At 34.6% G+C, this 132,118-nt stretch overlaps 1 protein-coding gene across 1 annotated transcript; it reads left to right on the top strand.

The window, feature by feature from the left end:
- The first annotated feature begins 12,715 nt into the window (after positions 1-12,715).
- Positions 12,716-120,861, top strand: LOC136025343 (cytochrome P450 3A9-like). Its single transcript, XM_065701266.1, has 8 exons — positions 12,716-13,113; positions 22,378-22,502; positions 48,323-48,563; positions 52,155-52,279; positions 56,231-56,395; positions 58,143-58,243; positions 71,876-72,007; positions 120,649-120,861. Exons 1-8 carry the CDS (start codon positions 12,753-12,755, stop codon positions 120,767-120,769), a joined length of 1,371 nt encoding a protein of 456 aa, XP_065557338.1. The 5' UTR covers positions 12,716-12,752; the 3' UTR covers positions 120,770-120,861.
- The last annotated feature ends 11,257 nt before the right edge of the window (positions 120,862-132,118 follow it).

The following is a 132,118-nucleotide window of genomic DNA, read 5'->3' as shown; positions in this document are numbered from 1 at the left end:
CCATAAAAATTGATTCTAAAATTTTTTACACAATTTACTTCTAATCAAATATTTGACTAATTGTTGCAAATTTACCCTAAGTTTAAATTACAATCTAACATCCTATTTCTTGAAGTAAAAACTAAAAGAAAACCTTACAAATATTCTGGATATAGTTCCAAAATATATGAATAATTTTAAATAAAAATACTTAAAAAAAGAGAAGAGAGACATTAATACTTAAAATAAACGGAAATTATTCCGCATATAATGAGTGCTGTCCCGTCCTTAACAAATTAAGATAAAGTTTTACAGTGCTATATTAAAAGCATTTATGACTGCAACAAATTCAAGACTGATTGCCTTTTAAAATATTTGAGCTAAAAAGAAAATCATAGTTTGGAGCTGAAAAGGAAAAAAGGCTAAAAAACGAAACATTGTTTGCATGAAATCTAAATCAAAAAGTTCTCAAATTCTTTGCATTTTTGAAAAATGCGTTTTAGTCCATTCTAAAAGCCTTGTGCTTGAGTAGTCTTTTTCAAAGAATTAGGAGGGAAAAAATTTTCTAATTAAGAATAAAGAGAGGATATCAAAAAAGGGGCAACCCCACTCTTTAATATTATCGAACCATATTTTGGATGGACTATTTGAAGCTTAAGGGATGACTGTGCGGAAATACTACTTTTGAAATTGGAAAGCAAAATATGTGATTTCTTGATTGTTTTGAATAGATTGACTATCTAAAAATTTTCAGGAGACAAATTATGCCTCTCTAGAGGATTTGATAAAAAAAAAATTTGAAAGTAAGGGGCGTCATTAGAACTTAAAACAAACAGAAATCATTCCGTACGTGAAGGCGTTGCCACTCTCCTCAATACCTTGCTCTTTAGGCTTTCCTTCAGCGATTACTTTACTCTTTATTCCAAAATGTATTAAAAATACTGAGAATTACCGGTGTGTTTCTTCACATTTATAAGAATAGACCTTTAAAAATGGAATTAAAACTCAACAATTGGTAAAAAAAACCGTCATGCTTTTATTAGGCTATTTAATCCTCAATTATATAATACAAAACGTTATACTAATACAACCGAAGAGATGAAATAACATTCAAATAAAAAAAATAGTCTAACCACTTTTTCGGCTTTTCAGTAAAAGCCTTCCATATCAGTGAAAGACCATACTGCCTTTTATGTTTTTTTTTTCTGGAGATTTATTGTCTGAACTGTTTTTTTAATTTTATTATATTTAATAACAACTACTCAACATTTTTTAACCTTTTAAGGTTCGTCCCTAGTGACAAAACAGAATCCTTCCCTCCAAAGCTGGACATGCTTCCTGCGGCACGAGTTGAACCAAGGCATGGACTCTGGATTAAGTTGGAAAAAAGGGATGAAGTATGCTAGTTTCAGAAAATTTTGTATAAACGATAGTATTCTAAACGAAAATCTGTATCTTATTTTGTTTTTTAGAAAATAAAAACCGATTCCTAATACAGCTGTGCACTTTTGTGAAAGTCTAGATTTTTCTTTTGCTTCTAATAAAGGTCAAAGCTATATTTAATAGTAAGGAAGTACATAAAGAGAGGGAGAACTCGTCAAAAATTGAGATTCTACAACTTTTATTATATTGTTTTAGTTTAGTCTTGAATTATATTAACTTAAATTGTGTTAACTTGTATTCTGTATAGGATTTACCTACTTTGGGATATTCGTTGGGTTTATTTCCGTCATTATCTCATCACATCACTGGCAAAGTCTTTTTTAAGAACCTTCTAACTATCTACTTTTAATGTATAATCATACCAGGTGGCCAAAGATTTGCACTTGTCGATCCTTTTGGGATAGGATATAATCTCAACCCCGGTGGCAATTGTTAAATTCACAAATGGAATAAGAGCTTTGAGCTTTTTCAAGAGAGCCGTTAATGACTCATTTATTACCGTGGACATTGATTTGCTGAAGAAAAGCCCAGAATTTTACAAAGAAATAAAGGCAGGCACATAAGTTTTGGATTGTGGCCAGGGGCACAGATTATAGGATATGGAAGACCGAAAAAATGGCTGTATTTTATCATTAAAGTAGTTTTTGTGGAATAGCTACTGGCTCCGGACATTGGAAGGGATAAAAAATTAAAACTTCTTTTTATCACATTTTTACTACCAAAAGAGATTGTCAGACGACAGGCATCAATAAAAAAAATGCTGCTTTGTGAGCATGGGAATCCAGGTGAACCTGATTTGACAATGAAGAAATACTTGCTTCAGGTTAGGTACTCATTGGATAATACTTAATGATTGTTCTCATATTAGAGATTGCTAGAAGTTACAGACACACAACAATTACATAAACTGAGACTAAATGCCCATATTTTTTGAACTGATAAAATCTTTAGATTTTTAGATTTCTTTGGAACTCAGTCAAAATTTCAGACTAGAATTTTCTATTCACTTTATCTCCTAGTATTTAGACTACAAACATCTTCAGAATAAATTATTTTTTTCTCTTGTGAAATACTGTTTGAAATACTTTGCCGACGGAAAAAAAAAAAAAAAAAAAAAAAAAAAAAACAGCTGGCCCCTTCTCTCTCTCACTCTCTCTCTCTCTCTCTTCCTATTGTTTTATTGGCCAACTTTAGTCCAATAGCAGGATTTCTAAAGTTGCGATTATTTTTGCCTGAATTGAGAGAAAATTTTGTCAACCCAGACAGAATTTGTTTCTTAGCCTCGGGATATATAATGCTAAGATAGAGATATATATTGCTCCATCATTTATTATATTCAAATATACATAAATCATCAGTTACACAGCCAAGTCTTTTATTACCTTGATTTTACACTTTTTTTTAGCATAATATTTGTAGGATATAATGGTGGGATACTCCAATCAAACATACATAAAAAAGGCAAGCAACAAAATTGTATTTACAGCCCTAACTTGGGCCGATAATAGTTGATAGTATTTGCCTTTAATGATTTTTAGCTTTGAATACATAATATTTGAGAATTATTTTCAGACTAGTCATTCCCTTGGGATTTTAATCATGAGCTTCAAATCTTAAAATCTGCTTCTAAACGTTTATATAATAGATATCACTCAGAAAAATATTTATAGTATACTAGCTGTTGGGGTGGCGCTTCGCCCCACCAAGCCCCTCTCCCCGCGCGTAAGTCGTTACGCGACATATTAGTTACGCGCCATTGTAGTTGTGTCCCTGTGTACCACCTATGAATATAGATAGATTTATATATGTGTTTTGAACTACGTAAAACTTGCGAATATACAACATTCATGGCTTTCCCATTGTCTGTGCATATACAAAGCCTTATGTACTTATAATGACGTCATATGCAAACGCTCTTTTTACAAACAAATAAACATGCATACACACAACTCGTTTTTATATAGATAGATAGATAGATAGATACAATACAAAATAACTGCGTAAAACTTGCGAATATACAACATTCTTCGCTGTCCAATTGTCGCTGCATATAAATAGATTGTCAGGTTTACCGACCCTCGAACATGCAACATACAATTGTCCATGGGAAAATCAATCAGTATTAAGATCTATGCCACATTTTTCTAATGATTGACCTTGAGCTTTGTTGATGGTGATTGCAAATGCTAATCGAATTGGGAATTGCAATCTTTTAAATTGAAAAGGCAGATCCGTTGGAATCATGGGAATGCGAGGAATAAGAACAGCCTCACCCTCAAAAGGCCCTGTCAAGATTGTGGCCTCTATTACGTTTTCCATTGTTTTTTTTTACGGCAAGTCTCGTGCAATTGCAGAGCTTTGGTGGGTTGATATTTCTTAACAGTATTATTGGTACGCCTATTTTTATTTGTAGCACGTGTGGTGGAAACCCTGAAAGATCCACGGAATTTAAAAATTCAGATGGATAATTAACCGCCTCATTTGGTTCCAAAACTGTGTCGACTGACTTGTAAAGGACTGCCTGGTCTCGAATCTTGGTCAAAACAATATTGTTGATTTCGTGGACGTCTATATTTTTGGGTGCAAGAATCGCTCTTTCACTTAGCCATTTATTATTTTTATAATTGTTTAGAATATTCGGAAATACTTTTTCAATCAATTCATTTTTGGACGTCACTAAATTACAGAATTCAGCAGGTAGTTGTATACGTCCTGAAATTGAGTCTATTGGGAGCTTTCCGTTTCCAATTGCCAGCAATTGATCTGAAAATGTTTGACCAGAGTCATCGTTTTGCAATCGGACACACCTATTTGTAGTTAATTTTAATGTTTTTACGTGTGCCCATAAATTAGAATTTTTCAGGCAAGCATTCATTTCGTCTGCAGGGGTTGATTTAGGTATTATAGGTAATGTTTGCCTGAAATCTCCCGCAAGCAATATTAATGTGCTGCCAAAGGAATTGAAATTCCCTCGCAAATCTTTCAAACATTGATCCAGAGCCTCGAGCGATTTTTTGTGTGCCATTGTGCACTCGTCCCAAATAATAAGTTTGCATTGCTGCAATACTTTACCCATCACAGATGATTTGAAAATATTGCACGAGGGAGTTTCTGTAGAATGCAAATTCGGAGGCAATTTCAAAGCGGAATGAGCAGTTCTTCCACCAGTCAGCAACGTTGCGGCTATTCCGGACGACGCAATTGCCAACGCTATATCATTTTTTGATCGAAATGATGGCAGAATCAGTTTTATCACAAACGTTTTACCAGTACCTCCTGGCGAATCCAAAAAGAAAATTTCTCCAACGTTGTTATCGACAAAATGCATTATCGTATCATAAATGTCTTTTTGTTCCGACGTTAACTTGGAAATGTTATTTTGTAGGCTACATACGACAATAGATCACTCGTACTGTAACTTTGTTTACGATCCAATTCTACACATGTCGAAACAGCAGCGGTACGATTAGGTGAAGGCATTCCCAAATCCTGAAGAGGTTTGTTTGCCATACATACACACAAATATTCCATAATAACTAAAGTGTAGTTATAAAATTCTGATGTAAAATCAAAAGTCATATCTGACGTCTCTAACCGTTTTCGATGGAGTTTATCTTTGGACATAACTCTGTAGTAGCTGATGGAGAGCAAGTTGTTAGTATGATGCCAAACAATGCACGAATTTGACTTGGAGTTGACGTTTCGCACGCGTCATTGATGCAGTTATCCCAGTGTTGGTCATTGTCCAATAAATTCACAGCTTGGCATACACTACGGTAAATGTCATGTATAGTACCGTTTACAGTTGTCAAATGACGTCGGATCGGGTACATTCACCGAAAGCAGGCGTAGAAACAAGTATTCATGTTGATTGGGGTGAACGGTGTAGAGTCTTCCTATCGTGGTATCTTTGAAGATGGTAGGTTGGCCGTTGACTGACTTACCCTGTTTCCGACGCTCAAATACTTTATTTTTAGTATTCCACATGTAATACGAAGGCACTTCAGTATACATCAGTTTTTTGGCAAAAGAATCATTTTTGCATAGCGAAAAGAAAGCAGTTAACTTTGTATCTGGTGGATTCAGGGCTCTTTGTTGCACGTTTGATTCCGAAAAATAAACACGTTGACCATTCTGTAAATGTACCGCTAAGTGAACAACAGCTGGACTACGTTCATGTATCGGAAATGAAAGAATTCGGCAAACAGCTTCATTACTGCTTATGTATCTTCCAGCTTGATATTATACGATTTCGTCGATATCTTTGATTTCGGACTGCAAGCCGAAAACTGCCATGTCACTGCCTTTGTTGACGTATTTACATATGTATTTGATTGCCTTTACGGAGTTACAGTATTCAACGTTTATGTGTGCATTAAATGTTTTTGATAATAATGGGGAATATGGAACAACCCACTGGTTATCTACTTCGATGGTGGTACCCTTACGCTTCTTTATTATTGCTGTTTTACCGCCATCTTCAGTAGATCTTCTTCTATATTGTGGGTAACCATCATTGCCAGTAATTGTGTTAGATACTAAAAGTCGTAGATATTGCTTTTGCACCTTCCTTTGGCCATGCATGGTGAATTTTCGTTCAGTGCACCGCAAGGTCCATGTATCATATTTTTACAACAATATCATATAGCCCCTTATCGACATTTTCATCAGGTATTTCAGCGGAAATCACATCATCAATTTCGTTAGAAGTAATTTTATTATGTAGCCAGATTAGTATATGTGCGTGTGGCAAACCTCGTTTTTGACATTCCACTGAGTACATCCAGCATCGCACTGACCCAAACACTTCAAATTTTACTATGTAGATTATCAGTGATTTAAACTTTTGCAGGAAGACACGGGCCGTAATGTCATGTCTATGAACCGCCGATTGTCCTTGAAGTAAAAGCTGCTGTATCTCGTCCCAAGATTGATTACACGTAAATGTAATAAATAAATCTGGACGACCATAGAGACGAACATACGCAATAGCATCTTGAGCATATTCATGCATATGACGGGGACTGCCAGCATATGACGAAGGTGAAATCGTTAATCTTCCAACGTTTGTGGTATTACCGTCATTTACAATTGCATCTCGCAAATGAATGTATTGTTCAGAGCGGAGCTTGGTCTGATTCAGACGGATATATAGCAAACGTTCTGATTCAATTTTTGCATACATATCAACGACATATTGGTGAAACAATTGACGGCATTTTAAAATATAATTGTCTTCATCCTGCCGAAACATTAGTCTATAGGAATAATAATGCATTGCACTGCATTTCTTATTCATTTCTTTGTTAGTGGCTTGATTCATCAATTTAATATTAAAGTGATAGCCGTCGGCTCCATCCCAAAAAATGATAGGATATTGTAGGGCATCGTAGCATCGATGAGTTTCAGCAATTCTTACCAACTGAGCGTTTCGCTTATGAAGAATAATATCTCGAGGTAAAACCTGATCACCGACCATCACGATTGCCACTTCGTCGATAGTTGGAGCATTGTATCTACGCACATGTTGGCCAGGAGACGTTTTGTCAGCGGAAATAACAATTTTATGCGTATCAGTAGGCATCAAATCGATGGCTGTTTTGAACAGACGCACTAAATTATTATTTTCGTGGACAAGATGTTGCAATTGGGAAACGATTGTCCTTTCAACGTTGGGAGAAATTTCTCAACGTGCATTCAACCCAGAATTTCTATCACTGATGAAGTACGAATAATTGTAAAAATTTATGATTCTCGCCTGAGAATTGTAGAAGGGACAGCTGCTCTATGATAAATTTGCCCTTTTACTTTGAAAGTAGGGATAAATTGATCTGGATTTTCGATTTGGGCACCAAACGACGTCATTTGGAAACATGAGTTATATTTTCTGATGTGTGATAAAAAACGCTTAGATTCTGACGTAGTTCCAGTAAGCAAAGGCTTCAATGGCTCTGGTGGTGCAGCCAATAGAGGAAGTTTAAGTTTTCCTGAGGCGCAACACATTCCCATTGTTTCACCATTGAATATCAAGGCCTTGCAATTGGGACAAATTTTAGACATAGTCCTGATTTGAACACATCTACTCAAGCTATAATCATCGACTTTGCTGTACCTGAATGCCAGGCAATAATTTTCAGGTTGCTCTTGTGATTCCTTGGCACGCTTTCTTTTCTTACTTTCTCTATCAGCCGCAAGCCTGTTTTCTTGCTGTTCTTGTGATTCCTCGGCACGCTTTCTTTTTTCATTTTCTCTTTTAGCAGCAAGTCTGGTTTCGCGTTGCTCTTGTGATTCCTCGGCAAACTTTCTGTTCTTACTTTCTCTATCAGCGGCAAGCCTGTTTTCTTGCTGTTCTTGTGATTCCTCGGCACGCCTTTTTTTTCACTTTCTCTTTTAGCAGCAAGTCTGGTTTCGCGTTGCTCTTGTGATTTCTCGGCACGCTTTCATTTCTTACTTTCTCTATCAGCAGCAAGTTTTTTGGCATATACTCTTTGAGCAGCTTCCTCGGCTGTTGACATTGTAGGTTCTTCAGTCATTTTACAATTAAACATTTTTCCGTGAACGAATGTCTTAAATACCTTTAATGACGTCATCGTCATAATGACGACATGACGACCTGATGAAATGACTTCACTCGACAAAGAGACACACTAATGACGTCATCGTCATAATGACGACATGACGACCTGATGACATGACGTCACTCGACACACATACACACAGACAACTTATTTTTATATATATAGATTTATTAAACTTATTGATTATCGTGGGATTATTGTTTTCAAACCTTTGAAGCTTTTGGAAGTAAACTTGTATGTGTTGTAAAATTTTTATCAGCAGCCATTTTTAAGTCTACTATATTCCTTGTGTTTTGTTTCTAAAATTGTCGCTGTAAATATGAAATTTTTCAATTTCACTAGAAGTGAAAAAATCCTTCAACAGTTCTACATTACCGTTTCAGTCGTTTAGTGGTACATCACAAATATCAATGATAGAAGAAGATATAGTATTAAATTCTGGTTTTAAGATGAATTAGAATAAACGATGGAAAAATAGATATTCATTTTTAGAGGAAACAAGTACATTTCATAACTCTCAAATTATATACATTACACGAGTTCTTCAGAAAATTAGAAATGGTCTAAGTGGGTTTAGTAAATGATTTTACAAAGTTATTTATAAGTTAAAAATAAGATTTTTTTACGAATCCTAAAGGAAGTTTAACGCTCTCTAGCCTAGAGGAAAGCAAGAAATTTACCCAATCCGTTTCAAGAAAACCGAAGAAGAAAATCTTAAAAAAAAGTGTGAGCACCAGCATGTCGCCTGTATAACAAGAAGTCCTCCTCGGCTTGAAAAAAGAAAACAATTCAAATTGTAAAAATTTTAAGAAAGTTAGCGATCAAAATTCAAAGAAAATCAAATGAAAAATCAAACCAATATGTACAATTACTATTCCTTGCAAAGGCCACAGAAATAGAATTTGCGTGAATATCCAATGATAGAGGAACAGATGGTGAAATATTGACTATAGAGGGAAGAAAAAAAGATCAGTGAGTATTTGAAAAGGGGCAAAAATTAAATTTATTTTTAAATTACATATAATATCTTATTAGTTTCTATAGGAAACTTCAATCCCAAATTCATTTTGGAAATGACAAATGAATATTTTAAAGCTCAGCAAAATGGACAAACAAGCTCCAAATTAGCGATTTTCATATAAACTAACAGGAAGGAGTATGACCGAGTCCAGTGAGTTTGAAGGCTTGCTACGTGTTGAATGATTTTCCCCAAAACAATTTTTCAAACATTTCAGGGACTTCAATCAGGGCGAAAGGGTGTCTCCTTTCAAAAACACCTTTTTTTCTATCGTTATTTAAAAAATTGGAAATGGACAAATGGACAAATAGACATATGTCCATTCCATGGACAAATTTGTCCATGGAAATGGACAAATGAACATTTTAAAGCTCAGCAAAATGGACGAACAAGCTACAAATTAGCGATTTTTATATAAACTAACAGGAAGGAGAATGACCGAATCCAGTGAGTTTGAAGGTTCACTACATGTTGAATGATTATCCCCAAAACAACACATTTCAGGGACATTAATCAGGGAGAAAAGGTGTCCCCTATAGATTTTAAAAACACCTTTTTTCTATCGTTATCTAAAAAAATCGAAAAAAGTTGTCGCAAACGAAAACTCATATCGAAGACAATCGGAAAGCGTCATAAAATACAGATTATACAAAATTAAACACAACTAAGAAGCTTTAACGTAGTCTATATGGTCTTTCTAATCTATAAGAGAAGTAGTATGGCAATATGCACTACGGGGCTTACAACCGTATTTGGAAATGAAAGCTTCCCTATAATAAAGAAGATACAAGTTTATTTGGGAACTAAAGCTTGCCTATACTACAGACTCAACGCCTAAGCTTGTCCATACAATTCATTTGCATACTTCCATGAGAATCGCATTTGCATACAGCCTATTAGAGCCTAGCAACCAATCATAGCAACCATATCCAATATAAGACTGTGTTTTCAAGGTAGTTCATATTAATAAGAAAATTCAGTTTAGTTCACTCGGGTTTAATAAAAATATGTACACTCATAACTTACGTAATATCTCTTCTCTTAGCAAAACTGCATGCTGAGTCCCTTCATGCCTGAAAACTTACTAAGCACTATGGCTCTCCCTCTACTCCTCGAGAAAACCATAGCCCCAGCCTTCAATATCATCCTTGCTAGTCCCTGCCATTTCATACAGAAGCAAACCACCCCAATTTCAAAGTAAAACTAATTACTCAATAATGACTAAATTTTTTTATCTATTTAAATTCTTTAGTCACTTCAACATATTTCAAAACAAGATATTATTTATTCTCTTTTTGAAAAAACCAAGGGAGCTCCTACCTCTCAGTTCAAGTGGAAGGGTATTGTAAGCCTTAGCACAAACGATGCCAGGCGAAAAGTCCGAACTCACTTTGGCATATATCAAACATAGATCTGTGCAGATAGTCTTGTAATTGGAAGATACTTTTTTTGGCTACCAAACAGAATAGATTCCTAAAAGGCGGTGGAAGCAAGACGGAGAAAAACCTGAAAGCAAAAACCAAACAGGAAAGCTCAAACAGCGATTTCAGCGAGAGATTTTCTTCTGTGTGTTTGATGATCTTCAAGGCATTCCTGTGAATGGAATCCAGCTTTTTTTCAGATGGGATTTCAACGTCGACAGCTATACAATTGCACAATACAATAAATGGCTTTTGATGAGTACATTGCAGAGAAGGGTAAGGGTTTTATGTGGGACTGTGTGCTTTAATTTATTCATGATACCCAGATTCCTTGAAAGCTTTAGTTCTACAGCATGGACGTAGGTAAGGAAAGAAAGGTTTTCATCCGCTATTACTCGTAAATTTTTGCATATCCATTCATCGGTTGTTGAACCTTTCCACGAGACGTAACAATTCCTCTTATTTCCGGGTGAAGGGTTCCTACACTAGAAAATAATAGGATGCAAGATTTTCCGACATTGATAACAAGTTTGTTGGCATCCATTAACAGGTTGTTGTTTCATCCCACAGGTAGGATGATTTCAAGCTTCCGCTGTAGTAAAGGCATGTCGAGTCTGTAGCAGGTCATTGTAGTGTCGTCGGCGAATGCTATAAGTTCATCTTGCTCTTTCGTGATATCCTCAGATGTTACATCAAGGCATCGGTTACACCATTTTGGAACGTTACGGTCTGAGTTTAGGACACGAGTTAGGTCATTTACATGGACTAAAAACAAAAAAAGGACCAAAGATCGATCCTAAAGGCACGCTGAATTTCACAGTAGTGTCATTCTTTGGGTCGTCACCAAAGTATATACACCTATTTTGAAGGTAAGATTGAAGTAAGAAAATCTTTTTTTTTCAATAAATTGGTAAAGTAGTTTTTGCAAGGGTTTTTCAAAACTTTTGAAAAAAGATAATATTGATATGGATCAGAAGTTCAATGGATTGTCCTGAGGGCCACCTTTAAGCAGATGGATTAATCTCGCTTTTTTCAGTATCGAAGGAAATCAGCCCTTCCTAGAGACAAGTTTACCAAATAAGTTAATGGCTCTAGGATAGACGGGAGGACTGCTTTCAGCGCTTTCGTATGTATCCGGTCAAATCCAGATACTGACATGGCTTTCAAGGTATTTACTATTAGCTCTGGCTCAGTTGATTTCACAAGAATTATTGCAATTGATTTGGTGCATGCTGAGCCAAGGTAATGCTTGTAAGGTTTTTGGGGACTTTTCGCAGAATTAGCTGTATTTTCTCCAATCTCTGCGAAAAATGTACTAAGTTCTTTTGAAACCTGAATGGGTTCCGTAACAGCCTCTCCGTTGACAAAAATAGTTGAAGGCAATTCTGCTCTCTTATTATTTGGTCGTAAAACCGAGTTAATGACCTTCCAGATTTTTCGTCCATCTTTCCACCTTTCCGATAGTTTGTTATTCTCATAATCTCTTTTTGCTTTTTTCAGAACTGATACGAAGAAACTTACTTTTGTATAGCCACTTAAGTTATACTAGGATTTTATAACACAAATCAATCTTATTAATTTTTTTTCATTTTGTATATGTATCTTGTAGGTTTTAACAATGTCTATTTTATGTAAAAATAGATTCTATTAATATATGTTTATTTCATAAGTTTACCTTAATAGGCTTCATCTCTGTGCGTTTTGCGCATTATATTCAAATAAATCAAAGTTCTTTTTTTCATCCTAGCCGCTTTCATAAATTTAAAAACGAACATTGAATATATGTGCAAGTATAGGGATCAGAAGAGTTCATAATTCATTTATTTATCCATTGCTATACTTTATAAGAATAAAGGTTTGGGACAGTTGTTTCTTCGTGTGTGTGTACTTTTTGTTTAGTCTGAAGAGATCAAAGTCTAGTAATCTATTTGTGGCTAATCTTTATACCTATTATTGGGAATAACAAATTTTTGTTATTTCAACAATGAATTTTATAATTTTAAAGATAAGCTTCTTTTCCTTGTGCTTGGACAATAAAATTTACGACTTTGTAAAAAAAAACACTATTTACCTGGGAAAAAACTAATATGTGTTACTTTTTCTCTTATATAAGTCTTAAAAATTGATAAAAATGTGTTAATTAGTCAAGATTATTTGGCGTGTTTACAAAAACATATGTTAAACAACCTAATATATTTGCGAAAATTAAGCAATTTCTAGAACCTAAATTATAAAGGCTGATAAGATCATAAATAAAAGCTTTCTTTTCTTCTTTATTTAAGCTACTAGTCTGTTTTGGAAAGTATAGCCATAATGGGCCTCTTATTAATATTTTTCTGTTCATTGTTGGTAATATACCTTATGCTCTGGTTAACTCAAAGATGGCGGGATTTGAACTTTTTCAAGAGACTTGGCATTCCAGGACCAGAGCCAAGCTTCATTACAGGCAATATATTTGCAGCCCGATGGTCTATGGACAACGTAGGAGAGTGCATCAGCAAATGGAGAAAAGAGTATGGCGATGCTTTCGGATATTACTGGGGCACAGTTCCTCACATCATGCTTTCAGATTTGGACCTAGTAAAGGAGGTACTTGTGAGCGACTTTAATTCATACCGAAATCGGAACAATCAGCTGTCCACCCAGTATCCAGAATTCAGCATGGCTCTACAAGGTTTGTTACTGAACTCTGTTCAGGTCTTTAGTTATAATTTTATTTCGATGGGGCCCTGGCCCACAGAATCAAGGGTGTTTTGGACACTAGTCTTCTGAGAATTCCATGTTTTTTCCAACTAGCATAATCACAGCTATTATAATATTTAATAGTTAATGAGAATAATACGAGACATACTTTCAAAAAGAAACCGCAAATATTGATGTAGCTGTAGTAATTAGTTTTTGTTATAAATTTACATCCCAATCAAAAGGGGATTAAAAATAAAACCAATTATCCTTTTCATCTTTTGAGGCCGACAAGTATTTAAAGGGTATTTACAACTATTTGAATAACTTTTAAATTGTAACTCTCCTTAATTGATTACTGGTAAAAGTACTACCAGTAAAATGTTCAAAGGTGCATCAAATATTCAAATGCTCTATTATTTGATATAATATTTAAATGAGGGTTAATCCTAAAATCCAAAGAAAATTGTTTAGTATTAATTTGACAAAAAAAACAACAAGTAAACCATAAACAAAAAACAAGACCTGAGGGTAGTCTTGATCCAAAGAAACACCAATGTCTTACAAAGAAAAGTGAAGGCCTTATTAAACATACGATCAGCAGAAATAAAAACCCGTAATAATTCAAACTCAAAACGACCAGGAATCACTATTATAGAATAAAGGAAACCGAAAACGAACAGGAATTAAATAAACAATCCAAACATACAAACATATAAATGAACAAATAAATCTTAAGATGAGTATAAGTTAAATTGAATATGCAAATCAATCTGAAAACGAGTAAAAATCACAACAAAAAAGACTTTGTCTACATTGCCTTATTACTATTGCCTACTGCATATTTAGATTCTGTGTTTTTTAGGTCTCATTAATTCTGTAACAGCAATTTCTATCCGTTCTGAATCGAAAATTTTCAAACTCATAAGTTATAGATATTTCAATTTTGGACAATTTTTAACAAAATGGCTATTTGGAAATGTTAAACAGGTGAATTTGGGCAAAAAAGTGCGCGAAGAAGGAGACTGGTTATCTTCTGTTCACTTTTGACTCTTCAAAAGAGCAAACAATTTCTGATTTCCAATCGAATAAGCCTTATCCAGAGTTTATATGAACACTCCTTCCACAAAAGACTTTATGTATTAGCGATAGCGATGGGTAACTTGCATAATTTATAGCCCTTTTCCCCAGTGCTATATGGAGGGAGGGGAGCTAAACCCAGAACCATAGTTATTTGATATTTGGTTTCATTTTTAAAAATATTGACTGAATGCACACGGGAATAAGAGGGCATGGAGTGGAGGGGGGTTGGGAGCTAGTTGCCTACCAGTTACTTTTGAGTTTTCAAATGGGAACTAGAACATTCAATTTCAAATCAAATGAGCTTTCTCCAAAGTACATAGGACCACTTTTCCATAAAAAGCTTGTACACCCCTGGGGCATAGCTTATAATCCTTACCCCCGGGCTTCGATGGGTGTGTTGACCCTGGATGCATTGCTATATGATCTTTCGACTATTCTGAACAAAATAATTATCTCAAAATTTCAATTTGATGCATTTGAGGATAACAGGGCGTGGAGAAGGAGCTAGTTGCCCTTTTTGCAACTTAAAACACTTGCCCCCGGGATCTGGAAGTTTGTGTTGACACAGCAGCTTTTTTAATCTGATCTTTGGGCTATTTTAAACAAATTTGCTATCTCAAAACTTTAGTTGGATGCGCTTGGGGAAAAGGGGGATTAGGGGAGGGGGAATAATTGCCCTCCAATCACTTTTGACTCTTAAAAAGGGAACTGGAACTTCGTATTTCCAATTTAATAAGCTTCCTCAGCAGCTTATAAGATGACCATCCCTTTTATAAGGACCTTGTATGCCCCCAGGACGAAACTTACAATGCTTGCATCCAGGCTCTTGGGGAATGTGTTTATCCCAGAGTTTTGTTACTTCATCATTGGACTTTTATTTTTTTAGCTAAATGGTTACCTTAAAATTTTGATCAGATTCATTTGGGGAAAAAGGGCTTGGTGGGCGCCAGTCGCCATCCGATCACTTTTGCCTCTTAAAAACGCTAGAGCTTCACTTTCCAATCAACTTAGTCCCATATGAAGTTTATATGACAATCCTATCACTAAAACTTTATATGGCCCCAGACAAAACTTACGACAATTGCCCCCGGGCTCTCCAGGGTTATGCCGACTGCGGTAACTATTTTTAACAAAATGGCTATCTAAAAACTTTGGTCGGATGCCTTTGTTGAAAAAAGAGCTCGGGGGGAGAGTGTGTTTCCTCCATTTTACTCTTTAAAAGGGTGCTAACAATTCTAAATTTCAATTGAATAAGACCCCTTTGACGTTTATACGACCATCCCTTCCACAAAAACCTCATCTATCCCCAGGGCATTACTTACAACACAGGCCTCCGGATTTCGGGGGCACTGGCGACACTTTTGTTATTTGATTTTTGAATTATTTTTAACAAAATGGCTTAAATATTTTTAACATTATTTATCTCAAAATTTTGATCGGATACATTCGGGAAAATGGACTTGGGGGGATAGTTGAACTTCCAAATTCCAATCAAATAAGCCCTATGTAAAGTTTATACGATCATCCCTTCTGTGAAGACATTAGATGCCCCCAGGGCATAACTTATAACACTTGCCCCTGGGTTTTGGTGGGTTGTGTCGACCCTATAGTTTTGTTATCTCATCTTTGATCTATTTTTAACAAGGTGACCATCTCAAATTGCTATTGGATGTATTCGAGGGGGAGGGCTGGGAGATTAGTTGACATCTGATCACTTTAGACTCTTAAAAAGGACACTAGAATTTTCGATTATCAATCGAATAGGCCACCCTATCCGTTTGGAGTGCCTGTGGAAATATATATATATATATATATATATATATATATATATATATATATATATATATATATATATATATATATATATATATATATATATATATATATATATATATATATATATATATATATATATATGTATATATATATATATATATATATATATATATATATATATATATATATATATATATATATATATATATATATATATATATATATAAATACATACATATATATATATATATATATATATATATATATATATATATATATATATAAATACATATATAATATATTATATATATATATATAATATATTATATATGTATTTATATATATATATATATATATATATATATATATATATATGTATTTATATATATATATATATATATATATATATATATATATATATATATATATATATATATATATATATATATATATATATATATATATATATATATATATATATATATATATATATATATATATATATATATATATATATATAATAAAATATATCTGAATGTAAGGAGCAACATTAAAAGCTAAAACGAATATACATTATTCTGTATACAAAGGGGTTCCCCCTCCCCAATACCTTGCTCATTACAGATACCTTACTTCCTATTCCAGTTAAACGGCCCTTGTGTTTCAGGAGCCATTCTTAAGAAAATTGGGATAGACAGTCAAACTTTAGCATAAAGAGCAAGGTATTGAGGAGGGAGCAACGTTTTATATACGGAATAATTTCTGTTCGGTACGAATCTTGTTGTTGGTCCTTACTTTCAGTAACAACAAACTTTTTTATTTAATTTCTGATCATTCTTCAAATAACACCGGTAAATCTGTTTCACCCTCCATGAAATACCCCCCCCCCCAAAAAAAATGAAAACCCCTATGTGGAGATCCATCCATTGTAAAGTACACCCCCCCCCCCATCCAAATTTCCTCCAGACTGTTCCATCGTCGCTGAAAATCCCCCTTAAGATTTCTCCTAGAGGATTCAGCCTGAAAAATTCTCCTTACCACACTTTTATTTCAAAAAGAATTTAATTTCTATTATGTTTCTGGATCACTCCGGAAACGCCCCTTCTGTTTTTCTGGAGATTAGAACACGCGGAAAATGGCCCCCGGATAAATACCCCGGAACATCACCTTATGCAACATTAAGTTGGCAAAGATAATGTAAAACAAATCAGAAAAATTTAATATAGGAATTCTATAAAAAATCTCGAGTGTAAAATTTCCCCTAAGAATTCTGCCCCCAGATAATTCCCTCCGCAAGGACGATTCTTCCCATAGAAATCCAAACCAAGTACCCCCTCTCCCAAATAAATTGCATCTATACTTGCCAATATCTAATACTTTATGTACAATTGAGCAAATTTCATAATATACTGACCTCTCCCCACTGAATATGGGGGAAGGATTCATTTTACCACTAAAGACATGGTTATTTGATCTTTTAGCTATACCGAACAAAATGGCTATCCCAAAATTTTGGTCAGCTAATTTTGGGGAAAAGGGAATTGGGAAGGGGGCTCGTTGTTCTTTGATCTTTTTGGTTTTTTGATTTTTGTTTGACTGCACCCTTTCCCGATCTTCTAGGACGAATATTTTGATACGATTACCCCTTTATCGCATAGAAGATTTCAAGGCACTTTGATTTCGCTCAGCATCATGTCACAAACTATACTGAAAGTTTTACACATTTTCCAATCTCGGTATGAAAACCAATTCAATCCTTCATTTTCAGCTATAGTCAGGCAGGAGTAAAAGTAAGTAGAGATGGGTAGTGGTTCGAATAGAATCTTTTTTATACAACTTTGACCTTGTGATTGCCGTACGAAGCAACAACATGGTCAATGATAGAAGTTGAGGGTAACGCCACAATTATGGAAAGTTGTCACTCTGGCCATACACAATAGTCGGGAGGAACGCAGCCAAAAAAGAGTTGCGACTGGGGAGACATTGTGATAGTTATATCTACGTTAAAAACTCCACATACGATAAAACGTTGAGTAAGAAACTTGCCGAGAAGATTGCAGGCGGATTCAAACTGGTTATTTAAATTTGCAAGCAGATATACAGTATTTGGTAAATGATTTTCAAGCAAATAAAGTAATCAGTCTCTGCAAATAGCTTGCAAAAGAAGTGGGATAGGATAGCAAGACCATCAGATAGTCTACCTCTCCTTCTCACAATCGCACTGTGAAAGAGAAGATGAAAATAAAAAAATATTGGAAGCAGATTTTGGTGGTCTTCCGACACGGACTGAATCAGCACAAAGTCATTGGATTGCAATAACTGCGAAAGAATAGGGATTTGATTGGTTACTTTTCAATTAATATTCCACGGCAAAACTCAACGACTGAATCTCATTTTAAACCAGATTCACCTCTCATCAGAGCCTGTGCAACAGGGTATTTGTAACTGTAACATGGATGACTGTCTGATTTCAAAGAGCACATTTAGCGTGTTTCAGGTAGGGGGCTGATTGAGACCTTCCGCAGCCCTTTTCACCACAGTCGGAACAAAGAATTTTGCTTATATTGGTACTTGAAATATCACCACAGTCACCACAGTCGGTATTTGTAGTATCCAAGGGGTAGAAAAAAAACTCTTGAATAGGGAATCATTCGAAATCAATCGTTAATGGGAACGTCATTGCTCGTATTAATTCCTCTTTTGTTTCATTTTTAAGTTGTAAAGATTGTTGAGCTAATTTGCTTTACTTCGCTACAATCTGAAGTGACTTCGCCAAGTTGTAACCCAAACTCTAAAGAAGGAATTTTGATAAAAAAAAAAATAAGTCAAATGATTTGGTTTTTATATTTGTTCAAACTAAATAAAATTCATTTAGTTTAATATTGCCCATCAAAAGCTACGAGCCTGAGATACTTTGACTGATTATTGAAAAAGGGTGAAACCTCCCCATAAAGTCAAGCAATGTTGATGAAAACTCGATCGTCAGATTCAGCATATCAGAGAGCCCTGCCGTAGATGTTTCTAGCTTCCATCTACAAAACGGTGGATTTTATGTTTTTCTGTGATGAAAGATAACAGATTCGTCTAATTTGTTTGATTTCCCTATGGGGGATCGTGTCAAACTTGTTGTCCTAGAAGATTGATAGGAAATTGAAAGTACTGTTGCCATTTTTCAGAAACTAAAGCAATGTGAAAATAGAATTCTCTACCATTTTTAGGCTCAAAACTATGAATTAGCCCTAAAAAGAGCCAAATTTGGTGCACAATGACCCTGAAATAGCCAATAAATTTATGAATATCAAAAAACTATATGTGGGACTTCCTAGTTGTTCCAATTGCTTAATATTGCATGATACGCGATCTGAAGGGGTTATTTTGAACTTGGGAGAGTATCATTTTGTTTAAATTTAAATTTTATTTTTATTGGATTAGAAAAAAAATTAACAGCTCTCAGAAATGTTTCCAATTTCAGAAATTTTCATTTCGTTTCACGATTCCTGTGTAGCAGAAAAGTTTTTGTTTTATCTTGCTCTGTTCTCAAACCACTAGCCACTGACCATGAGAAAATATAGTGCTACTTTGTAACAGAATCAGCAATCATTAGAGGAAACGAACTTCAAAGGAAACGAATCGAGTAAAATTCAAATTTTAATAAATAAAAAAATGGATGGGTAGGGGCGAGTAGAGTAAATGAAAACAAAGGTTGGGCGTTGATTAGTTAGCTCATGTATCGTGGGAACTCTATAAAATGGAAATAAAACTTTTGATTTCAAAATGAACGAGCCTTTTCCGAAGTGTTTGAGACCATTCCTTGCATAAGAACCTTATAAATTAACAATGGACAGGCTTATAACTTACAACCCTTGCCTTGGGGACTCTGGGTCGTTTCAAAACAAGCTTTAATGGAAAAAAAATAAAAATATTCCAATATTGATAAAGCAAAAAGGGGAGATGGATAGAGGAGAGTAGAGAGATACCCAGGAGAAACTGAAACGGTTTTAAGTGAAGGTAGAAAAGAGAGAATGAGGACAGAGGACAGACGTTGATTAATAAGTTCATGGATCAAGGGGACGATGCATTTTCAGCAATTTCTATGAGGTTTTAGTTAAGGGAATATACAAGTTTTGTATTAAAACTATACAAAACGGGGGAGATCTAACTGTGTTATTGGTTTTCAGAGAATGCCTTGCATAAAAGGGTACTTATAAAGAAGATAACAAAATTAAATAGCAAATATTTTGGCAAAGATTTCCAACAAGCTGTCTTTGGTGCTCAAAAAAAGGAAAAAGAAAAACTAACAACGGGAGATTTTAGCCAAACAGAAATCTTGAAACGAACACGAAAGTTTACTCTGAAATTAAAAACCCGAAGTAAACTCGAACAGAAAGGACTGTAAGCCCAAACAGATCAGAGCAGGCCAGATGCTTGCTAATTAATTTTATTATTCATTTATTAATTTTCCTTCTTGGTCATACGTCATTTTAAAGCAACTGTGGTCTTAGAATGTATTTATAGCAGGTTACTAATGCAAATGCTAGAAAATCAATAATTTTAAATAAGGTCAATTTACACAAAATTATGTGCACTGTGTTGCTTTTACTTTGAAATTATTCTAACAAGTATACACGATAAAACTTAAAACGAATAGAAATTACTCCGTATATGAAAAGGGGCTTTTCCTCCTCAACGCTTCGCTCTTTACGCTAAGGATTGGCTCTTTCTCTTAACTCTACTTTTTGAAACAGTAAAAAACTTTAGCATAAAGAGCGGGGCGTTGTGGAGGAAAAGCCCCTTTCATATACAGAGTAATTTCTGCTCGTTTTAAGTTTTAATGCTGCTCCTTACTTTCATTAAAAAAAACTTGTTTTTTTATTTAATTTCTGGACGTTTTTGAATTAATGCATGTTTTGATCTTGGCTCTCCGCACGTAAATAATTAAAACGATATTTGCATATTAATTAATTGCAGTTAATCGGAAGATTTTGAGAAAAAGGAGCGAGGGAGGAGGTCTAGTTGCCCTCCAATTTTTGGATTACTTAAAAAAGCAACTAGAAGTTTTAATTTTTTACAGACGTTTTCATTGGTAAAAAATATACTTAACTTACGAATTAACTTACGTAACGAACTTCTATATTCGTATGTTTTTATTGCGTTTATGAGGGGGTTCAACTGTCGTCGATACCTCGTTCTTTACACTAAAGCTGAAATTTTTTCCCAATTCCTTAAGAATGACCTCTGAATCACAAAGGCCGTTGAATAAATAGTTGAAATTACTAAAAATACTTTAGCGTAAAGAGTGAGGTATAACGAGGAGGTAAACCCCTCATATGCGTAATAATATTTGTTTGTTTTAAGTTTTAATGCTGCTACTTACTTTAAGTAGAAAAAAACTTTTCATATTTTTTTTCCTTATTTTTTCAAAGAATGCTAGAAAATCCTGCGCCCCCTTCATTGAAATTCTCTTCCCCCATGATAAGGTTCTCCTTGGGAATATCCTCCCACGTACCCCCCCCCCCCCAAAAAAAAAAATTTTTCCCCTAAACCAAAAAAATCCCCCTGAAAACGTCTGTACACTTCCCAGTAATCATTACTATATGTAAACACAGGTCAAAGTTTGTAACTTGCAGCCCCTCCCACGGGGACTGCAGGGGAGTAAGTTGTCCCTAAGGACATAGTTATTAGGTATTTCAAATATAGTGAATAAAATGGCTATCTCAGAATTTTGATCCGTTGACTTTTGGGAAAAATGAGCGTGGGAGGGGGCCTAGGTGCCTTCCAATTTTTTGACTTTTATGACTTTTAAGATTTTATGACTTTTAGGGGGTGTTTCTCCGTATTTTCTAAAATGAAGCAAATTTTCTCAGGCTCGATACTTTTGATAGGTATAATTGATCTTGATGAATTTTATATATTTAAAATCAGCATTAAAATGCGATTCTTTTGATATAATTGTTGGTATCAAAATTCCATTTTTTTAGAGTTTCGGTTATTATTGAGTCGAGTCACTCCTTACTACAGTTCGTTACCACGAACTGTTTGAAACGGAGATTTATGCCTAATTACTCCTACGCTGTTATGATCAATTATAGTTTTTCTTATTTTTTAGTAGTAGAACAATTTTATTAGAAATAAATATTTCTTAATCAATAACACTACATAAGCGAAGCTTGCGCGGCTGTGCTAAATTCAAGAAAAATAAAGAGAGAATATGGAGAATGAGGAAATATGGAGAATTAATGGAATATTACCTACACATGTTTCATCTTTTTTCAATTCTAAATATAGTTTATTTTCCAATAAAAATAGTATGGAACAAAAATATCTCTCGCTGTAACTATTCCCAAAGTAAGCGGAATATGTTTGTATTGCTAAGCAAATTATTACCTTCTTGTTCCAGGACTTAAGGATGAAGAGTGGAAGCAAGTCCGTTCGATTTTAACTCCAGTGTTTACGCTTTCAAAAATGAAACATTTGTCGAAGTTCATGGCAGATTGTACAGAGAGGTTAAGGGAGGTTCTGGAGGTAATTTTCTAAGTTAATTTTTATTTATTTTTAATATCTCTTTAGTTATAATTGGTTGCTAGGAGCTAGTTGATCATTACAGATTTTTTTTTTAGCTGCATCATTATTGCAGAATATGCAGTGTTTTATCATTCTTCATTCCAATTATATAATTTATTCGTTGTATGAGTTTTTGATGTTGGTTAATCATTTTTTCAAAGTCTTGTAATTTGGAAAATAACCCTTTCGCGGTTTTGACGAAGTCATTTTAGGTCTTGACAAATTTGGAGTTTTGAAAATAAATTAAAAAGTAAATTAATTACACCAGAAGTTAATAGAGACCAGGAAAGAATAGACTTAGAAAATTAATGTAAACAAGACTATGTCTTGTTTAGACATATGATCAAGTTGACAGATTCTCTTACCTTGGTAGTATCGAACATTTTGTGGTAACAAACTGTAAGTAAGGAATGACTTGGCTCAATAGTAACCAAAATTCTAAAAAACGGAATTTTGATATTAATAGAAATATATAAAGGTTTGCGTTATTATGCTGATTCCAAATATATAAAATTCACTAGGATCAGTGTTACCCATCAAAAGCTACGAATCTGAAAAAAATGCCTCGGTTTTCGAAAGAAAGGGAAAGCAATCAAGGAATCTTAATGAAATTCACACAGTCAAATTCAGCGTACATGACAACCCTATTGCAGAAGTTTTAAGGTCCAATGTTCAAAAATGTGGAATTTCAAATTTTTTGCAAGAAGAAAGATTATGGATACGCTTTTGTTTGCTTTTTTTAGGGGTGATAACATTGAACCAATAGTTCTAGAATATCGGGAAATGACTCGTTTAAACGGAATTTGAAAGTTTTAATTCTCTTTACAAATGACAAAAAGATTAGGGCACAGCTAGTCCCCATCTCAACCCTGTTTTTTCTAAATGTTGACGGATTAAAATTTTTTGAAATAGCCATTTTTTTCAGCATGGTTAAAAATTCCACTAACTATGCCTTCTGCGGATAACAGTCTCTGGGGAAAGGTCTGTAAGTCATGAATTTTGCCCATTGTTTACGCATAGGATTTGTTATTGGGAGATATACAGACTTCTTTTTTTTTTGGGGGGGGGCTTCAAGGGGGAGAATTTTCCATAGGGAGGGAAATCACCGGGCAGTGAACTTTCCTAGGGAAATCTTACACTGGGGGAATTAGCCAGAGTTTATGAACGAAAGTATTTTTACTTATCTTACTTTATTTTTGCCGACTCAATTTTACATGTATAGATGTTAAGGAGAACGGTCGGAAATTTTTTTTTTACCAGGCTTGAATTGTTTAGAGTATCTCACCGTAGGGGAGGGGGACTTTACACGGGATAGATTCTCCATAGGGGAGTTTTCCACGGTATAAATTTTCCATTGGAAACTTTCTGCGGTAGCAAATTTCTACTGGGTGTTGGGTATGGGGCTATTCTCTGAAAGTTTTTCCACAAAGGATAAGATCTCCGGTATTATTTTAAAGAAAATCAGAAATAAAAGTATTTTTTAAATGAAAGTGATCTCAGTATTTTTTTTAAGTGAAAGAAAATCAGAAATAAAAGTATTTTTTAAATGAAAGTGCCATAAATTTTTTCCCTGGAATCCTCCGCGTGGAATTTTCCGAGTGGAATTTTCAGTTAGAATGCAATTTTCTCTATGGGAATTTCTAAGGGGGGGGGGGATATTTTGATGGATATGACTTTTCACGAAGGAATATTTTCGTGGGAGGAGAAATTTTCCACCAAGGGCGAGGCGGAGTTTCTGGCACTATTTAAGAACGGTAAGAAAATGAATAAAAAAACAAATTTTTACATTTAAAAGTAAGAAGCAGCATCAAACCTGAAACGAACAGAAATTAAAACCTATATTAAAGGGGTTGCCCCCTCCTCAAGACCTCGATCTTTACGCTAAAATTTGACATTTGACAAGGAAACGGACAAATGTTTGATCTTTGGTCTCCCGGAGACAAAAGACACCTCTGACACAGACTTGGTGATCAACCTAACTACAGGGAATGATTTGGGAGCTCACCTGCAGCATGACGACATTCGTGAGGTCGTACGCGTGGGAAGTCAAATAAATGGCACTAAACCACGCGTCTTAGTAGTCAAACTGAAGGACCCAATCGACACAATCAAGAAGCGACAGAAGATTCTTAGCGCAGCCCCAAATCTAAGAAAATCGACCAACGAACTTGTAAAAAACCAGGTCTACATAAACCCTGATCTAACACCAATGCAAAGGGCACAATTGGCACAACAGCGTTGAGCAAAGCCGAGACAAGGTCAGCAAGCACAGCAACACTCTAACGTTACTGGAAGCACCAATCCCAGGTCCAACGGGAACCAGAGAATGAGACAACAAGCGAGACCATCAAATGGTCCCAGCCAACGACAGCCGCAAAACTGACGAAAAAAAGGCCCAAGCCATACAAATGAATCCGAAAAAAAAATAAAATGCCTCTATTTCAACGCTGACTCTCTCATAAACAAAATGGAAGAAGCAAAGCAGGTTATCAAACTGGAAAATCCGGATATTGTTGCAATAGTAGAAGTTAAACCAAAATACTACAGATACTTACCTACCGTCGCAGAGCTCAGTATCGAAAATTATTATCTGTATGAACAAAATCTGGAAGAGAATACAGGTAGAGGGATAGTCTGCTATTGTCAAAAAGTCATCAACGTGCATCTAATATCGATGTCAACCGACACGATTGAGCCCAAAGAAAGTCTGTGAATCTGCATTAAGTCTAAGACGACCAGCGACACTGTTCTTGGGATCTGTTATCGTAGCCCCAACAACACTAACACATCCGACGAAGCTCTGTTCTCGCAAATAGCAGCATTCGCTAAGAATACCAATCAAAAGCTTGCTATTATAGGAGATTTCTATCTCCCTAGGATAGACTGGAATAGGCGATACACCACGGAATCTACTGCAAGCTTGACGAGTAGATTCCTGGACGGTATTAACGAACACTTTCTAGAGCAGCTAATATCTGAGCCAACAAGGATGCGGGGATCTGATACACCAAGTATCCTCGATTTGCTACTGGTAAGCGATGGAGATCTGGTATCAGATATTAAGCAGTTGTCCCCAATTGGTAAATCGGATCACTCGGTCATTGTGTTTATCTTGGAAACGGAGGTTTTGAGGACACGTGTGGCACCCAAACGTAACTACTACAGGGAGATTACGTCGCTATGAGAAGAGAGCTTTGGGATGTCAACTGGATTGAAGAATTCAGTGGGTTGGAGTCGTTAGACACCATTTACACAAGGTTCACTACGATTGTAGCCTCAATGGAGAACAATTTATTCCTAAGCACAAGAAATACACCCTTGTTGCATTACCTAAAGCCAATATTGAACTGATTAAAGCAAAACAAAAATCATGGAGAGACTACAAAAGCAATCGACAAAGTAACGACCGTTAGAAAACATTCAAGAGGCTCCGCATCAGGGTTCGGAAAGCAAAAAGAAGAGAAGGAAAGCTTAGAGAACGTAAATTAGCTTTATCCTTGAAAAAAAAACCAAAAAGTTTCTGGAAACATGTGAACAGCAAAAGGAAAAACAAAAGTAGAGTCTCATCTCTTTACGATCCCGTGAAACAAAAGCTGGTACACGACCCAACGGACAAGGCAAGTACTCTCAACAGACAGTTCTCTTCTGTTTTTACTCAGGAACCTGAGAACGAAGATCACTTTAGACGCGAGGAACTAATTCAGGGTCTAAGCGACTTGATAAGACCGATAGAGATCAACCATAGCGATGTTCTAAAGAAACTCGAAGAACGTAACCCAAGCAAGTCCACAGGCCCAGACAATCTACATCCAAAACTGCTCAAAGAACTTGCAACGGTAATAAAAGAGCCACTAGTCAACATTTAAAGAAAGTCTCTTGAACTCGGTGAGCTTCCCGCTATTTGGAAAAAAGCTATTGTCGTCCCAATATCCAAAGGTGGGAAACGAGAAGAACCATCAAACTACAGACCGATAAGCCTCACTAGTATCACGTGTAAAGTACTTGAGTCTCTTATTGCAGACCACACCCTAGAACACTTAAAACGTGAAAAAATACTTACCGAAAAGCAGTTTGGTTCTCTTAAGGAACGATCTGCAGAAATCCAACTGCTTTGTGCCACAAAATGATTGGAAGAAAAACATCGACAAAGGGTTCCAGATTGATCTCATATGCTTGGATCTCAAGAAAGCCTTTGACAAAGTTCCCCATAAGTGTCTCGCCCAAAAGCTCAGGAAATACGGTTTCTCCTCATCCGGGTCCTCATCCAGTCTTCTTCAATGGATTACAGACTTCTTAAGTGGCAAAAAGCAAGTTGTATGCGTAGAAGGTTGTCTCAGCAATACCGAAGAGGAAGTTCTTAGCGGAGTATCCCAGGGGTCAATCCTCGACCCTCTTCTGTTTAATCTCTACATCAACGACTTAGTTGAGGGCATCGAATCTGACATACTTCTCTACGCGGACGACACAAAGCTCTATCGTGTCATCTCGTCATGTGAAGACATTCACCACCTGCAGGCGGATCTCCAACGAATCGATGACTGGATGAAGAAGTGGATCATGGAAATCAATACCCAGAAAAGTCATATCCTCACTCTGGGTGCAACAAACTTTTCGTCCTCATACTCTCTTGGTTCTGCTGCACTCAGTCTTAGTAAAGAAGAAAGAAGCCTTGGCATCTTAGTGGATTCTGAACTGGACTTCAGTAGCCGCTGTGAAGCTGTCGTCATGAAGGCTTCCAAAGTTGCTGGTTTGATCAGAAGAAACTTCTCGTGCAAGGACGACAAAATGCTTGCTACGCTCTATAAGTCCCTTGTCCACCCGATTCTTGAGTATGGACATTGTTCTACAAGACCATGCTACAACAAGGACATAGTGACATTTTCTCCTTGTGCAAATTTAGAAGAAATGCAAATTAAAATTTTTGTTTTGTAGAGGCTTAACGGCCTGCCATAAAATTTGCGAATATATTTTATGCCAATTCTCTAAGAACGACTCCTGAAATAAAAGGGCCGTTTAATTACAATACAAAACTTTTTTTTAATTCTATAAGAAGCCTTAGTGTACAGGGCGAGGTCTAGAGGAAGGGGGGGGCTTTCATATACCTTATTATTTCTGTTTACTTTTTAGGTTTGATGTTGCTTCTCCTTTTCAGTTGAAAAAAACTTTTGTTTTTATATTTAAATATTAAAGAGACGGTGTGTGTAGTGGAGATGTTAAAAGTAGAATACCCGAGACCGAATGTGTTTTTTCATAGTTGAAGGAAGTTTGGACGAAATATAATTCTGAATCTTGGATGCTCTGACAAACGGAGGAAGATGCTAAATGCTTGGTGTTTTCCAGAGAAATTGCATACAGATTGGTCTGGGTATCCGGCTGACTGACAGTATTTCAAACAGTAGGCTGTTGGAAAAATGGACAAATTTAAATCCAGCTTTCTAGGGCTACAATGAGAAAAGGTTGAGATGGGTAAGCTAAGCTCTGTGGATGAAAGATGACAGATTCTGATTGTCCTTTTTGGCCAACCGTCAAGGAATGAACGGAAAGAAGATCATCCGCGGTGGGGTTGGGAGGATTTCGTAAAAAAGGAGGGGGTGGAAGGATATCGTAAAGAAAGATTTAAGGGAAATGAAAACCACCTGGGGGGGATTAAGAAGGACACTTTGAACACACTAGTAGGGAGGAGGAGCTTGCGTAGCTGTGTTGGCCTCAGGCACCTTGGTGGTGCTGTGAGTTTGTAGTAGCAGTAGTAATCATTCTTTTTCTATAGTGTAAATTTTCTTTTTGATTGAAGTAGACTATATTCCTTTATTTTGTAACCACTCGATTGTATAAAACTAAATTATCCAGGCCTGCAAGAGAAAGTAATCAAGCAATGGAATCATTCTCTCTTTGAGTTACAAGTGGTTCTATTGATCAAAGTAGACTTTAAAATTCTCTTATTTTTCTAATTTTTTCCTCTTATAAAGTTACTGCTACTTCTATGAAATCTTTCCTCCTCATTTGAAGAGGCATTGCTTCTCGTGTAGATCAAGTGGAAATATAAAAAAAAAATTTAGTAGCTCCTTCTATCATATGTAGGGTAGGACGAAGACTTCTTTGAAGACTTCACTGTTACATGTTCGATCATTGAAAAAATTTCCCTTTGACAACTCCACCAGAAAATATCTAACACATCAGCTTTTAAGGCGCTCACTTTTAGAGACATTATCATGGTCTTTAGTATCTTAATTTTAGGTGTTAGACATATCTTATTGTTCTTCTAAAAATTTTAAGTGACGAAAAAACCTTTTACCTTGACTATTTTATTTTATGCACTCCTACAAAAAGGATAAATGTAAAATAATAGTACCATTAACACTTAAAACCTACATATATTATCATAAAAAGGGCGAATTTTGTCCTCTAAGCCCCCTGCTATTTTCATTCAATTTGAATTTATTCTCAATGCATAAAAATTAAATGCTTAAAAAGGACAATCAGAGGAAAAATTTATTAAACTCTTTTGTCAAAATGCTTCCAGAATGATCAATTTATTATCATTTGTCTTAAACAATAAAAATTTACAACTCAAATTTTGCAAAGTCATACATACAACAACTGCCAACCGGGTGATTTGTTGCAACTCACTTTTATATTTCATTTCTAATTATCTAAAAGTAATTTTGAACTGAAAGTAAGGAGTGACGTCAAAAATTCCACAAACAGAAATTATTACGTATGTAAGGGAGCTGCTCACTCCTCATTACTTCACACTTTACGCTAAAGCTTATTTTATATTTTAAAATGGTTATTATTCCAATTAAACAACCCTTGTGTTTCAGGAGTCGTTCTAAAGGAATTGGGACAAAAAGTAAAACTTTAGCCTAAATAGCAAGGAAAAATAGAGGGACCGACCCCCTCATATAAGCAATAATTTATGTTCGTTCTAACTTTTGATGCTGCTCCTTACTTTCAGAGGGAAAAATTGTTTTTTATTTAATTTCTGATTGTATTTAAATAATATCAGGAAAGCCTGCTCAAATCCATAAGAAGTTCCTTATCCCCATGGAAAATTTCTCTCCAGAAACTTTTTCCCACGTAAAATACTCCCCCTGTACGAGAAAAAGCCCCCCGAACGATTAAATTCTAGCTGAAAATTACCCCGGGAGAATTTCTTACGGACTATTTCAGGTGAAATTTTTTTCTTTGTGCACTTTCATTTGAAAAAGTCTTCAATTTCTGATCGTTTTGAAAATCATGCTGAAAATCCCTTCCTTCGTTGAAAATTTTTCCCGCAATTAATCCCTCCACCCACCTCCTAATAAAAGCTGCTCATGTTTTAAGTTCCCTCTGGACAATTAGTCCCGTTGAAAACTCCCCCATGGAGAATTTCCATTGAGTATTCCAGCCCGTGTGAAACTCCCCCGGACAATTCTCCTTAGAATGTCCGCATATAAAATTTAGTTGGCGAGGAGACATTAAGACAAATAAAAAGAATTTCGTCTAGGAATTCTAGTAAATTCTCCGAATGTAAAAACTTTCCCTGGAAAATTCAACCCCCCCAAAACTTCCCTTTCCACGAAGTATTATCCCCCTGAAACATTTCCCCATAAGAAAATTCATTACTAAAAAGTGTCTATATACTTCCCAATAACAAATACTATTTGTAAACAATAGTAAAATTATTGTAAACAATATTTGTAAAAATCCCCAGGGAATGAAAAAATGCTATCTAGAGATCTCGATCAGAAAACGTTAAGGAAAAAAGGGGTGGGAGGTAGACTATTTGCCCTCCAATATTGCTTGCCCTATTTTTTGTCACTTAAAAAGGGTACAAGAATTTTTAATTTCCGTTCAAATGACCCTTTTTATAATATACTAGGACTGTTGGTTTAATGTTACCTCTAAAAAAAGCAAAAAAACAAACAAACAAATAAACACACATCTATGATTTTCTTTTTGCAAAAATGCCAAATTCCACATTTTACATATGGGAGCCTGAAACTACCTCAATAGGTTACTGGGATGCGCTGAATTTGATTGTATAATTTTCATTAAAATTTAACGTATGAAAACAAAGAAAGGAAATAATAAATGAAAAGAGAAAAAACAAATAGGTGAAAAACAAGGATTTTATCAGCCAGTAGCAAAATTTGAAAAACAAGCAAATATTTCGACAAGGACCTCTGCCAAGTCGTCCTCAGTGATCAAAAAAAAAGAAAAAGGAAAAAAAGAAACAAAGAAGAAACATCAGCAAAATCTAACCTTTTTAAGTGAACTGCACGAGAGGAAAAAAGACACTGAATCGAACAACAGAAACCAACTTGAAATCAATGAAAGAGAAGTTACCAATTAGATTGAATAAGTATCCTTTGCCTTGCAACAGATTTCGCCAGTCTACAATTTCGGTTTTCATTAGATATGTGGACAGGTTGTCTAAAATTAGACTGGGCGAAAATATTCATAGAGTCTTTTAATATTAAATTATTACAAATTGGGCTTAAGGAAATATCTCCCGTGTCTCCATTTATTGCCAAATTTCTATTTATAAGTTTATTTTATCTCAATTGCCTCTTTAAAAGATTGTGATAGGCCATTTACGGTAGATATTAAAGTTGCCTCTTCAAAAAGAGCTAAATGGTCAGGATTTTCGTATATATGCTGGGCCAGAGCTGAATCAAAGTTGTCATTTCTATTTTCCAATCTCAGGCAACAAAAAGTTGAACATTTTTTCAACTCGGGAAAGGATAAAACGGACCCTATACTAGGTAGTGGTGTCTACAGAGTCCCGTGTTCATGTGGAAAATTTTACATTGGAAGGACCCATCAACAACTAGGGGAACGATTGCAAGAACACAAAATTTCAATAGATAAGTCTATTACATACATACAAAAATCCTTACCATTTAGTTCTTTTTGAAGAGGCAATTTTAATATCTACCGTAAATGGCCTACCGCAATCTTTTAAAGAGGCGATAGAGATAAAAAAAAACATATAAATAGAAATTTGGCTATAAATAGAGATACGGGAGATATTTCCTTAAGCCCAAGTTATAATAATTTAATATTAAAAGACTCTATGAATATTTTCGCCCAGTCTAATTTAAGACAACCTGTCCGCATATCTAACGAAAACCGAAATTGTAGACAGGCGAAATCTGTTACAAGGCAAAGGGTACTTATTCAATCTAATTGGTAACTTCTCTTTCATTGATTTCAAGTTGGTTTTTGTTGTTGATTTCAATAGATAAGTTTATTACATACATACAAAAATCCTTACCCTTTTTTCCTCTCGTGCAGTTCACTTAAAAAGGTTAGATTTTTTTGTTGTTTCTTCTTTATTTCTTTTTTTTCTCTTTCTTTTTTTTAGCACTGAGGATGACTTGGTCGAGGTCCTTGTCGAAATATTTGCTTGTTTTTCACATTTTGCTACTGGCTGATAAAATCCTCGTTTTTCACCTATTTGATTTGTCTCTTTTCATTTATTATTTCCTTTCTTTGTTTCCATACGTCATGCGTAGCCAGTATGGCCTCAGAACGTATTTACGTCAAGCTTACGGGGAGCATTTGACCAGTATTGTTTTAGATTTTTTAAATTGTGTTAAAAACACGAGATCTTATTTGTCAATTCAATTTCTTAGAAACTTGCAAAAGAAATCGAATTCTTCCTCCTTCTTTACGTTACAATTTACACTTAGGTACACAATCTGAAGGCCCATTTAGCCAGAGAATGGGTTTCAAAACTCTGACACACATTTTATAAGACCATAGACTCAAAAGATATGTCCTTATTAATAAAATATCTAATTTTAAATCTTTATTACATCAGACTTTATCCGTTCTGGATTTTCTCCAAATTTTAAATATCTCACAAAGGTCTTTCCGACACGTTTTTTATTTAGCGAAAACTCACTTATCAGAAAAATTTTCAAAACTCGAATTTCAACATTTTCAACAAACACGGATTTCCCCTCCTAGATTTTGTCCTGGCTCTCTATTGGAAAATCTATCCTCCAAGGTTTTCACACCCAGGGAGCTAAGTATTCTATCAAAAGGACCTAAATTTGCAATGGCTCGGACACACGTAAATATATCAGAAATTATTACGAGTGTGGAGTCCGATATTTTTAGCTCTCATGGTGAAGTTGAAAATCCAGACCTACTAAGAGGAAAAATAGTAAAGAGTATTCTTGATTATAAGACTCCCCATAGCTCTCCAGCTACAGGTATAGGAAAGTTCTTAGCTACAATTTTCAAGTCTCTTCTAACAACACAGAAATCTTATATAAAAAATTCCATAGATCTTGTTGAGAAGCTGAATATTCATAGTATAACAGAAAAAACTATCTTAGCTAGTTTTAATGCAATTTCCATGTACACTTCATTCGATGTCCATAAATCTGAACAGGCCTCACAAAAAAAAATTAGAGGGAAATTCTACTTGGTCAGATTATAAAACCGTGGAAATTGACACAGTAATGACGCTTGTACGTCTTTGCAACAAGTTCTCTTTATATTTTATGTTTCGATAAAAAAAATTCCTTCTTGTCAAGGGCCTACCCATGGACACTGTTTTATCTCCTTTTTTGGCAAATTTTTACATGTATTTCATAGAACGGTCTGCTTTGAATAGTTTCCCCTTAAAACACTCTCTCTGGTTTCGTTTCGTTGATGATATTCTTGCTGTTTGGGAACATGGTCAGGACTCTCTAAAAGATTTTTTGGCACATTTGAATTCTTTTGATTCGAATCTTCAATTTACAATAGAACTGGAAGATTCAGGAAAGCTCCCTTTCTTGGATGTTTTAATTATAAAAAATATTCCTAGCCTTGATTTTTCTATATATGGAAAGCTGCCCCATAATTATCGGTATCTACATTTCTCGTCCAATAACCCTCCTTGTGTAAAAAAGGGGTAGTATTTTCTTTAGTCGACAAGGTTCTAAAAATATGTTCACGTAATCATGTAAAATCCGAGTTAGATTATGTTAAAGATATTCTATTCTGCAATAACTACCCAATCGACCTCATTGAAAATATAATAGATAGACGATTAAAAAAGATAAAACAGGAAAATAGGGAGCCCGTCCCCCTTGATTCAGTTACACTGGAAATTGAGAAAAAAACTTTCACTACATTACTATACGTCTCGAAACTCAGCGACAAACTTGAAAAATTTTCTAAAAAACATAATCTCTCTATTTCTTTCAAAACTGAACAAAAAGTTGAACATTTTTTTCAACTCGGGAAAGGATAAAACGGACCCTTTACTAGGTAGTGGTGTCTTCAGAGTCCCGTGTTCATGTGGAAAATTTTACATTGGAAGGACCCATCAACAACTAGGGGAACGATTGCAAGAACACAAAATTTCAATAGATAAGACCCTGAGATTGGAAAATAAAAATTGACAACTTTGATTCAGCTCTGGCCCAGCATATATAAGAAAATCCTGACCATTTAGTTCTTTCTGAAGAGGCAACTTTAATATCTACCGTAAATGGCCTACCGCAGTCTTTTAAAGAGGCAATTGAGATAAAAAAAAACATATAAATAGAAATGTAGCTATAAATAGGGACACGTGAGATATTTCCTTAAGCCCAATTTATAATAATTTAATATTAAAATACCCTATGAAAATTTTTGCCCAGTCTAATTTAAGACAACCTGACCACATATCTAATGAAAACCGAAATTGTAGACAGGCGAAATCTGTTGCAAGGCAAAGGATACTTATTCAATCTTATTGGTAACTTCTCTTTCATTGATTTCAAGTTGATTTTTGTTTTTTGATTCAGTGTTTTTTTCCTCTCGTGCAGTTCACTTAAAAAGGTTAGATTTTTTTGTTGATTCTTCTTTATTTCTTTTTTTTCTCTTTCTTTTTTTTAGCACTGAGGATGACTTGGTGGAGGTCCTTGTCGAAATATTTGCTTGTTTTTCACATTTTGCTACTGGCTGATAAAATCCTCGTTTTTCACCTATTTGTTTTTTCTCTTTTCATTTATTATTTCCTTTCTTTGTTTTGATACGTCCTGCATAGCCAGTATGGTCTCGGAACGTATTTTCATTAAAATTCCTTCTCTTTTAAGGTGTGTTTTCCTCCTTTTTAAAAATCAGGAAAAATCAGGAAATCAGGAAAAAACCAAACTTACTGAATCTTATATATTTGAAATATCTATTGATGTAATAATTCTGTATTTTAAAGTTTTAGTTATTATTAGGCTGTGTTACTCCTAACTCACAGTTCGTTACCACGAACTGTTTAATATGGTTTTTTATACTTTTAGTTGAGTTCTGAACAGTACAGTTGTTATTAAGCATATTTAGCGTAAATATTGTATTTCAGTTTCGTTTGAATATAAAGGAAATTATTAAGTTTGAAAAATGTGTTTCACTTACTACGACTTGAGTTTCATTAGGTACTTTTTGATCGGATAATCAAAGACAAAACTTTCTTGATATTTTCAATTTTGTGCTAGGGATTTACAAAAAAAAACATCAAATTAGAGGTAAAAATCAATGAAAAGACAACAAAAGAGACTATGGCTGGTAGAGAGAAAAGATGAAAGGCTAAGACAACGCGGATATTTCGCCTGTATGCAAACCAGGTGTACTAAGCACAAGAAAAACATTAAAAAACACAAAACGAAAATGAAAAGCAAAAACACGGGCGGTTAGAAGAAGTAAGACACCGATATATTCTGACATGCAAAAATCATCTGTATAGATCAGACGTTTCATTAAGAGTCTGAATTTTGAAAAAGAAAGAATCATGTCAGGATCATGTTCTAGTGCAGTGCTAGTTGAGGAGGAAGAACGGAAAAAGATGCTTATAATGCAGAATATCAAAGTTCAAGCAACTTTTCTTGTTTTTTAAGGCAGAAGATTTTCCTTGCTATCCAAGCCAAGGGACAGAAATTTTCCGATATAAGGGTATCAGACAAATAAATTCAAGTAGTATACTTCTTGTTTTGACCTGACACTCTTTTTAGGAGTTATGGGCTTTTGTATTCCTTAGTAATTGACATTGTCATCTCTTACTAGGTTACTAGCTACCACCACAACTCAGATAAGTAGATTTAACCTAATAGAAAATCTATATATATAAAAATAAGTTGTCTGTCTGTGTGTCTGTCTCTCAGGTGACGTCATGTTTCTGTGTCGACTGACGTCATGAAGTTAGTTGTCGTCATTTTTGCTATGACGGTGACGTCATTAAAGATATTTAAGACATACATGTTCACGTAGAAATCTACTAATGTTTAAGTTTAAAATGACTGGTGAACTTACAATGGCAAAAGCCGATGAAGATGCTCAAAGAGTCTATGCCAAAAAACTTGCTGCTGATAAAGAAAGTCAGAAAAGAAAGCGTGCCGAGGAATCGAAAGAACAGCAAGGAAACAGGCTTGAGGCTGATAGAGAAAGAAAGAACAGAAAGCGTGCCGAGAAACTACCAGAGAACCATGAAACCAGACTTGCTGCTAAAAGAGAAAGTGAAAAAAGAAGGCGTGCCGAGGAACTACCAGAGAACCATGAAACCAGACTTGCTGCTAAAAGAGAAAGTGAAAAAAGAAGGCGTGCCGAGGAATCACAAGAACAGCAAGAAATCAGGCTTGCTGCTGATAGAGAAAGTAAGAAAAGAAAGCGTGCCGAGGAATCATCTTGGGACGAGATACTGCAGCTTTTACTTCAAGGACAATCGGCGGTTCATAGACATGACATTACGGCCCGTGTCTTCCGGCAAAAGTTGAAATCACTGATAAACTACATAGTAAAACTTGAAGAGTTTGGGTCAGTGCGATGCTGGATGTACTCAGTGGAATGGCAAAAACGAGGTTTGCCACACGCATATATACTAATCTGGCTACATAAAAAATTACTTCGAACGAAATTGATGATGTGATTTCCGCTCGAATACCTGATGAAAATGTCGATAAGTGGTTACATGATATTATTGTAAAAAATATGATACATGGACCTTGCGGCGCACTGAACGAAAATTCACCATGCATGGCCAAAGGAAGGTGCACAAAGCAATATCCTCGACTTTTAGTATCCAACACAATTGCTGGCAATGATGGTTACCCACACAGAAGAAGATCTACTGAAGATGGCGATAAAACAGCAATAATAAAGAAGCGTAACGGTACCATCATCGAAGTAGATAACCAGTGGGTTGTTCCATATTCCCCATTATTATCAAAAACATTTAATGCACACATAAACGTTGAATACTGTAACTCCGTAAAGGCAATCAAATACATATGTAAATACGTCAACAAAGGCAGTGATATGGCAATTTTTGGCTTGCAGCCCGAAATAAAAGATATCGACGAAATCGTACAATATCAGGCTGGAAGATACATAAGCAGTAATGAAGCTGTTTGGCGAATTCTTTCATTTCCGATACATGAACGTAGTCCAGCTGTTGTTCACTTAGCGGTACATTTACAGAATGGTCAACGTGTTTATTTCTCGGAAACCAACGTGCAACAAAGAGCCCTGAATCCACCCGATACAAAGTTAACCGCTTTCTTTTCGCTTTGCAAAAATGATTCTTTTGCAAAAAAACTGCTGTATACTGAAGTGCCTTCGTATTACACGTGGAATACTAAAAAAAAAGTATTTTAACGTCAAAAACAGGGTAAGTCAGTCGACGGCCAACCTACCATCTTCAAAGATGGTATGATTAAAGATGGTTCTACCACGATAGGAAGACTCTACACCGTTCACCCCAATCAACATGAATGCTTCTTTCTACGCCTGCTTTTGGTGAATGTACCCGGTCCGACATCCTTTGAGCATTTGAGAACTGTAAACTGTACTATACATGACACTTACCGTAGTGCATGCCAAGCTCTGAATTTATTGGAGAATGACCAACACTGGGATAACTGCATCAATGACGCGTGCGAATTGGATGCGCCAGGAGGTACTGGTAAAACCTTTGTGATAAAACTGATTCTGGCATCAATTCGATCAAAAAATGATATAGCGTTGGCAATTGCGTCGTCCGGAATAGCCGCAACATTGCTGCCTGGTGGAAAAACTGCTCATTCCGCTTTGAAATTGCCTCTGAATTTGCATTCTACAGAAACTCGCACGTGCAATATTTCCAAATCATCTGGGATGAGTAAAGTATTGCAGCAATGCTAACTTATTATTTGGGATGAGTGCACAATGGCACACAAAAAATCGCTCGAGGCTCTGGATCAATACTTGAAAGATTTGCGAGGGAAGTCGAAACCCTTTGACAGCACATTAATATTGCTTGCGGGAAATTTCAGGCAAACATTACCTATAATACCTAGATCAACTCCTGCAGACGAAATGAATGCTTGCCTGAAAAATTCTAATTTATGGGCACACGTAAAAACATTAAAATTAACTACAAATATGCGTGTCCGATTGCAAAACGAAGACTCTGGTCAAACATTTTCAGATCAATTGCTGGCAATTGGAAACGGAAAGCTCCCAGTAGACTCAATTTCAGGACGTATACAACTACCTGCTGATTTGACAGGGCCTTTTGAGGGTGAGGCTGTTCTTATTCCTCGCATTCCCATGATTCCAACGGATCTGACTTTTCAATTTAAAAGATTGCAATTCCCAATTCGATTAGCATTTGCAATCGCCATTAACAAAGCTCAAGGTCAATCATTAGAAAAATGTGATATAGATCTTACTACTGATTGTTTTTCCATGGACAATTGTATGTTGCATGTTCGAGGGTCGGTAAACCTGACAATCTATTTATATGCAGCGACAATTGGACAGCGAAGAATGTTGTATATTCGCAAGTTTTACGCAGTTAATTTGTATTGTATCTATCTATCTATCTATCTATATAAAAACGAGTTGTGTGTATGCATGTTTGTTTGTTTGTAAAAAGAGCGTGTGCATATGACGTCATTATTAGTACATACGGCTTTGTATATGCACAGACAATGGGAAAGCCAAGAATGTTGTATATTCGGAATTTTTACGTAGTTTGAAACACATATATAAATCTATCTATATTCACAGGTGGGACACAGGGACACAACTACAATGGCGCGTAACTAATATGGCGCATAACGACTTACGCGCGCGGGGGGGCTTGGGGGGGCGCGAAGCGCCCCACCAACTAGGTTTTAGGGTGGCGCGAAGCGCCACCCCAACAGCTAGTAAAAAATAAAACTTCTTAAGATTTTCAGGCATTTCTCTAGTTTCAATTGAAAAAAATATGATTTTTGATGAGACGCCATAAACCTTTTTACAGTTTAGATAAAAGTTTTAGAAATTTGAAACCGAGACCTAAAATAAAATTACATTTATTTAAAAACAAAATTTAACCTACTTTAAGTTCAATTCAAAATTATGTTGGGATATGACGTCATTGCAATACAGATGTATATGTAGTTCCAAGCTTAGATTCTGACCTAGATCCAGTAAGCAAAGTCTTCAATGGCTCTGGTGGTGCAGCCAGTTGAGGAAGTTTAACTTTTCCTGAGGCGTAACACATTCCCATTGTTTCACCATTAAATTTTGAGGCCTTGCAATAGGAACAAATTTTAGACATAGTCCCGATTTGAATACAACTACTCAAGCTATACTTATTGACTGGGCTATACATGAATGCCAGTTGATAATTTTTACGTTGCTCTTGTGATTCCTGGCCACGCTTTCTTTTGGCTTTATCTCTTTGAGCCGCGAGCCTGTTTTCACGTTGTTCTTGTGATTCCTCGGCAGGATTTTCTTTGGTAATTTCTCTTTGAGACGCAAGCCTGTTTTCACGTTGTTCTTGTGATTCCTCGGCAAGCTTTCTTTTCTTACTTTCTCGTTTCCTCCTCAACGCCCCGCTCTTTACGCTAAAGTTTTTTAATGTTTTAAGAAGTAGAGTTAAGAGGAAGAGTCAAAGTTTAGCGTAAGGAGTGAGGCATTGAGGATTAAAAGCCCTTTTCATATACGGAGTAATTTCTGTTCGTGTTAAGATTTAATGTCGCTCCTTACTTTCATTTAAAAAAAACTTGTTTTTTATTTAATTATTCCTATAGACTAATGATTCGTTACAATGAAGAAAATTATATTTTAAAATGCCGTCAACTGTTTCACCAATACATAGTTGATATGTATGCAAAGATTGAATCAGAACGTTTGCTATTTATCCGTTTGAATCAGACCAAGCTCCGCTCTGAACAATACATTCATTTGCGAGATGCAGTTGTAAATGACGGTAATACAACTAACGTAAGAAGATTAACGACTTTACCTTCATCATGTGACGGCAGTCCCCCTCATATGCGTGAATATGCTCAAGATACTATTAAGTATGTTCGTCTCTATGGTCGTCCAGATTTATTTATTACATTTACATGTAATCAATCTTGGGACGAGATACAGCAGCTTTTACTACAAAGACAATCGGCAGTTCATAGACATGACATTACAGCCCGTGTCTTCCGGCAAAAGTTGAAATCACTGATAAAATACATAGTAAAAGTTTAAGTGTTTGGTCAGTGTGATGCTGGATGTACTCAGTGGAATGGCAAAACGAGGATTGCCACACGCACATATTTTAATCTGGCTGCATGATAAAATTACTTCTAATGAAATTGACGATGTGATTTCCGCTGAAATACCTGATGAACATGTCGATAATGGCTTATATGATATTGTATTAAAAAATATTATACATGGACCTTGCGGTGCACTGAATGAAAAATTACCATGCATGGCCAAAAGAAGGTGCTCAAAGCAATAGCCTGGACTTTTAGTACACACCGCAATTACCGGCAATGATGGTTACCCACTATATAGAAGAAGATCCACTGAAGATGGTGGTAAAACAGCAATAATAAAGAAGCATAACGGTACCACCATCGAAGTAGATAACCAGTGGGTTGTTTCATATTCACCTTTATTATCAAAAACATTTAATGCACACATAAACGCTGAATGCTGTAACTCCGTAAAGGCAATCAAATACATATGTAAATACGTCAACAAAGGCAGAGACATGGCAGTTTTTGGCTTGCAGTTTGAAATCAGTGATATCGGTTAAATCGTACAATATCAGGCTGGAAGATACATAAGCAGTAATGAAGCTGTTTGGCGAATTCTTTCATTTCTAATACATGAGCGAAGTCCAGCTGTTGTTTACTTAGTGGTATATTTACAGAATGGACAACATGTTCATTTTTCGGAATCCAACGTCCAACAAAGAGCTCTGAATCCACCGGATACAACGTTAACTGCTTCCTTTTCGTTATGTCAAAATGATTCTTTTGCAAAAAACTGCTGTATACTGAAGTGCCTTCGTATTACACAGGTGAAATGCTAAAAAGAAATCATTTTAACGTCGAGAACAGGGTAAGTCAGTCGACGGCCAACCTACCATTTTCAAAGATACTACGATAGAAAGACTCTACACCATTCACCCCAATCAACATGAATGCTTTTTTCTCCGCCTGATTTTGGTGAATGTACCCGGTCCGATGTCCTTTGAGTATTTGAGAACTGTAAACGGTACTATACATGACACTTACCGTAGTGCATGCCAAGCTCTGAATTTATTGGAGAATTACCAACATTGGAATAACTGCATCAATGACGCGTGCGAAACGTGATCTCCAAGTTAATTTCGTGCATTGTTTGGAATCATACTAACAACTTGTTTTCCTTCAGCTCCTACAGAGTTATGAGAAAAACTAAAATCGAAAATGGCCGAGGAAACACTCCATCTAAAACGGTTAGAGATGTCAGAGATGACCTTTGATTTTACATGAAAACTAAACTTTAATTATTATTGAAGATTTGTGCGTATGTATGGCAAACAAACCTCTTCAGGATTTGGGAATGCCTTCACCTAATCGTAACCCTGCTGTTTCGACATGTATAGAATTGGATCATGAACAAAGTTACAACACGAATGATCTATTGTCGTTGGAACAAAATAACATTTCTAAGCTAACGTCTGAGTGAAAAGACATTTATTATAAGATAATGTATTATGTAGATAACAACGTTGGAGAAATTTTCTATTTGGATGCGCCAGGAGGTACTGGTAAAACGTTTGTGATAAAATTGATTTTGGCATGAATTCAATCAAAAAATGACGAAGCATTGCCAATTGTGTCGTCCGGAATAGCTGCAACGTTGCTGCCTGGTGGAAGAACTGCTCATTTCGCTTTGAAATTGTCTCTGAATTTGCATTCTACAGAAACTCCCACGTGTAATATTTTTCAAATCATCTGGGATGGGTGAAGTATTGCAGTAATTTAAACTTATTATTTGGAACGAATGCAGAATGGCACACAAAAAATCGCTCGTGGCTCTGGAGCAATCATTACGAGATTTGCAGGGAAATTCGAAACCCTTTGGCAACACATTAATATTGTCTGTGGGAGATTTCAGGCAAAAATTTCCTATAATACCTAAATCAACCCCTGCGGACGAAATGAATACTTGCCTGAAAATTTTAATTTATGGGCACGCGCAAAGACATTAAAATTAACTATAAATATGCGTGTCCGATTGCAGAACGATGACTCTGGTGAAATATTTTCAGATCAATTGCTGTCGGAAACGGAAAGCTCCCAGTAGACTCAATTTCAAGACGTATACAACTGCCTGCTGAATTCTGTAATTTAGTGACGTCCAAAAATGACTTGGTTGAAAAGGTATTTCCGAATATTCTAACCAATTGTAAAAATCATAAATGGCTAAGTGAACGAGCGATTCCGGCAGCCAAGAATAAAGACGTCCACGAAATCAACAATATTATTTTGACCAAGATTCGAGACCAGGCAGTCATTTACAAGTCAGTCGACACAGTTCTGGTACCAAATGAAGCGGTTAATTAGAACAGTTAGTATATATATATATATATATATATATATATATATATATATATATGTGAACTAGCTGGGTCCTGGAGGCTTCGCCGCCGGACCCCAGCAGGGCACGCGGCAGGCTTCTATATATGGATTCTCATTGTCCCATCTGTTCTAACCACAAACAGTTTGCTGTCTTTTTTCATGTTACAATTTCTTCATATATATATATATATATATATATATATATATATATATATATATATATATATATATATATATATATATATATATATATATATATATATATATATATGTATATATATATATATATATATACATATATATATATATACATATATATATATATATATATATATATATATATATATATATATATATATATATATATTTATTATATATATATATATATATATATATATATATATATATATATATATATATATATATATATATATATATATATATATATATATATATATATATATATATATATATATATATATATATATATATATATATATATATATATTTAATAAATTTAAAAAATTTAGTTTTCATTATAACGAACTTTTAACTAAATATCAAAAGAATTATCTAGAAATACTTAAAGAAATTTTTAACTAATTTCGGAGGTTCGAGAAATGTTGTCACAGCGCCATTTATTTTGAATTGCGTTTCTAATTGAGCGGAATTTTTTAAAAAATTAGCCATAGGGTAAAGTTGAATTCTATAATTGTTTAGTTCATTCAGGTTTTTTGCAATGTGTTAATATTTGTGATTTGGTAAAATTTATAATATTTAGTTTACCTATTGTTGCTAAAGGGAGGGATATATTAACAGGATAAGCTTGTTTTGGTTTTACTTGGTTGTTTTACATTTGCTGTTTTTTTTTTTTTTTTCATGGGCATGTATTTTGGGGGTGATACCTGACGCGGGGATGCCATGGATATTCTGTGGTAGCCACAACACTGTGCTGGGTAGAGAATTTAGAGTGGCAAAACCCTATATAGGCCAGTGTATTCTCCTGATGAGCCCTTGTGGATGAGTAGGGTTAAGGCCTCATTCAAGTGCTGGTCTATATTAATCACTAATTTAGGAAAACAGTCTTCCTTTTCTCCTTCTGTCTCTCTTTTTTTTTTTTTTTTTTTTTTTTTTTTTTTTTTTTTTTTTTTTTTTTTTTTTTTTTTGTGTTTGTGCTGTAGCATTGGTGATTTTTCTTTTCATGATATATATATATATATATATATATATATATATATATATATATATATGAACGAGAGTTTTCAAAGTTGGAAGAATTTAATTCTTAGTAGAATAAGAAATAAAATATATTCTAACTTAAAAAATAGTAACACTAAATCATTATTTTATAATGCGAAGATTAAACAAGCAATTGCTAATCTAAAAAATGAATTTGTAATTGTGCCAGTGGATAAAGCTAATAATAATTTTGCCATAATTTGTCAGAAGTTGTATTATGATATCTTAAAAAGGGAGTTATGCACAACTAATGTTTACGAAAACATTAGGTAAATATAGAGGATGAGAATTTAATTGAAAAGACTGAAGAAATACTTTTTAAAAATTTTAATATTAAAATAAATGACAATGATAAAAAGTTCCCTTTCCTATATTGGACTGTAAAATTTCATAAGAATCCCCCTAAACCACGGTTTATTGCTGGAGCAGCTAAATGTCCAACCCGCATTGCTGCTACTGACCTCTCTTTAATTTTAAAGGAAATTGTAAATAAACTTAAAACCTATTGTTCTGGTATTAAAAAATTTTCGAATTTTAATCCATATTGGAGTGTTAATAATTCACTGCAAGTGATAGATTCTTTAACAATGGTTTCAGCTAAAAGAATTGAGTCTTTCGATTTTGCGACAATGTATACTAATTTATCACTTAATGTAGTGTCTGATAATTTAAAAACTGTTATCAAGAAATCTTTCCTCTTATCTAATAAAAGGTTCTTAAAAATAGATACTTATAATAAATAAGCTATATGGACAAATTGCTTTAATACTACAGTTAACTTGAGATGTTACAGCTTGGATATGATTTTTGAGTTATTAGAATTTGTTTTATACAATACTTATATAAGAATTGGGGGTGATTTGTACAAGCAAATTGTGGGAATTCCCATGGGGGGGAATGCCAGCCCATTTATAGCTGACTTGTTTTTAAGTCAACTAGAATATAAATATATGATGGACAAGAATAATCCAATTAATTTAAAACATGCTTTGTCAAATAATAAAAGATATTTAGATGATATTTTGGTCTTAAATTGTAAGGATTTCATTGATATTTCTAAAAATATATATCCATCAGAGCTTATTCTTGAGCCTAGTCATGGCGCTGGTCATGAAGATCATTTTTTAGATTTAAATATTAATATTTGTGATAATAATAAATTAAATTTTAAAATGTATAATAAAACGGATGATTTTGATTTTGAAGTGATTAGTTTCCCATTCCCTGAAAGTAATATACACTCAAATATTACATATTCAGCGTTTTTCTCAAAGTTACTTCGTTATGCAAGGATTTGTAGTAATTATATTGATTTTAAAAATAGATGTAAAATTTTAAGCCAAAAATTGATATCAAGAGGTTTTCCTGCAAATAAATTAACTTGGCAATTTAAAAAATTTAGTTTTAATTATAACGAACTTTTAAATAAATATCAAAAGAATTATCTAAAAATACTTAAAGAAATTTTTAACTAATTTCGGAGGTTTGAGAAATGTTGTCGCAGCGCCATTTATTTTGAATTGTGTTTCTAATTGAGTGGATTTTTAAAAATTAGCCACATGGTAAAGATGAATTCTATAATTGCTTAGTTCATTCAGGTTTTTTGCAATATGTTAATATTTGTGATTTGGTAAAATTTATAATATTTAGTTTACCTATTGTTGCTAAAAAGAGGGATATATTAACAGGATAAGCTTGTTTTGGTTTTACTTGGTTGTTTTACATTTGCTGGTTTTTTTTTCTTTCATAGGCATGTATTTTGGGGGTGATACCTGACACGGGGATGCCATGGATATTTTTGGTAGCCACAACACTGTGCTGGGTAGAGAATTTAAATTGGCGAAACCCTATATAGGCCAGTGTATTCTCCTGATGAGCCCTTGTGTTGGGTGTTGCCTATGAATTATTTGTCTATATTATTTTTTCTATTGTTTGGTAAATGACGACTTATAATTATTGACGACATGACTGCCTGTCCAGGGATTATTCTTTATGGTTGATTGTGTATGGCTATGCTGTTTGACCTATGTGATTGTATGGATGAGTAGGGTTAAGGCCTCATTCAAGTGCTGGTCTATATTAATCACTAATTTAGGAAAACAGTCTTCCTTTTCTCCTTCTGTCTCTTTTTTTTGTGTGTTTGTGCTGTTGCATTGGTGATTTCTCTTTTCATGATATATATATATATATATATATATATATATATATATATATATATATATATATATATATATATATATATATATATATATAATATATATATATATATATATATATGTATATATATCGTTCTCTTTTAAATTTTTTCTTTTTTTCGTTTTTGTTTTTTAGTTTTTTCTTTTTTTTCTTTTTGTTTTTAGCCTTTTACCTAATTTAGGTTTTCATTTTTTTCTTTTTTCTTTTTTTACTTTTTTTATTTTTTTTAATTTTTTCTTTTTCTTTAGTTTTTGTCTTTTTGTCTTTTATTTTAGTTGACCTTTTTTTAAGTTTTTTTCCTTTTTTATTTTTTTAGCTTTCCCTTTTTTAGATTTTCTCTTTTTTAGTTTTTTTTTAGTTTTTTTTTTAGTTTCTTATTTTTTTATTTTTTTTTGTTTTTTTTTGGTTTATTTTATATTATTTTTAGTTTTTTCTTTTTCTCTGTATGTTTTTTTTCTGTTTTTCATTTTTTTTTCTTTTAGTCTTTCTTTTTTTATTTTTTGTGTTTTTTTCTTTTTCTTTAGTATTTTTGTCTTTTTGTCTTTTTTTAGTTTTCTTTTTTTTATTTTTTTCTTTTTTAGTTATTCCTTTTTTATCATTTTGATTTTTTTGTTTTTCCTTATATTTATTTTTTCCGTTTTCTTTTTGTCTTTTTTATTTTTCTTCTTTTCTTTTCTTTTTTTTCTTTTTTAAAAATACAATTTTTCACATTTTTGCAGATAGAAGCTTGAAACTTCTACAGTAGGGTTATGTTGAATCTGACGGGGACTTCTACAGTCCCTGATATGTTGAATTTGATGGTGTGATTTTCGTTAAGATCATATGACTTTTAGGGCATGTTTCTCCCTTTTTTCTAAAATAAAGTAAATTTTCTAAGGCTCGTAACTCTTTCTGGATATGACTAAACTTGATGAAACTTATATATTTAAAATCAGAATTAAAGTTTAATTCTTTTGATTTAACCATTGGTATCACAATTCCGTTTATTAGAGTATCCGTTACTATTTAGGTGGGTCGCTCCTTGCTACAGTTCATTACCACGAACTGTTTGATAAAGTTTTAGTTGGAAATTTACTGAATGAAGTTAATGTCCCCTATTTTCTAGTGAATATTAATGCATCTTTTCTGTGAAATAGGTGTCAAGTTCTTAAGTATAAAAATGTTTAATGTGATTCCCTCCCTATTTCTTGTGGAGTTCCGCAGGGTACGCTTTTAGGTCCTTAACTCTTTTTGGTAATAATTAAAAAGCTTCCTAATGAATCAGCCAATCGCCAGAAGTTTGTGAATGACATATCATTTCCCGAACAGAAGAAATATTAAGAGCAGTGCAATGGAAATTCTCGAAGACGTTGCAAGTGGAGCAGCCCAGTCAAAAATGAAAGTATACCAATCAACTACAACGGGGACGCCGGGGGGCACAGGGGGATATATAAATGACGATGGGGACACAGGAAATGTTTGATTAGCAATCACCATCAACAAAGCTCAAGGGCAATCATTAGAATAATGAGGAATAGATCTGAATACGGATTGTTTTTCCCATGGACAATTATATGTTGCATGTTCAAGAGTCGGTAAACCTGACAATCTATTTATATGTACAGACAATGGGATAGCGAAGAATGTTGTATATTCGCAAGTTTTACGTAGTTTAAAACATATATATATATATATATATATATATATATATATATATATATATATATATATATTATATATATATAGATATATATATATATATATATATATATATATATATATATATATATATATATATATATATATATATATATATATATTCACAGGTGGGACACAGGGACACAACTACAACGGCGCTTAAAAAATATGGCGCGTAATATAAGCGCCCCCACCAACTAGGTGTTGGGGTTCCAGGTTTAAAATTGCATTTATGATTGGGATAAAACATAACCAAAACTTATCACGTAGATCTCCTGCTTAGAAAAAAAAGAGAAATATATGCGAGATAGTTGTATGTGAAATATTAGAAACTAATCAAAAATTATGGGATTGATAGCACAAAATACAGTAAAGTGAGCTAGTACGCTATACTTGTAAGAGGAATTAAAATGTATCACATTAATTGAATCTACAAAGAATAAGTCTCTAAACATCAATTTGCACTTTGCATGTTTCTCATTTCAAATTGTCTGCATGTTTCACTCTATTTACCTTCGGGGTATTTTGAGCATCTTTATGGGTCTCCAATTGTCCTCAAATTGCTCAAAGAACTGATGGACTATTTGGGTTACCCTTACTCAATTCCTATCTACCCTAATTGTGCCCTAGGATGGATGATAGACATTGCCCTCAAGTTTTTCATGAGTTTCACTAAGTAGATTTTAATTTGGAGACCAACGATGCCCTTATTTATACTTCTACAAATAATCTAAAAATATTCAAGAGTGTCTCAAGAGCATTTAATGAGAATTCATTTGTTCGTTTACCCTTTCATCATCTTGTGTATAATAATGTGGTATTTTTATCTTTCAGAATTCAAGGGAAAAAAATGAATCTATAAACATCCATGAACTTTTTGCCCGTTTTACATCTGAAATCATCTCCATGACTGCACTGGCGACAGAAACTCACCCAATCAAAAACCCTCTCGACTGGTTCTACGTGAACGTAACTAAAATGTTTCAAGGAACAATGAATTCCGTGACTATGCTTGCTATATACTTCCCCCTGATTGGGCCTTTAATCGCGTATCTCACACCGTTTACTCCATTTGGTAAGTAATTCTATTTCCTTTTTACTTTCAAATTAACAACAATGAGAGTAAATTTATTTCAAAAACAAGAACAATAAAATAGGATTTTAGAAAGTTATGCTAAACCATAGAAACAAAAATAGTCACATTCGAAACCGAGAAGCTGAGACCAAATGAACATACTGGGCCAAATAATTTATTGAGAAAATCGGTAATTGAAAAAAAAAGGAAAAAAAGCATACTTGAAGCCTTAATACATTCAGAATTCACCCAGAGGGAGACTTGCATTGTAAAACAAACTTATTTCGTTGATGGAAAAGGGAGTGGGGGCTTCTATAAGCAGAAAAATTTACCGTTCCCACCTTACACTAAGTTTCGGCGATTTTTTAAGGACAATAGGTTCTCTATTAAGGCTCTGATCATCTTTTTAAGCCAATATATATGCCCAAGAAGAAACATCTTCATATATTTCTTAAGAAGAAGAGAGAAGACACTTCAAAAACTGAAGTGTTTTTAACTTACGAACGGTTTATCAGATCTTAATGAAATTTCATGTTTGGAAGTATATCGTGTCTCAGAACTGTTATTTTAAATCCTGACCGGGTCTGGTGACATTGGGGTGGGAGTTGGGAGGGGGAAACATAAATTCTTGGAAAACACTTAGAGTGGAGGGATCAGGATGAAACTCGGTGGAAAAATAAGCACAAGTTCTATATACAGGATTGACATAACCGGAACGGACCCGGTCTCTTTGGGTTAGTTGGGGGGGGGGTTAATTCTGAAAAATTGGAAAAATGAGGTATATTTAACTTACGAACGGGTGATCGGATCTCAATGAAATTTGATATTTAGAAACATATCGTGACTCAGAGCTGTTATTTTAAATTCTGACCGGATCTGGTGACATTCGGGGGGGGGGGGGTCGGGAGGTGGAAACCCAAAATCTTGGAAAACACTTAGACTGGAGGGATGGGGATGAAACTTGGTTGGGAACATGAGCAAAAGTCCTAGATACATGATTGGCATAACTGGAACGGATCTGCTCTCTTTAGGGTAGTTGGGGGGGGGGGGTTAATTCGGAAAAATTAGAAAAAGGAGGTATTTTTAACTTATGAACGGGTTATCGGATCTCAATGAAATTTGATATTTAGAAGGATATCGTATCTCAAAGCTCTTATTTTAAATCCCAACCGGCTCTGGTGACATTGGGGGGAGTTTGGGGCGGGGGAACCTAAAATCACGGAAAACGCTAAAATTGGAGGGATCGAGATGAAGCTTGATGGGAAAAATAAGCAGAGGTCTTAGATACGTGATTTACATAATTAGAACGGATCCGCTCTATTGGGGGGGGGGGGGGGTAATTCTGAAAAACTAGAAAAAATGACGTATTTAGATCTTAATGAAATTTGATATTTAGAATGATCTTGTGCTTTAAAGCTCTAATTTTAAGTTCCGAACAGATCCTGTGACATTGCGGGGAGTTGGAAGGGAACCCGGAATTCTTGGAAAACGTGAAAATTGGGGTATTTTTATCTTACGAATAGGTGATCGGATCTTAATGAAATTTGATATTTCGAAGGAATTCGTGTCTCAGAGCTCTTATTCCAAATCCCGACCAGATCTTTTGACATTGGGGGGAGTTGGAGGGGGAAATCTTGGAAAACTCTTGGAGTGGAGGAATCGGGATGAAGCTTGGTGGATAGAATAAGCAAATGTCCTTGATACGTGATTGACTTAAACTTACTGGATTCGCTCTCTTTGGGGGAGTTGGGGGAGGGATTCAGTGATTTGGCAAGTTTGGTGCTTCTGGATGTGCTAGGATGATGAAAATTGGTAGGCGTGTCAGGGAGCTGCACAAATTGACTTGATTAAGTCGTTTTTCCAGATTTGACCGTCTGGGGGGCTAAAGGGAGAGGAAAAATTAGAAAAAATTAGGTATTTATAACTTACGAGTGGGTGATCGGATCTTAATGAATTTTGATATTTAGAAGAACATCGTAACTCAGAGCTCTTATTCTAAATCCTGACCGGCATTAAGCCTCTGATTTTCCTTTTAAATCAATCTATTGATTCTTAGAATTTTGTTAGAGCTCATATCATTTGAGCTCTTGGCTCTTAGCTCTGCTTGCCTCGTCACAAGTGTCATATGAGCTCTTAGCTCTTGTTTGATAAGAAACAGTTGAGTAAATAATACAAACCAAAAACCTGACAAAAGTTTTGTATAGTTACTAGGGCTACACCCTTAACATATTGTTATATTAATTTTACGAAGTCTCAGTAATTTTAATTTGTCAATGTTACCTTGCGAAAAGAATGTAAGAACCCATAAAATTTATTTTGTAAATATGTAAACTGTATAAAATATATGTTAAAAATTTCTCTTCTCAGTAAACTGCAAGTAACGCTTGGGTCTAAAGTGAGTTTCAGGGGATCGCAGCCTTACTATTATTTGCGTGAATTTCTAATCACTTTAAGCTTTACTTGATCATTCTTTTCAAGTTATCTTTGATTTAGGATTTATTTGTTAGTCCAAAGCCGTCGCTATCTGTTGGCAAAATGTTTGACGTGATTGTCCCTTTGAATATTTGTTAGTTTCAGATATTATTTATTCATTCACAGTAACATAGGTTTGTGTCAAATTTCCTTATGTTTGATTTAACTTTTGTTAGTTGAGTTGTTGCAGCATCAAAATTGTAAAACAGGACTTCAAGTCCCAGTGTCAGTGTCATCATATTTTATTTGGATTTATAATAATAGAAGACGAAAATAATAGACAAAACATTGAAAATCAATCATTTAACTAATTTTTTGTTTATGCTGATTTGATTCAGCATATACTAAAAGATGTTTAAAGACATTCCAATAGATTTAACACGTAAGCGAAGAGCACGAAGTACGGGTCATATTTCTCGTAAAACTGTTGGTGCTTAAGGGTTCCCTGGGCAATTTTTGTTGTTACTATAGCAAGATTCTTTCAAATGCTCATTTTTTATATTTTCTATTTTTTTGCGCTTCAAAAGTTACAAAGCTATTAAGATTTTGGTTCAAAATATCTCCCCGTGCACAACAAAACTTTACAAGAATCAATGATATTCACAAATACAATACTATATAATATACTAAATACTGATATAATTGACTGATATTGTATAATATGCTACAAATATATGAAAGGAGCTAAAACGCGTAAGATTTTGAAGTAAAAACAGATCTAACTGATAAAATATACCATTCAAAACCTAATGAAGGGAATAACATTCTTATTGAAGTTAATTTTAATTCTATTACTGCTATGTAATTCCTTCAAATAATTCTCGCGTAGGTAAAAATGCAAGTATGGGCCATAGTGCAAGAAATAACCTACGATTCAATGAGCCACTAATCACCTCAAATACATTTTTAAGTCAGAAATACCAAGATGTCATAGAAAAAACTTAAATTAAATGTCATATGGTCACTATCAATGTTTATTGCCTAAAATGTTTTTAGAGAGAACCGCTATGAAAAAAAGTAGCTTTTATTTTCTTTTTTTTTGTAAAATTAATAAATTTGGCGTCTGCACAGGCAATGTGACTATCATTTTTTATATTCTTCAAAAAAATCTCTTTTCAGGACGAATTAAAGGGAGTATCCGCAAGAAATTAGTAAGTGAAATTTCCCGAAGGAAAACATGGAGGCCGAGTATACCAGACTTGGTACAGCTTATGTTAGAGGCCAGAGAGTCGGACAAAGAAAAGGTATACAGTAATACATATTATAGGCAGTAAAATAGTGCTGCCTAAGTAAAGAGCGATCTGGGCACAATGTATTGCTTATTTATATATATTTTTGGTTTTTGTTTGTTTAGACCATGGCACTTCGTATCGAAAAATTTTTCATAGACATTTCAAAAAGGGCTTGTTTGACTGGAAATTGAAAGGGCTAGCGCCCCTTTTAATAGTCTAGAGTAATTTTAGGGCAACTAACCCAATCTCATGCCCACCTTTACCCCAAACACATCCAATGAAAATTTTCAGATAGCCAGTTTGCTCAGCGTAGTTGAGAGGTCCGGAAATTATGTATTTGAGGATGACATCCCTCCTACAGCCCCAAAGGATTTGAAGTTAAGCCCTGGGGCTATATAAGGTTTATATTTAGAAAGGATGATAATATAAACTTTGGAGGGGGATTATTGGATCGAAAATCAATAATTCTAGTGCCCTTTTAGAGATTTAGAGTGATAGGAGAGTGGAAACCCCCCCTCCCCACACAAACATTTCGTGTTTTCCCAAAATGCATCTGGTAGAAATTTTGACAGTAGTGAAGGGTTTCTGTTTTAAACGGACAGTCCACCCTCCGAATCACAGTCCCAACACTTTTCTAAAACTTCTTCAAGACGCAGGTGCGAGATACGTTATTGGAAAAGTTTTCTAAGAGGCGTATATGTTAATTACTTGCCGTAATAATTTCTTCGAGTGTTTTAAAAAAATTCAGGGACCTGCCAAATCAGGATATCTTAGGATGTTACGTAATAGGGTTTTGTTGTCACGTAATAGATTTGTTACTAACCCTGAGGTTTCCCAATGACCATACCAGAGCCTGAACCATCTGGACCAGCACACTTTTCATAATATTTTGATTCTGGTGATACTTTCTATGGTATAACATATTTCTCGCAAGGAAAATCCCCTGTACCCGCATACCAGAATGATTAAAAGGTCTGTTTCCTCATATAGATGCAATATTTGACAAGCAGAAGAGGGTTGAAATTGATTAATTGAGATTGTTGACATTTGATATGCAGCTGTATATTAAGTTTATGCTTTAGGGGGTGTTATCAGGTAATATTTTGGATAGTTTATAATACATTTTTTAGTATTAGTCTTTTACTTCATGAAAACCTGAATGTTCTATCATAGATGAAATAGAAGCGAGAGCATCATTATGGCTAGAATATGGTACATCTTCATATATGATCAAAAGTTTTTTTCTTTTCCGCTTGACTACATACGATTTAACACTTAAATTAGAGGTAATATTGAACGAGCATACCTATGTACACAGGAGGCAAGATGCTTAAGTTGTATTAGTAAAATATATTGGAGATTCATCCTGGGACAAGAAATCTAAAGAACAAAGACTTATGTAGAAAGAAAGTTTATTAATAAAACAAGTTTACAATCATTAATAAAATACAGAAAATAATTAAAATTCAACAAACGGGAAAACAAAACGTGAAAAAAAACTTATACTGGATAAAATATAAGCAAATAAACGATGAATTACAGAAAGGTGGGAACTCTAGCAACTAATCCAACAGAGGGAAAGGGTGGAGGGTTGATATTAGAGGTAAAGTTAAGCCGCATTAGAAGGTTTTTCTGAGTGGTCTGAACGAAAATACATCCTTTCTATTGCTATATTAGACGCATCTGAGAGAACAAAGAGACACATTTTTGCATTTGGTTGTAAAAAAAAGATAAGAAATTAATTAAAAGAAATTTTTTCCACAAAAAATGTTTTTCATGGAAAAAACATAACCAGAACACAATTTCCGCTTTATTAAAAACAAAATACGTTTGAAATGTTTTCAATTGTTTTATCGTCAAAAATGAAAAATCATCAAAACTTTCAGGAATAAACATCAGTATTTGCCAATAAACTTATAATCCAAGGTAATTTTTTCTTTATTTTTTTTATTTTTTTTTAGTGTAGCGCAAATTGTGAGCTAGTCTTCAGAAGGTATAGGTGTTATCAGCCCTACTCAGGTTAATTTTTAATCGTTTTGAGTTTGACTCGGCTATTTGTTTTAATTTCTGTTCGTTTTGAGTTTCATTTATTTATTGATAGTGATTTGTGGTAGTTATATGGTTGGAAGATTATTTGACTTTTATTTTTGTCCATTCTTGGTTTTTTGGAGCTCTTTGCTTTTCTTTTAAAAATCAGTTTTGAGTAATTTTTTTTTTAGATTGATAAAATAATATATTAAACGTAAAACGAGATGAAACTAGGATTCTTCTATATAGGGTTTTATTTAGAATTCAACTCGCATACCTTTATGTCTGTTAAATTTTATATGTTTTTCTATTTGCTAGAACTATAACCTAGAACAAAGATTTGACGAGTAAATCCTGAACTTGGTTTAGAATATTAAATGTCTTCAGTACAGGGTACGAGCCTAAATTTTTTATGAGGTTATGGGAGGAGGGATCAGGTTTTCTTCGTTTTTTTCAAAATAGTTTTAGCGTGTTTTAACATTTTATCAAACTTTACAGTCAGTGATATAGTTCTTCTTTCGAACCTTCTGGTAACAACGACTTTAACGAAAATGTATCAGATTTTTACTCTTGCATGATCGAAGAAAATCTTTGACCAGCTTTTACAACGAAATAGCCCCACTAACTTCACCAACTACATCTCCCTAATCCCCTCTCTCCCCCCTCTCTCTCTCTCTATCTCTCTCTCTCTCTCTCTCTTTCTCTGTATATCTTATCATACCTAACTATGAATCAACAGTATGCACGAACATGACAAAGTAGACGGACCATTTCAAGTTCCAAATATTGCATATTCTAGGTGAATATTCTAGGAACAAGAAATCGACATAAGTTTGAGAGTAATTACCTAACAAGCAAATATAACAAACAATGCAAATTTCGTTTTACTTATTTATGTGCGGAGAGCCGAGATCAAACCTTACATTAATTCAAAAACGTCCAGAAATTAAACAAAAAAAACAAGTTTTTTTAAATGAAAGTAAGGAGGGACATTAAAACTTAAAATGAACAGAGATTACTCCGTATTTGAAAGGGGCTTTTCCTCCTCAACACCCCGCTCTTTACGCTAAAGTTTTTTACTGTTTTGAAAGGTAGAGTTAAGAAAAAGAGTCAAACTTTAGCGTAAAGAACGGGGCGTCGAGGGCCCCTTTCAAATATGGAGTAATTTCTGTTCGTTTTAAGTTTTAATTTCGCTCCTTACTTTCATTAATTTTTTTTTCTGTTTTTAGAGAACAAGATTAGAAGTTAGATAGGGGAAAAGCCTCAAGCAAGCTGCACTTCTGAACAGCCCTTCACTAAATTTGCAATATATGATTGTCTCACTTATCAACAGAAGGGCCTATTCATAAGAATTTAGAGGTGACGGCTGCAACTACTTTCTTCCAATTTTTATTTTTAATAAAAATTTAAAAACTTTATTTTTCAAAATATCAGAAAGATACATTTTTATCTTAATTTTCAATGAAAATACATGCAAATAATCTTTCAAAATATCAGTAGATGAGGGGGGGGGATAATCAAGACATCTAGCTGAAACAATTTCTCCACGCCCTCCCCTCTCCTGTCCAATCCCAATTACTGCCTCTGATTATCATCACAATAGCTGTTAGAGCAAAAATATTGTAATTCGTTTTCTTTTTCTTTCATTGTTTAGGCTATTCAGTTATTTTAAACCAAACTTTTTTACAAGGTAAAAGAAAGTCTCGATATTACAAAGAACGAACTTTTTTTTAGTAATCTATGGTTAATCCCTTTTATTGACTCTTCAGAATTTATATAGCAAGGCAAAATTGATTAACTGTAATAAAAAGCTAAAACTAGTGAATATAACATTTTTTCAAAATACTCTAATTATGTTTGTCAATAATAGTCTAATGCTCAAATTCAAAAGAAAAGAGCTCTGCTATAATTTTTATAAGAACGTCTGTATTTCAGCTAACTTTTTATTTATCTGACAACCATGTTATTGCCAGCTCAATATTTGTTCTTCTTGGAGGGTATGAGACAACTTCAAATGCCTTGGCTTATACTGCTTACTGCCTTGCTGTGTTTCCAGAAATACAGGATAAACTTTACGATGAAATCAAAGAGTCTTTCCCTGTAAGTATGTATTTCTTCATAAGCTAAGCTACTATTTTCAAATTGGATACTTTCCAGTAATTTATATCATCCATAAATTTCAGCAGGTTCAAAATAGGTTTTTTTCGTACAGATATTTACGTTTATTAATAAGAACAAATGAACAAAATCAGAAACGTCTTTTTCTTGGTAATTCAGTAAAAACAAAGTTTTTTCTCCTGAAATTAAGGAGCTGCATTAAAGCTTAAAATGAACAGAAACTATTCGATATTGAGGAGGGCTGTCCTCTCCTAGGCCCCTCACTCTTCAAGATGAATTTTTTAAGTACTTAAGAAAAATATATTTGTAATTAAGTGGCCCTTGTGTTTCAGGAGTTTTTCTTGAGAGATTGGACCAAAAAGACCATGTTGTAGCTACATTTCAGACATTTTAAATCAAAAATATACACAACCCAGTAAATATAGTTACAAGATGAAACATTTTTCGTGTAATTATATCGTCATCTGAATTGAAGGAATTTTATACTGAAAGAAAATTTTCAGACTGCATAAGAAAAAAATATACCGCCATAGCGTGTTAGTGTCTATATATTCTAAGCTGAAAAGTGAAACCCAAAGAGTTTCAGCCTTACATAAAGCATTCAATTAAACAAAGAAACGCAAATTTTCTTTTTACATTTTAGGTACTTTTCACTTTGATTCTTTATTTACATTCCCAGGTTCCCAGGCCTTTAACTGGTGCTTGTTAATTACAAAATTAAAAACCCCCTCACACTTGTTATTTTTACAATGTGTAATATATCTAAGCTTCTGCTCTATGTTTAAAAGGAATTGTTTAGTTAATTTGGCACCCTCGACTGTGACTACTTTTGACTTTGGCTCTGACAACTCATGAATTTTCTTGCAACGACTTGGAACTCTGACTACTGTCATTGACAAGTACAAGTAATAGAATTTTGGAGAGTATATTTGACAAAGTGAAAAAACCATAAGTATATGCTGGCTGTCCAAAGGGCTCATCAGCAATATTTTAGGGCGGGTGAGGGCATTAAGCAAGGATTTTCAGTAAAATGCTCAGGAAAATGTACGGAAGGGATTAGAAGAGACCTAACCCCAATCCCCTCTTGCACCATTTAGATGACTCTAAGCAATACTGATCAAAGTATCAACAAAAATAAATAGTCCAAAATAGTCAAAAGATACAGTAAATACAACACGAGGGATACCAAGCATCGCACAGCTCTGGGGCAAAAGTTGCAAATCGTGCAATTTGCCCAGTAACTAAATATAGGATTAATCTTAGGTCCGAAATTTTGAGGGTACAAATCTATATTTCCTATAATATAATTTAGAACATCATTATAAAGCAATACTACCTTGAAATCTTGGTTGTATGTAGCTGGAAACCCTATGGACCTATGAAAATTAGTGACATAGAAGAGAGGTTAATTAATCGTTTAATATTTAGATATCTAAAACAGACCAGTAGGTCTCAGTGTGAGTGATAAAATAATATTTTCCAAAGTTTTTTCTTTTATTTTAAGATGAATTAGAAAAATTAAAAAAAAGGAAAAAATAGCATTTTTTACTGGGTAGTGAAAATTTTCATCTATGATATGACCTTGAGAAGTCAAAGATAATCCAAACTTAAGTTGAGTATACCTACATCAGGATTTGTAACTATTTATCATTGACGTCTTTTATTATCTTTAATTAACTTTCCATACTTTTATGATCGCAAACATTTATGTTTTTACGTCAAATTTTAGGATGGAAAAGTTGATCTTGGGCGAATCCATCACATCAAGTACTTAGATCAAGTTATCAATGAAACACTAAGGATTTTCCCCCCATCACCAAGTTTTAGACGGTAGGCCGTTTTTATCTACTCATTTTTTATTTTTCCTACCTCTCTACTTCTTTCTCTCTCTTATTTTCATGCTTCTTTTTCTTATTGTCCTTCTCAAATAATTCAAAATGTTTATCTGCTTTGTGTTTTTCCGTCTTTCGTCATTCTATGTGTTTCAAATTAGCATTAACCTGGAAGTAATGAGGTCTAAACAATTTTAAGATGTTTCATAGCCACTACACTGTTCTTCGTTTAATGACTTAAGATGCCAAAGAAGGTTTAACGGTGACCCCTTCAGAACACGGTGCAGGGGCTTGTTACGCAACAGGGAATGTTTTCTAGACATACATGTGCTATTTACGTAATAAGGACTGTTTTCTTCAAGACGCATGTGTCTCTTCTATACTAGGGAGAAATTTCTAAACCGTGCATGAGTTACCTAATAGGGAGTATTTAAAAGCCTTTATGGGCTCACCAAATCAGTATTTCTTTGTATGTTATGATTTGAAAAAACCTACAAGATCCCGCTTGAACAGTATCTTCTTTCGTTGAGTTACTTATTAAACGTACGAGACCCTGCTAAATCAGGATTTCCTTAACTATTTCAAAACCCGCAAGGGCCAGGAAAAAACCCTTAGGGTCCCCAACAAATCATGTTTACTTTTGGTTTTTACGTAATAGAGAAATCTAGAGTCAGCTAGTCAAGTGAGGAATTTCCGGTTGTAAGAAAATTTATCATAGTCTAATAATTACAAGTGGTGATGTAATCATATATGACTTGCTAGATCTGCTTAAGCATTAAAAAATAGTTCAGTGTGTCGACATCGAGTATATAATTCTCTGGTAATGGATGCTTTCACTCTATTGGATATTGACAGCGCTAGCAATGGCAGTATCTAATAGTGCAATAGAAGTTACAAGGAGCTCCCGGCTAGACCTAGAATGAGATGAGATCTTTGCGCGATTTGTTATATCATAAAGTAAATTCAAGTCAGAAGAACAGTTATTCTTTGCAGCAAAAGTGAATATATTGCATATACAAGGATTACAAGACGGATTAAATGCATTAATTAAATATATTAAAGACAATGATATGAATCAATTTATAAAAAAGGAGTAAGTTCGTTACTAGCTAGAAAGAATCCTTGTTAGTTTTTAATTGGTAGTTACAGTGTCAGGATAGAAAATGAATAAAGTGGACAGACTGAAAATTATAGGAAATCTTGCTGCTTTGGAAAAAAGGCTAATTCTAGATGATAGTTTTCAAAGATTGACAGTGCTTGTTCCCTAAGAGAAAGATGATCGTCCCTAAGAGAACGATTGACATTATAATGCAAAATGAATTTTCATCTTTGGACTATTGTCTGAGACTTATGGATCTTGGTCCAGATGCAGTCACTCAATTTAATGATATTTTATTTGAGAAAAAAAACAATATAATATTTTTATTAGGCTTTTGACTATTGCCTAGACGGTATTTTTCAAGGCAACAACATATAAGTCAAAATTCTTGTCTAAAAAAGTTTTGTGACGTCACTTGATTACTCCTCGTCCTAGAAGAAATTCATTCTGTTAATCGCGAGTCAGTTCCTCTTTAACAGTAAGACAGTCAACCTTGGAAATGTTATTGTCGCCAAGATACATTCACTACTTTTATTCATACATTATTTGAAACAAAACATTGTGATATTTTGATTGTGCTTTTAGCCACTACCTAGATGGTCATTTTGCAAGGGCATAACACATAAGTAAAAATCTTGTCTAAACAAGTTTTTTGACGCTACTTAATTACTTCTCCACCTAGAAGAACCGATCATTTTACTGATCACGAGTCAATTTCTTTTTAGCAGTGAAACATTCAACTTCGAAAATGTTTTACAAACGTCCATTATGTTTGTATACATTGAACAGCTGGTCATCCTATGAGAATTTTACTATGATGAACTATGACGAAAAGTGTAGATTATACAATCCATGTAAATTGCATAGAAGATACGCAGTAAATATTAAAGACTCTCATTCTTGTCTTGATGATGTTTGTGATTCCCATAGTACAGGTTTCCTATAATCCAATTGTTGGTATAATATATGTGATCAACGGGAAAATACTTACCCTAACCTGATTGAAAAAAATATAAACAATATTTCACTTTAATTTTAAGAGACTGGTATCGTCGTTTATTTGAATTGTTTTTGGAGGAAGAGCCAGGCCTACGCTTCAATTGCTGGAATAGTAGGGGAGAGTCTGGTTTCAACAACATCACTGTGAAGACACTGGCTACTATCATTAAAAACCTACCGATTTTTATTTGGCTGTTACTGAAAGTGATTCATCTTACAAGAAATTTGTGTGTGACATTGCGTCAAATATGCAAATTGAAACACTTGAAGTTTACAATACGAATCAAAATAGTATTATTGACTTTACAAGGAGATATAATAAAAATGAAGTTAGATTATATTGTAGAAAATATTACTCTGACTTTGCATACCAAGATGAATAACAGTTGAATCTTGAAGAGCTTCTGCCACTTATCATTAACGACGGTTACCTATACGTGGAGGAAGAAATCTAAAGGACTTCGACTTTTGTACATATAAGTTTTGCTAATAAGCAGATTCAAAAACCTTTTTTAAAGAATTTCACTCCTAAGGCACTGAAATTTATATTATACATTTAGGAAAGAATATTTTCAACTAGAAAATCACTCAATAAAGGAAAGTGTCTGCGACATCAAAAAATAAAATGTTTTTAAATTTAATTTTTCATCGGTTTAATCAAAAAATGAAATTATGCGTGAAAACTACAGCTTTCGCTTAATAAATCTTGTATTTGATTAACTCTTGAATAACAGATTTCCACATGGCTCAAGAAATTTTTTAATGTAGTTTGTATAGAGTGCATACGACAGGCCAACAGGATTAAGAAATTAAATAGTTTTGCTATTTGAAAGTTGCATAAGCAATGACCCATGTTTACAGTTGATGGACCACTATTAACAATGATTAGGGTATTGTTAACACTTTTAATATGCTCGAGGAAATATGAGGGTATGCAATATGACTTGTATTTTCACATGTAGGGATCTCAATTGAATACATTGATCATTTAGTTTCTGTTCATGGTGCCAAGTGTAATAGAACACTGCCATCAGGGATATTTTCCCTATAGGTTTCAAATTGATTTAGCAAGATTAATGATATATTCTACACCAACGGTACAACAAAAGGTGTACTGTAAACGTACTCGGTCCTATCGGTCAATAGTCATATCTTGAGTACTGAACAAATTCAGTACAGTAATACCAGGAGTTTTTACAAGCATTTCAAGGTTTTACAATTTTCAAATAACTGTGGATCTCAATCAAGAGATTGCATTGTCAATCTGTATTCCGTAGGATTTATTAAAGGATAAATTGTAGAGTGGAATCCCATTTACTTGACCTACAAGAGATGAAAGCTCAAACCTTTAATTTTATTTGGAGAGCCAGTCCATGATCCAACAGCACTAGCAATTTTACATAGGCTGAAGCAAATTTTGATAGAATTTTGCCATTGATAAATGACGAACCGGTGTAGCTAAGTATCCAGAGCAATATGTCGTTGATTTGTGATTATATGTTGAAACGAGCAATTTGATATTAATTTTACTAGGCCTTAGCTTTTGAACTGCCACAGTAACAAGTTTTTTCTTAATACTAACAATTTTTTTTTAATATTAAAAACATTTTTTTAATAGCAACGGGTTTTATTAATGCTAACAGGTTTTTTCCGAATAGTTTCAGTTTTTCTTTACACTATAAATTTTTTTCTTAGAAGTAACAAGTTTTGCTTCTTAAAACTGGAAAGTTTTTTTCTGAATGGTAACAAGTTTTTCCTTAATAACAACAAAGTTTTTCTTAACTCTAGCAATTTTTACTTAATAAGAACAAGTCTTTTCTCAATGCCAAGAACTTTTCCTTAATAGTAGTAAGTTTATTTTCTTAATAGTATCATTTTTTTAATAATAAAGATTTGCTAAATAGTAATGAGGTTTTTTTAATAGCAACAATTTTTTTCTTAATACTAAAAAAAATAAAAGTAGCACGTTTTTTTGGAATGGTAACATTTTTTTCTTAATAACAATATGTTTTTTTATTATTAACAAATATTTTTAAGATTAGAAAGTTTTTTGATAAAAGTAAAAGTTTTTCTAATAGTAACGAGTAATAATAACATTTTGTTCTTGATAAAAATATTTTTTAAATAGTAACAAGTTTTTTACCTTAATGCTAACAGGTTTTTTCTTAGTAGTTACATGTTTTTCTTAATACTAACAAATATTTTTAAGATTAGCAAGTTTTCATACTAGTAAAAGAATGTTAATATAATAAACTTTTCGTAAAACTGAAAAATTTTCTAATAAGTAATGAGGAATAATAATATTTTAGTAGTAATAAAAATATTTTTCTTAATTTCGACAAGTTTTTTCATAATACTAAAAAGTATTTTATAACAGTAGCAAATTTTTTCATAATACTAAGAGTTAATTTCATGGCTACAAATTTTATCATAATTCTAACAATTTTTTCTATTATTAAAAAGGTTTTTCTTAGTGGTAACATGTTTTTCTTAATACTAGCAAATTTTTCATAATAATAAAAAGTTGTTTCTTAATAGTAACAAGTTTTTATCGTAATTGCAAAAGTTTTTCTTACATTTAACAAGTTTTTCTTAAGACTAAAAGTTTTTATTCTAATATTAACGAGTAATAATAACATTTTTTTTCTTGTTAAAAAACCTTTTTGCTTGATGACAACATTTTTTTTTAATCCTAACAGAATTTTTCCTAGAAGTAAAATGTTTTTTCTTATTAATAACAAGTTTGTAGTAACATGTTTTTCTCTCAAAAGTAACATGTTTTTCTTAATATTGACAAACCTTTTAATTTTAGCAAATTTATCTAATAATAGAAAAGTTTTTTCATAATAGCAACAAGTTTTTTGTTATAATTACAAGCAAGCATTTTTTCATAATAGTAATACATTTTTTAAGAATAATAATGGGTTTACTGCTAATAGAAACATATATATTTATATCTATATATAGAGAAATAGCCTTTTATATATAGAAAAGCCAAAGTTTTCTCTTAATCCTAATTTTTTTTCTAATAGTAACGAGCAATAATAACATTTTATTATTGATAAAAACATTTATCTTAATACTTCAGTCTTTATCAATACTAATTAGTTTTTTGGGGAATAGGAATGTTTTCTCTTAATAGCAACAAGTTTGAGTCTTAATAGTAACATGCTTTTCATAATACCAAAAAAAAATTTCTTATATTAACAAATGTTTTCTTAGTACTAACAAAATTATTCTTAATACTAAAAAAGTTTACCATAATAGTAACAGGTTTTCCTTTAATAGAAATATATTTTTTCTTAAAGTAAGATTTCTCTTAATAGCAACATATTTTTTCGTAATAACAATAACTTTTTTCTTAATAGTAACAAGTCTATTCTTATTGCTAACAACATTTGAATTTGTCAAGCTTAAGTTCAAAGTGCTCTTTTGGTGAAAGACCGAGTCCTATTGGAGTCAATTTATAGGGTTTAGCAATCTAGAGAATAGTGTTATTAAGACTAAAAGATTACTGAGAGTAACAGTGAAAAGAAATAACCACCCACTTGAACAAGTCTTTTTTTAAATATTTTCCTTTCTTTTTGCAAGCTTGGGCATGTACAAGTAAACAATGTTGCTTTTTCTGCTGGTTAACTGCTTCTGGCTGTTGAACATTGCCTTAAGTTAAATTTAAACAAAGCTCGGATAGGAGATTAATGAATTCATTGTCAATGCCATGTTTGAGCATGACCGTCTTAAGCAGCAATTTTGAATTGCCTAGGATGGAAAATAAATATCCATTTCCTATAATTTCTTCAATGTCATGATTGCTACTAATGACCTTTCATACTATCAACGGGTAGATATAGAGTAATTTCATTGCTAAAAATATCGTTGATCACACGAAACTCTTCAGGTGTGTTTTGATTAATATCCAATAAAATGTAATCATAGAAATTATTCTTAGTTTGATTGTATACCGAGAGTAAAAATTTTGGCTCATAGGGATATATTTGTTTGTTAAAATTATAAGAAACTTAAAGCACGACCAGCCCTATAGATTATATAGTAAGTATAATTCAAAGCAAGTGCTCTCATAAATTAAGTATGATGAAATAGTTTGTGGAGAACAACGACCATGAAACTTTTTCATCAGGAGACTGGACCTTGGATAACTATAATAACAGCAGTGACCATTCTTCGATGGATTGAGCTAAATCGTCAATAATCAACCTCGAATTTGGTTAAACATTCCAAGCCCCCCGTATGAATTTTATGTCTGAGGCAAAAGCCTATATTTTATTGTAGGACTCATTCAACACATTATTGCAATAATCGATATTTTTTGGATATTATAAAAACATTTTATCAAGATTTTGAATTATTTTCGTTAAAAGCTGGATTTTGCAAGACATTGAAGTTTCGCAATAAAGTGATCTGCATGGATCTTTAATATGATATATATTACTCTTGTCGCTTTCAAAATACAGCTAACCTAAATTCAGTCTGTAAATAAATAATAAAAGAAAAAAAATACTATTTTTCTTAAACACATAAATAAATACACTACATAAATAAATTAAAAAACCGAAACATATTTATATTGACAATTTAAAAAGGGACAGTGATTGCTGTGACTGGCCGAGTTGATGCGGCCGGAAGACATGGCAGCCAAAGGCCGGGGTCGGCCGGTTATGGTAAAAATAATAGTTAAATATTAAGCATTTTTTTAAATACAACGATTCAACTTTGTGCCAAAATAAAAAAATAAATGTAATATATAAATAAAACATGTAAAAAAACACTACATATAAAAATATCAGTTATAAAAACACTAGAAGAAGAAAAACCCACTGCTGAGCTGGAGACCGTCAGGGATAGAGATTACGGAGAACGAGGTTCTCCTTCCACCAACTATTGATCTTTCTCCAGACCGAGACAACGTTTGTACTCTACACATATATTTCGCTTTGTAGTAAATTAATGATAGTGTGGAAACTCTCTCTCACCCTACGCACGCAGGGCAAATATGGCGTTCTTCTCTACTCGATTTGTACAGTTTTTATATCTGAAAGAACAAATTGCCTTTACTTCGCTCTTGGAATTAAATTATTCTTTACACACTTCCTATAAACACTCATATCGAAATTTTCATTTGCGTACTATGTAGAAACTCCATTGCAGACTTCTTTTATATCCTCATTGCGTGTTTGCACATTATTAAAGCAAACTATTAAGCAAACTATTAAATATCAACTTACTCCCCATCTTGTACAACGCTACTGTTTTACCTCATATTCTGTACCTGGCACAATTTTGGAAACTATTCTCGAAGGCTGAACTGTCTAAAATCCGTGCGCTTTTCTTCCGTTTTGCTAAACACCTCCTAAGTTTTCCTCCCTGGTACAGAAACTCAATCCTCATTAAAAAGCATCACTTAACCGACCCTCATGTTAATCAGATTTTATCAAATTTAATCACAAGACACAATATTACGAAAATGGACACAAAAAGACAAAAATTTGACACAGACACAAAAGACGAAAATTTAATCAAAAGACACAATATTAAAATAGTAGATCACGATTGGTATAATCTCCTTTTACAATAGATCTGTTTTCGTTTTATTCATTTTAGTGCTATTTTGTTTGCCCTTTTATTAGTTTAGTCTCTTTCTAGTTATTTCTCTTCTGATATGCTCTTATATATTTTCTTATATTTATATGTTCGTGCTCCGTCTTTTTCAACAAGAATTGTTGCTCCAGAATTGTTGTTTTGCACAACAACATGGCTAAAAACACCACTTTGCTGTGGGTTGGTCTTTTTTGGCTAAAGTAAATGTCTATTTTAGCCATTATATCGTAGAAGTAACGGTACCTTTAGAAACGAATGTGCTACCGTACATCATTACTGCCTTTAAAACTGGAGGCTCAGTATGTGTATAGATTTTTGATAATTCGTTAAATCGACTATCTCAGAATTTTCACACAACAGTATTTTAGCCGTTTTGGGTGGAATTTCTGTTATAAACCCAAAAATGGCTAAAAACGCCATTTTGCCATGGGACAATCTTTTCGGCTAAAATAAATGTCTATTTTAACCATTTATTTTGTACGACTATCTGCACCTTTTAAAAACGAATGCACTACTTTACGACATAATTTTATTATGTCGTAAAGTACAACAGTAATTTTACTCAGTATATATAGTAGTATAACTACTCAGTAATTTTAGGTATTTCCTCCGTCTCTCAGACCGCCCAAGTTTCAGAACCACTGTTTTGTTGTCGTCACTGTACCTTACAAGATTCTATTTTGCTACGCAGACTAATACACCTATTATTCCAAACCTTTTTCAACTCTTAAAAACACCCTTGGTCTTGGCTATTTTACTTTTATCACCTACAATGCACCCATCATCTTCATTAATAATACTTCCTAGAGAAGCGAAGCTATTGGCTTCATCAATCCTCCCATTACCCAAATTCACCCCTTCACCTTCACTTTTTCATAGACTAAGCAACTTAGTCCTCTTATAAAATTTCCAAACTTATTCTTATGATCTGAGGTCGCAACATCCCCAAAAACCCTTCATTTAGTTAATATATTTGTCTAGGACAATCACATCCTAGGCATAATCTAAGTCTAGAAGAATTTATTTTTAACATTTATTTCCTATCTCTCCAATGGATTTCACCGTTTTATTTAGGACAATGTCCTTCAAAATTATCCATATAATTGGGGATAGAAAGTCATCCTGTTTAACTCCTTATTTAGTACCTAAAAAAGCTCTCATTATATGCATCCTACTAAACTTGTCAATACGGTAGTTGTTTCTTAGCGTTGTAATGTTCAAAGTTGCAATTTTCATGTAATTTAATTCTTTGAAAATATTATGGCTTCAAAAAACACAATGAATCCCAAACCAATGTAAAAAAGGGATTAATACATCTTCATCTCAAGTCTATATAAAGCGCTTAAGAATCAGACAGCAAGAAGTTCCAGCACCATCGAGATAAAAAAAACACACAAACACACAAAGTCAGACACACAAGTATGCAAACAGACAAAGAGATAGCAAAACAGACGGTGGAACACACGGGTACAGTTAGAGAAACAAACACACACAGACGAACACACAGAGTCAGATACACAAAGACAGAAACAGATACAGGGAAACATATTTTCAGACACAGACGCACAGAGAAAGACAAAAAAAACACACACAAACTCCACAAACAGAGAGACAGCCATCAAACGGTCAGTACCGCAGGTAGAGAGAGGAAGAGGGATAAAAGCACGAGCAAAAATACAAATTCGGATACACAGGCAAACAGAGACAGGCAAACAGATGGTCTCACAGAGAGCCATAGAGAGAGATAAAAACACAACATACAAGCACATAGACAAACGATAAAACGACATACACAAGGACAAACACAGAGATAATGAACGCAAAAACACAGAGAGACAGAAACACTCAAGAGCTCAGAGAAAGACACACAAACACACACACAAAGACAGACACACGGACACAAAAAAAGAGACAAAAACATACCAACACACAAATTCAGACACGAAACAACAGAGAGAAAAAATACACAAAAACACACAAAGTCAGAAACAAAAAAAAGAAAGAAAAGTGCAGAGACAGACAAACAGATACTCAGACATAAGGCACAGACAGCGAGTGAAAGAGAGAAGGAAAAAAGCAACACAAAAATAATAAGTCAAACATATAAACTCACAAAGACAGACAGAGAGGCAAAAACACAAACACGCATAGTAAGATATATAGGCCCACAGTGAGACAAAAACACAAACATACACACAAAATCAGAATAACAAAGACACAAAGACAGGCATAGAGACAAAACAAAGCATAGAGTCTGAGACACATGCAAAAGAGAGACAATGTTTATCCAAAACATGGAGATGTTTCAGAGCAAATTTTCAGAGATGATGTTACCATAACAGGGATCATATAAGATATAGTAGAATCTGAAATGTGATTGTGTATATAGAATATTGTGTATGTGAAACACACACATACACACAAAATCAGAATAACAAACACACAAAGACAGGCATAGAGACAAAACAAAGCATAGAGTCTGAGACACAGGCAAAAGAGAGACAATATTTATCCAAAACATGGAGATATTCAGAGGAAATTTTCAGAGATGATGTTACCATAACAGGGATCATATAAGATATAGTAGAATCTGAAATAGATTAGAAAGGGTATAAACGATGTCTTAGAGAGATGGGCAGGACTCTCCTGAAGTCTGAGAGAGATAAGGAGGATTTTATTTTCAAAAATTCACACAGAAAGACAGGCAAGCAGGTGCTCAGACCCACGGGCAGCGAAAGATACAAATGCCACACAAATACACATAGTCAGACACACAGGTATGCAAGTAGATGCAAAGACAGCCGAACAGACGCTCGGGCACAAAAGAACTGGGAGAGACAAAAACACACAAGGTTAGACACAAAGACAGGCGAACAGACGCTCACACACATGGTTACAGTGAAAGTAACAAAAAAACACAAACAAATAGATAGAGTCATACACACAAAGACGGACACAGAGACAGGAAAACATATACTCAGACACACACGCACAGAGAGAGACAAAAACACAAACAAATAGATAGAGTCATACACACAAAGACGGACACAGAGACAGGAAAACATATACTCAGACACACACGCACAGAGAGAGACAAAAAAACACAAACACAAAAAACCCCACACCCAGAAAGACAGGCATCTAATGTTCAGTCCCACGGACACAGACAAAAACAGGGGTGAAATACACATACAAAAACACAATGTCGGATACACAGGCACACAGACACAGGAAAATAGATGGTTGGAAACACAGCCAGAGAGAGAGAGAGAGAGAGAGAGAGAGAGAGAGAGGAGAGAGAGAGAGAGAGGAGAGAGAGAGAGAGAGAGAGAGAGAGAGAGAGAGAGAGAGAGAGAGAGAGAGAGAGAGAGAGATATAAAATAAACATATTTAAATTGTGAGAATAAACAACTGGAGGAAAAAAAGCATTGAGGAAAAACATCTCTTAAAGTATTACATAGTATCCATCTGTTTGCCTTCATTGCGTAACATCCGTGGGTGTGATATCATTATTTAACATCAACGTGTGCACCATCCTCATATTCAAATGGGGGTCCCCACTAGTGGGTCCTGAGCTCTAGTAAGTCACGCGAAATGACACCACCTTCAATAAATTTAAAAAGTCACGCGTCATACTACGTAACAAACAAAGTCTTGAGAGAATCGCCATTCAACTTTTCCGTGATCTTAAACCACTAAGGCAGAAATGTGTTACGGCTATTTACCTGCTTAAATCTATTTTGGCCACTCTACTGATATTTTTGAAATGAATTTAAAGAAAAATCTACAAAAGGTTTTCCAAGAGCAAAGCTTTATTAAGCCAAAAATAAATATACACACATTCAAATAATTTACCAAGAATACAACTACCATAATTCTATGTAAAAAAGAATAAACTGAAAGCGAACAGAAATTACAATAAATGATAAATTCTAATTTAAAACGAGCCAAAGTTATACATGAGTAGGGCTGACAAACCCAATGCCTTGTCCAACCTAGAAAATAATTTGTACTTTACTAAAAAATAAATAAATGACTGCAGATTATCAGTTTAATATGCATATACTAATGTTTAATTCTTAAAGTTTTAATAGTTTTTATTTATTAGAGTTTCAAAGTTTTGTTATTATTTTAAAGTTTTTATTTATTTAATTAGACGGTTTTTATTATCAACCCTAGGAGGTACTCGTCCTTGTCTGATTGGAGGGAAGCCCATTGGGAGGTCAAGAATGATAGCCAATTCCCCCAAGAGATAGCTGGTACACTAGTTGTGATCCCTTTACTGAGGTTTTTTCTTTCCAATATTGGCTCGACGTTATGTCCCATTACCAGTCACTACAGATTCTCAGCAAATTATTCTTGCCTTGAATTAGAGTCGACACTATTTCCTCCAAATCCTGTTACTTGAGCTATATATCCAAGTTTTATCTTTAGTGTGCTTGACGTTCATTCTGCATTTATTGCATAAAATATAACATAATATAACAATACCTTGTTATATCTTTCGTCGTCTCATATGCCAGAATCCTGATTATTCACTTCGCTTAAACATAAAGTTTGCGAGAGTAAGAAACGGTTAGTCATTGTGCAACAGACTCCTGACTAATGATCATCTAGAAACTATTCGCTTTTTATCCTTTTCAAATTTTTGATAGCTACAAAATCTATTATTCTTGCAGTCCTACCGTAGGGATAGGTTGGATACCAATTGATCCTGAACCAAGCTCAAGGCAGCGAAAGAACAGACAAGGGTCAGAGATGGAAGATTGAAAGAGTCTTGAAGATTTTACGGTTAATGTCTAGTGTTTTTTGTTTTTAGAGGCTTGCTAGTGTGGTGCTTGGACTACCATTCATCTTACGAGGCAGGTGTTTCTCTTTTATATAAATTTACCTACAAGAACATTCTTATTTGTATTTTAACACGGTCGTAGAAGCTAGCCTATTTTCAATGACAGTTTAAAGGTAGGCTACTAATTTTGCAAGATGAAATGCATCGGCTACGTATTAAAGTTCTATTTATTCATCTCACGGGACAACAAAATATTGCAATTGATTGACAGAGGACAATGTAGCTTTAATTCTAAGATTCCATTGGCTTAATTTGCCAGTTGAAAGAGGTGAGCTGACTCCCTTTGTGTACATACGGTTCATAGTTAGTTATTCTGTCCAGTTTTTGTTCAGAATTCATAAGATATTAAGAGTTGGATTTGACACATTGGCAAATAATTGTGATCTACGACTGTTTTTAATTATTTACCCTGAACCCTGGTAGGGTTGGGAAAATAGTATTTGGTGTTACCATCATTTATGGTTTATATTGGTGGGCGCTTCCCCCTCCAAGGATATTTTTACGTATGAAGTACTGGAAGCACAGACTACGACACAAATATTTGGGCGTTTACTCCTAACAGATTTTATATTTATCGTAGCCATACTGGTTGTAGCTGTGGCAAGCTAACAATATCAATATCGGTGTTGAGAACTAGTAGAATCCTTTGCAAGTCAGATTCGGTGTGACACCATGGGGCATATTACTTGTACTTGTGGCATCAAGATTGGCGCCAGCCCCATTAAAATAAGAAAAGTAGATATTCAGATTTGGCTTATTAGTAAAATACATGAGAGTATGCAAAAAAAACAAGAAAAGCATACTATTAAAAAATATATAAATTAAATAGATAAGTGAGAGCTTAGTTACGGTTTTTCATTCAATTACAATTAACATATGTGATCAAGCTACGAACTATAGGTTGGACCAAGATAGAAGTTGATAATATAAATTTTATTTCTCATTTAATTTGAAGTGACCTAAGAAAGGATGATACCAAAAAAAGTTTCTTCTACCATAGCACCAAAGTTCAAATAGTATCATCAACATTTTGTATTTTGTTTATATACTTATAATTATATTTTTAGCGAAGTAACGGTAGATGAGGCAAAACTTGGGCCCTATAGATTGCCTCGTGACACGGTTATTGAGATCAATGTGTTTGGTATACACCATGATCCCAACATATGGCCGGACCCCTGGAAGTTTGACCCGTCAAGGTATGTTGGGCCTCTGTTGTATTACATTCAAAATCATCCAGCTTATGTCTTACTTTAAAATACCAAGAATTAATTTTATTGAAAGAATCTCTTGGTGTTTTAAAATTTTATCATTTCCAGAAAATAACATTAATACTTAAGCAAGTAAGTATCAGAAGCTATAAGTTAAAGCAAAGAAGTAAAACTTGTGTAACTTTTATTTTCTAGTAATTTTATAAATAAAATTGATACAAATACATTTATTTCTGGATAAATATATTTAGATAATTTAAGTTGTATCTACAAATTTTGACATTCGTAATAGGTCAATAGAATAAGTTCACAAGCGTTGAATATTGCCTTAATAACTAAGTAAAACTGTTTTCGAAAGTTAACAGAAAAAATAAAGTAACGAATGATATCAGAACCTTAAGAATAGAAACATAAAACAACATTACTGTAGTCAATAACATAGTTTTATATCATCTTGTGAATAAATTTCACTATTCACTTTAAAGCTCATTTGGTAGATGGCTCAGTTAGGGGAGCGGTGGACTCTAAAGGTCAGTGGTCTAAAAGTCAATGGTTGAAATCTGACTTGAATATTTTTGTCAGTTGCTCTGGCCGAATGGTTAGTACGCTAGACTTTAAATCTTTCGTTTCTGAAAACAGGAGTTAGAGTGATGATGCTGTTTTTATTGGGTTTGGAACATGAATTGGTAATGCGGATTTTTAAGCTCAGCCAGTGTTTACCCAGCTTTAAATGAGTACCTGGAGAACAATGAGGAAAGGAAACAAAAAGGGTAAATGTAAGTACGGGAGGACCAGTGCCCAAACCCTCATTGCACCTCCTGGCTGAAGGACTATGAAATGGAGATTAGCTCCGCTGATGAGGAATGGGAAGTTCAATACTATATTCTTCATCTTTACCTCTTTCATGTTATAGCACAATCATCAACACTAATCAATTTTAGTTAATAAAAAAAGTTTAAGCCATTGTCGTCTTTTTGTATACAATTCTTATTACCTTAGACCTTAGTTCCTCTAGTACATCTGGAGGCACACAGGGTGTCAGTGATAAGCCTCTATTCCTCCCTCATCTGAGCCGCTGCGTATATGTCTTCCCACTCTGGAATGAGACTCGTCTGGAGAAATCGTCTGTCACGTTCATACGTCCTACAGAGCGTGTTCTTTCGTCTTCCTCGGTGATGGGTGCCTTCTGGTTGCCAGTGGAGGATAATTTGTAGATGTATGTGATCTGGTATGCAGAGGATGTGTCCAAAGTATTGCCATCTACTTTGTCGTACAACGGTTGCAATATCTGGCTGGCCTGTATGGGTACGGATCTCGTCGTTAATGACACGGTCTCTCCATTTGATTCTTAGGATTCGGTGAAGATAGTTATTTTCAAAGGTGGTTAGGCGTTTCTCCTGTTCCGTAGTTAGTTTAAGGCATTCCATAGCGCAATTAAGGACATACAGTACATTGCTCTGGAACAAACTAAGTTTCAATTTCAGTGAGTACACGGTGGATTTCCAGACTGGTAGAAGTCTCTGAAAACATTCATTGTCAAGGCTGTCTTGGTGAGCACTGCTTTTTCGGAGTCACCACAGGAAGTGACTGTACCTCCTAAGCATTAGAAGTCTATCACCTGTTCAATGTCCTCTCCTCCTAGTCGAAATCCCTTAGGTGAACTACTTTTTGACATAGCTTTTGTCTTAGGAGCGTTGATGTGTTGTCCAAAATCTTCTTCTTTCTCTGCGAGTTTGCTCAGGAAAATTCCTGAACAATTCTTATGACATTTTTTTATTTTTAAAAGTTTTTTTTTGTAAGACGATCTAGTATCAATACTAAATAACTTAAGGTTAATAATATTTATACAGACTGTAGCCTGTACTTTTTTCTTTTCATTTTTTGTACATCTAACGTGTCGACAGAACTATTAAAAATACTGACACTATTGTTTCAAAGAAAAAACCTCCTTTAATTTTTCGTTATATTACGACTGTATTTGGAATTTTAACTACAGAACGCATATGACTATAGCTGACTTAACTACATTTAAGCCAAGAGCTACAGTTCACTGTAGTTCTGATGGGTGTTCTTCTTCCTGAAGTTCCAAACGTCAATAGTCAGGAGTTTTTTTTAGTAAATCGATCATCAGATTGTCCAGTGAAATTACAAGTTGAACCTAAATAAAGTTATTTTTAAATACCCTAAGGAAGACTTCGTTGAAATTATGAAATACCATAAGTAAAATTCTCCACGTCCTCAAGTGGCTACGCGCCAACCCTCCTTAGTAGCAGAAGTTTTAAAAAATAAACTAGAGATTGATAATAAAATAATTAGAGTAGCAATGATCATGGAGGATAAAAAGCTTAAAAGCTGACTTCAGTTCATTAATAGTAAGGACAAATGTTTTAAGTGCTTTAAAAGTGAAGGCTGAAAGCTAATTTCGATCCGTTACTAGTGCCGATTTTTTTGAAAATAATTTCAGGATATCTGGCTACTCCTCCTTGGAAGAATTCCTCTTTCCCAAGAATTTATTCTTTAGACAAGTCAATCTTGGTGAAAATTTACCTTGGGCAATTACCCTTAACATCACCACGCCTAAAATTGAGTTGGCAATGAGAAAGCAATGAGTAAAAAATTTCTCCTGAAAATTCATCATGTGGAAGCTTCCTGCCCCCCCCCCATGGAAAATTATTCCCGCAAAAATCCCAGCAGCATATATTTCCCCCTGTCCCCCGTGTAATCAATGCATTATTCCAAATAAAAATACTATACGTAAACAATGAGTATATTTTTGCAGCTTGAAAACCTTTCCCCATGATCCGCTGATACTCTGCATCGGATGATGTGATTTTCATTAAGATTCTATGACTTCTATTGGGTATTTCCCCCTTTTTTCAAAAATCAAGCAACTTATAACCGGCTTGTAAGCTTTGGTGGGTAAGATTAACCTTGATGAAAACTACATATTCTATTCAACATATAACTCCAGTTCTATTGATATATGTACTGGGATCAAAATTCTGTTTTTAAGAAATTTGGTTACTATTGAGCCGGTCACTCCATTCTTACGGTTCGTTACCACGAAGTGTTTGATATAGCTCATTTTTCAGTTTTTGGTGTCATCTTCACGTGCTTTGGGAAAATTAGCTCTAACTTTGCCCCCTTCCCCCACAGAATTTTGACAAAATTACGTCACTGATAAAATATATCCTTGTAATTGATGCACCCCTGAAAGATTGAGCAAATTTCTGATTAGTATTTAAGATAAATCAAAACTTCTGTTTTAATAGCAGTATCCTATTCGAACGTTTGAGTGCAGCCCTATCCCTTGGAAAATCAATCTGGAAAATTTCTTGTTAATCTTCTATAATACGTAGGTGCGTGTTACATAGTAGGGAATGTTCACTTTTACTTCTTACGTCACAGGGAGTGTTTACTTTGGGTTGTTACGCAATACACTTTGTTTACTTTTGGTTGCTACATAATAGGGTTTGTTTATTTTATCATAATACGTAATAAGACTTATTAGGGTCCACTAGTCCAACGGGGAAGTTTCTTAAAACACTCTTCTTCAACATGTTTTTCAAGACGTTTCAAGACATTTCAAGATGTTTTTAACATATTTTCTTCAAGACGTTGTTCAAGACGTTTCAGATATTCCCGGACATTTTTAAGACATTTCTTCAAGACGTTTTTCAAGAAGTTTCAAGTATTCCAAGACGTTTTTTAAGACATTTTTCTTCAAGACATTTTTCAAGATGTTCATGGGACGTGTTGCTTGCTAATTTTAATTCTTGGAACTTGTTACGTAATGATTTATGTTCTTGAAACTTGTTGCATGTGGATATTTCTCTTCATGAAATTATTAAATTGAATTTTTTCATCGTGCACGGATTTTATTATGAAACTTGTTGCTTGCTGATTTCTTGATCGTGACACTTGTTGTATATTGTTTATACTCTTCCTGAAATTTGTACATTGTATTTTCTTCTCGTGAAACTGATTTTATGCATGGAACCTGTTGAGTAATTATTTTGTTCGTGAAACTTGTTGCTTGTTGATTTTTCTCTTCGCTAAACTTGCAAATTAATTTCTCTCCAAGTGAAACTTATTTTGATCCAAGAACCTTTTGTGTGTTGATTTTTATTCGTGAAACATGTTTTATCTTGGTTCTTTCTTAATGAAACCTATACATTGATTTTTCTCCTCGTGAAACTTACTTTCTTCAAGTAGGTTTTTCCATGCAGATTTTTGTTCGTAAAACTTTTTGCACTTGCATATGGGTTGCATATTGATTTTTCTCTTCGTGAAACTTGTATATTGATTTTTCACCACATTAAACATATTTTGTTCATGGAACTTGTTACGTTCTGATTTTGTACGTGGAACTTTTTACTGTCTGATTTTTGTGTGTGAACCCTATGGCATATGGATTTTTCTCTTCTTGAAACCTGTAGATTAAGTGTTCTCTTTGCGAAACTGATTTTTCTCGTGAAACTTGTGGGGTGCTGATTTTACTCGTGGATCTTGTTGCAGGTGAATTTTTGTTCGGGAAAGTTTTTGCACATTGACTTTTCTCTTTGTGAGACTTGTATATTGATTTTTACTCTTGTATAATTGATTTTGTTTATGAAACTTGTTGCGTGCTGGTTTTTGTTCATTAATCTTGATGTGTGCAGATTTTTCTTCGTGAAACTTGTTGCCTGTTGATTTTTCTCTTCATGAAACTTGTACAATGATTTTTCTCTTCACAAAACTGATTTTGTTCGTAGAACTTAGTGCATGCTGATTTTGTTCATAGAACTATTGCATGCTAATTTTGTTCGTGGAACATGTTGCATGTTTATTTGTCTCTTTGTAAAACTCGCCGACTGATTTTTGTAGTCGTGAAACTGATTTCGCTGATGGTAATTTTTGCGTGCTGATTTTTGTTTGTGGAACTTATTTCGTGCTGATTTTTGTTCGTAAAACTTGTTGGATATTGATTTTCTGTTCATGAAGCCTGTATAATGATTTTTCTCATCATTAAACTGATTTTGTTGATGGAATCTATCACGTGCTGCTTTTCGTTCGTGGAAATTGTTGCGTGCTGATTTTCTGTTCATGAAACTGGTTGCATGTTGGTTTTTCTGTTCGTGAAACTCATTTTGTTAATGAGACTTATCGCGTGCTTTTTTTGCTCGTGGAGCTTGTTGCGTGTTAATTTTTGTTGATGAAACTTATTATATCTCAATTTTTCTCCTTATGAAACTCGCACATTGAATTTTTCTCCTCGTTAAACTGGTTTCGTCCATGCACTTATTGCGTGCTGATTTTTTTTCGTGAAACTTGTTGCATGTTAAATTTTCTCTTCGTAAAACTTTTAGATTAATTTTTCTCCTCGTGAAACTGATTTTATTCACGGTGATGAAAATAATTTGTTTCGTTAGAAGAAACGTCAATGTCCAAGTTTCAAGGAGAGAAAAACCAACACGCAACAAGTTTTACGAACAAAGTTCGGCACGCAAAAAGATCCATGAAGAGAAATTCAACACGCAACACGTTTCATGAACATAATCAGTTTCACGAGGAAAAAAGATCAATTTACAAGTTTCAAGAAGGGAAAAATCAACATGCAACAAGTTTCACGAAGAAAAATCAGATCGGAACAAGTTCAACGATCAAGAATCAGCATGAGACAAGTTCAACAAAAAAACAACAACACGCAATAAGTTCCACGAACAAAATCAGTTTCACAAAAAGAAAAATCAATGCACAAGTTTCAATGAGAGAAAAATCAGCATGCAACAAGTGCCAAGAACGAAAATCAGCACGCAATAAGTTCAAATAAAAACAATGGTCATTTTTAAGTTTATAAATTTATTTTTGAGGGAAAAAGTTAAAAATGCTTACGTGTTATAATATGAACCAGAAGAGTGTCATCGGGGCTGGTACATTGTGGCACGCTGTCCTCAAGTGCAAGGAATAATCAGAAGAAACACTAATGGGGACTTTCAGATTAAGTTTAAATGATCGATTCTACTTTGAAACGAATATTTTTGCAGATAAATAGTTGAAAAATGTCATATATGTGATAATGCTTGCAAGAGGGTGCCGTTTGTCAGCCATTGAATGTCACAGACAGCAATAAAATGGCAAGTTTCTGCTTTTCAAATAAAAATTTCATTTTTTAGTTGATAATTTTATGTTTGTGTAAAAAGGTTGAAAAACCCCTAGGTGTGATAATTTTCACCAGAAGGGCATCATCGGGGGCTGTTACATTGTACAAAGCCGACTTGAATTGCTAGGAGTTATCAAAAGAAACGCTACAGGGGATTTTCTTATTAAATTTAAACACTCGTTTCTAGTTTAAACAAATATTTTTGAAGGAAATTCCGAAAAAATCTCATATGTGTGATGATGCTTGCTAGTGGTTGTTGTTTGTCAGCCATTGAGTGTCACATGCTTTTCTATTGTCATGGAATATCTTAAATAAGAATAATGGTACTTTTTGGTTTACAAATTTATTTTTAAGAGAAAAGGCTTGAAAATTCCTTAGGTGTGATAATATGTCCCGCAGGGTGTCATCGCGGCTGGTACATTGTGCCACACTGCCCTAACTTGCTAGTAGTCATCAGAAAAAACTCTAATAGGGATTTTTCATTAAGCTGAAACGATCAATTCTACTGTACAAAAATATTTTTGCAGGAAATTGCCCGAAAAATGCTCTACTTGCGATTATGCCTGCTAGAGGGTGACATATGTTTGCCATTGATTGTCACAGGGAATAAGAGAACAGGGTCTTTCAAACTTGTAAAGCTTTTTAAAATATAAAAAAATTATTTATTTAACAAAAATCTTCGCTTTTTAATGCACGTCAATTAAAGACGTTAATCTTTAAATATGGAAGAAAATATGCAATTAATGTTTCAAAGTTTAATTTTGTTCGTTCAAGATTTGCCTCTAATATAATTGTTACATTCTGTATAGTGAAGAGGTAAATAAAAAAAATAATTGATTATGTTATGAAGGTGTACTGTATTCTACCCGTAATGATACTTTCACTTTTCTTTCATTTCGGATAGCACATTCAAGTTTCAATAGGATAAAAGTCTATATTACTAAAGAATGCACTAAGAGGAACCCGCAATATTATCTGATAACACTTAATTTAAGCTATATCTATGACTCATTTTTCCACTTTCCGTAAATATTAGGGGCAACGCGCTGCCAACCGTCACAGGACCGCTCTTTACATTTAAGATATGTTGATTTATGCACAATTTACTCTCAAACTAATGGGCTATTTTTTATAAATTTACAGTGTATCTTATAGGGAACACATTGAGTAGAGTTTATGCTTTATTTTTTCCTCTTTATATATTTTTATCATACAACTTTATCTTTATATTAGATATGTGTAAAACCCACATCCGACATATTTAATAAAACAAAGTAAAAAAAACCTATGTTAAATTGAATATAAATATTGATTAAATCTAAAAATAAGCTTCATGAGTCTACTGCTCTTTAGAGGCCTCCCCCAGGACACTCAGTGTGTCCCCAGGCAGTGATAAGGGAACGCCCTACAGATATATTGGGTATCTCCCTAAAAGGCATGGACCAAGCGGGACCTTGTTACTTACCCTTGAAAAGGGGCACCCTCATTCGAGGCAATAAATAAAGGTGGATGAGAAAGAACATCCCTCAAATGCACACTCAACAGGGCCCAATTGCGTGTCCACACGTCCAGTGAATCAAAAACCCTTCTCAAAGTAATGGGTTAAATTGCATGGTGACACAGAACACTATCGTGGGAGAAACCTCTATAGGAGGACAAATACGAAAGGGCGTAAAATCCAGATCTATATACAACAGCCTCTGAAAAGGGATACCTCAACCCTTTCGGTTTACTCACAAGAACAGGGACCTCACGGCTAACTCTGTTCCAACTTGAGGAGAGGAATCCCTCGAGCAAATTATAGCCTAGTAAACGACATAGCTTTCGCAAGGGATTCTGATTAATGGATAATTCTTCTGAACTTGGTATGTTTTAACGGGCGTTTTCGGGCTGAAAAACTTCTTCCTAGCTAATTTGTCTACTATGGGCTTCCTCCCCGTAGTAGCACAATATTTTTAGGCATGAGTATATAATGAGTCGGAGGCAAAAGGCTTGAGACTGTCTGCGCATGATTTCGACACTTGTTGATAGAAGAGCATAGCCAAGTGCTGAAAACCAGGTTTTGACCAAGATGGGCCCTGGATTGCGCAAAGCCTACATTCATACTGGAGTCCCAGAGACTTCTTGATGTCCAGTATAAGGTGACTTAAGAACTTCAGTCTAGGCTTGAGAAGATACGATGATCCTCCTCGTGCACTAGTGCTCGGGATCATTGCTTTTCCTGATGCCAAAATAATTTCAACAATTTAAAGAGCATGAAAATTGGAACTTGGAATGTTACGACGTTAAAATCTGACTTTTTTATTAATATTTTGAATGACAAATTCAGACAATTTGAACTAGGCTTATTAGGAGTTTTCAGAAGCACATGTTGCAGGGGTAGGAAGCATGAAATAAGGTGATATAGATTTTGTTTCAATCAGGCAGAAAGGATGGGGTACTTAGACAGGGAGTAGGGCTCATGATAAATAAGGAAGCTGTTAAGTCTTGTTTAGGCTGGGAAGGTATTAATAGTATAATACTATTTGCTCATTTTATGACTAAAAGTTCAGGGTATCAGTTATAGTAGCAGATGCTCCTATTGAACCAGATGACGGAGATACTTGTGACTCATATGAATTTTACTTTCAGTTACAGGAATAAATAGACAGGGTCCCAGTTAGGAACATGTTAATTTTACTAGGAGATCTCAACACATAGGTTGGTAGATATAGGGATAGCTGGTATCCAAGCATAGGTAATTTTGGTGTAGGAAAATAAGACAGTAATGGTTACAGACTTTTGCAATTTTGTAGGTATAACAACCTAATATATAACCAATACGGTGTTTGGTCATAAAATGGCCCATATGTTTACATGGTACTCACTTGATGCTAAGAAAGCAAACCCTATTGATTTTTTTTGTAGTAATCCGAAGACTAGCAGGATCATTACAAGATGATTTGGTATATAGGAGTGCTGTTGATGTTAAAAGTAAAGAATACCATCTAGTAGTGTCTAGGATTCATTTACAGCTGAAATTTCGGAAGGGTAACCACCTCCTGGGAAGTTATAACATTGCTAGACTCCAGGATAAGAATTTGACACAGCTTGAGAGTTTGAAATTTGAAAATATGGAAGATGGTTGGAATAATTTTAGAAAAGCAATTTGCGAAGCTGCTGATGGTTTCCTAGGGATGTAAGTTAAGACTGTAGCTATGAATATTAGTGAAAAATCTTTATGTTTAATAGAGAGGAAAAGGGGTTTGTACAAGAATTTCCTGGGCAATAGATAATATGAAAATAAAAATAATGTAAAGAAAGTGGAGAAAGCAATAAAGATATGAACTAAGGAGGTGTGAAGTGAAGGCCCAGGATTATGCCGAGGATCTGGAACATGTGGCTAGACGGCATAATAGTAAAATATTGTACTGGCCGGTTAATAAATTGAGAAGTACTAGTCAGTCCGGGCTCTTCCCAGTTAAAGGTATGATTGAGGCCACAATTAATGATAAGGAAAGAGTTAAAGAGAGATGGGTGGAACATTTTGAGAGTTTGCCTTACCGAGATACAGTGACTGGAAACGATATAGAGGAAAATGAAAAAGTTTGTGATACCTTGGATTTGAAGCAAGATTTGTTCTGTGAGAAAAATTAGAGACAGTACTAAAAGTATTAAGAAGTAATAAGGCTCCAGGTGCTGAAAGTGTGGTAAATGAGTTTTTTAAATATGGTGGCTCCGATGTAAGAAATAAGTTATTGAAGAAAGTAAAACAGTTCAAAATAGGGATGATACCTTTTTATTGACAGTGAAATATAAAATTATTTAACTGGATATTTCGAACACATATACAGTGTTCATCATCAGCAGTAATCATCAGCAGTGTTTTACTGCTGATGATGAACACTGTATATGTGTTCGAAATATCCAGTTAAATAATTTTATATTTCACTGTCAATAAAAAGGTATCATCCCTATTTTGAACTGTTATTACTTTCGTCATGGAAAGGCAGTGTGGTCTTCGAAGTTATCTAAGTTATTGAAGATTAGGAATAAGATTTTTTAAAAAGAGGAAGTACCCAAAGATTTTTGGAAAATCATAATTAGCCCACTGTATAAGAAATGTGATAAGATTGAGTGTTGTAACTATGATTTCATTAGTATGGTCTCTGTAGGTAGCAAATGACTTAGTAATATGATGCTTTTTAGACTGAGAGATGGTTTAGACAAAGTTTTAAGAAAAGAACAGTGATGTTATAGGAAAGGTACAGTATATGTCGACCATATTTTCACTCTCAAGTTAATAATTGAGAAGTGCCTTAGTAATCAAACACCTTTGGTCCTCAGTCTTATAGATTGTGAGTAAGCGTTAGATTCTTTTGATAGAAGGTCTTTAGCAAAGGTCTTATCCTTATAAGGTGTACCAGACAAATACATTAAAGTAATTAGTGCTATGTATTGCAATAATACTGCTGCGGTTAAGGTAGGAAATGAGGTTAGCAGCTGGTTATATGTTAAATCAGGAGTTAAGCAGGACTGTGTTCTATCCCCCTTTTCATGGATAATTTTTATGAACTTTGGCTTAAACAGCACAGGAGAGATACTGGGAGACCACAGAATCTAATGGGAAGTAAAAACTCTTGTCTAGTATAGGAAAAACTATAGTCAAGGCTCAGGTTGTTTTCTCACAAATAAAAAAAGTTTGGAAGAATAGGTAGACAAGTCTGCAAACCAAGATTAGAATATTGGAAGGTACGGTGATGACAGTGCTCAAATATGGCTCTATGGGCCATATTTGCTTCAAAAAGCAGATGATGATTTACGAGATGTTTTCCAGAGAAACTGCCTACAGATTGTTCTGGGTACCTGGCTGACTGACCGTATTTCAAACAGTAGGCTTTACGAAAAGTGTGGTTCAATCCTGTTTTCTAGGGCTATAATGAAAGAAAAGGTTGAAATAGCTAGAGCACGTTTTGCAAATGAAGGATAACAGATTGCCGAAGATTTACCTTTTTTGACTAACCGTTTAGGGCTAAATAGAAGCAGTCGTTCTCGTCTGGGCTGGGAGGATGTCATAAAGAAAAATTTAAAGGAAATATGAACTTCCTGGGAGGTTTTAAAGACGGAGACTTTGAAAAGATGTGGATGGAGGAGGAGCGTGTGTAGCTGTGTTGGCCCCAGGCGACTTGGTACTGCGGTAAATTGGTAATATTAGTAGTAGTAGTATTTTCCACTCTGCTTGTCGGTTTTCGCAGCCATATGGGAACAACCAATTTATTTCATCATTCTAGGATGTGCGAAGAGCGGTTTCTCCTTGTGTGGAATAGGTTATCATGTAAAATGTGTTAACCGAATCAAATGTTAGAAGACCTTTCATAGACCAAGTGGTGTTCACTCCATTCTATTGAGGGGGAATACCTTTCGAGTCCTAATATGGACAAAAATCTTTAGTTAATAAATTTCCCCTGAAAAAAAAACATCATAAAAGAAATTGTCTTAAAAATATTATATAACTCCCACGTGTACACCGTATTATGTAACATCCCACGTTAGGGTCCTCCTCACTTCCAAGCAGGGATTCCCAACAGACCCCTAAAGTCTAGCACGTCATGCGAGATCGCGTCTTCCTTAACATAGGTAAATACTCCCCTATTACATAGCAAAAAAAAAATCCTGAAAAAAATCTTGAAGAAAATATATTTCAAAAGGTTTTAAAATATCTAAAATATAAATGTCTTGAAATGTCTTGAAACATTTTGAAAAACATCTTGAAGAAAAATGTCTTAAAAAATGTCTTGAAATGACATGAAACTCCTTGAAGAAAAATGTCTTAAAAAACGTCTTAAAGTGTCTTGAAACGTCTTGAAAACAACTTCAAGAAAATGTCTTAAAAAACTTCTTGGAATATTTTGAAACGCCTTATAAAACATCTTGAAGAAAAATGTCTTAAAAAAATGTCTTGGAATTACTTGAAACGTCTTGAAGGAAATTGTCTTAAAAAATCTTCACCACTTGACTGGTGAACTCTAATACGTCCTAATACGTAGCAACCAAAAGTAAACCCTATTATGGAACAACCAAAAGTAATCAAAACCTATTACGCAACAACCAAAAGTAAACATTCCCTATGGCATAACAAGCAAAAATAAATATCCCTATTATTAGCATGTTCCCGCGTCTTGAAGAAGATTTTAAAAAAGCGTCCGGATCGCGATTCACGGGGATAGGGTTGCACTCAAACCTATTAATAGGATATTACTGTTAATATCTTGATAGCTGGAGATTGCACTCCATGAAGTGCTATTGGGTTACAGTGCTATAGTAAAACTTGACGACGGTTAAGATGATTCTGTAAAAACTATGTAGGCTTAAAAATTTATATTTCAGATTCGAGCTGGAAAGTAAGCTTAAACATCATCCCATGGCCTGGTTACCTTTCGGGGCTGGCCCTAGAAATTGTATCGGAACCCGTTTCGCTCTAAATGAAATTAAAATATGCCTTTCAAAATTGTTGCTGCAGTACAAGGTTGTTAGGCGTTTCTCCTGTTCCGTAGTTAGTTTAAGGCATTCTATAGCGCAATTAAGGACATACAGTACATTGCTCTGGAACAAACTAAGTTTCAATTTCAGTGAGTACACGGTGGATTTCCAGACTGGTAGAAGTCTCTGAAAACATTCATTGTCAAGGCTGTCTTGGTGAGCACTGCTTTTTCGGAGTCGCCACAGGAAGTGACTGTACCTCCTAAGCATTAGAAGTCTATCACCTGTTCAATGTCCTCTCCTCCTAGTTGAAATCCCTTAGGTGAACTACTTTTTGACATAGCTTTTGTCTTAGGAGCGTTGATGTGTTGTCCAAAATCTTCTTCTTTCTCTGCGAGTTTGCTCAGGAAAATTCCTGAACAATTCTTATGACATTTTTTTATTTTTAAAAGTTTTTTTTTGTAAGACGATCTAGTATCAATACTAAATAACTTAAGGTTAATAATATTTATACAGACTGTGGCCTGTACTTTTTTCTTTTCATTTTTTGTACATCTAACGTGTCGATAGAACTATTAAAAATACTGACACTATTGTTTCAAAGAAAAAACCTCCTTTAATTTTTCGTTATATTACGACTGTATTTGGAATTTTAACTACAGAACGCATATGACTATAGCTGACTTAACTACATTTAAGCCAAGAGCTACAGTTCACTGTAGTTCTGATGGGTGTTCTTCTTCCTGAAGTTCCAAACGTCAATAGTCAGGCGTTTTTGTTAGTAAATCGATCATCAGATTGTCCAGTGAAATTACAAGTTGAACCTAAATAAAGTTATTTTTAAATACCCTAAGGAAGACTTTGTTGAAATTATGAAATACCATAAGTAAAATTCTCCACGTCCTCAAGTGGCTACGCGCCAACCCTCCTTAGTAGCAGAAGTTTTAAAAAATAAACTAGAGATTGATAATAAAATAATTAGAGTAGCAATGATCATGGAGGATAAAAAGCTTAAAAGCTGACTTCAGTTCATTAATAGTAAGGACAAATGTTTTAAGTGCTTTAAAAGTGAAGGCTGAAAGCTAATTTCGATCCGTTACTAGTGCCGATTTTTTTTAAAATAATTTCAGGATATCTGGCTACTCCTCCTTGGAAGAAATCCTCTTTCCCAAGAATTTATTCTTTAGACAAGTCAATCTTGGTGAAAATTTACCTTGGGCAATTACCCTTAACATCACCACGCCTAAAATTGAGTTGGCAATGAGAAAGCAATGAGTAAAAAATTTCTCCTGAAAATTCATCATGTGGAAGCTTCCTGCCCCCCCCCCCATGGAAAATTATTCCCGCAAAAATCCCAGCAGCATATATTTCCCCCTGTCCCCCGTGTAATCAATGCATTATTCGAAATAAAAATACTATACGTAAACAATGAGTATATTTTTGCAGCTTGAAAACCTTTCCCCATGATCCGCTGATACTCTGCATCGACGATGTGATTTTCATTAAGATTCTACGACTTCTATTGGGTATTTCCCCCTTTTTTCAAAAATCAGGTAACTTATAACCGGCTTGTAAGCTTTGGTGGGTAAGATTAACCTTGATGAAAACTACATATTCTAATTCAACATATAACTCCAGTTCTATTGATATATGTACTGGGATCAAAATTCTGTTTTTAAGAAATTTGGTTACTATTGAGCCGGTCACTCCATTCTTACGGTTCGTTACCACGAAGTGTTTGATATAGCTCATTTTTCAGTTTTTGCTGTCATTTTCACGTGCTTTGGGAAAATTAGCTCTAACTTTGCCCCCTTCCCCCACAGAATTTTGACAAAATTACGTCACTGATAAAATATATCCTTGTAATTGATGCACCCCTGAAAGATTGAGCAAATTTCTGATTAGTATTTAAGATAAATCAAAACTTCTGTTTTAATAGCAGTATCCTATTCGAACGTTTGAGTGCAGCCCTATCCCTTGGAAAATCAATCTGGAAAATTTCTTGTTAATCTTCTATAATACGTAGGTGCGTGTTACATAGTAGGGAATGTTCACTTTTACTTCTTACGTCACAGGGAGTGTTTACTTTGGGTTGTTACGCAATACACTTTGTTTACTTTTGGTTGCTACATAATAGGGTTTGTTTATTTTATCATAATACGTAATAAGACTTATTAGGGTCCACTAGTCCAACGGGGAAGTTTCTTAAAACACTCTTCTTCAACATGTTTTTCAAGACGTTTCAAGACATTTCAAGATGCTTTTAACATATTTTCTTCAAGACGTTGTTCAAGACGTTTCAGATATTCCCGGACATTTTTAAGACATTTTTCTTCAAGAAATTTCTTAAGACATTTCTTCAAGACGTTTTTCAAGAAGTTTCAAGTATTCCAAGACGTTTTTTAAGACATTTTTCTTCAAGACATTTTTCAAGATGTTCATGGGACGTGTTGCTTGCTAATTTTAATTCTTGGAACTTGTTACGTAATGATTTATGTTCTTGAAACTTGTTGCATGTTGATATTTCTCTTCATGAAATTATTAAATTGAATTTTTTCATCGTGCACGGATTTTATTATGAAACTTGTTGCTTGCTGATTTCTTGATCGTGACACTTGTTGTATATTGTTTATACTCTTCCTGAAATTTGTACATTGTATTTTCTTCTCGTGAAACTGATTTTATGCATGGAACCTGTTGAGTAATTATTTTGTTCGTGAAACTTGTTGCTTGTTGATTTTTCTCTTCGCTAAACTTGCAAATTAATTTCTCTCCAAGTGAAACTTATTTTGATCCAAGAACCTTTTGTGTGTTGATTTTTATTCGTGAAACATGTTTTATCTTGGTTCTTTCTTAATGAAACCTATACATTGATTTTTCTCCTCGTGAAACTTACTTTCTTCAAGTAGGTTTTTCCATGCAGATTTTTGTTCGTAAAACTTTTTGCACTTGCATATGGGTTGCATATTGATTTTTCTCTTCGAGAAACTTGTATATTACTTTTTCACCACATTAAACATATTTTGTTCATGGAACTTGTTACGTTCTGATTTTGTACGTGGAACTATTTACTGTCTGATTGTTGTGTGTGAACCCTATGGCATATGGATTTTTCTCTTCTTGAAAACTGTAGATTAAGTGTTCTCTTTGCGAAACTGATTTTTCTCGTGAAACTTGTGGGGTGCTGATTTTACTCGTGGATCTTGTTGCAGGTGAATTTTTGTTCGGGAAAGTTTTTGCACATTGACTTTTCTCTTTGTGAGACTTGTATATTGATTTTTACTCTTGTATAATTGATTTTGTTTATGAAACTTGTTGCGTGCTGGTTTTTGTTCATTAATCTTGATGTGTGCAGATTTTTCTTCGTGAAACTTGTTGCCTGTTGATTTTTCTCTTCATGAAACTTGTACAATGATTTTTCTCTTCACAAAACTGATTTTGTTCGTAGAACTTAGTGCATGCTGATTTTGTTCATAGAACTATTGCATGCTAATTTTGTTCGTGGAACATGTTGCATGTTTATTTGTCTCTTTGTAAAACTCGCCGACTGATTTTTGTAGTCGTGAAACTGATTTCGCTGATGGTAATTTTTGCGTGCTGATTTTTGTTTGTGGAACTTATTTCGTGCTGATTTTTGTTCGTAAAACTTGTTGGATATTGATTTTCTGTTCATGAAGCCTGTATAATGATTTTTCTCATCATTAAACTGATTTTGTTGATGGAATCTATCACGTGCTGCTTTTCGTTCGTGGAAATTGTTGCGTGCTGATTTTCTGTTCATGAAACTGGTTGCATGTTGGTTTTTCTGTTCGTGAAACTGATTTTGTTAATGAGACTTATCGCGTGCTTTTTTTGCTCGTGGAGCTTGTTGCGTGTTAATTTTTGTTGATGAAACTTATTATATCTCAATTTTTCTCCTTATGAAACTCGCACATTGAATTTTTCTCCTCGTTAAACTGGTTTCGTCCATGCACTTATTGCGTGCTGATTTTTTTTTCGTGAAACTTGTTGCATGTTAAATTTTCTCTTCGTAAAACTTTTAGATTAATTTTTCTCCTCGTGAAACTGATTTTATTCACGGTGATGAAAATAATTTGTTTCGTTAGAAGAAACGTCAATGTCCAAGTTTCAAGGAGAGAAAAACCAACACGCAACAAGTTTTACGAACAAAGTTCGGCACGCAAAAAGATCCATGAAGAGAAATTCAACACGCAACACGTTTCATGAACATAATCAGTTTCACGAGGAAAAAAGATCAATTTACAAGTTTCAAGAAGGGAAAAATCAACATGCAACAAGTTTCACGAAGAAAAATCAGATCGGAACAAGTTCAACGATCAAAAATCAGCATGAGACAAGTTCAACAAAAAAACAACAACACGCAATAAGTTCCACGAACAAAATCAGTTTCACAAAAAGAAAAATCAATGCACAAGTTTCAATGAGAGAAAAATCAGCATGCAACAAGTGCCAAGAACGAAAATCAGCACGCAATAAGTTCAAATAAAAACAATGGTCATTTTTAAGTTTATAAATTTATTTTTGAGGGAAAAAGTTAAAAATGCTTACGTGTTATAATATGAACCAGAAGAGTGTCATCGGGGCTGGTACATTGTGGCACGCTGTCCTCAAGTGCAAGGAATAATCAGAAGAAACACTAATGGGGACTTTCAGATTAAGTTTAAATGATCGATTCTACTTTGAAACGAATATTTTTGCAGATAAATAGTTGAAAAATGTCATATATGTGATAATGCTTGCAAGAGGGTGCCGTTTGTCAGCCATTGAATGTCACAGACAGCAATAAAATGGCAAGTTTCTGCTTTTCAAATAAAAATTTCATTTTTTAGTTGATAATTTTATGTTTGTGTAAAAAGGTTGAAAAAACCCTAGGTGTGATAATTTTCACCAGAAGGGCATCATCGGGGGCTGTTACATTGTACAAAGCCGACTTGAATTGCTAGGAGTTATCAAAAGAAACGCTACAGGGGATTTTCTTATTAAATTTAAACACTCGTTTCTAGTTTAAACAAATATTTTTGAAGGAAATTCCTAAAAAATCTCATATGTGTGATGATGCTTGCTAGTGGTTGTTGTTTGTCAGCCATTGAGTGTCACATGCTTTTCTATTGTCATGGAATATCTTAAATAAGAATAATGGTACTTTTTGGTTTACAAATTTATTTTTAAGAGAAAAGGCTTGAAAATTCCTTAGGTGTGATAATATGTCCCGCAGGGTGTCATCGCGGCTGGTACATTGTGCCACACTGCCCTAACTTGCTAGTAGTCATCAGAAAAAACTCTAATAGGGATTTTTCATTAAGCTGAAACGATCAATTCTACTGTACAAAAATATTTTTGCAGGAAATTGCCCGAAAAATGCTCTACTTGCGATTATGCCTGCTAGAGGGTGACATATGTTTGCCATTGATTGTCACAGGGAATAAGAGAACAGGGTCTTTCAAACTTGTAAAGCTTTTTAAAATATAAAAAAATTATTTATTTAACAAAAATCTTCGCTTTTTAATGCACGTCAATTAAAGACGTTAATCTTTAAATATGGAAGAAAATATGCAATTAATGTTTCAAAGTTTAATTTTGTTCGTTCAAGATTTGCCTCTAATATAATTGTTACATTCTGTATAGTGAAGAGGTAAATAAAAAAAATAATTGATTATGTTATGAAGGTGTACTGTATTCTACCCGTAATGATACTTTCACTTTTCTTTCATTTCGGATAGCACATTCAAGTTTCAATAGGATAAAAGTCTATATTACTAAAGAATGCACTAAGAGGAACCCGCAATATTATCTGATAACACTTAATTTAAGCTATATCTATGACTCATTTTTCCACTTTCCGTAAATATTAGGGGCAACGCGCTGCCAACCGTCACAGGACCGCTCTTTACATTTAAGATATGTTGATTTATGCACAATTTACTCTCAAACTAATGGGCTATTTTTTATAAATTTACAGTGTATCTTATAGGGAACACATTGAGTAGAGTTTATGCTTTATTTTTTCCTCTTTTAGCTCTTTATATATTTTTATCATACAATTTTATCTTTATATTAGATATGTGTAAAACCCACATCCGACATATTTAATAAAACAAAGTAAAAAAAACCTATGTTAAATTGAATATAAATATTGATTAAATCTAAAAATAAGCTTCATGAGTCTACTGCTCTTTAGAGGCCTCCCCCAGGCCACTCAGTGTGTCCCCAGGCAGTGATAAGGGAACGCCCTACAGATATATTGGGTATCTCCCTAAAAGGCATGGACCAAGCGGGACCTTGTTACTTACCCTTGAAAAGGGGCACCCTCATTCGAGGCAATAAATAAAGGTGGATGAGAAAGAACATCCCTCAAATGCACACTCAACAGGGCCCAATTGCGTGTCCACACGTCCAGTGAATCAAAAACCCTTCTCAAAGTAATGGGTTAAATTGCATGGTGACACAGAACACTATCGTGGGAGAAACCTCTATAGGAGGACAAATACGAAAGGGCGTAAAATCCAGATCTATATACAACAGCCTCTGAAAAGGGATACCTCAACCCTTTCGGTTTACTCACAAGAACAGGGACCTCACGGCTAACTCTGTTCCAACTTGAGGAGAGGAATCCCTCGAGCAAATTATAGCCTAGTAAACGACATAGCTTTCGCAAGGGATTCTGATTAATGGATAATTCTTCTGAACTTGGTATGTTTTAACGGGCGTTTTCGGGCTGAAAAACTTCTTCCTAGCTAATTTGTCTACTATGGGCTTCCTCCCCGTAGTAGCACAATATTTTTAGGCATGAGTATATAATGAGTCGGAGGCAAAAGGCTTGAGACTGTCTGCGCATGATTTCGACACTTGTTGATAGAAGAGCATAGCCAAGTGCTGAAAACCAGGTTTTGACCAAGATGGGCCCTGGATTGCGCAAAGCCTACATTCATACTGGAGTCCCAGAGACTTCTTGATGTCCAGTATAAGGTGACTTAAGAACTTCAGTCTAGGCTTGAGAAGATACGATGATCCTCCTCGTGCACTAGTGCTCGGGATCATTGCTTTTCCTGATGCCAAAATAATTTCAACAATTTAAAGAGCATGAAAATTGGAACTTGGAATGTTACGACGTTAAAATCTGACTTTTTTATTAATATTTTGAATGACAAATTCAGACAATTTGAACTAGGCTTATTAGGAGTTTTCAGAAGCACATGTTGCAGGGGTAGGAAGCATGAAATAAGGTGATATAGATTTTGTTTCAATCAGGCAGAAAGAATGGGGTACTTAGACAGGGAGTAGGGCTCATGATAAATAAGGAAGCTGTTAAGTCTTGTTTAGGCTGGGAAGGTATTAATAGTATAATACTATTTGCTCATTTTATGACTAAAAGTTCAGGGTATCAGTTACAGTAGCAGATGCTCCTATTGAACCAGATGACGGAGATACTTGTGACTCATATGAATTTTACTTTCAGTTACAGGAATAAATAGACAGGGTCCCAGTTAGGAACATGTTAATTTTACTAGGAGATCTCAACACATAGGTTGGTAGATATAGGGATAGCTGGTATCCAAGCATAGGTAATTTTGGTGTAGGAAAATAAGACAGTAATGGTTACAGACTTTTGCAATTTTGTAGGTATAACAACCTAATATATAACCAATACGGTGTTTGGTCATAAAATGGCCCATATGTTTACATGGTACTCACTTGATGCTAAGAAAGCAAACCCTATTGATTTTTTTTGTAGTAATCCGAAGACTAGCAGGATCATTACAAGATGATTTGGTATATAGGAGTGCTGTTGATGTTAAAAGTAAAGAATACCATCTAGTAGTGTCTAGGATTCATTTACAGCTGAAATTTCGGAAGGGTAACCACCTCCTGGGAAGTTATAACATTGCTAGACTCCAGGATAAGAATTTGACACAGCTTGAGAGTTTGAAATTTGAAAATATGGAAGATGGTTGGAATAATTTTAGAAAAGCAATTTGCGAAGCTGCTGATGGTTTCCTAGGGATGTAAGTTAAGACTGTAGCTATGAATATTAGTGAAAAATCTTTATGTTTAATAGAGAGGAAAAGGGGTTTGTACAAGAATTTCCTGGGCAATAGATAATATGAAAATAAAAATAATGTAAAGAAAGTGGAGAAAGCAATAAAGATATGAACTAAGGAGGTGTGAAGTGAAGGCCCAGGATTATGCCGAGGATCTGGAACATGTGGCTAGACGGCATAATAGTAAAATATTGTACTGGCCGGTTAATAAATTGAGAAGTACTAGTCAGTCCGGGCTCTTCCCAGTTAAAGGTATGATTGAGGCCACAATTAATGATAAGGAAAGAGTTAAAGAGAGATGGGTGGAACATTTTGAGAGTTTGCCTTACCGAGATACAGTGACTGGAAACGATATAGCGGAAAATGAAAAAGTTTGTGATACCTTGGATTTGAAGCAAGATTTGTTCTGTGAGAAAAATTAGAGACAGTACTAAAAGTATTAAGAAGTAATAAGGCTCCAGGTGCTGAAAGTGTGGTAAATGAGTTTTTTAAATATGGTGGCTCCGATGTAAGAAATAAGTTATTGAAGAAAGTAAAACAGTTCAAAATAGGGATGATACCTTTTTATTGACAGTGAAATATAAAATTATTTAACTGGATATTTCGAACACATATACAGTGTTCATCATCAGCAGTAATCATCAGCAGTGTTTTACTGCTGATGATGAACACTGTATATGTGTTCGAAATATCCAGTTAAATAATTTTATATTTCACTGTCAATAAAAAGGTATCATCCCTATTTTGAACTGTTATTACTTTCGTCATGGAAAGGCAGTGTGGTCTTCGAAGTTATCTAAGTTATTGAAGATTAGGAATAAGATTTTTGAAAAAGAGGAAGTACCCAAAGATTTTTGGAAAATCATAATTAGCCCACTGTATAAGAAATGTGATAAGATTGAGTGTTGTAACTATGATTTCATTAGTATGGTCTCTGTAGGTAGCAAATGACTTAGTAATATGATGCTTTTTAGACTGAGAGATGGTTTAGACAAAGTTTTAAGAAAAGAACAGTGATGTTATAGGAAAGGTACAGTATATGTCGACCATATTTTCACTCTCAAGTTAATAATTGAGAAGTGCCTTAGTAATCAAACACCTTTGGTCCTCAGTCTTATAGATTGTGAGTAAGCGTTAGATTCTTTTGATAGAAGGTCTTTAGCAAAGGTCTTATCCTTATAAGGTGTACCAGACAAATACATTAAAGTAATTAGTGCTATGTATTGCAATAATACTGCTGCGGTTAAGGTAGGAAATGAGGTTAGCAGCTGGTTATATGTTAAATCAGGAGTTAAGCAGGACTGTGTTCTATCCCCCTTTTCATGGATAATTTTTATGAACTTTGGCTTAAACAGCACAGGAGAGATACTGGGAGACCACAGAATCTAATGGGAAGTAAAAACTCTTGTCTAGTATAGGAAAAACTATAGTCAAGGCTCAGGTTGTTTTCTCACAAATAAAAAAAGTTTGGAAGAATAGGTAGACAAGTCTGCAAACCAAGATTAGAATATTGGAAGGTACGGTGATGACAGTGCTCAAATATGGCTCTATGGGCCATATTTGCTTCAAAAAGCAGATGATGATTTACGAGATGTTTTCCAGAGAAACTGCCTACAGATTGTTCTGGGTACCTGGCTGACTGACCGTATTTCAAACAGTAGGCTTTACGAAAAGTGTGGTTCAATCCTGTTTTCTAGGGCTATAATGAAAGAAAAGGTTGAAATAGCTAGAGCACGTTTTGCAAATGAAGGATAACAGATTGCCGAAGATTTACCTTTTTTGACTAACCGTTTAGGGCTAAATAGAAGCAGTCGTTCTCGTCTGGGCTGGGAGGATGTCATAAAGAAAAATTTAAAGGAAATCTGAACTTCCTGGGAGGTTTTAAAGACGGAGACTTTGAAAAGATGTGGATGGAGGAGGAGCGTGTGTAGCTGTGTTGGCCCCAGGCGACTTGGTACTGCGGTAAATTGGTAATATTAGTAGTAGTAGTATTTTCCACTCTGCTTGTCGGTTTTCGCAGCCATATGGGAACAACCAATTTATTTCATCATTCTAGGATGTGCGAAGAGCGGTTTCTCCTTGTGTGGAATAGGTTATCATGTAAAATGTGTTAACCGAATCAAATGTTAGAAGACCTTTCATAGACCAAGTGGTGTGCACTCCATTCTATTGAGGGGGAATACCTTTCGAGTCCTAATATGGACAAAAATCTTTAGTTAATAAATTTCCCCTGAAAAAAAAACATCATAAAAGAAATTGTCTTAAAAATATTATATAACTCCCACGTGTACACCGTATTATGTAACATCCCACGTTAGGGTCCTCCTCACTTCCAAGCAGGGATTCCCAACAGACCCCTAAAGTCTAGCACGTCATGCGAGATCTCGTCTTCCTTAACATAGGTAAATACTCCCCTATTACATAGCAAAAAAAGAAATCCTGAAAAAAATCTTGAAGAAAATATATTTCAAAAGGTTTTAAAATATCTAAAATATTAATGTCTTGAAATGTCTTGAACAATTTTGAGAAACATCTTGAAGAAAAATGTCTTAAAAAATGTCTTGAAATGACATGAAACTCCTTGAAGAAAAATGTCTTAAAAAACGTCTTAAAGTGTCTTGAAACGTCTTGAAAACAACTTCAAGAAAATGTCTTAAAAAACTTCTTGGAATATTTTGAAACGCCTTATAAAACATCTTGAAGAAAAATTTCTTAAAAAAATGTCTTGGAATTACTTGAAACGTCTTGAAGGAAATTGTCTTAAAAAATCTTCACCACTTGACTGGTGAACTCTAATACGTCCTAATACGTAGCAACCAAAAGTAAACCCTATTATGGAACAACCAAAAGTAATCAAAACCTATTACGCAACAACCAAAAGTAAACATTCCCTATGGCATAACAAGCAAAAATAAATATCCCTATTATTAGCATGCACCCGCGTCTTGAAGAAGATTTTAAAAAAGCGTCCGGATCGCGATTCACGGGGATAGGGTTGCACTCAAACCTATTAATAGGATATTACTGTTAATATCTTGATAGCTGGAGATTGCACTCCATGAAGTGCTATTGGGTTACAGTGCTATAGTAAAACTTGACGACGGTTAAGATGATTCTGTAAAAACTATGTAGGCTTAAAAATTTATATTTCAGATTCGAGCTGGAAAGTAAGCTTAAACATCATCCCATGGCCTGGTTACCTTTCGGGGCTGGCCCTAGAAATTGTATCGGAACCCGTTTCGCTCTAAATGAAATTAAAATATGCCTTTCAAAATTGTTGCTGCAGTACAAGGTTGTTAGGCGTTTCTCCTGTTCCGTAGTTAGTTTAAGGCATTCTATAGCGCAATTAAGGACATACAGTACATTGCTCTGGAACAAACTAAGTTTCAATTTCAGTGAGTACACGGTGGATTTCCAGACTGGTAGAAGTCTCTGAAAACATTCATTGTCAAGGCTGTCTTGGTGCGCACTGCTTTTTCGGAGTCGCCACAGGAAGTGACTGTACCTCCTAAGCATTAGAAGTCTATCACCTGTTCAATGTCCTCTCCTCCTAGTTGAAATCCCTTAGGTGAACTACTTTTTGACATAGCTTTTGTCTTAGGAGCGTTGATGTGTTGTCCAAAATCTTCTTCTTTCTCTGCGAGTTTGCTCAGGAAAATTCCTGAACAATTCTTATGACATTTTTTTATTTTTAAAAGTTTTTTTTTGTAAGACGATCTAGTATAAATACTAAATAACTTAAGGTTAATAATATTTATACAGACTGTAGCCTGTACTTTTTTCTTTTCATTTTTTGTACATCTAACGTGTCGATAGAACTATTAAAAATACTGACACTATTGTTTCAAAGAAAAAACCTCCTTTAATTTTTCGTTATATTACGACTGTATTTGGAATTTTAACTACAGAACGCATATGACTATAGCTGACTTAACTACATTTAAGCCAAGAGCTACAGTTCACTGTAGTTCTGATGGGTGTTCTTCTTCCTGAAGTTCCAAACGTCAATAGTCAGGCGTTTTTGTTAGTAAATCGATCATCAGATTGTCCAGTGAAATTACAAGTTGAACCTAAATTAAGTTATTTTTAAATACCCTAAGGAAGACTTCGTTGAAATTATGAAATACCATAAGTAAAATTCTCCACGTCCTCAAGTGGCTACGCGCCAACCCTCCTTAGTAGCAGAAGTTTTAAAAAATAAACTAGAGATTGATAATAAAATAATTAGAGTAGCAATGATCATGGAGGATAAAAAGCTTAAAAGCTGACTTCAGTTCATTAATAGTAAGGACAAATGTTTTAAGTGCTTTAAAAGTGAATGCTGAAAGCTAACTTCGATCCGTTACTAGTGCCGATTTTTTTTGAAAATAATTTCAGGATATCTGGCTACTCCTCCTTGGAAGAATTCCTCTTTCCCAAGAATTTATTCTTTAGACAAGTCAATCTTGGTGAAAATTTACCTTGGGCAATTACCCTTAACATCACCACGCCTAAAATTGAGTTGGCAATGAAAAAGCAATGAGTAAAAAATTTCTCCTGAAAATTCATCATGTGGAAGCTTCCTGCCCCCCCCCCCCATGGAAAATTATTCCCGCAAAAATCCCAGCAGCATATATTTCCCCCTGTCCCCCGTGTAATCAATGCATTATTCGAAATAAAAATACTATACGTAAACAATGAGTATATTTTTGCAGCTTGAAAACCTTTCCCCATGATCCGCTGATACTCTGCATCGGATGATGTGATTTTCATTAAGATTCTATGACTTCTATTGGGTATTTCCCCCTTTTTTCAAAAATCAGGCAACTTATAACCGGCTTGTAAGCTTTGGTGGGTAAGATTAACCTTGATGAAAACTACATATTCTTATTCAACATATAACTCCAGTTCTATTGATATATGTACTGGGATCAAAATTCTGTTTTTAAGAAATTTGGTTACTATTGAGCCGGTCACTCCATTCTTACGGTTCGTTACCACGAAGTGTTTGATATAGCTCATTTTTCAGTTTTTGCTGTCATTTTCACGTGCTTTGGGAAAATTAGCTCTAACTTTGCCCCCTTCCCCCACAGAATTTTGACAAAATTACGTCACTGATAAAATATATCCTTGTAATTGATGCACCCCTGAAAGATTGAGCAAATTTCTGATTAGTATTTAAGATAAATCAAAACTTCTGTTTTAATAGCAGTATCCTATTCGAACGTTTGAGTGCAGCCCTATCCCTTGGAAAATCAATCTGGAAAATTTCTTGTTAATCTTCTATAATACGTAGGTGCGTGTTACATAGTAGGGAATGTTCACTTTTACTTCTTACGTCACAGGGAGTGTTTACTTTGGGTTGTTACGCAATACACTTTGTTTACTTTTGGTTGCTACATAATAGGGTTTGTTTATTTTATCATAATACGTAATAAGACTTATTAGGGTCCACTAGTCCAACGGGGAAGTTTCTTAAAACACTCTTCTTCAACATGTTTTTCAAGACGTTTCAAGACATTTCAAGATGTTTTTAACATATTTTCTTCAAGACGTTGTTCAAGACGTTTCAGATATTCCCGGACATTTTTAAGACATTTTTCTTCAAGAAATTTCTTAAGACATTTCTTCAAGACGTTTTTCAAGAAGTTTCAAGTATTCCAAGACGTTTTTTAAGACATTTTTCTTCAAGACATTTTTCAAGATGTTCATGGGACGTGTTGCTTGCTAATTTTAATTCTTGGAACTTGTTACGTAATGATTTATGTTCTTGAAACTTGTTGCATGTTGATATTTCTCTTCATGAAATTATTAAATTGAATTTTTTCATCGTGCACGGATTTTATTATGAAACTTGTTGCTTGCTGATTTCTTGATCGTGACACTTGTTGTATATTGTTTATACTCTTCCTGAAATTTGTACATTGTATTTTCTTCAATTGAAACTGATTTTTTGCATGGAACCTGTTGAGTAATTATTTTGTTCGTGAAACTTGTTGCTTGTTGATTTTTCTCTTCGCTAAACTTGCAAATTAATTTCTCTCCAAGTGAAACTTATTTTGATCCAAGAACCTTTGTGTGTTGATTTTTATTCGTGAAACATGTTTTATCTTGGTTCTTTCTTAATGAAACCTATACATTGATTTTTCTCCTCGTGAAACTTACTTTCTTCAAGTAGGTTTTTCCATGCAGATTTTTGTTCGTAAAACTTTTTGCACTTGCATATGGGTTGCATATTGATTTTTCTCTTCGTGAAACTTGTATATTGCTTTTTCACCACATTAAACATATTTTGTTCATGGAACTTGTTACGTTCTGATTTTGTACGTGGAACTATTTACTGTCTGATTTTTGTGTGTGAACCCTATGGAATATGGATTTTTCTCTTCTTGAAAACTGTAGATTAAGTGTTCTCTTTGCGAAACTGATTTTTCTCGTGAAACTTGTGGGGTGCTGATTTTACTCGTGGATCTTGTTGCAGGTGAATTTTTGTTCGGGAAAGTTTTTGCACATTGACTTTTCTCTTTGTGAGACTTGTATATTGATTTTTACTCTTGTATAATTGATTTTGTTTATGAAACTTGTTGCGTGCTGGTTTTTGTTCATTAATCTTGATGTGTGCAGATTTTTCTTCGTGAAACTTGTTGCCTGTTGATTTTTCTCTTCATGAAACTTGTACAATGATTTTTCTCTTCACAAAACTGATTTTGTTCGTAGAACTTAGTGCATGCTGATTTTGTTCATAGAACTATTGCATGCTAATTTTGTTCGTGGAACATGTTGCATGTTTATTTGTCTCTTTGTAAAACTCGCCGACTGATTTTTGTAGTCGTGAAACTGATTTCGCTGATGGTAATTTTTGCGTGCTGATTTTTGTTTGTGGAACTTATTTCGTGCTGATTTTTGTTCGTAAAACTTGTTGGATATTGATTTTCTGTTCATGAAGTCTGTATAATGATTTTTCTCATCATTAAACTGATTTTGTTGATGGAATCTATCACGTGCTGCTTTTCGTTCGTGGAAATTGTTGCGTGCTGATTTTCTGTTCATGAAACTGGTTGCATGTTGGTTTTTCTGTTCGTGAAACTGATTTTGTTAATGAGACTTATCGCGTGCTTTTTTTGCTCGTGGAGCTTGTTGCGTGTTAATTTTTGTTGATGAAACTTATTATATCTCAATTTTTCTCCTTATGAAACTCGCACATTGAATTTTTCTCCTCGTTAAACTGGTTTCGTCCATGCACTTATTGCGTGCTGTTTTTTTTTCGTGAAACTTGTTGCATGTTAAATTTTCTCTTCGTAAAACTTTTAGATTAATTTTTCTCCTCGTGAAACTGATTTTATTCACGGTGATGAAAATAATTTGTTTCGTTAGAAGAAACGTCAATGTCCAAGTTTCAAGGAGAGAAAAACCAACACGCAACAAGTTTTACGAACAAAGTTCGGCACGCAAAAAGATCCATGAAGAGAAATTCAACACGCAACACGTTTCATGAACATAATCAGTTTCACGAGGAAAAAAGATCAATTTACAAGTTTCAAGAAGGGAAAAATCAACATGCAACAAGTTTCACGAAGAAAAATCAGATCGGAACAAGTTCAACGATCAAAAATCAGCATGAGACAAGTTCAACAAAAAAACAACAACACGCAATAAGTTCCACGAACAAAATCAGTTTCACAAAAAGAAAAATCAATGCACAAGTTTCAATGAGAGAAAAATCAGCATGCAACAAGTGCCAAGAACGAAAATCAGCACGCAATAAGTTCAAATAAAAACAATGGTCATTTTTAAGTTTATAAATTTATTTTTGAGGGAAAAAGTTAAAAATGCTTACGTGTTATAATATGAACCAGAAGAGTGTCATCGGGGCTGGTACATTGTGGCACGCTGTCCTCAAGTGCAAGGAATAATCAGAAGAAACACTAATGGGGACTTTCAGATTAAGTTTAAATGATCGATTCTACTTTGAAACGAATATTTTTGCAGATAAATACTTGAAAAATGTCATATGTGTGATAATGCTTGCAAGAGGGTGCCGTTTGTCAGCCATTGAATGTCACAGACAGCAATAAAATGGCAAGTTTCTGCTTTTCAAATAAAAATGTCATTTTTTAGTTGATAATTTTATGTTTGTGTAAAAAGGTTGAAAAAACCCTAGGTGTGATAATTTTCACCAGAAGGGCATCATCGGGGGCTGTTACATTGTACAAAGCCGACTTGAATTGCTAGGAGTTATCAAAAGAAACGCTACAGGGGATTTTCTTATTAAATTTAAACACTCGTTTCTAGTTTAAACAAATATTTTTGAAGGAAATTCCTAAAAAATCTCATATGTGTGATGATGCTTGCTAGTGGTTGTTGTTTGTCAGCCATTGAGTGTCACATGCTTTTCTATTGTCATGGAATATCTTAAATAAGAATAATGGTACTTTTTGGTTTACAAATTTGTTTTTAAGAGAAAAGGCTTGAAAATTCCTTAGGTGTGATAATATGTCCCGCAGGGTGTCATCGCGGCTGGTACATTGTGCCACACTGCCCTAAATTGCTAGTAGTCATCAGAAAAAACTCTAATAGGGATTTTTCATTAAGCTGAAACGATCAATTCTACTGTACAAAAATATTTTTGCAGGAAATTGCCCGAAAAATGCTCTACTTGCGATTATGCCTGCTAGAGGGTGACATATGTTTGCCATTGATTGTCACAGGGAATAAGAGAACAGGGTCTTTCAAACTTGTAAAGCTTTTTAAAATATAAAAAAATTATTTATTTAACAAAAATCTTCGCTTTTTAATGCACGTCAATTAAAGACGTTAATCTTTAAATATGGAAGAAAATATGCAATTAATGTTTCAAAGTTTAATTTTGTTCGTTCAAGATTTGCCTCTAATATAATTGTTACATTCTGTATAGTGAAGAGGTAAATAAAAAAAATAATTGATTATGTTATGAAGGTGTACTGTATTCTACCCGTAATGATACTTTCACTTTTCTTTCATTTCGGATAGCACATTCAAGTTTCAATAGGATAAAAGTCTATATTACTAAAGAATGCACTAAGAGGAACCCGCAATATTATCTGATAACACTTAATTTAAGCTATATCTATGACTCATTTTTCCACTTTCCGTAAATATTAGGGGCAACGCGCTGCCAACCGTCACAGGACCGCTCTTTACATTTAAGATATGTTGATTTATGCACAATTTACTCTCAAACTAATGGGCTATTTTTTATAAATTTACAGTGTATCTTATAGGGAACACATTGAGTAGAGTTTATGCTTTATTTTTTCCTCTTTATATATTTTTATCATACAATTTTATCTTTATATTAGATATGTGTAAAACCCACATCCGACATATTTAATAAAACAAAGTACAATAAACCTATGTTAAATTGAATATAAATATTGATTAAATCTAAAAATAAGCTTCATGAGTCTACTGCTCTTTAGAGGCCTCCCCCAGGTCACTCAGTGTGTCCCCAGGCAGTGATAAGGGAACGCCCTACAGATATATTGGGTATCTCCCTAAAAGGCATGGACCAAGCGGGACCTTGTTACTTACCCTTGAAAAGGGGCACCCTCATTCGAGGCAATAAATAAAGGTGGATGAGAAAGAACATCCCTCAAATGCACACTCAACAGGGCCCAATTGCGTGTCCACACGTCCAGTGAATCAAAAACCCTTCTCAAAGTAATGGGTTAAATTGCATGGTGACACAGAACACTATCGTGGGAGAAACCTCTATAGGAGGACAAATACGAAAGGGCGTAAAATCCAGATCTATATACAACAGCCTCTGAAAAGGGATACCTCAACCCTTTCGGTTTACTCACAAGAACAGGGACCTCACGGCTAACTCTGTTCCAACTTGAGGAGAGGAATCCCTCGAGCAAATTATAGCCTAGTAAACGACATAGCTTTCGCAAGGGATTCTGATTAATGGATAATTCTTCTGAACTTGGTATGTTTTAACGGGCGTTTTCGGGCTGAAAAACTTCTTCCTAGCTAATTTGTCTACTATGGGCTTCCTCCCCGTAGTAGCACAATATTTTTAGGCATGAGTATATAATGAGTCGGAGGCAAAAGGCTTGAGACTGTCTGCGCATGATTTCGACACTTGTTGATAGAAGAGCATAGCCAAGTGCTGAAAACCAGGTTTTGACCAAGATGGGCCCTGGATTGCGCAAAGCCTACATTCATACTGGAGTCCCAGAGACTTCTTGATGTCCAGTATAAGGTGACTTAAGAACTTCAGTCTAGGCTTGAGAAGATACGATGATCCTCCTCGTGCACTAGTGCTCGGGATCATTGCTTTTCCTGATGCCAAAATAATTTCAACAATTTAAAGAGCATGAAAATTGGAACTTGGAATGTTACGACGTTAAAATCTGACTTTTTTATTAATATTTTGAATGACAAATTCAGACAATTTGAAATAGGCTTATTAGGAGTTTTCAGAAGCACATGTTGCAGGGGTAGGAAGCATGAAATAAGGTGATATAGATTTTGTTTCAATCAGGCAGAAAGGATGGGGTACTTAGACAGGGAGTAGGGCTCATGATAAATAAGGAAGCTGTTAAGTCTTGTTTAGGCTGGGAAGGTATTAATAGTATAATACTATTTGCTCATTTTATGACTAAAAGTTCAGGGTATCAGTTATAGTAGCAGATGCTCCTATTGAACCAGATGACGGAGATACTTGTGACTCATATGAATTTTACTTTCAGTTACAGGAATAAATAGACAGGGTCCCAGTTAGGAACATGTTAATTTTACTAGGAGATCTCAACACATAGGTTGGTAGATATAGGGATAGCTGGTATCCAAGCATAGGTAATTTTGGTGTAGGAAAATAAGACAGTAATGGTTACAGACTTTTGCAATTTTGTAGGTATAACAACCTAATATATAACCAATACGGTGTTTGGTCATAAAATGGCCCATATGTTTACATGGTACTCACTTGATGCTAAGAAAGCAAACCCTATTGATTTTTTTTGTAGTAATCCGAAGACTAGCAGGATCATTACAAGATGATTTGGTATATAGGAGTGCTGTTGATGTTAAAAGTAAAGAATACCATCTAGTAGTGTCTAGGATTCATTTACAGCTGAAATTTCGGAAGGGTAACCACCTCCTGGGAAGTTATAACATTGCTAGACTCCAGGATAAGAATTTGACACAGCTTGAGAGTTTGAAATTTGAAAATATGGAAGATGGTTGGAATAATTTTAGAAAAGCAATTTGCGAAGCTGCTGATGGTTTCCTAGGGATGTAAGTTAAGACTGTAGCTATGAATATTAGTGAAAAATATTTATGTTTAATAGAGAGGAAAAGGGGTTTGTACAAGAATTTCCTGGGCAATAGATAATATGAAAATAAAAATAATGTAAAGAAAGTGGAGAAAGCAATAAAGATATGAACTAAGGAGGTGTGAAGTGAAGGCCCAGGATTATGCCGAGGATCTGGAACATGTGGCTAGACGGCATAATAGTAAAATATTGTACTGGCCGGTTAATAAATTGAGAAGTACTAGTACGAGAGTACGAGAAGTATGAAGTACGATAACTATAGAAGTACGAGAGATACTGGGAGACCACAGAATCTAATGGGAAGTAAAAACTCTTGTCTAGCATAGGAAAAACTATAGTCAAGGCTCAGGTTGTTTTCTCACAAATAAAAAAAGTTTGGAAGAATAGGTAGACAAGTCTGCAAACCAAGATTAGAATATTGGAAGGTACGGTGATGACAGTGCTCAAATATGGCTCTATGGGCCATATTTGCTTCAAAAAGCAGATGATGATTTACGAGATGTTTTCCAGAGAAACTGCCTACAGATTGTTCTGGGTACCTGGCTGACTGACCGTATTTCAAACAGTAGGCTTTACGAAAAGTGTGGTTCAATCCTGTTTTCTAGGGCTATAATGAAAGAAAAGGTTGAAATAGCTAGAGCACGTTTTGCAAATGAAGGATAACAGATTGCCGAAGATTTACCTTTTTTGGCTAACCGTTTAGGGCTAAATAGAAGCAGTCGTTCTCGTCTGGGCTGGGAGGATGTCATAAAGAAAAATTTAAAGGAAATCTGAACTTCCTGGGAGGTTTTAAAGACGGAGACTTTGAAAAGATGTGGATGGAGGAGGAGCGTGTGTAGCTGTGTTGGCCCCAGGCGACTTGGTACTGCGGTAAATTGGTAATATTAGTAGTAGTAGTATTTTCCACTCTGCTTGTCGGTTTTCGCAGCCATATGGGAACAACCAATTTATTTCATCATTCTAGGATGTGCGAAGAGCGGTTTCTCCTTGTGTGGAATAGGTTATCATGTAAAATGTGTTAACCGAATCAAATGTTAGAAGACCTTTCATAGACCAAGTGGTGTGCACTCCATTCTATTGAGGGGGAATACCTTTCGAGTCCTAATATGGACAAAAATCTTTAGTTAATAAATTTCCCCTGAAAAAAAAAACATCATAAAAGAAAATTAAGTCTTAAAAATATTATATAACACCCACGTGTACACCGTATTATGTAACATCCCACGTTAGGGTCCTCCTCACTTCCAAGCAGGGATTCCCAACAGACCCCTAAAGTCTAGCACGTCATGCGAGATCGCGTCTTCCTTAACATAGGTAAATACTCCCCTATTACATAGCAAAAAAAGAAATCCTGAAAAAAATCTTGAAGAAAATATATTTCAAAAGGTTTTAAAATATCTAAAATATAAATGTCTTGAAATGTCTTGAAAAATTTTGAGAAACATCTTGAAGAAAAATGTCTTAAAAAATGTCTTGAAATGACATGAAACTCCTTGAAGAAAAATGTCTTAAAAAACGTCTTAAAGTGTCTTGAAACGTCTTGAAAACAACTTCAAGAAAATGTCTTAAAAAACTTCTTGGAATATTTTGAAACGCCTTATAAAACATCTTGAAGAAAAATGTCTTAAAAAAATGTCTTGGAATTACTTGAAACGTCTTGAAGGAAATTGTCTTAAAAAATCTTCTCCACTTGACTGGTGAACTCTAATACGTCCTAATACGTAGCAACCAAAAGTAAACCCTATTATGGAACAACCAAAAGTAATCAAAACCTATTACGCAACAACCAAAGGTAAACATTCCCTATGGCATAACAAGCAAAAATAAATATCCCTATTATTAGCATGTTCCCGCGTCTTGAAGAAGATTTTAAAAAAGCGTCCGGATCGCGATTCACGGGGATAGGGTTGCACTCAAACCTATTAATAGGATATTACTGTTAATATCTTGATAGCTGGAGATTGCACTCCATGAAGTGCTATTGGGTTACAGTGCTATAGTAAAACTTGACGACGGTTAAGATGATTCTGTAAAAACTATGTAGGCTTAAAAATTTATTTTTCAGATTCGAGCTGGAAAGTAAGCTTAAACATCATCCCATGGCCTGGTTACCTTTCGGGGCTGGCCCTAGAAATTGTATCGGAACCCGTTTCGCTCTAAATGAAATTAAAATATGCCTTTCAAAATTGTTGCTGCAGTACAGGTGAGAATATCATTTCATGCATATTTATTGAACCAGTGACTAATTATAAGGTTATTTAGCATGTAGCCTAGAGGAAATGTAAGAAATATTTCATAGTAATCAGATTATCAACCTTTGATTGAGGGCATAAGGAATGGAAAGCTTTGTGACGCCGCTTGTCGACGTCGACTATTCAATTTGAGAACAGAAGGATTAATAAATGCTAGTTTTACACAGAAAGTGTAGTGCTGGAGACTTCATTTGAAAAACTAGAAAGTTTTTAAGAAACTTAAAAATTTGACGCAACTAACCTTTAATAGGATAGAAACTATCCTATTTATAGGATATATATAGTTTATAGGATAGAAACTAAAATTTTACTCTAAGCGATAACTAATCTAATTTTTTAGATAATTTTCCGTCAAACATCTAATCTGCACAAAGCAGATCTGGGCCAGCTTAGAATTTTTTGCAGACTAAGTACGCAAATATATGAATTTATGCTGGTGGGCAAACTAGGGATAGGGCTTCACTTTCTTCACCCACTTATGAATCTTAAAATGCATTATATTCTCCAATGGAGAACTGATTCTTTTGAAAATCCTCTACCCCACAAAAAATTCCCCAGGCAACTCTAATACTGTTTAAAATTTTCCCCAGACAATCCTCTGAAACATCTCTATATGAAAAATTGTGTCAGGAAAGAGAAAGGAAGACAAATTAAAAGAAATTAGTATAGGAATTCTTTCAAATCCCCCCAGCATAAATTTTCTCTGGAAAATTAACCTCTGGAAACTTCCTCCCAGTAGAATATTACCCCCGTTATTATATAACTCCCGAGAGAACCTTTCCACTCACCCCACAAAAAATAGCTATATACTTCCCAGTAAAAAATATTGAATATAAACAATGCTTACAGCCTTTTCCCTGGGTTTGTGGGGGAAGGTCATATTACTCTCGATGGTATATTTGTTAGGTTTTTCATTTATGCTGTAAACAATGGCTATCTCAAAATTGTTTGAGAAAACTTTGGAAACAAAGATGTGTGGGAGAGGGGCTAGTTGCCCTCCAATCTTCTTGGCCACTTAGAATGGACACTGGGAATCTCTATTCGAACACATTCTCATCCAATCTTCTAGGATAGAAGCATATGTTCAATATAATGGCCCCCTGAAAACAAAAAAATAACATTTATGGTCTTTCTACTGGCAAGAAATACGAAAAAAAATGAACAATCATCCGTGATCTTTCTTCTCGCAAGAACTAAAAACTTCCATATTTATGGTAATGGGAGCTTCAGAACTCTACAGTAGGGTTCTCTGATGCACTGAAACCGATCATTAACACAAATTGTTTGACAACCTGGAATATAATATAATAAATTCATTAAACCTTCATTAAAGTTTTTATATCTACTGAAAAAAAACTTGTTATTTATCTGTAAAATTCAGGCTAATGGATTTTGAATACTAATGAAATTCTCGCTTATTAACTAAAACGGAAAACTTTGGTCCGTACATTCTTTCCCTTTCGCAAAACTGATTTAAAAGAAAATACAATAAAAAAATTTTTAAATTAAAATGCTATATTAAATCAAGTACGGAACAAACATATATCTGTACTCATAAATGGATAGAACCTTAAGAGTGAATAGCTAAGTCAAAGTAAAAACCAGCAGAAACTTCAACAAAGAGGAGATCAATGCTCAGCCTGTGAGTTTTAAAGACCAGAACTTAATTTACCAAATACTACAAACGTTTATTTTTATACTGGAGGGCTCTAGTATTGGTTCAGACACCATGCAAAACTATTAGGCTTGGATTTTTTTTTTGGAATATGTATAGAGTTTTAAAAAGTAAAAAAATGATTTCGGGTATATAAAGGACAATAATAGAATTAAAATAACACCCAGTTCTTTTTAGTCTGTGCGTAGATAATTTCAATTATCAAACTGCCTTTCCATAACGATAAATAAAAGTTCAAATTAGAATATAAACCCTTTTAATAGACAATGACAAATTTCATAAAATACTGGATATTTTGGTCACATTTCCAATTACCGTCCTAGTCTGACTATTATAGTCTGTACAAACTAAGATTGTAGTGAAAGAATTATCTCAGGTAGTGTTTTTCTGTACCTTCCAAGTATCATGGGTAAGGAAGCTGGTTTCCAAGCCATGTTGTTAGCACTAATAGCTGTCTTATGTGAAATCTCTGGAAATACTAATTTCTGCACTCTTTCTCGTGAAGGAAATTCTGAAATCACCTTGATTGATATTTTATATTTGAGCAAAAAAAAATTTGATCAACACTTACTAGGCTCCACACTCCACCACTCCAAACTCCACAGGAATGGCATCGTTTGCCGAATTTGAATCGGGATCCAAGAGCTTAATGTTTTTACGTTGTCGCAATAAAATAAGCTATCACTCGAAATATCGTTGAAATTGGGATATTTATCACATCTCATTCCAACAATATTGGTGTTCGTGGTCTCCTTGGCTTTTGTTTTCTCGCTTTCTGTGTTTCATCTTTTTTGAGGATGCTTGATAATCATATGAGTACGTCTTCAATTGCAGATTTGTCCCCCAAAAACTGTAGGCTAAGTGGAAACATAGGAAAAATAGTGGACGAACAGGGAAATGTCAGTCATTTTCATGAAGTGACTATGGGTCTCATTTTGGTCTGATGGGCCTTGGACGATGCCACGGATCTTCATGTTTTAGTCTTAATGACTACTGGTCTATTTGTTACTACAGAAGACAAAAAACCTTGATGCGATGAAATATCCCTGTGGGGTTGGAAAATTTGTGTCACACGGAAAGCACAGACAATTTTCACCGTGCTAAATTGATCCAGGAAACGTGAGCAAGCTCGTCCACTCCATATTATGAAATTTTCTTCGGAATTGCAGTTATCAAGCTTCGGAAGAATAGCGTATGTTTCTTTTAGTTTCGCATTTTTCTCAAAACACTTGACAGATTCAAAAATGGTATTGTCTCGGAATTTATGTCTTTAGGTTTTTCACTGTCACAGCCCCCCCCCCCACCTTAATTTCACAAATTTAGAGAAAATTTTTAGTGGCTATATATTTTTATTAGAAAATTAGAAAAATATGTTGAGACAGGTTTTGAAGATACCAGAAGGACTTTTTCTAAGTTCTTGCGTTTTAACTGCTACATAGCTCCATCTGTCTCAACTTTTGCACTCGAAACACTTTTATTAATGTCTCAATGTTTTTATTTGACTTTAATAGGGGTTTCTAAGGTCTTAGATTTTTGTTTTTACTGCTACGTGACCCCACCTATCCTAAATTTTGCCATCAATACGCTTTAGTTAGCGTCTCAATGTGTCTATTTGAGTTTTATTTAGCAGTTTCTAAGATCCTGCTGTTTTTACTGCTACGTTAAATCAATAAATCAATCAATTTATAAAGAGAAAATAAAGAAAAATTACAAAGCTTTAGACCCCCACAAAGGCTCTTTGGCATGTGATGGTGGGAGACTAAACATTACATTAGTTTATATAGAACAAAAACAACAAAAACGAAACACTGACATATTTGCTTACGTAGCAAAATCAATTAATAAGGGAATTGGAAAAAAAAATGAATATAGTAAAAAAAACATAAACAACAAAAACAAATAATGTCATATCTACTTATATACTAAAATCAATTAATAAATGAATATAGTAAAAAAAAAGACATACCAATCAAAGCAAGTAGAGTATATACATTGAAAAAAAAAGAGAGAAGGGAGGAGGTACCTGAATTTTTGGGCATTGTAAGTGGTCAGTCGGGAGGATATTAAAAAAATTTTTAAAATAAAATATCAGGACATTAAAAAATTTTCAAAATTCTTTTGAAACTACCAAACGAGGGACATTCTTGAGGTGAATCAGGTGGGCTGTTCCAAACTATATGACAAGCAATTAAATGATTGAAGTCAGATATCACCGATGGAGTAAACAAAATATGATTATTCCTTGAATTTCGGAGGTAAAGCACAGACTTATCAGTGACGAAAGAAGGAGTAGATTGTAGGGCTGAGGGAACATCACCATGAAGTTGATGAAAAGTAAATCACGCACAAGAAAGAATGTAGAGTGACTGCAAATGAAGTAAAGGGCTAGTTAGGTTAGTTGCAGAACAATTGGTTTCCTGTATATGCCTTCTTGCTTTATCATATGACTTAGATAGTGGTTTCAGAAAAGAAGAAAAAGTTGATATCCATACAGACAAAGTTGATATCATTAGAGCAATAAGAGACGTAGGACTAAACTAAGCAATGGACCAAAATTTTTAAAACTGATTCAGGAAAAATATGTTTTAGTTTAGTCAAAATTCTAAGACTCTTTGAGATCTTCACATTAATTAGTCCAATATGATGCTTGGACGAAAGGTTCTCATCAAGAAGAATACCGAGGAATCGGACATATCGATCCCTGGGTCTACTGAGAGAACCCCTAGAAAGGTGGATATCTGTTAACTGAGGGCACGACAGAAAAATATGGGAAAAAATTAAAAACTTGACCTAGCAACATATAGTGCAACGAAATTAGCATCAAACCAGAGAACGACTCTCTCGAAGAGGTTCACTAGTTTAGTAGGCATCTCAGACTCAGTTCCAACTACAGTACAAATAGTACTGTCATCAGCTAATGCAACGAGACCGTCCCCATCCTGCGAAGGTGAAGAGATTTTTTTTGCATTGAAAGATTCAGTATAACATAGGTGACAGCAAACTGAGGGTTTCTGCTTTTTAACCGCAACTATACGGTCATTAACATAAATAAAAAAAAGAACCGACCAAGAACAAAACTTGAGGAACACCAAACTCAACTTCAGACAAAAAGCGGGAAAGAGAATCGACTGAGATAGATCTACTGGACAAACCAAGAATCAGCCTGTCCACTTACACTAATGTGTGATAGCTTATAAAGAAGACTCCTATGAGTTGAGCAGTCAAAATCCTTACGGATATCCAGGAATATGGCCGCAGTGATCAAACCAGAGTCAAGCGCGGTGTGGAGGAAATTTAAAAGCGTTACAAATGCATGTTCTGTAGAATGTTTAGCTTGGAAGCCAAACTGAAGATCATAAAAAAAAAACTTTTAGCCTCTAGAAAAGCTATTAGTCGGGAAAGCATGGTCTTTTCAAAATTTTGCTAAAAACAGACATTAAGGATATAGGTCGATAGTTGGCTGGATCGTTTTGAGGTCCACCTTTATATAATACCTTATATATACTTATATATACACCTTTATATATATATACTTTAGCTCCTTTAAGAGAACTGGGGAAAATCCCATTTTCAAAAGAATGATTTATAAGCTTCATCAATGGAGAAATAATTGAGTGAAGAATAAACTTATCTACCATAGTTGGAATTCAGTCTGGACCAGACGCTGAAGAACCTTTAAAGCTATTTACAATCCTGGCTACTTCAACATCAGAAGTAGGATACAACACCATCGACTTGAGACAAGGCGGACCAAGATAAGATTTGTAATCTGGTTGCAACAACGAAGACCTGACTGAAGAAGCAGTAGTTTTCCCAACATTAGCAAAAAATGACGTCAATGCTTTCTGAACAGATGGAATGCCCTCAACAGCCACATCACCAACCAAAAGACTCGAAGGGACAGAAGGAGCTGGAAAAGAACGTTTAAGGACGGAATTAATCACTTGCCAAGTTTTGCGAATATCCTTCCCATAATCTGAGAATTTCTTGGAATGATAGAGAAATTTGGCCTTCCGGCACAAAGATTTAAAAACATTCCTGTAGAGTTTGGACTGCTGAAGACGTGCAGCATTCGAACATGGCTTTGCCGACTTAAAAGCTTTCTAAAGATTATTTTTTCTGCTTCAACTCTTTAGAAGGCGAGGTGTCATCTATGGGTTAAGAGGAATAGATATTTTTTACCTTGACTTAGAGGGGTTCAGAGCACATACTTCAAAAATAGAGGCTTTCACTGACTCATAAAAAGAATCGAATTTGGAACAAAAATCATTATCCTCACTAAAAATATTCCATGTCTTCTCAGCTAAATGGGATCTGAAGCGGAATAATTCATTCAGACCAAACCTAAAAGAAGCTGCTGGAGTATTCCTAGTCAACGTTATTTTAAAGTTAAAAATGGAAAACACAGGAAAATAGTCTGAAATATCACTCACTACAACAGAATTCTGAACCACACTAAGAGACGGAAAAATGTTATCAATCAAAGACGCTGACGTATCAGTTAAAAGTTCCGGAATACAGGTTGATCGTAGAATCCCTGCAGCGAGCATAGTTGAGAGGAAATCCACCGTAGTAGAGGACGCCAGATCAATCAAATTTATGTTGAAGTCTTCCATTATTACTAGTTCACACGAACGTCTTTCTATTAAATTCAAAACCTCATCAAGGACCTGAAGGAAAGAAGTGACGGATCCACTCAGAGATCTATGAACATTACGAATTATCAAAACATTGTTTTGTAATTTACTTTCAATAAACTGGGATTAAAAAACCCTTCATCATTCCTTGACAGATCGCTTCGAACAAAATAGGGAATAACATTAGAAATATACAAGACTAGACCACCCTTTGTCATCCTTCTGTGATTTATTCGTTCCATTTTGTAAACGGGTATATCAAGAAGCATTTCATTATTAGAATTCAAAAAGGTCTCACATAACCCGACAACACCAGGTTGTCCATCAGAAACTATCTGCCTCAACTGATCAGTCGATGAACATAGTCTCTGAGTATTGAGTTGAAGGACTGAAAAATTATCATCTCGTCTAGCAGCCCACTTTAAATCGGAAACATACTTACTAGTGTTTGAATGGGAAAAACTTAAAGAATTATTTTGAATTTGACCAACAGAATTATTAACAATACTCAAAACATCTATCGGATTACTTTGCAATTGAAGTAGACGTCCATCAAGGGAGCAAACTTCCCCAGAGCATGAGCTAAAAAAAATTATAGGACTAAAAGAGACGGTGTGTCAAACCTGCGCAACAACAAACAGAAAAAAAATACAGTAATATAAAAAAAAATAACTACGAGGCTATAAGCGAACAAAAAAAACGAAAAAAATGGTGAAAATATAACGACTTTTAAATATTAGTAGACACTATTAAGCAAAATCATCGATATATCATAACAGTAATAAAGTAGAAAACAGTATTTAATTCTGCATCTATACATTGGGATTAAGCAAAGTTTTGAAGCTGAAAACAATTTTGTTGTACTTCGTTGAAGCAGAAGATCTATTTTGCAAGGTTTCACTTTTATAACAGACATATTTTTAAAGTTAATCAAAGATCAGGACCCTCTAGAGGGAGAGGGAGTGGAGGTAGGTACTTCAAAATATTTTCCCAGGACATACTTCAGCCTGAAAACACATCCAACCTAACCCTTTTCCGAAATAGAAAGAAGTCACCAAACTATAATTTTACCAACGTGGATACGAATCACTAGCTAGACGCATATAAGTTCGACCTTGATGAGACCATGCTTGCTTATTAAAAGTGCAAACACTAGTCTACAGACGTTAAACAGTATGCGTAGGCTCAGTGCGAACACAGAGAGTATTAAGTATACATACATAGCATATGTCCACCCAATTCTGGAATATGCATGACCTATTTGGGTGTCCTCAGCACTTAGAACAGTGTATCTTTGTCAGGAGCTTGAATAGGTTCAGAAGAGAGTGGTAACGATCATCTTGAGCCGCCGTGACATCCGTTACAAAAAGTCTCTGGAAGCGCTAGGACTGTCGTCACTCCAAAACCGGTACGAAACTCTGATAACGAGTTTTGGAAATTTCTCGCTTTCTAAATCTTGGCACCGTGATATTTAATCTGATCAACCTCTGCCATCAAGAACGAGAAAGCAAGATAAGTTAGTTCCCGTTAACGCAAAAACAAACCGATATGGCAATTCTTTCGTCCCAGTTTTCGTAAAAATGTACAATAAGAGATAATATTTCTAGTTTGATTTATATTTACAAGTGTAGTTTGATTTTGAATACGTTGTAAAGAAACACAAATCAGCGATAGCTGTCAAGTTTTTGCTATTGAACCTTTCTACTACTACTACTACTTATACCCATATTTATTCCGTGCTAGACGCACATAAATTCGACCTTGATGATATCACACTTGCTTATTCCCATATTTATCCCGTGCTAAGTTCAGAACATCATGTCTTTGTTTTGTCAGATTTTCCGACACAAAAATACTAGTGCGAGCTAATTTTGACTTTTCTTTGAATACCTTAGAAGCAAGGTCTTTAGACTTGAATGTTACAACTACAGGAGCAAGTGCATCCTGTTTACTATTAACTTTGCTTATATTTAATCTTTTAACTTCTATCACATCCTGATTCAATTATTTATGCGCGGAGAGCCAAGATAAAAAAAAATGTATTAATTTAAAAACGTCCAGAAATTAAAGAAAAAAATTTTTTAAATAAAAGTAAGGAGCGACATTAAAACTTAAAACGAACAGAAATTATTTCGTATATGATAGGGGCTTTTCGTCCTAAACACCTCGCTCTTTACGCTAAAGTTTGACTCTTTCTCTTAACTCGACTTCTTAAAAATTTAAAAAACTTTAGCGTAAAGAGCGAAGCGTTGAGGACGAAAAGCCTTGATCTATTTTCTGAGTTCCGCAAGGTTTTCCATGACAGACTGAATTTCTTGTTCCGTCGCTGTAACCTTATTAATAAGAGAGGTTGATCCCAAAGACTTACTTAATTGATATTTCCAGAAGATTTGGGACTCATTTACGAACTGGGTATCATGTGTACCCTAACAGAAAACTAGATACTTGTATTTTCTAGTTTTTTCACTTTCCTTCGGATCTATTACTTCAACAATACGTACAGGTCATTCAGGGTAACCTCTAAACCTAGCCAATGCCAGCATATGAACAGCCATCAGCTTAACTAGCCATAAATTAGTTAGAAACATAGCTTCGATAATACAAAAAAGGTTCGTACCTTTTCGTTTAGTGGTTGAACTGTAGACTTAAAAGTCAGCCAAACTGTCCTTAGTAATGTGTCATGCTGAACAAAATTGAAAAAGAGATTCAAGTGAATCTCCCTTTAATGCATAAACTTTCATCAATTAATCTTTGCAATCCAAAATCCTATTTGAATTCATTTAGCAATCAATTACTCAACTTATTAAGCAATCAAACAGTTCGTGGTAAAGAACTGTAGTAAGGAGCGACCTGGCTCAATAGTAACGAAAACTCTAAAAAACGGAATTTTTATAAGAATAGTTACATCAAAAGAATCTCATTTTTATGTTGATTTTAAATATATAGGTTTCATTAAGTTTAGACTTACCCATCAAAAGTTACGAGCCTACGAAAATTTGCCTTATTTTAGAAAATAGGGGAAAACACCCCCTAAAAGTCATAGAATCTTAACAAAAATCACACCGTCAGATTCAGCGTATCAGAGAACCATATTGTAGAAGTTTCAAGCCCCTATCTAAAAAAATGTGTAATTTTTCATATTTTTTGGCAGAAGGCAGATCACGGATGCGTGTTTATTTGTTTTTTTTTTGTTTTTTTTTTCAAGGGGTGATCGCATCGACCCAGTGGTCCTAGAATCTTGCAAGAGGGCTCATCCTAACGGAAATGAAAAGTTCTAGTACCCTTTTTCAGTGATCAAAAAAATTGGAGGGCACCTAGGCCCCCTCGCACGCTAATTCTTACTTTCATTTAAAAAAACTTGTTTTTTTTGTTTAATCTATCCAAGACCGAAGCGAATGCTGTATTTTGATTCGTTTAGTCAAAGAAACCAGTTCTTTATTTCTGAAGGCAATAACATATCCGTTTTCAGCTAGGTTTTATTGCTCTGAACTCTCATTCAATACTGAAGGATTACATAGCCTCATCTGTCCTAATTTTTTTCCATTGAGACGCTTTTGTTAGCATCTCAATGTTTTTATTTATGTTTTATTTAGCTGTTTCCATGGTCTTGCGTTTTTACAGCTACATAACCCCTTCTATCGTAATTTTTGCCATCGAGACACTTTTGTTAGCGTTTCAATGTTTTTATTCGAGTTTTATTTAGCTGTTTCTAAGGTCCTGCTGTTTTTACTGCAACATGACCTCTTCTGTCCTAACTGGCCCATCTTAGTTGAGTTGCTAGACCTATTGCTGCTGGTGACCCACCACTTAGCCTACAACCTCGGTAGTTGAATTGTAAGAAGATATACACCGGAGGCATAGCTGCACCAGCCAAAACTCAAGGTCTGATGATAATCACGATTTAAGCACGATCGGTAGAGGTAGGGCATGAAACCTATATCACCATCAGAGATAAAAATTGTGAGTTTGGCTGGATAGATGGAACCCTCGTCTCATCAACATTCCATATTCTGTCAAGTCATCCTGTTAGGATATGGAATATATTTCCTTTTTAATGAGTAAAAAATACTTATTATGAAAGATTCATCTATTTGTTACTACCCTAAATACATATTTTAGAAATATGTTAGGACCGGCATAAAAATCTCCGAACCAACCCCCAAATTTTGTACCCAGCCCGACCCCGTTAGTTATTTTGCGATGTTAAGGTAATTTGGAAAATAATTTCAATAGAGGGCACCTAAAATCTTTCTATGTGACCTATATTTTTCCTAAGAATTGTTGCAAATCCAGCAGCCTGGGTTACTCTAATAAGCTCCAAACATAGATCCTTGAAAAAATAAACTTAAAAAAATTTTTTTCAAGGATGTGAAACAAACAGTTACACGTATGGCGTATCTAAATCCAAACTAGTATGATAGTCTATTAAAAAATGCTAACCTTTCTCTTTTTCTTAAGAGTTTTTGCTAAACATCTAGGGATTCATACTTGACTGTCCAGATCAGCCCCGTGTCCAGGTCAGCCCCGACTTTCCTTTTTTGTTTTTATCTATGTTGAAGTCTCTATTTAGGGTGGCAGACCTTATTGAAGGGTCTTTTCATGTAACGTTATTAATGAAATTACTTTAATTCAGTTCGATTTCTGATTACAAACAAAAAGGAGAAAATGATAAAAAAAAAAAACGAGGCTAATTGAAAATAACAATTGAACATAGATTGACAGTTCAATATATACTGAATGCATTTTTCAATTTTAAACATTTTCAAAGTTATTAACTTAATTCAAAGGCAAAGTGCATATATTTTCTTTTGATTTATTTAAACATCCTCAACAGCACCCAGCGTCATCCCTTTAGCTTGTCTTTGGATATTGCACAGGCGTCCTTTTGATGATCGAAATAAACATAGTGTCTTTTGATTAGTTTTGCATCCTCCTTAACATTACCTGAAAGCTGTAGGTCCAGAGATTTTGCATCTAAGTTATTTCGACAACGTGTTTGCCGTTAAACTCTTTTGATTTAGTTCCATATTAGTAGTAGTAGTGGCAGTAGTAGTAGGAGAAGTAGTAGTGGTTGTAACGATATTAGTATCATAAGCAGTAGCAGGGCAAGTAGTAGTTGAAGAATTAATCCCAAGTAGCTGCAGTGGCAAGTAGTTGCGGAGGCAGTCTAGATTCCATTGCAATTAGTCGCAATTGTAGGTATTCGCAGCTGCAGCAGCAAGCAGTTACAGTAGTAGTCATAAATAGTCACAGTCCCAAGTAGTTACAGTCACAGTTTCAAGTAATCATAGTCTCAGTCTTTTACATAGTCGTTTAAAGTCGGCTATGTATCTACTTTATTTGTTATTATCACCAATCTTTTGCTCGTACGGAAACTGGCTTAATAAAAAACTGTATGAATTCTATAAATGTTTCTCCCGAAATCCAAAATTATCTGCCAAATTTCAATAGTGAAGTTCTAACTTCTCCTAATATTTAAAAACTTCCTCTACCACAGAACAAAGATCTACAGCATAATTATGTTTTTTATATTTTGGTAGCATCTTTAGTTATTTCATTTTATTAAATAATACTTCCTTGAATCTAAGTTCAGAGTGGCAAGTATAGTTACGCGTTTCTTTTGCGTAGCCACCTGTTGCCAGGGTTTTGACTATTGCAAGAAGTACTGTGAAGATTTTAGAAAGCACCTTGTACCAACATTTTAAACCGTTTTCAATCAGCAAAGCACCTTGATTTTAAACCATAGTTCTTTACTCTAAAATTTTAGTTCTTTGAATATGCTTCTCATGAAATTCAATTGTCTTTGTATTTATTTGAGCAGTCTTTCTTAAAGAATTGTGAAAGAATGAATGAATTTTATTCTTCATCTTCAACAAAAAAAAACGGTCAAAAATAGATCAAAATGTTGACTGGACGAAATTCGTGAAACAAAGGGGCTTGAGAGGAGGCAATTTTCCTCCAATCTTTTTGTTCACTAAAAAAGACACTAGAACTTCGATTTCTGTTGGAATTGGCCCTATGCCGTTCTTCTAGGACCATTGCCTTGATGTGGACCACCTTTACTAAAAAAAAAAAAAATAAATTAACAATTCTAGATAGGAACTTGAGACCTCTACAGATTTTTTTTCTATTCTGATTTTCTAAATCTGAGGGTATGATTTTCGTTGAGATCACTTGACCTGTTCGTTGTTTCCATCCATTTTCAAAAATCATGCAAAGTTTCTTAGGCTCATAGCTTTAGATGTGTAGCGCTATAGTTAATGATTTTGCTTTTTATAATTGGAATTGGCGCAAGGAACCAGTTCTTTTGATGGATTAGTTTTTATTAAAATATCAATGTTTGCTGTCCGTTCTTATTATTATAAATATTGCAAGTGCCAGTTTAACTTCACTCCTTAGGCCAGAAATTGAAGAGTATCCTTAAAATATGAATCTACAGATTTTCTTCCCGCTGTTATTGAAAAACGAAATAAATTAAAAACTCCCTTGATCCAAATCATGACTCTAATGAGCGATTACATAAAGAAATAAGTTTTTTTTTCAACTGAAACTAAGGAGCGACATTCAAACTTAAAAACGAACAGAAATTATTCCGTGTGTGAAAAAGTTTGTCTCCTCCTCAAAGCCCACTCTTAACGCTAAAGTTTGACTTTTTATCACAACTCTATCTTTTTTAAAATAAAAGCTTTGGTGCAAAGATTGGGGCATTGAGGAGGGGGATAGCCCCTTTCAAATACAGAATAATTTCTGTTCGTTTTTAGTTTTAATGCCGCTCCTTACTTTCAGTTAAAACAACTTTTTTTTTAATTTTGAACGTTTTTGATTAATGTCGGAAAATCCAGCTCCCCCTCCATGAAAAACTCCCTTCCCCACGAGAAATTCCTCCATGGAAAGATTCTCCCATGTAACTTAAATTAGTGATATTTGTGGAACTAATTTTGTAAGGCATAGTAACAAAACGGCAAAAGAGGTCGAAACTATTTTTATAAAAATGAGAGTCACCAGTTGACCAATTCTCAAACGACCGAAATAAATGATAGAAAAGATTTTTAAAATATACACAGAATGATTTATATTCGTTTTAAGTTTTAATGTTATTCCTCACTTTCAGTTGGAAAGAAATTTTTTTTTATTTGATAACCACCAAAAGGAGAACACGTACGATATCTTTGGTTGATTATCAAATGGAAATCATAGTTATGAAGCTGCTTAAGGTAAAATTGAATGCTAAGATTGGCCAGAAAATAACAAACAAATTATTGCTTATATCGGCAGTTATTTTACAAAATTTGAGCTTTAGTGTAAAGAGCGAGGTATTGAAGAGGGTTCGAACGTCCCCATATATGTAATATGAGGGGGTTTGCCCCCTCTTCAATACTTCGGTCCTTACGCTAAAGCTAAAATTTTGTTCCATTTTTTTAAGTTTCACCCCTGAATCACGAAGGTCATTTAATTAGAATAAATGACCCTTTTGAAATTACTTTAAATACTTTGGAGTAAAAAGGGAGGTTCTAACGAAGGGACGAACCATATCATATACAATAATTTCTGTTCGTTTTAAGTTTTAATGTTACTCCTTACTTTCAGTTGAAAACTCTTTTTATTTATTTTCTGACCGTTTTTTAAATAATGCTAGGATATATAGCACTGCCTTCATAAAAATTATCTTCCCCATGAAAAATTCCCGCATTCCTCCCACGTAACCTAATCCCCCTGCCCCCTCCCCCATCAGACAAAAAATCCCCCTGAAAACTTCTGTATGCTTACAAATAACAAATACTATATGTAAACATGGGCAAAGTTCATAACTTGCAGTCCTTCCCCGGGGACCGTAGGGATTAAGTCGTTCTCTAAGACGAAGTTATTAGATATCTCGACTATGCTGAACAAAATGGCTATCTAACAATTTTGATCCGGTGATTTTGATTTCTCCCTTTTAAAATTTTAATCGTAATTAGTTTTTTGCGACTACGCCGTTGAAAATAAGAGACTTTAAAATAATTAGTGTTGCCTATTTATCTAATTTGTCATTTAGTCTCAATTTTATTGCTACTTTTAGTTTTACCTTTATATTTACTTATTACTTTTTTATGTTTACTTTAAGGTTTATTCCAAGTGACAAAACAGAATCCTTTCCTCCAAAGCTGGATATGCTCCCGGCAACACGAGTTGAGCCGAGACATGGACTCTGGATTAAATTGGAAAAACGAGAAGATATCAATTAGCTGCTTAATACCCTCATAATAAAAATGTTATATATTTGAAAATGTACCAAAAAAATAACTATTTTTAAATAAATAATAAGCTACCCATCAGACTTTTTATTTGACTTATAATTTGATGTTCAGGATTCACTTGCCCCCTCCCCCGCATCCCGGAAAAGTTTCAGATCAGTCATCTCTTCCAATCCCATCCTATGATATTGCAGACACAGTATTTTAAGATATTGGGCACATAAACGAGTTTTACTTTTACCCTTACTGTTTAATTGTGAGTAACCTTCTATTGCAAAATGGGCTATATTGCACAATTTTTAGGGGAACAGGACACGACAGTTTTCTTGATTGATATTTATTGTTATCACTTTTAGACAATGTAAAGATTAGAATTTGCCCCCTCCCCTCCTCGTGCTCTCCTCTCCAAAAAAAAAACAATTTTGAGACCCAGTTGTTTTCTTCCCTTTTCACCACCTTGTGGCAGTTTGAGCTTCACCCTCAAAGTCGTTAATAAGAAATAAATGACTTTTTCTCCAAATGACCTGGAACAGATTTCAAGTCCCATTGCGGTTTTAGTACAAAACCATTAAGCGTATAGGAGACAAAAATGTTTTTAGACCATCCCATTCTTTCCACGGTCAGGCATGGAATTAAAAGTTTCCTCGCCTCTACCCTTCAGTGATTTTCTAAGATTTTGGCTTATTTAGTAGTGTCTCAGAAGTCAAAACTCATCGTAAAACTAAAACCAAACTCGCGGTACTTTTATACAAATTAAATAAAAGAACTATTTAAAAAAATGCGAAATAGAGAGTGAAATTAAAACTTTGAACAACATAAAGTACTTAGTACGCAAGGGTGGTTGACCGTCATCAGCCGTTCACTCTTTACAGAAAGTCGTATAGTTAACCGCCCTTGAGTTTGAGCAGCTGTTCTTTAGAAATTGGTACAAAAAGTCAAACTAGTTTAGCGGAAAAATCTAGTGGAAGAGTAGAGGGATACAGATATTTTGCTTTAAATTTTGTTGTTATTCTCTGCTTAAGAAAAATAATAATCAATTTATTAGAAGATATTCTCAGAGTACTTCAAACCGTATTTTTGGGGGGTCTCTCACTCTCCAAACATGATGCACTTTACAGGGGGCTATTCACAACATCTGTACCTACAATGAATTTCTTACAACATTTTCAGAAAGTTACTCGCAATATGGTGTACCTAGAATTTGCTTATAAGGAGCAATAGAATATTTTTTTTTTTTTTATTCCACTTCAGAAAATTTTATGGACAATAATCTGGTCTCTGACCTCTCTAAGCCATTAATCTGAGAGATAGTTACACATTGTTATTAAAACTGACACCTCCTTAATATATATTCTTTGCAAAAATAACCTCTCATGCTCGCAATTTCAGGACATTAATTGCCAAGTGGCGCACCTCCTTTGAATTTACTAGGGCACAGAGTCGAAATTTCAGGAGAGCATCTCTCCAAATAGTTTACCTATGATGAATGTTAGGAGGAGTTCTGGTATTGTGGGGTAGCAAGGGACAAGAGTAGGAGACAAACTTTCCCTCTATGGTGTATGTATACTCAACCTTCTCGGGATTTAATATTGGATTTTAAGGAGCTTTTTTACCATATCGTGTACCTATAATGAATGCTCGTCTTAATAATTTTTTAAATAGAGAAGATATTTGAAGCTCCTACAAGTTTAAGTTCATACACCTTATTAGAGTAAAAGTCCAAAAGAGGAAAATAGTAACTTTTCGCGCTGTCGCTACCCTACAATTTATAAGAGATGGAAATTTGGTTTACTGAGATTTCAAGATTTAATTCATTTTTTTGTGTTTGTATTTTTCGCGTTTCGATCATTAAATGTGTTCGTTAAGAGGATCTATTGAATGAAGAAGCTATTTGGAAGCCCATCAAATTTAAGCTTATATACATTACTACAGGGAAGTTCTAAAAGAAGAAAATGTCACTTTTCGCGCTGTCGCTACCCTTCAATTTATAAGAGATGGAAATTTGGTTTACTGAGATTCCAAGATTCAATTCATTTTTTTTTGTATTTTTCGTGTTTCGATCAATAGATATGTTCGTTAAGAGGATCTATTAAACGAAGAAGATATTTGAAAGCCCATCAAATTTAAGCTTATATACATTACTACAGGGAAATTGCAAAAGAGGAAAATAGTCACTTTTCGATCTCCCCTCTGACTTTACAATACAAAAGAGATGGAAATTTGATTTTCCGATTCTCGCGGATTGAAGTTATGAATTTTTCTATTCATCATATTCTACTTAGTGTTTAATTTTTTCTGTTATTATGTTCGTTTTAAGAATCCATTGAAGAAATAGGAGTCTTTCATTGAAGAAAGAAGGTCCGAGAGAGGGGAATCAAAAAAACGAAACCTCCTTCTTATTCACTTTTCGCTCTCCTCTCCTGCCCTATTTTGTACAAGAAAGGAGAATTCAATTTTTTATGAGGTTTGAGGGTTCGACAATGCTTTTATTTCAATTTAATATAAGGCTTTTTCATTTTATTATATTATTTTTTTGAGCGAATGGACTCAGATTTTGCGATTTCGTCTTATGCCATTGACCCATCTAGGGTTTGAAAAATTGACCGTGCATTCAGTTTTCTTGATTATAAGGCTTTTTACTATTTTATTATTTCCTGGATGGAATAGACCCAATTTTTAAGAATTTTTCTTAGGGCGGTGACCCTTTTACGTTTCAAGGCTTTGAGCGTGGTTTCAATTGGCTTTAATATCAGGCTTTTTCATATTTTATTATTTTTCAGATTGACAGGCCTCAGAGTCAGCAACTTTTTCTTTTGGTGGTAACTCGTCTAGAATACGGGGGTTTGACCGGGCTTGAAATTGTGTTGCGAGAACAACACTTTGGTTTTGTCCCGTTTTTTTTCCTGTGCTGCCGATCTCAACTTATTCCTGGAAACTGGTAAGGTTCTAACCTGTGCGGTTTTTATGGAAAGTGTGGACCTCAGGCCGGATTGATGATAATGACATTACATTTTGGAAAGCTCCTCAGAAATCTTGCCTGGGGCCAAAAGGGATGGTTTTTGCTTGTCCACGAGCCAGAGCCTATGGTGTGTGAAGTGAAGTAGAGTTATATAGCCTATGTCAGAGAGGAGTATCTGAAGTTGTGCAGCCAGGCTTTCGTTTCATCAAACCATATTTCTGCTTTCGCGTGGAAAGCTCTGTTCTAGAAGGCAAGCAGGCAGGCACCACTTTCAATTTGAAGATAGACTAAAATCTATCAGTGTTAAATATACGCGGCAGTTACCCGGCCCCATATCCAATATATCTTATTTGAGTGATAAATAGAAAAATTTACAGAAGCAAAAAATGTGGCATTCTCCCACGGGTCCGAAAGCACTGCCATCTATTGTTTCCACCCATTTCTATTCGTGATCTCAGCTGAGTTTATAACTCGGTTTTTCAGACTTGGGATTGCGGTATAGAAATGGTATCAGATGTGCCTAATAAACTTTAAAAGTTCTCTCATTGCTAAAGGAATTGGAGCTTATCCTTTGCTCCTTTCTAAGTGTTGACGTTAGAAAGTTGGCCTACGGCAAAAAAAATCAACTTTTGAACTAAGACAGATAAAATAATTTTCGACGGCAATCGATAGCTCTTGATGAGCTGATCAAAGTATGTGACATCCATTTTTCGTACAAAAATTCCTTCATGGGTTATACCCGTTTGAAAGTTTCAAGTGGTTTACAACTTCAGTAGTAAGGTACGCACTGAAACGAAATATAGGCCGATACAAATTGTGAGACATATAGAGGACTTGTAAGCAACAGCCAGCTGTTAGGTAATAATCACCTTTGGCAATAAGGGGTTAGCAACTTTTGCTAGTTAGTGTATCTATTATTTGTTTCCATTGTATTTGATGGTAAAACCAATTTGATGCCAGTGGTAAGATATATAGGGAACTTGTAAGTAATAATCTGCTGTTAGGCTACAGTCAACTTCAGCTATGAGGGGTTTGCAACTATTCTAGTCTTTGTACCCATTTATTTGTTTCTGGTGAACTTGATTCCTATCACGGGAGAGGGACTTATAAGTACGAATCGGTTCAATTTGGGCGAGAAACGGCTGTTAGCTCATAATCATCTTCGGCAATGGAGGCTTGCTACTTTTGCTAGTTGGTGTACCTATTATTTGTTTCCGGTGTATTTGATGGTTAAACCAATTTGGTTCCAGTGGTAAAACATGTAGGGGACTTGTAAGTAATAATCGGCCGTTAGGTTACAATCATCTTCGGCGATGAGGGGTTTGCGACTTTTGCTAGTTGGTGTACCCATTTATTTGTCTCCGGTGAACTTTTTTCTATCACGGGAGAGGGACTTGTAAGTAAGAATCTGTTCACTTTGGGCTAGAAATTTGTGCAAATCGGTGCACATTGTTTTCGATATCTGAAAATATGACAGAATTAAGTGTTTACGCAACGGTACAAACGATAACGTAAAACAACGAGGTAGTTTCGTAATAGTTAGTGTCACCTATAGCATTTTAGTGCTGAAAAGTTACGGATAGCTTTATAATACCAGCTAGATTATATAAGATATTGTTCCAAGTTTTCATTCGTTACGATGTCTACGATTGAAAAAGAAGTTCAACTGGCTGTAAAGTCAATTTAGTCCCTTCTTTCGATAGTATTTTGTTGTTGTTTTTCAACGCTGAGGAATAGCCTTTGGTCATGTGATAACTGCTTGCCTTCTTGTTTGAACATTCCGTTTTGAAAACTTCGATAGGCTGACAACTTCATCATTTAACCGATAGTGAAGAAACAAGCACAAACGAGAATGTAAAATAATAAGATAGTTTTGTAATAATTAATAGAATGTCATCTATGGTATTTTGATCCTAAAAAGTTAGGGATAGTTTTATAATACCAACTAGATTATATACAATATTGATCCTAGTTTTCATCCGTCACGATGTCTACGATTGAAAAAGATAAAGTTCAACTAGCTGCAAATTCAATCTAGCCCTTCTTTCTATACTATTTTGTTGTTGTTTTTTCAACACTGAGGAATAGCCTTTGATCATGTGATTACTGATCGATAGCAAAGAAACAAAACAGAAGTGTTGCTCTCGCAACACTTTAGTCGGCGAAGCCGGACAAAGGTTGCCGCAACACTTCACGTTGCCCAGGCAACGTAGGTCTAGTTTTACTTAATATTAGGCGATATCATGTTTTACTATATTTTGGTTTGAACAAGGCGGGGACCCTTTTTGAGTTTAATGGGTTTGACCATGCTTTCAATTTTCTTTAATATCAGGCTTTTTTAAAGCCAGACTTTTTTTTAAAGCAGAATTTTGGACCTTCTTCTAATACGGACTTTTCTTGTGATGTTAAGGTCCTTGATGAAAAATTAATTACACCTGGCACAAGAGTTGACGAAGGTATAGCGGCTTTATTTTCAGATAATTTTGAAAACTTTTTAAGCAATCTTTCTCTGGAAAGGTGAAAGTCATGATTGAAATGATTTCTTGCTGTTTGTTGAATAAAATAAAAATCACTTTAGCTCACCTCCGGAATATATACATCAGAACATATTTATAACTATCCAAATCATTTTATTTTGTTTGAAAATGTTTCTTTGATTTCTAGGGACCAAGGTTTAAAACAAAATTTCAGGGAAACAATCGAAATTAAAAAAAATGGATTCAAGAATAATTCCATAAATAGAGATACAGGTGAATTTGGATGTAGCCCAGTCAATGATTATAGCTTGAGTAGATGTGTTCATATCGGGACTATGTCTAAAATTTGTCCCTATTGCATGGCCTTGAAATTTTATGGTGAAACAATGGGAATATGTTGTGCCTCAGGAAAAGTTTAACTTCATCAGCTGGCTGCACCACCAGAGCTATTGAAGACTTTGCTTACTGGAACCACGTCAGAATCTAAGCGTTTTTTGTCAAACATCAGAAAATATAACCTATGTTTCCAAATGACGTCGTTTGGTGCCCAAATCGAAAATCAAGATCAATTTATGCCTACTTTCAAAGTAAAAGGGCAAATTTATCATAGTGCAGGGTCCCTTCTACCATTCTAAGGCGAGAATCATAAATTTTTACAGCTGTAATTCATGAGTGATAGAAATTCTGAATTGAATGAACGTTGCGTAATTTCTCCCGACGTTGAAAGGACTATCGTTTCCCAATCGCAACATCTTTTCCATGAAAATAATAATTTAGTGCGTCTGTTCAAAACAGCCATCGATTTGATGCCGAATGATACGCATAAAATTCTTATTTCCGCTGACAAAACGCCTACTGGCCAACATGTGCGTAGATACAATGCTCCAACTATCGACGAAGTGGCAATCGCTATGGTCGGTGATCAGTTTTTACCTCGAGATATTATTCTTCATAAGAGAAACACTCAGTTGGTAAAAATTTATGCAACTCATCGATGCTACGATGCCCTACAATATCCTATCAATTTTTGGGATGGAGCCGACGGCTATCACTTTAATAATAAATTGTAAGATCCATCCACTAACAAACAAACGGATAAGAAATGCAGCGCAATGCATTATTATTCCTATAGACTAATGATTCGGCAGGATGAAGACAATTATATTTTAAAATGCCGTTAATTGTTTCACCAATACATCGTTGATATGTATGCAAAAATGGAATCAAAACGTTTGCTATTTATCCGTCTGAATCAGACCAAGCTCCGCTCTGAACAATACATTCATTTGCGAGATGCAGTTGTAATGGACGGTAATACCACAAACATTAGAAGATTAACGATTTTACCTAAGTCATATGCTGGCAGTCCCTGTCATACGCATGAATATACTCAAGATGCTATTGCGTATGTTCGTCTTTATGGTCGCCCAGATTTATTTATTACATTTACATGTAATCAATCTTGGGACGAAATACGGCAGCTTTTACTTCAAGAACAATCGGTGGTTCGGAGACATGACATTACGGCCCGTGTCTTCCGGCAAAAGTTGAAATCACTGTTAAACTACATAGTAAAACTTAAAGTGTTTGGGTCAGTGCGATGCTGAAATTCCTGATGAAAATGTCGATAAGGGGTTATATGATATTGTGTTAAAAAATATAATACATGGACCTTGCGGGGCAATGAATGAAAAATCACCATGCATGGCCAAAGGAAGGTAGACAAAGCAATATCTTCGACTTTTAGTACCCAACACAATTACTGGCAATGATGGTTGCCCACAATATAGAAGAAGATCTACTAAAGATGGCGGTAAAACGGCAATAATAAAGAAGCATAACGGTACCACCATCGAAGTAGATAATCAGTGGGTTGTTTCCATATTCACCTTTATTGTCAAGAACATTTAATGCACACGTGTTTATTTTTTGGACTCCAACATGCGACAAAGAGCCCTGAATCCACCGGATACAACGTTAAGTGCTTTATTTTCGTTATGTCAAAATGATTCTTTTGCAAAAAAAAACTGCTGTATACTGAAGTGCCTTCGTAATACACGTGGAATGCTAAAAATAAAGTATTTGAACATCGAAAATGGGGTAAGTCAGTCGACGGCCAGCCTACCATCTTCAAAGATACCACGATAGGAATACTCTGCAGCATTCACCCGAATCAACTTGAATGCTTCTTTCTCCGCCTGCTTTTGGTGAATGTAATCGGTCCGACGTCCTTTGAGTATTTGAGAACTGTAAACGGAATTATGAATGACACTTACCGTAGTGCATGCCAAGCTCTGAATTTATTGGAGAATGACCAACACTGGGATAACTGCATCAATGACGCGTACGAAACGTCAACTCCAAGTCAAATTCGTGCATTGTTTGGAATCATACTAAAAACTGGCTCTCCTTCAGCTTCTACAGAATTACGGGAAAAATATAAATTGAAAATGGCCGAGGATATACTCCAGCGAAAACGGCTAGAGACGTCAGATATGAATTTTGATTTTACATAAGAAATTTACAACTACACTTTAGTTATTATTGAAGATTTGTGCGTATGTATGGCAAACAAACCTCTTCAGGGTTTGGGAATGCCTTCACCTAATTGTAACGCTACTGTTTTGACATGTGAACAAAGTTGCAGCATGAATGATCTATTGTCTTATGTACAAAATAACATTTCTAAGTTAAAGTCTGAGCAAAAGGACATTTATGATAAGATAATGCAATGTGTCGCATACAACGTTGGAGATATCTTCTTTTTGGATGCGCCAGGAGTTACTGGTAAAACATTTGTGATAAAATTGATTCTGGCATCAATTCGATCAAAAAATGACATAGCGTTGGCAATTGTGTCGTCCGAAATAGCCGCAACGTTGCTACCTGGTGGAAGAACTGCTCATTCCACTTTGAAATTGCCTCTGAATTTTCATTTTAAGGAAACTCCCACGTGCAATATTTCCAAATCATCTGGGATGGGTAAAGTATTCCAGCAATGCAAACTTATTATTTGGGACGAGTGCACAATGGCACACAAGAAATCGCTCGAGGCTCTGGATCAATCGTTGAGAGATTTGCAAGGGAATTCGAAATCCTTTGGCAGCATATTAATATTACTTGCGGGTGATTTCAGGCAAACATTACCTATAATACCTAAATCAACCCCTGAAGGCGAAATGAATGCTTGCCTGAAAAATTCTAATTTATGGTCACACGTAAAGACATTAAAATTAACTACAAATATGCGCTTCCGATTGCGAAACGATGACTCTGGTCAAACATTCTTAGATCAGTTTATTGTAATTAGAAACGGAAAGCTCCCAGTAGACTCAATTTCAGGACGTATACAACTGCCTGCTGAATTCTGTATTTTAGTGACGTCCAAAAATGAATTCGTTGAAAAAGTATTTCCGAATATTCTAACCAATTATAAAAATCATAAATGGTTAAAAGAATTAGCGATTCTGGCAGTCAAGATAAAGACGTTCACAGAATCAACAATATTGTTTTGACCATGATACGAGACCAGGTAGTCCTTTACAAGTCAGTCGACACAGTTCTGGAACCAAATGAGGCGGTTAATTATCCATCTGAATTTTTAAATTCCCTGGATATCCCAGGGTTTCCACCACACGTGCTACAACTAAAAATAGGCGTACCAATAATATTGTTACGAAATATCAACCCACCAAACTTTTGCAATGGCACGCGACTTGCCGTAAGCAAGATTGCATTTCCCAATTCGATTAGCATTTGCAATCACCATCAACAAAGCTCAAGGGCAATCATTAGAAAAAGGAGGTATAGATCTTCATACACACCGTTTTTCCCATGGACAATTGTACTTTGCATGTTCGAGGGTCGGTAAACCTGACAATCTATTTATATGCACTGACAATGGGACAGAGAAGAATGATGTATATTCGCAAGTTTTACGTAGTTAATTTGTATTATATATGTATATCTATATAGCTATCTATCTATCTATATAAAAATAAGTTGTATGTATGCCTGTTTGTTTGTTTGTAAAAAGAGCGTTTACTTATGATGTCATTATAAGTATATAAGGCTTTGTATATGCACAGACAATGGGACAGCCAAGAATGTTGTGTATTTGCAAGTTTTATGTAGTTAAAACATATATATATATCTAACTATATTCACAGGTGGAACACAGGGACACAATACAATGGCGCGTAGCTAATATGGCACGTAACGACTTTCGCGTGCGGGGGGCTTGGGGGGGGGGTGCTTCAAGCGCCCCCACCAACTAGGTGCTGGGTTAAGGCGATATATATATATATATATATATATATATATATATATATATATATATATATATATATATATATATATATATATATATGTGAGTCAGTTGTGATTGTCTCCTATTAGAAAAAATTTTGTATCATTTTTTGATTTTTAGGATGATATTCTACATTTTCTTAGTCAGTAAAATCATTTTATGTATTACTTTGCTATGTTCCATTAGAATCCTTATTAAAAAGTCGGAGATGTAAAAGAAGGCATTTTCAGCGACATAGATACTACTAGCAGGTTCATAGAGCGATAAATTAGAATTTCAGATGGATTAACAGGTGTTTTAACAGAGTTAGAGATAATTGAGCTATATTATTTTCCAAAATTCACACTGAGAAAGAAACAACCGCTCAGGAACACTAACAAGTGGTTTACTAGAGTCTGAAATAGGTGAATTAGGTTAAATTTTTATCGAAGTTGGAGAGAAATGAATCAAAATCTGTTTGGAGTTAGAGACAGTCGATGTGGAAAATTATCAAGATTCGGTAAAACACAGATACTACAATCAGCTCACAACTGGTGTACTAGACTCTCAAATAGAGGAATTAGGTGTTTACTAAGTATGAGAGCAGTGAATCGAATTCTTTTTATGAGTTAGAGACATTTGAAAAGAGAATCTAACAAGATTTAGTCACACAGAGTCACTACTATCAACTCACAAGTGATATATTAGAGTCTAAAATAGGTGAATTACGTTTTTACCTAAGTCTAAGAGAGATGAATCGGATTGTTATTAAAGTTAGAGAAAAAAAAGTGGAAAATTATCAAGATCGAGTTAAACCCAGACACTACTATCAGGACACAAGTGATATCCCCTGATATTTTCAAGACTCTAAGTAAGTCCTACTTATCACTACCCGCTAAAACTAAAGGAAAATCCAGCCTAGCACCATTAACTCCAACTTCTGCAGCAGCATCAAATTTAAAAAAAATAATAAATGAAACTCAAGAGGAACTAATGAGCACTAAGTCTAACCTAATGAATGATATTTCTCGTGTCGTATCAAATACAATGAAAGATCGCCGAGCTTCGGAAATTGTAAGTGAAGATATTGTGAACAAAGTTTATAATTCGATTTCCCTTGAATATAATGCCAAATTTGAAAAAATTGAAACAACCCTTCGAAAACTTTATAATGCCGTGAACTTGCTTGAAAATAAAATCTCTAACTTAGAAGACAAGTTTGACCAACTAGAGCAGGATGCCTTCCTTGATAGCCTAATTTTCTACGGTGTGATACCAAACCCCAATGTGGAACTGAGAGAAAATCTTAATGGAGTGATAACACAAATAATGGGCTTGCAAGATTTTAAAGAAATGGACCTCTTAAAGGTTAATCGATTCTGCATGCCTGCTAATCAAACTGAGAATGTGAAAATCGCCCCAGTTCTAGTAAAATTTTCAAGCTTAGATACTGCTCGTAAAGTGTTTGCAGCAAAAAGTAAGTTGGCAAAGTCAGGTGTATTTGTTTTAGAAAACCTAACTAAAAAGCGTCGGGATCTATTAAACGCGGCTCGTAGCACCTTTGGCCCAAGAAGTGTTTGGTCTGATCACGGTCAAATTCTAGCCAAAGTTCCTGG

Source organism: Artemia franciscana, chromosome 3, assembly GCF_032884065.1.
Source record: "Artemia franciscana chromosome 3, ASM3288406v1, whole genome shotgun sequence".
Lineage (NCBI taxonomy): Eukaryota > Metazoa > Arthropoda > Branchiopoda > Anostraca > Artemiidae > Artemia > Artemia franciscana.
The sequence above is the reverse complement of the archived record's forward strand: the minus strand, read 5'-3'. Positions and strand labels throughout refer to the sequence as shown.

What these genes read in the sequence shown, in the direction of transcription:
- LOC136025343 (XM_065701266.1), top strand. Translation starts at nt 12,753, where the DNA reads ATGGGCCTCTTATTAATATTTTTCTGTTCATTGTTGGTAATATACCTT. An exon ending in CCATCACCAAGTTTTAGACG is followed by an intron (nt 58,244 to 71,875) that starts GTAGGCCGTTTT and finishes TTATATTTTTAG; the next exon opens with CGAAGTAACGGTAGATGAGG. An exon ending in TGGAAGTTTGACCCGTCAAG is followed by an intron (nt 72,008 to 120,648) that starts GTATGTTGGGCC and finishes GTTTACTTTAAG; the next exon opens with GTTTATTCCAAGTGACAAAA.